Source organism: Capsicum annuum, chromosome 12, assembly GCF_002878395.1.
Source record: "Capsicum annuum cultivar UCD-10X-F1 chromosome 12, UCD10Xv1.1, whole genome shotgun sequence".
Taxonomy (NCBI): Eukaryota; Viridiplantae; Streptophyta; class Magnoliopsida; order Solanales; family Solanaceae; genus Capsicum; species Capsicum annuum.
In genome coordinates this window covers 5,185,068-5,313,637 of record NC_061122.1, presented here as the reverse complement: position 1 = coordinate 5,313,637, position 128,570 = coordinate 5,185,068, and the positions used below count along the sequence as shown (strand labels likewise).

Here is a 128,570-nt window from a genome sequence, read left to right as displayed (position 1 = left end):
ATCATAATTTATATTCACACCAAACGAGCCCTTAAGAGCCCAAAAAAACTTGTTTGCTTATTTTCTTCTACATGTCTGAAAGTGTGGTAATATTTTTTTGATTTAAGTCATAGACAGGTTCCTAAATTTATTTGGAAATTTCACTTAAACATCTTTTAACTCACACTTATACTATTCAAAATATATATTCCCTCCGTCCTAAATTATGTGTCATTATTTTTTTTTTAATCCGTCCTAAAATAAGTGTCGCCTTTCTTTATTTAGCAAACTTTTTAAAGGCACAATTACTTTTTTATCCTTATTGGTCCCACTTAATTAAAAAAAAAAAGATATTGACACATTTTTTAATAAAGGATAATTTGGTAAACTTTACCAAGTCTTCCCTTATTTCTTAAATTTCATGCCCGATCAAATAAGGACACATAAAATAAAACGAAGGAAGTACTTATTAAAAACATTTTTTGCTGATATGACATAAATATATTAAACATTTTAAAAACATGAAGCCAAAAAAATTGACATAAAGGGGCAACTGAAAAGTGACATGTGAACAAAATAAAAAGCCAAATATGAAAATATATTTTAAAAAATAAAGATGTCCTTCGCTATCTTCCCCAATTCCCACCCTCTTCAACCACAAGCTCAAAAATAAAAAATTTATGTCATTATCTTCACCGAAAAAATACCAAATAAATAAAGTTCGCAGAAAAATTATAAAAGTTGACTGGCGATTTTCATTAGGATTGTGGAAGAGTTCATTAAACGAAAAGCTCCAATTGGATCAAAATAAATTTCGATGAAACATCATTTCTTCCGACACGATTAATACGAATCTGAAGTTATTCTCGACGTGTTTTCGGTGATTTTCTACCACCATATCTTTCTCTCACTTCTCCATCTCTTCTACCAAATCAAATCAAGTATAAATCAAATTCAAAATTAAGAATAAAAGAAAAGAAAAAGTAGAAAAAAATGGAGAAGAAGGCCAGATGGGAAGGGTTTGGGGGTAAAGGTCGTTTTCTTTTACTTAATTTTTGGGTGAGGTGAAGTAGATGATGGGGTGGGTGAAGAAGACCATGCCCAAACTGTTTTTAAATTTTAAAATTAACTTTTTATTTATGTTATTATGTAAAATATTTTAAAATGATTTTTTAGACTCATCGATTTTTAATTTGTCATGTTATCGGGCGGCTTTATATTTTTAAATGATTGTCCAAAAAAATATTTAAGAGGTTAAAATTCAGGGGTAGAGGTGCTTAATAAGTAGAAGCGTGAGTTAAGATATTCAAATAAAATCTCTAAGCCAATTTCTTTTTATGAACACCCAGGAGTCAAAAACTAGAAGCTTACAACCTTCTACATCTAACTTATTCTGATGCAATAAAAATGGATAGACAAAGGAAAGAAAAAATGTTGTATCATGCACGTTATAGTTTCAGAATGTTTATCTACATAGCCAGCATGAGAAAAAGAGTCTTCAAGGCAGATTCAGGTGTTGGTGACTACGAGTGTCGTTATTTTTAATGTAAACTTACCACTCTAGTTGGGATCAATTTTGGAATAAAATCAAAATCAAATCAATTTAATTAATTTTTTAACTATTAAAATCAAACCAAATCAAATACTATGTATATCCCTTAGCTTGGTTTGCTTTTTTCAGTTTCTTAGAAACATAATGAGATGGGAAGAGAGAATCACAAGCTCATGTATTTTAACCTTTTCTTACTGTTAAAGAAACAAACCAAACTTACGTATTAGAAAGTGTCCTCTTCGAGGTTAATCAGGTAACAGGCAATCAAGAGAACCATATTAAATTGAATAAATTGAAGGCAAGCTGTCCAGCAATTTGTAGAACCATTCAAAATTAATAGGTTAAAAAATTAGCCATTTACATTGACTAAACCACGTTATCAACAATTTCTTTTTGTAATTAAGAGATTGAAAAGAACCATTCAAAATCACACAAGACAAAACAAGTATTTTTACAGCAAGACAAATTGAAAGCACAATACAATTGCCTTGATTTTGGTCAAATAATATTTTTTTTAAAAAAAAAAAGTTATGCGAGAAAGAATAATTAAAAAAAAAAAAAAGAGTCAAACAAGTTTGCAATAAACAAAGGTCTAACACCCATTTTTGCAATTGTCACGCCGCCACTACAAATCAAGCGAGTTCATCCGTCAATCAATTTTGGTGACAAAACAGTTTTATCAGTTGTTGGCTTTAAAGTCTAGACGAGTATGACTTTGTCCATCCATCACCTATAAAATAAAATTATTATAAAAAATCTAAAATATCCTACAAATATTGAAAAATGATTCAAATATATCCTCTATACATCTATGAGTTTAAAAATACATTTATCATTTACCTATATAGCCTAACTATACCCTTGCCACTAACAACACTATCTAAAAAATTAAATACAAATTTTATTTTGTTACATAGCAGCTTCCTATTGGTTGTATTTTAATTAATCCAAACTCTACTAACCCATTACCAAACCCGAATCCCACATTAAATCTACCCGAACCAACTTCAAAAACCATGTAAATGTGAGAGCAACATGCTGATATGTAACACCCCACATTTCAGGTTAAAACAAAAACCATCATTTCTATGCGTAGATGATTCAAAAGCCATAAATCCTATGCAAATTTTTCATGTTAATCAATTATGTAGTGTGGGAAATTGAATGACCTTTCCGTCGATATAAGATTCGCCCAAATCCAATACCCGGGCAAGATGTTATAGCTAATTTAAGTCCTAGTCGTAAAACACCATCACTTTAGTGTTTGACGCGTCGCAGAGGGAGTCTATTTAACAACTGTCAAATTCCAGTAGCCTAGCGCGATTGTGGCGCGTCGCGCTGAAGTTCCAGGTCCCAACCAGTGGGAAAACGCGGTGGCTCCGCGTCGCGATGACCCTAAAAATTCCATTCGTCAATTTTCAGCGAGCCACCGCAATAGTGGCGTGTCGAGGTGGCCCATAAAATCGGGCTCCCAGTTATATTTTTATTCCGTCTCATTAAGGGTATATTGAGTATTTTCCACCCCTTATCAACTTAAATACGGGATTATACTCCCAAGTGACCACATTATTCATATTTTTTTCAAAAATTCACAAGAACATTCTCTAGGGTTTCAAAGTAAAAATCCAAATAACTCAAGATTTGACCGTGGATTTTCAAGATTGATTGAAGATTTGGAATCCCCAAATTGTAAGCTTCAAGAATCATCCGCTAAATTCCTAAATTGAGGTATGTCGGATTTTCCTAAAAATTCATGGGCAAAGAAACATTCTTTAATTCATGCTAAAGATATAGAAATCATGATTTTACGAAAAGGGTTGAATTTTACCATTACTAGCATGTTTTAGAAGCTTTAATTAATATTGTTTGGTCTTTAGGCCTTTCCCCAAATTGATTTGAAAATTCTATATATATGTATGAATGTGTTTAAGGATGAATATTCAGTTGAGAGCTTGAATTATAATGAAATCCCTCTCTTGTTATGATTTTTCTTTACTTATGATATGCTATGAATCGTTTTGAATGCATTTTGAAAAGCATGATATGAAACGTCTTGATTTATACTATGACTTAAATATGATTTTGGAATCAAAAGAGAGGGTTGCGCATGTTGATAAATATTGAATATGCATATAATGAAAGAGTGCATAATTTTGCCAAAAGTACATGACCACCATATGTTTGAAGAATTCTTGCATAGTTTTAACTTATGTTTCGGAACATGAAATCTCTTATATTATTTGCCTGTTTGGGTGGTCTGAATTGAGTTTTGATGAAAGAATCATGCATGGTGCATTATGGATCAGACATAGGACTTGCAAGTCTTGGTGTGATGACACCAACTCAGATAATGCCATGTTAATTCAGAACAGAAGAGAATGTACGTTTGAAATCAGATTTTCAGATTTTGAAACTAGAATGATGCATGTTTTAGAACAGACTAAAATTGGGCATAAAGAGAGCTTAGGTGGTTCCTCGAAGAAGGCATGAGTTCAGAAAACTCATTGCCCAAAATCGTGATTTGCCGATCCAGGTCTATTATTATATGCCGGCCTAGTGCCGTGGGGCGTATCAGCCTCAGACACTCCAACCCTTGCGGCACACTTGGGTTGAGGGCTTCCCCGTCGAGTCAATGGTGGATTCCATATAACCCGTGGAATATCAGACTTGTAGGGGAGTGCCACTTAACTCAGAAGTAATACAAAGATCAGAAATTTGCATTGACAAAAAGGTTTTATGATTATAAAAACTGCCCATGTATTTTGGAATTTATATCCTATATGATGTTTTATGATTAGCTCTCAATTATTTTATTTATATTAAAAGCTTTATTTTGGATTGCTCTGCGTACCAGTATATTTGTATTGACCCCCTACCTTCCAGGTTCTGAGGCACAGTCTAAGGATTCTGATAAGTAGTAGATTTCTTCAGACAGAAGTGCAGAGTCCAGTCGGTGAGCCTTCTATATTTCAGAAGGCCTATTTATTTTCAGAAATTTATTGTTACTAATAGTTTTGGTCTACTGGGGCCTTGTCCCAATTGTCAGAACAATTCTGCGACCTCCACATCTTCCTATCTAGGGTCATGTCCTCAGTAAGCTGTAACAGCCCATGTCATGTCTAATCACTTCTTCCCAGCATTTTTTTGGCCTACCTCTACTCCTCCTGAAACCATTCAAGGCTAGCCTCTCACGCCTACGAATTGGGGCATCAGTGCCTCTCCTCATCACATGCCCAAACCATCTCGACCTTTCTTCCCGCATCTTGTCCTCCACGAAAGCCACTCCCACCTTCTCCCGGATAATCTCATTCCTAACTCTATCCTCTCTAGTAAGTTCACACATCTAACACAACATTCTCATTTCCGCTACCTTCAATTTTTGAATGTGGGAGTTCTTGACTGATCAACACTCCACACCATACAACATGGCTGGACGTATTGCCACTCTGAAGAACTTACCTTTAAGATTTAAGGGCACCTTCTTATCACACAGCACTCCCAATGCGAGCCTCCTCTTCATCCAACCAACTCCAATACGTTTAGAGACATTCTTACCCCCTCTCATTTTATTTTGTTTTGTCTCTTTTAAATAGTTCTAATCTTATTATTATTAATTATTTTATTTTTTGCTTAGATAGAAAGCTAAAATAAGATGGGTTAAGAGCTAGGATTGAGTTTGATTATTTTTTTTGTATCGATATTGCTCTAATCATCTCCCTTATCACAATTACTGCTAAATCACAATCGGATTATCATAAACTTAAAATTTAAAAATTAAATATAATTATGTTGAATTGAAATTTTATCAAAATTAAATCTTATACTTTTCTTAACCGAAAAATCATAATTTATAACAAAAATAAAAAAAATAGTAGAGGTACAATAATGGATTGAGTATAAACTTAAGGTAAAAGAAATTGAAAAACGAGGAGAGAAAAGAAAAGGAAAAAGAGAAGCAAAAAGATATTGAAAAAATGAAAGAAAATGACAAAGAGTTGGATGAAGAAGATAAGAGAAAAAAAATAATAGAAAAATAAATTAAAATTAATAAAGTATTTAATAAACATTTCTAACCAAATAAATGCTGTTTTTTTTTTTAATTCTGCATTTTTTACTTGTGTCATGCTCTATTGGAGAGTGAAGTACACTCCACGTCAAGTGGGATCAAAAAGTGGTATTTATGATGGTCTTTATAAGTTTTGTGGGGTAATAGGACCCCGCAAATTTAAAGTATCTTTGTAAAAATTTGAGATAATTTTAGTGGTGTCTTTATGTCTTTTCTCTAAATTTCAATCAAACATAAAATCGATACTTATGCAGAAAAATCCTTAAACTCCTTGATGGAATACGGCCACATTATATAGACACAAATTTACGGGTTTCTAAATCTTTTCCCTAACCTGCTACGTCTTTCTTTTCCACCAATACTAAATTTCACTTAATTCCTAATTATTCGATCATAATAGGGATCATAAATTGAATTACTGAGACTTCTAATTATGGTATTTAATTTCAAAATGAATGAATTAACCTATCATAATAAGTTACACATTATTTCACTAAAAATTCAAAATTGCATTATTCGTATAATTTCAAAATCATTCATTAAATCTTATTTAACTCTCCATGTTAAGATTACATACACTAGTCAATAGACTTATATTTTTGACTATTTAATTTATTAAAAAAGGGCAGCCCGGTGCACTAAAGCTACTATTATGCGCGGTCCAAGGCTTTAACCCGTGACCTCCTGGTCACATGGCAGCAACTTTATCAGTTATTTCAAGGCTCCCCTTCAAAAGGAGGGATGCAACATGATGACTTCCCAGGGGGTCACCCATCTTAGTACTACTCTCACCCACGCACGCTTAACTTCGAAGTTTTGATGAAATCCGGTGCTTTAGTACTAGTATGATCGCGTCCACAAGGACTATTTAATTTATTGATTAATTTAATTCTTTCTTCATACACTTAACTTATTTATGATATTCAAAGGGGAGGAGGGGAGAGGATTGAAAAGTTTTTCTGTATCGATTGATCAACCTTGACAATCAACTCACCTGCAGATTAGTATACTAAATAAAACAGAATTAAAACTGAAAGCGTACATAAGAAGGTAAGTAAAACATACAAAAATTTATCCTGATTCGGATCATCGGTGTGGTGTCTACTTCAGTCCCCTTGAATTGAAAGGGCTTCTGATAATAGCAAAATAACATATATAAATTTAGTTATTATCTAATTTTGATATTAGTATTTCTTTATCTTCTTTGTAGAAAATGTCACCATTTAATAAGAAAACATTAAGAGGATATGTGGCAAACAAATACAAATGTTGATTTACAAGAAAAGATCCAACACAAAAAAAATATCTAAGAAGTGCAAAAAAAGGAACGAAAAGCTGTTGCAAATGTGCAAAATAAATTTAAGCAAATTTCTTTTTTACGTGGGACCTACAAGTTAAAAAAGGAAAGGAAAACAAAGGAGAAAGAACGAAAAAAAAGAAGAAGCAAGAGCTATTGAGAAAACAGTGAAAAATATATTGGGGTCCATCAATTAAAACAAAAAGAAAAGGCAAGGAAAAGAAGGAAGTTGATTGGATGGTGCAGATTTGCTAAAACTAAAATTTCTGCAAATGATAACAATTCATTCTTATTGGCAGACAGAGACATACCTTCATCTAAAAAATAGAAGGTTTTCATTCATTTTTGGGAGAGCGATTTTGGGAGAAGAACACAATACTTATTATATTTTAGTTCTTATTTTGCTCTTTATTTTAATTGTTTTATGTGAAAAAATAATTCTAGTTCCTGCTTTTAATAAAATAGCAAAATTATTCATTTTAATATTTTCGTCTATTTTTCTTATTTAATGGAGAAAAATATTTCCGTTCATCGTATCAATTCTAGATTGGAGTAATTTTTTATTGTGTTGGGAGTATGGTGGATCTTGATATTTCCATATAATAGTAAATATTATTCCTAAATTTTACGTACCTGAGCTAAAGCTTTCTACTTAATTTCTATCCGCTATCCGTATAGATGTTATTAAACGTGTTAACATCTATCTACTTTGTACTACAAATTGACATATTACTGATTCCGTAATCGAGAGAGGCGGAAGTAGTAATATCGTTAATTGGAGTATTGCTAGAGTGTTAATATTTATTTAATGACATCTATCTATTTTATGTTATAATTAATTCTACACTTATTTGTAACCGAGAGGGGCGAATAGTGTAAAGGAATTATTTATAACAAGTAAGGTAACCGAAAAGGACTTGCTAAAAAATAAGCATGTTTTAGTTCAAGTAGATATTTCTAGTTCTTTAACATTACTATTTTGACAATCAATTTGCATAACCGAAAGAAGTGCATTTAATTGCTCAATTTCAATAATTATACATAAATATAATCGTGAGAGGTATTTATACATGCGAGAAATATAAATTGAAAATAAAAAATGTCATTATTACATAAATATCGAGTGAAGTCAGTATCACAACACCTTTTAATTTATCTTAAATAATAATAATAATAATTAAAAAAAATCTAAGCTTACAAGTTATTAATTAGTTAATTTACCACTCAAATTTTTTTATTTTCTCAAATAGTAATTAAAACAAGAAGTGTTTATAGAATAGATAAACCAATCCCTGTGGGTTTGACATTTTTCTATACTATTATTTGACAGAGTATATATATATATTTGACAAAGTATACATATACGACAGTGACTCGTCAAATTTTTGGCATCGTTGTCGGGGATTGGCAAAATCTACTATAGATTAATTGTTTTACTACTAATTTGAGTTTGTTTTTGGCCATCTCTATTCAAGGATGCACGCCAATGTGTTGCTTCGTGTGACAACTGTCAAAAGAGCGGTAATATTTCTAAAAAGGATGAGATGCCTCTTTATTCTTGTATGTGAAATATTTGATGTTTGGGGCATTGATTTTATGGGTCCTTTCCCTCATTCTAATGGTTATGAATATATTTTAGTTGCAGTCGGCTATGTTTCAAAATTGATAGAGGCAATGGCAACTAGACAAAATGATGCTCGTACTGTTTGTGCCTTTCTAAAAAAAATATATTTTCCAGGTTTGGAACTCCACGAGTTATCATAAGTGACTAGGGAACTCATTTTGTAAACAAACAATTTGCTAATTTGTTATTACGATATGGAGTAACTCACAAAACAGGAACTCCATATCATGCTTAAACAAGCTGACAAGTAGAAGTGTCCAATGGAGAATTGAAATGAATTTTAGAAAAAACTATTGGTTCCTCTCGAAAAGATTGGTCTTTAAAACTAGATGATGCTTTATGGGCATACATGACTGCTTTTAAAACACCAATAGGCACATCTCCTTATAGACTCGTTTTTGAAAAATCTTGTCATTTACCTGTGGAATTAGAACATAAAGCATATTGGGCTATAAAATTGTTAAATCTAAATTTCTCAGATACAGGTAAGGATCGTTTGTTACAACTCCATGAGTTGGAGAAATTCTGACTTAAAGCATATGAGAATGCTAAATTGTATAAAGAAAGAATGAAAAGATGGCATGATAATCTCATCCATCATAAAGAATTTAAAATCGGGAGAAGGTTTTGTTATATAAAAGCCGATTGAGAATGTTTCCAGAAAAATTCAAGTTTCTCGTAACAGAAGTAACCTTCTATGGTGCTATCGAAATACAACATATAAAGGTCAGAGAAAAATTTAAGGTAAAGGATCATCGTTTGAAGCCGTATGTCTCGTGAATATTTGAAAAACAGGCTTCGATGATCCTTTTTACTTAAAGAAAGAGTAGTTATAAGTCAAGTTGATGACATTAAACTCAGAACTATATATTTTTCTTCTCCTAATCTCGTTAGCAATTGCCAGTTATAATAATATTAGAAAATAAGATAATTTTAATTAGTAAACCTCCCCTAGAATGTAAAATAAGCTGAATACAACATTCCATTAAGATAAATTTGGTGAAAGAAAAGGTCTTTAAAAGGATTCACAACAGTTTTGCATCCATTTACACTACAAAAACTACTATCTACACTTTGTGTACACGTTGATTATCATCTGTATAATTCTAAGAACCGTCTTTCACCATTTGGTTCTAAATAAAGAGAGATTTGCTATTAAGAGTTCATATACAGAAAAGAACAAGTTCCCTGCTTCTAAAAATGACACCACAGTGCTCTAAGCTTATAAATAAGTATGATAGAACCAGGTTTATTTTCTATGACGCTAATGAATTGGATAAAGAGGAAATGGGCCATCATCTCATTGAAGAGTGCAGACTTGCACTTACTGAAGCAGATGGCAAACAAATTCGACTTGTTCTTGCATCAATCGAACCACTCCGCTGGATCACGTTTGCTTAAAATCCTGGATCCGTAGTGTTGATACTTATTAGGAAATATTTACGCTAACATGGATTTCACCACTAACTCTTATACTTTTAGGGGCCATACAATTTTCTTTGCTCCTTGTGTTATCAATAGTCTGTATGAGATCCCTGAATTGGATAACACATACTTGTACATTTTACTTCGCGATCCAACTTGGAATGAGATTAATCCAGATTTGTGCCCGCTTGGAATTGAATTGCATTTTGATACACATGGTCAGAGAGATTGGCTTACAGCTAAAAGTCTCAGTTTAGTCACTAAGGTATGGATACTATTTTTAAGTTCAAGGTTAGAACCAAATAGAAACACCTATGAAATGTCCAAGAAAGGCTCGTTGGTTCTATGCAATTATGCAGCGCTATCCTATCAATGTTGGTAGAATTATATGTGACCAAACAAAGAAATCTGTGAGATCTTTGTATTTTAGTTCTACTATCACACAACTAATCAATATATTCGGCAACCCACCAGCTCCGGACTTTGATTTTGTTATGTCGACAAATATTGGGATGCCCACTTTGCGTGTTGTCGTCCCATGTGTTGGACCAAATAAAGGGGCAGGAAGATGACTACCAGTAATGAGAGAATTTGCTGCATACGTTGAAAGGTTGGAGGAATAAATGAGAAAAATATTTGCAACCAACAACAACAAATGAGGGACCGTACTACGAACTATTCAAACAGAGCATCTTTTTCATATTACCACTATCCTACATAATTTTGGGAATATGATAAACACTATGTCAGCCGTATTGAAACTAACCAATGTCCCTGCAATACCTCCATTTACGTTTTAGGATGTGGACTTTAACTTTCCTGCAGGGAATGTAAATTCTCAGCCATCACTACATGAAGATCACACTTTACATGGAGTAATCGTAGCTGAAAATGTGTCATATCCAGGAATTCAATAAAATCATGAATTTATGCCTAGAGTTTTTGATCCAGAATATACTGATATCGACATGGCTTTAGAGGAACTTATCGGGATGTCGGAAGCAAGTGTTGGTAGCAGAAATATTGCCTGTAGCAGTACAAATAAGGAGTGAAAGCCAAAAACCCTCCAACTTGAGTCTTACATTTGAGACAGTGTGAGATTAAAGTGTGGGGGAGGTAACAACATTTCTTTTTCTTTTGGTTTTTGGTTGGTATCGCTTATGACTTACAGTTAACCCACAGTTAGTTTTTTTTGGTATCCTATATATTTTTTTGGTATCCTATATATATAGAGAGAGAGAGAGAGATAGAGACTCAAGGGGTAAACAGAAGATTGTGTTATTTTGTTATTTGTTTTAGCTTCTCCTTCATATAGAATCTGTAGAAGCTATAAGATAATTGATATACTGATGCATAAACTAATCTACTAAGGCTTATATTGATATCGTTATGCCTATTATGTTATCAAAGTTTAGGCAAGTATGGTTGGTTTTCTTGCAGTTTTTTTCCAGAACCATACTTTTAAATCGCATGGGAGAGATTTTTTCAAACGTTGAACTCAAATCATGAAGTCATCAAGATATCTTTGATTCGCTAAATCCTCAGAGACACATATCCTGTATTACCTATCTCATTTACTCAATCGCAGGTGTTCATTCTTTTCTCCATAGTCTATTCTTTATTTCAGAAGACTATCTCTTGTTGCTAGCCAATGGAACGCTGCTCCTGTAATGCTCTGATAGAAATTTAAGAGTTCATCAAGTAACTGCTCCCACTATTTTTTGTATATGAACTTTCTAAACCAATAAAGTTGTATTCTGTGGCTAAATGATCTCTTTTATAATTTAATTTGGAAAAAAATATATATCATTGTTATAGTGAAGTTAATCAACTAGTAGATTGGTTGATAAAAATATGAACTCTTAGGCTAGCAACATAAATCTTTCTGCTCAACATCTTTGGTACAAAAGGACCTTTCCACATGGAAACATGGGAACATAAGTTGCGAAAACTTACATCATCCTTCGCAAATATGTTTTTCTTGCATTGTGAAAGTATAATTTGTTAAAGGACTATCAGTTATAAAGGATAAAGTTTGAGGTCTCTGTATTCAAAAAAGTTTGTTTTAGTTTACATGCAAAAAGTTTGCCTTAAAGAGCTTGTGAATTCGCACTGTAATTAGGTTCAAGATATTACTTCTGAATACAATGATTGTGTTTGATTAATGTTGTTGCACACGATTCCTGTTCAGATATTTCAAGTGCATTTTCAATAGTCCATTGATGGCATGAATACAACCAGGCAACATTAAAATTATTTCATCTAACTTAAGAGTGATATTCTGTGAACATGGCATTTTTGTTAGTGAACAATTCAGCTTTGCAGGAAACCTTTTGGAAACCTTAAACACTCAGTTTTAACAAACATACAAGACTCAAGCTAGGAACTGTTAGCATTCACATATCTTTTTCTTATACAACTACAATGTCCAGGAATCTAGATGAAAAAGCAAGTTCACATGCGAGCAAAATTGAAGAAGTCCTTTGTAACTTTTTAATTATCACAATCACTCAAGAGATGAATCAGGAAAGTCCATTTATCTCCATTTACTTTTAATTTGTATGTCATGGGGACATGACATTATTTAAGAAATGGGGGTAGGGAAATATAATATTAACAAATATGTATGTTCTTTATTTTTTATTTTATTTTTATTATATATATATGTGTGTGTGTGTGTGTGTCATTTTTATTTTATTAATTAAAAAAATATATTACTATTATTTAGTTGTTTTTTAGGCACTTTATTTTATGTATTTCTACGGATTTCTTGGTTCGATTCTTTGTCATGGTAGTAATATTTTGAATCAAACACTTTTTTAGGATTTTTTAGTTAATTTTATATAAAAAAAAAATTGGCTGAAACTTAATCCGTTTTGAAAATCATGAGATTTGGAAAAAGTTGATCTAATCAAGTATGATTCTTGACTTGTATGACTACCTTTCCTAATTCATACATACTTATTGATGATTAAAATTATGATATTCACTAATCCCAAGTACATTGTGTGGTGAGTATATACTACCTAGTTTTCATGCTTATTTGAAAATCTAGAACTTGCCTTGAGTGTGGTTTCTAGGTAGATTTTGAGTTGAGAAACGAAAGTATGCCTTCCTTGTTAAACCATTGCTTAATTAACCTACCTTGTTGAATTCTATCCCTAGCTATCCTCCTTTGAGCCTAAAATAAATTATCCTTTGTTTATCGATCACCCATATTTAACCCTAAACCATTTGTCGTCATGACTTAAATTAATTGTTAACCCTATTTCCTTTTAGGCACTTTTGAGTATTGATTTGAAATGCAGAACATTGTGAGTGATGAAAGAAATATGTAAGATCCTTGATCTGACGGCATGAAGACAATTTAAAAAAAAAAGCAAAAAAAAAAAGAGAAAGAAAATGTGCAAATCCATGAAAATTATAAGGAAATTTTTTAAATAAAAAAAAAAAAGGAAAAAAAAAAAACAAAACACACACACATATATATATATGCAAGATTTTTGGTTCAAAAGAAAATGGAATGCAATGGTGTTTTAAGTAAGAAAGTAAAATATAGTGCCTACAGAAAATTTGAGCCACTATCATCCATACGTATCCTACTCATCTCTAAGCCTGCATTGCAACCTCATAAAAGTCCTACATGATCACAACTCAAAGACTCCTACATTAGTGGAGAATCACATAATAGTCAAGTTTATGGTTATTTTCGATAACACGAGATACTTCTTTGTTGAGAGTGAGTGAATTTTTTCTACATATGCCTCCTTTTTGTTCAATCAATATATCGTGTAATATATGGGCATCTCTCTTCATTTGGTAAGGTGCATTTGGGATTAGAAGAAAATTATTATTTTAATTCTCAATTTATAAATATGAGTATGGTTAAGAGATGTTGAACTCGTAGAGACTTCTTAGTCGATTCTTCTCTCCAAAATTTTCATGATTTTATTTTAAAATATTTTAGCCATTATAATTATGAATTCTCTTTGCTCGAGGCAAAGCAAATATTTAAGTATGGGGGAATTTGATAAGAGAAAAATAAAATATATAAATTTAATTATTATCTAATTTTAATATTAATATTTCTTTATCTTCTTTGCAAAAAGTGTCACGATTTAATAAGAAAACATCAAGTAAGGAAGATATGTGGCAAAATAAATACAAGTACTAATTTAAAAGAAAAGATCCAACACTAAAAGAAGATATCTAAGAAGTGCAAAACAAAGGAACTAAAAGCTGTTGCAAATATGCAAAATAAAGTTAGGCAATTTTCTTTTTTTACGTGGGACCTACAAGCTAAAAAGTAACGGAAACAAAGGAGAAAGAATGAAAAGAAAAAAGAAGAAGCAAGAGCTGTTGAGAAAACAATGAAAAATATATTGAGTCCTACCAATTAAAACAAAAGAAAAGGTAAGGAAAAAAAGAAAGTTGATTGGATGGTGCAGATTTGCTAAAATCAAACTTTCTACAAATGATAACAATTCATTTTTATTGGCGGAGAGAGACATACCTTCATCTAAAAAATAGAAGGCTTTCATTCATTTTCAGGAGAGCGATTTTGGGAGAAGAACACAACACTTATTATATTTTAGTTCTTATTTTGCTCTTTATTTTAATTGTTTTATGTGAAAAAATAATTCTAGTTCTTGCTTTTAATAAAATAGCAAAATTATTCATTTTAATATTTTCGTCTATTTTTCTTATTTAATGGAGAAAAATATTTCCGTTCATCGTATCAATTCTAGATTGGAGTAATTTTCTATTTTGTTGGGAGTATGGTGGATCTTGATATTTCCATCTAATAGTAAATATTATTCCTAAATTTTACGTACCTGAGCTAAAGCTTTCTACTTAATTTCTATCCGCTATCCGTATAGATGTTATTTAACGTGTTAACATCTATCTACTTTTGTACTACAAATTGACATATTACTAATTCCGTAATTGAGAGAGGCGGAAGCCGCAATACTGTTAATTGAAGTATTGCTAGAGTGTTAATATTTATTTAATGACATCTATCTATTTTATGTTATAAATAATTCTACACTTATTTTTAACCGAGAAGGGCAAATAGTGTATAGGAATTAGTTTTAACAAGTAAGGTAACCGAAAGGGACTTGCTAAAAAATGAACATGTTTTAGTTCAAGTACATATTTCTAGTTCTTTAACATTACTATTTTGGCAATCAATTGGCATATCCAAAAGGAGTGCATTTAATTGCTCAATTTCGGTAATTATACATAAATATAATTGTGAGAGGTATTTATACATATGCGAGAAATATAAATTGGGAATAAAGAATTTCACTATTACAGAAATATCTAGTGAAGTTAGGATCCCAACACCTTTTAATTTATATTAAAAAAAAAAAAAATCTCTGCTTACAAATTATTAATTAGTTAATTTACCACTCAACTTTTTATGATTTTCTCAAATAGTAATTAAAACAAGAAACGTTTATAGAATAGATAAACTAATCCCTATGGGTTCAACATCTTTCTATACTATTATTTGGAAGAGGGCGTGTTAAAAATATCTATATACGCCAGTGACCCATCAGCTTCCTTTAGAGATTTCAATGTGAGAATGGAATTACAGAGGGGTTGTATAATTTCTGAACATTAATTTATTAGTCAGATCTTGTGACACAACCTTAACTAGTATAACTAGGTTGTCTCGATCTTTTTTTTTTTTTTTGAAACTATTGTAAATTGTCAATTACAAGGGTTTATGAAGACTAAAGATTCAGACACACTAAGAATTTTCTGTGAAGTTGTGTGCCTTGCCTTCATCTTCTGTCGTCTTAATATAGCCTTTATCTTTAGTGATAGAAATCGAAACTACGAAACTAGAAACAACTAAGAAAACAAGTAAGGAGATAATCAATAAGGATAGAAATTAGACACAAAAAGAAGAAGTAACTAAGAAAAAAAAGAGTATATCAAACTCAATTACCCTCAATTACAATCTAATTCAAACACTTAACTCTTATGTAACCTAGATGGAGATGGTCTCCATTTAAACCAATGTTTCTAAACCAAAGTTTCAAATTTCCAAAGTTTCAACAAAAGAACACTCTCACTGAATGGAGAAGCATTCATCCATAATCAAGAAAAACTAAGAAAATAAGCTAGCCTCTAAAATACTTATAGTTTACGCTAATTATTACACTTTTAATGCCCAAAACTGACCCAAATACAAGAAAAGGCCCACTAAGGGTTGTTTTGATCCACTCTTGAAATGCTAGAGCAGATCAAAAGCATCTTGGGCCTAAGTCCCTTCCAAGGGGATTTCTAGCCCCGTTTTGCCTTCCCTTTTCTCCTCTAACGACCCTTGTACCACTGTGAGTGCGGTTATCAACAAATGGAACCTTCTTGATGGTAAGGAGTCTTCTTTAAGTACATCCTGCTTCATGAACAATTCTTAGATACTTTGAAGCTCCCGAGCTTGACTTCTAGTAAATAGCTTTGAGCTAATCTAGATTGAATCATCCTCTCCATCTTGAAAAGAATTTGACCTCAAATTCAAGGGGTGATCATCTTCTATCATATCAAAGCATGAAAGATCGCACACATTAAAGGTATTATGCACTTGATATTCTGGAGGAAGGTCAATCTTATAGGCTTTGTCATTTATCCTTTCAAGCACTTAAAATGGACCATCATACCGTGGCATCAATTTAGCTTTTCTTTGGGTTGGAAACCTATCCTTTTAGAGGTGCATCCACGCCATGTCACCCAATTTAAGCACTAGCCACCTCTTGATTCTTCTTCTCAAGGCAAATCATCACCATCTCATGCAACGTTTTCATGGTTTTCGCCCTCTTATTTCTATCTAAGTTTATCACAACATCACGAAGCAAAGAAGTGAGATCTAAAAGGGTAAGGGTGTTAAAACCATAAACACATTCAAAGGGAGTCATACCAATAGTCAAATAGATAACATGGTTATAAGCAAATTCGACTAGAGGTAGGTGGTCCTCCCAAGAGGCCATTTTTCCATTAACTAAGGTGCACAACGTAGAACCCAAGGTTCTATTTACCACCTTTGTTTTCCCACCCATTTGTGGGTTAGTGCCAAGCCTACCTATAACGCCCCGAGAGTACACTGTGGGTATCACACGGTGCTTATAGTCCTGAGGAACCACAATCTAACCCATGAGTTGGTACCTATTGTGAGCACTGAATAACATAACCATAAATGCAGAAGAATAACTGATACGCCATAATTTAATTACTGAAAACAAATACTGAGTTATGAATCTGAAGAAATAACTATCCGAGTCTAATAAAATACTGAAAATCTGAGATAGACTGAATAACTAATTGTAGTGTCAGAAAAGCCTCTAAACTGAATAACTGTGAGTTGTTGGGATAGGCCCCAACTAACTCCAACTAACTACTAGACTAAAAGTATGAAATAAAATAATTCATCCGCGAAATATGAGGACTCACCACTGCTACTGCTGAGAGTCTGAGAAGTCTAAGCCCGATCCAAAAACTTGGTGTCAGAACCTATAATATAATACATCATAGCACAAAATAAAGAGTATGCGATCAGTACTTTGAATGTACTGGTATGCTAAATGAGGTAGACTGATATGCATAGTTTCACGAACAGGAATAATAACTATCTGAATATACATGTAAGCATGGAGTACTGAATAGAGTGCATGAAATCTATAGGTACTGAAAATATGTGAAATTTGTACATACTGTGTATGCATAAATGTCTGTAAATACTGAAGGTACGTAGAATCTATAGATACTGGGAATGCCTGACCAAGAATATACTATGAACTGAATAAAATCTATAAACTAAAATAACTTATATTTGTATGCTTTGGTCAAACAACTGAAACTGAATAACTGAACTGAGACTAAAACTGAGACTGTGGGAGGTATCATCTAACCGACATTTCCCAATTTGAGCTAATTGGGGTCCAATCTGTAACCCCTGTTGGAAGGGTTTTAGTACCGTGCCACAGGTACTAACGCTGGCTGTGTGGATCCACTATACTGATGTACTGTCTTGAAGGACTAAGGGTGTCAAGCCTAATTTGAAGGGTGGCCCCTACGAGATAGTCAAGCCTAAAATGATGGATGACTTCTCATATCCTACACTGGTTACGTAGTTCCGGAGTATAGGGACTTCTACTAACAACTCTGCCTATCTGACGAGGAAGCTGTCATCCCTACACTCGCTCGGTGCTAAATCCTACTCCTAACTGAATGACACTGAAACACTAGACTGTCTGAGTTTAACTAATTATGATATCTGTCTGTTCTAATAATGCTCATAGTATGTTCTGAGACTAGTTTTAAGATACTGAAATGAGATTAAGTAAAAAACTATGGTTTTCGGGTATTCAATACTCCAGGACTCAAAAGCAATAATAGTAAAATGACACTAAAGCTTGGAGGACATAACATGAAGGCTTTTATTAAATATTCACTCTTGTAGGCATTTTATCAAACACTTGATATGCATGGTGTATATAGAGCATGAGAATTTGTTTAAAACTTGTAGTAAGGCACAACTTCAACACCACTATCACAAATCATGAATTAAATCAGTGGACAACAATATTCAAACATATGGAGTGTAGTAAAAGGCATCAATTTCGCTAAAACATGGTAGAGAACAAGATTCATGGGAATTCATGGTTTAATCATAATTAAAAATTAATATAACTTGAAAAGATCATAAATTTGAAATTTAAACCGTATACTTGGACTCCATGGGTGAAAGGAACCAATGGATGAACATCTAACATACTTGGGTTAATGAATTTGGGAGGATTGATGGAGAGTTCTTGGAATTTTGCCTTGAATTTGAAAGCTAGGGTTTCTTGTTCTTGAAGAGAAAAGATATCTTTGAGAGTAATTTTGAGAATAATGGGCATATAATGCCCTATTAGGCTTTAATTTTGTGTTTAGTACTAGTTTAGGGCTTAAGAAAATGACTAAATAGCCCCTTGGGAAAATTAAACTCAAAACTGGAAAACTGAAATTCCCGATTTTTGGCCCTGGGCGCGATGTGCCACTATCACGCCAAGCTTCTGAAAATGGACAATCGGGACCTGGAAATTTTTCGCAATGCGAAGCTATTGCGGTAAGCTTTTGGAATGCCATTTTGGCCACCTCCGTGACACGTCATTATCGCAGAGGCTCACTGGAAATTGCCAAATGTGAAATTGACCTCCTCCACGATGCGCCATGATCACGGAGCTTCAATGGAAACTGACAGTTGCCATTTTGACATACCCCGCGATGCGCTTCTAGCCTGAATGACGGTGTTTAACGACTGAAACCTAAAATAGCCATAACTTCTTGCTCGGTTATCGAATTTGGACAAATTTTATATCGTTGGAAAGATAATTTAAATTTCCTACGCATTGGCAGGCTCTAAACTGAAAAATACTGAGTGTTTCGAAAATTTTACAAAAGAATACTTATGTAATTGGGACTTAAATTATTCTAGAGAAATATGAGGTATTACACTACCCCACAACGACGTCCAAAAGTGAATAAGGAACTTAGAGTCCCTATCACTAACAATAGTCTTATAAATTCCATGTATTTTGACAACATGCTTAGTAAAAAAAGAATCCACTTTGGAAGCATCATCAATTTTATGACATAGAATAAAATAGGCCTTTTGAGAATCTATCAACCACAATAAAAATGCAATCTCTACCCCTCCCCATCCTAGACAACCCCAAAATAAAATCTATAGAGATGTCAATCCATGGGCATTAGGGAGTGGATAATGGGGTGTATAATCCTTGAAGGAGAAGGCCGAATGTTGTACTTCTACAATCCATGCATTGGCCACAAATTCTAGCAACATCTTGATGCATCTTGGACCAATAGAATTATTCTTCTAGGATTTAAAGAGTCTTGTAGATTCCAAAGTGACCCATCATACCCCCATCATGTTCCTCTCTTACAAAAAATTATCTCCATGAGCTAGAGGGCACACACAACCTTCTTTCTTTGAACAAGAAACCATCAAACTTGGAGTAGGGCATATAAGCCTTATAACTCTCCCACCTTTCCCTGCCCCATGTCTCACAATCTTGGTAGATTTGAGGAAATTTGGTGTCCTTGGGATGCTTGCCGTTAGACTCTCAAATTCATCAACTTAGAAGACAATGTAGAGATTAGCACATGCTTCCTAGACAATGCATGAGCTACCATATTTTTCTTCCCCTTTTTGTATTAAATTACATAAGGGAAAGTCTTTAGGGAAAAAATTCATTTGGCATGTCTTTGTTTAACTTGTTTTAAGTCCAGAAATGCTTCAATGATTCATGGTCGGTTCGAATCACGAACTCCTTGGGCCACAAATAATGTTGCCAATTACCCAATGTTTTAACCAAGACATATCACTCTAGATCATAAGTGGAATAATTTAGAGTCACGCCCTTGAGCTTTTCACTAAAGTAGGCAATAGGTTTATTGTCTTGCATTAAGATGACACCTATCCCTTACCTTACCGGCATCACATTCATTTTCAAACATCTTATCAAAATTGGGTAGTTACAATAAGGAGGTGGAGGTAAGCATAACCTTCAAAGATTCAAATGCACTGGCTTGTGTTGACACCTAATTTTTGTCTTCCACATTATAAATTAGTTTTTGAATTTATCAATTTTAAATAGTTTTAAAATATTTATTTTAAGTTATTTTGAAACAAATTTCAACTCTACCTTTTGAATTTAGGTGAAATTAATATATATTTAGTGTTTAATTATACATAATTATATAATTATCAATTAAATAAAATGATTTAGAATTTATTTGGAGTGAAAAATTACAAATATTCTATCTTTCTCAAGATCGTCTGAAAATAAGAAATTGATGACATAATTAGTTTCTTAATTTTTATTTATTATTATTATTATTATTATTATTGAAAAAAAAAAAGAAATAAAAGAAAATTGTGTTGTATTAAATATTTAGTTTAAGATTATTAAATTTGAGAAATTCGTTAAATTAATTGAAAGATAATTTCGTCTCAACTTTATCCGAATTTACTCAATTAGGACTATTTTCATTAACATTAAATAGCCTCTCCTATCTTTTTGGGCCAGCCTTTCAGCCAGCCCAATGTTAAGAGCAACACCAGCCCACACCCCATTACCCGTCCAATTACCTTGGCCCAATTTTACCCCAATCAGCAAATGGAACCACCTCCACAAAACTGACCCGACCCACAAACATTATTTTCCCTTTCCCTTAACAGCTGTTGAACAACAGCAACCCCCCAACGTTAACAAATCAACAACAGCGTACAAAAAACGAACGAATCTCTTTCTCTTTCCTTCGTTTGATTTTTGCATACCTCGAGCTTCAATATTTGACTTTTCTTCAAGATAGGTGTGTTCCTTGCTTCAAAATCTCATTCAAATCAAAAACATTATAGTGAAAGCCGGATTTTAGGAGGTGTGTCTTCCTCCACAGATTTTCTTTTAACTTGCTTCAATCAATCTCTCATACCCGGCTCAAACGGCTATTTTTGAAATTCAAACCAATATTTTTTTTCTATAAATAGAAGTTGAAAAGAAAGAGAAAGAGGGGGGAATTTTTGGGGAAAAACTTGGAGGGCGCATGCTTCTAACCTCACCAACCAGAAATTCTCGAAGCTCCGGTGGTGAAAGTCCATTTGATTAAGGCTCGTCTATCCCCATTCGCTGCCCGGAAAAAGGTAAACACCTTTCTCTTTCAGTTTTTGTTTTCTTATTTCCTTATTAGCATCCTCGTCATCGTAATTGCTGGGATTATTCGCTGTAGAAATCAAGGATTTTATTGTATTATACTTGCTTTGTCGATAATCTAGACTCCAATGTGAATGAAATGGTGTATATTTGATTAAATCTCGAAGGTCACATTTTTGCCTTGTGTTCACTGTTTGTACGTTGTATGTTTTAACTTTGTATAAAATACGTTGTCATTGTGAAATATATCCTTTAGCGATTAAGTTCCAATATAAACCGAGGGAGTACTACTTTTTTATCTTTAATTGGAAAAGTATGTAGTATAATTTTACTTTGGCATAAGATGGAGTTGGTACAGTTTAACGAACCCAGTATTCTCTTTAGATGTCTTATGTTGAGTATCTTATAATAGTGGAACTCTGGAAGTAATATAAATATTGTAGCAATCCTTTCTATATCAACATGTGGGGTTAAGGATGATTGTGCATTTTGTGACTAATATTTTGCTGCTAGTTTTCTTATTTTCTGTTCTATTCTTCTCTTTATTGTATATGTATGTTTAAAAGTTGAAAATGAGATTTTCCATGCATTCTTGATATCTCCCAAAAGCAAATAACCTTTGAAATGGTTGTCCAGACCTAAAATATCTACAGTTTGCCGTACTATAATGTTGAGACTGTGAAAAGTTTGAAGATCTATGAATGTAAATGCTAAGTTGTTAACATTGGTCTCCCAGTTTTTTTTTGTTTCAATTCTCATAGTATCTTCTTTGGTATTTGAAATACCTGTTCTCCTAGTTTTGTTTCAATTCTCATAGTATATGCTTTGGTGTTTGAACTATATAGATTACGTTTTGAGTTCTTTCACTTTGGATAAATTATTTTGAACTTTGTATTAAGCTTTGAATACTTTCACTTTGGATAAATTCTCATGGTATCTTCTTTGGTGTTTGAAATACCTATTTTTCTTCATTCTTTCACTTTTGGATAAATTATTTTGAACTTATACTAATTTGGTGTATTTTCCTTGATGCACGCGATTTCATCGAGTCCATTGGGCTCCATTCTCCCTCTCTGGCATTTATGGCATATATATATATATATATATATATATCCCACTTCCCCGAGTCAAAACTTCATGCAGAAGTCCCAAAAATGAACCAAAGGACAAGAAACAGGGCTGGTATACAGCTGATATACGTTGGAAGCGGCAGCTTCACACTTTTTCACCGTGCACAATAAAAAATAGAGGGGAAATAAGCAGGTTTTCACGCAGACATACACTGTATATGCAGTGATATACAGTAAAACGTGAAGAAATTTGAGACTGATATACATGTGGTATATATCTGTATCAATGGACTAAAAGTCCATAAAGAATGGGCCCCAGATTTAGGAAAAGGCCCAAATTCTAACTCTTCTTATCCATTTTCTTGTAAATTCTATCTTATGTGTTCGTATTAATTAATTTGGTTAGCCTATATAAATTCCCTTGAAATCGTTACTTTTTATTTATCTCTTTATTTTTTCCTGCATATTTTATTTTTAGCGAAATATTCAAAATTAATAAAATACATCTTTCTTTATGTTTTTTCAAGAATGAACTTTTAAAAGTTAAAATCGCATTTTTTTTTTTGTTAAAGTAGTTAAAAGGAATTCTCATTGACCTAAACTCAATTCTCTTTACGAAAGGTAAAGTATGTTCACTAATTAGTCAAGGTTCATAATTTGTTTAAATCGATATTTCTTATCAAAAATGATATTCAAAATCATTCTTTTGTTTGAAAGAATAATCTATAAAGGAAATAGGTTTCAGATCGACCTTCTCCACAAAAATTTGCCCAAGTTAAACAAGATTAATCTTTTGCCTAGTCAAATCAATGTCATTGTTTAAATGTTAAATAAATAATTTAATATTTTCTAATAAAATCAAGTCTTTGCAAAAATTACCCACTTTTAGTTAGTCAAGTTAGTTCTTTTGGTAAACCATTTTAAACGGACGCTCCTAAGTGTCTTAAAAACCTTTTAGGACGTTAATTGAACCCTTACCTAGAATCTCTAGTTTTAAAAGTTTATTTCTATTTTTGAATCTTTGAAACTATTTTTAAGTTTTCTTGACTTTTTCTATAAAAAATCAAGTGGCGACTCTGTAAATTTTCTTAAAATTATTTCAAAAATTTTCTCAACTCTTTTTGAAATAGTTTTAAGATCAAAACCATTTTTCTCGCCAAATGAAGCTCGAAAAGGGATAAACAACTTGCACATCACCCCATTTAAAAGGTTTGTCCTTACAGATCACCTCGATCAAGAGCGGTGATGAAGCCAAATCCTTTGACAAACTACCTATAAAAACTTGCCAACCTATGGAAGATTCATATTCACTAACGGATTACGGAGTTGGCCAATTCTTGATGGCATCTATCTTAGACTAATTCACTTCGACTCCTCTTGAGCTTACGACAAATCCCAAAAATACTGCTTCATTCATACCAAAAGAGCACTTTTCAAGATTAGCATACAATTTTTCTCTTCTAAGCACATCAAATACACTTTTCAAATGTAAAACATGCTCTTCTTGGGATTTGCTATAAACAAGGACATCATCAAAGTATACCACAACAAATTTCCAATGAAAAACTTCATCACATGATATATCGACCTCATAAAAGTACTAAGAGCGTTGGTAAGACCCAAAGGCATGACCATCTATTCATATAGACCAAACTTCGTCTTGAATAAGGGCTTTCACTAATCATCCGGTTGCATCCGAATTTGGTGGTACCCACTCCTATGATCTATTTTAGAGAACACACATAAACCATTCAAATAATCAAGCATAAATCCAAATAAGGAATCGGGTGGCGATACTTTACCATTATTTTATTAATGGCTCGACTATCAACACACATGTGCCATGTACCATCTTTCTTTAGCACTAGAAACACTGGAATCACACATGGACTCATACTTTATTTGATGTATCCCTTGTTGAGAAAACCCTCAACTTGGCTTTGAATCTCTTTGCTATCCATAGGTTCACTTTGATAAGCCATCTTGTTTGGTAATTGAGAGACCGACACAAAGTCTATTTGGTGTTCAATTTCCCAAAGTAGGGGAACCCTTTTGGAAGTTCCTTTGGGAGCACATCTTCATAATCCTGCAAAACAAGGGAGATAGAATGGGGAATAGAAAAAGTATAGGGGTTAATATTAAAAACATGGGCTATGAGGATCATAGGTGTTTTGTCATCATGCTCTTTGAAGAGATCTTTGTTCCTAGCCAACATCACAGTTTGATTCTTTTCTTTCAACCTCTTTCTTTCCTTCCCTTTTGCATCTTCCTTTTTAATGGTCTCCTCTTCTCTCACCTTTCTTTCTTTCTCCTTTAACTCCCTTAATCTTTGATGGGTTTCATTCACTTGTAAGGGTGAGAGGGGATGTAGAGTAAACTTTCGACCATTCAACTTAAAGGAATATCGATTGGTTTTCCCATCATTCTTAGTCGACCAATCATATTCCCTTGGTCTTCCCAAAAAAATGTGACAAGCTTGTATGGGAATCATATTACATAGCACCTCATCTTGGTAATTCCCAACTTTGAAACAAATTGCAACTTGCCAAGTTACTTTTAACTCTCCACATTCATTCAACCATTGCAGTTTGTATGGATTAACACGCTTGGTGGTGGGTAGCTTTAGTAAGTCAACCATGGTAGCACTAGCTACATTGGCACAACTATCACTATCAATGATCAATGAGAATACATTCTCCTTGATAAGACACTTAGTATAGAATAAATTTTTCCTTTGACTTGGGTTATCTTAAGCCTTACAAATCATTACTCATCTTGCCACAAAGTTAGTCACTTCAAACTCTCCATCTTGAGGCAAAACATCTTCATTATCTCCTTCTTCTTGTACCTCTTTTTCAACTTGCTCTCCATCTTGGGATTCTTCATCATTCTGATCCACTTCTAATCCCACCTCTTCTCCAAGGTAATACAATTTTCCTTTCCTAAGGATCAGATTTCTTTGGTTGGAATATTTATTTGCCTTCTGTCTCCATAGTATTTAAAACATTGAAAACCTTTAGGATTGGAAAAAGGATATTCTTTACCTTCATTTTGGTAGGTACTTTGGAGTGCTCTTCTATACGGGCTTTTTGTTATTGGACTTGTAGTCTTTGTTCTTGTTCCATCCTAATTAAGATTGAACTAACTCTTTATTCTTACTCCAAATGTTAGTAGATGGGTACCCCTTTGGTTTGTAAGTAACTCTTTCATTGATATCTCTCTCAATATCCAAGACCGCTTGGAAGATTTCTTCTATGATCTCAAACTTGTTGATTGTTATGCATGAGGAGATATCCTTGTTCAACCCAACGTTAAAGCGTAGATATCATGGTTCACATTGTCTCGATGATCGAGCTTCAAGATAAATTATTAGAATTCATTATAATAGGCTATAACACTCTTGCTACCTTGCCTCAAGTTATACAACTTGGCAAGTAGCTCATGTGTATAACTCTCCAGAACATACCTTTGTCTCATGAATACCTTCAACGCATCCCGGGGGGAGTTTTCCTTCATTCAACACATTTACAAATATCTTGACATAATCCTACCAGGTATTGGGCATACCCTTTAAAATAGGCTATGACATAGCAACTCTTCTTCTCTTTGGTAATATGATTAACTTGTAAGATCCTTTCACAAGAGGACTCCTATGAGAGATAATCTTCGAGAATATTTTTCCTTTTAAAGTTGGAAGACTAACCTTGATTGACTTGATTCCCATATCTCGATCCCTATTACCATATTGGTTTCCTTGATCATAACCTTGAGGGTCAGTTTTCTATGTTTCATCTTCCATTACCACCATATTGGTTCCATTAATCATGACCTTGGAGTCGGTTTCCCAAGTTTCCTCTACTATTAGGCGCTAGACCAAATCTTTCTTCTCAACCTCGATAATCTCATTGATCCATTGGTCTATCTCTCATTTTCTCTACCAGTATTTCGGCTTCATCGAATGCTCTGAAATCCACTTATTGTTTTTCTTTTTTTTCCTCATATATTTGGATAGGTTGGTTTTGGTTAAGGAGTGCTTGGAATATGGGATCTGGTTTAGTAAAGGTTCGGGTATTTAGGTTTTAGATTCATTATGTTGTCATTGGTTGAATTGTGGTTGGTGTGGTCAAACGAGATCTTTGCTTTGTGGATATGTAGAGGCTTTAGAAATGAAATCATGTGCTTGTATTGGTGGATTGATCATTTGGTGATGATTTTTTTAGGAAATATGAACGAAAGGATTTAGAGCATGTCCATTATTCGAAGCATGGTAGTGTTGAGGTATGGTTAGGGGTGTGTTTTGTCGACCTTCCATGATATCCACTCTTCCACCTATGAGGGATACACTACCTTTAACAGAATCCACCTTAAGGTCAAGTGAAAATTTATCTTAGGGTCCATAGAATTAATTTTATGATTGATAGTTTCAATGGCCGCTAAGATAGCATTTGTAGAGTGGTTATCCATTGTTTTGTGAAGTTTTGCCTTCCATAGCCATTGTACCTATTCATAAAGACATTCAGAAAAATAACAAACTCACTAGCGTTAAGGAAATTAACCTCACAAACTCTTCACACTTTTTTTTACCTCACACTTAGTGATATAAGCCAAGTGGCCACCATAGCTTGTAATGATATCTTTAGAAGCCAATACATGAAGAATCACTCTTTGGTCGCATTGAGGGTACAAGAACATATATGGAGGGGCCGATTTGAGCACACTATAGAGCAATCTTGTATGTGGAAGGTTGAGCATTGAAGACTTGAAGACTCACAGTTTTGGCCAACACTTGAATACTTAAGATTTTTTGTCACCTTTCATTAAGGGTGTTTTAGGGACTACACTTGTTGATTCCCAACACCCCATGGCCACCCTTTTTATTAAGGGTAAAAGAGTCATTTTATCTCTCATTTGTAATAAGACTATATATAGTCCCTTATTAGGTCTTTACTCTTTAGTTTTCATTGATATGAGATACCGAAAGACTTTTCCTCTCTTGTGGGAGTAGACCACAAATCCTCTCTTATGAGAGTAGACCAAAATTGTAACTAGGGTAGCATTAGTGTGGAATCACTTTTATAGCATTTTGGCTTGAGATGTTGGTGCTTGAGGAGGTAACGTCCCTCTTGTGTCTCCGTAAGAGAGTGGTGATTGTGTGTGTAGGTGTTAAAGGTCCTTATATTTAATATATCTTAGGGTTCTTAGGGTTTATACATCCATTTGTCATTCTATCTATCCATTTTATCTATTGAAATCTTTTGCTTTTGTGTTTGTGTTCTTGTAGCCGTGTTGTGTTCTTCTTGTTCTTGTGTTGTTTGTGGACTGTTTTGAGTCATTGTGGACTGTCTCGTATTATTTGGTATCAAATCCATCACTGATTTTTTTCCCACAAGATAAATCTTAGGCTTGGTTAGTTGACAATAAAAAAAAAGTGTTGAAAACTGAAAAATTCAAAACGAAGAAAATCTGTCCATTTTTGTGTCTTGGCCGAAATTGTGTTCTTGTTATGTCTTGGCCGAGATTTTTTACTTGTCTTGATTGTTTCTAGTGTTAGTTTTATTCTTCACTAACACCATTGAGTCAATATCTAAGTTTGAGCTTGAATTTATTGATATTGTTGTTGTGGACCTAAGCCTTGGCTGATTGTTGTTGGTATTGTTATTGAAGGTTCAAGGCTTGGACGTGTGGTGTGTTGTTGGTTCAAGGTTTGAACGTGTATTATGGATATGGTGTTGCGGTTTGAACGTGTGTTGTGTTGTTGGTTCCAGGTGAAATTCTCGCGGTGAAATTCCTGGAGATATATTGATAAACATCCTCCTGGCATCGTCAGTCTTAACGAGGGCACACATTGTTTGCCATTAGTAAACGGGGCATTTCATTGGATTGACATGCTTGGAGATTATTCTATGCCTTCAATAAGTTATTCAGTGGTTTCATTTAGTATTTCTAATGAAGTATATGGAGATATACCTTTTCCAGAGCAATTATCGTGCTTGCAAAGACGAGTCATCACGTGTGGCATTTCAGCGTTGGATGGTATGCTAATTATGATCTCCAGGGAACATTTAAGCTATATGGGTATTGAAAGACTACATATTGGACTTCGTTGTTAACTGTCAAAGATCCTCACATTCGTCATTTGGCCATACCGAAATATAGGTTTACGGATGGTGAATTGCTATACTGGGGCTTAGGTACGGGAGGGCATGCATTTAGGACTCTCAATGGGCCATTTGGAGTATGGCCTTGATGTGATTGCTAATTCAGACTGGACTCGCTTTTACAGAAAGCTTAATCTCTCCCAAATCACACTTATTTAGTGTTTGTTTATGTATGATCGAGGCACTGTTTAATCTTTACAACCTCTTACTCCTATTATTAGTTTATCTGTTGCTCGCTAATGATCATATTGTCAGCTTGCTTACTCTTGTTCTCAGTTTCAATACAAGCTATTCCGGGTTTTCTCTTTGTATTTCTATACCTCACTCGCTATTAGAGTAGAGCCGGGGATCTATTGGAAACAATCTCGCTATCTCACCTCTGAGGTAGTGGTATGGATTGCGTACACATACCCTCCTAAATCCCACTTGGTGGGTATATATTGGGTATGTTGTTGTTGTTCTCACCATTAGAGTACCATTCTAAATCGGAATACGATTGAGGTTTGATGATTTATTGGGACTAATTTATATAATATAATTAAAGAAGGTAGCATATTTAAGTTGATTATCTTATCATTTAAGAAAATGATAAAGAAAAATTATAAAGTTGACTGAAAATAATACATAAAAGTGATCTTAAACTTGACACTAAATTTTAACTTTGATTCTAAACTTTGACAGTGCACAAATATGACCTTTATCTATTCCAAAGTGCACAATATGACCTTCAGTCCTATGTGGTAAAATGCGTGTGTTACACGCAAAATGACGCGCGTGCTACATAAATTCTAAGCCTTTCAACGGTAAAAAATGGGCTAATTGACTATAATACCCTTACTAATTCCTTTTTATATACCTTACCTTTTACAAATCAAATTCCCACTTCTCCAACAACTTTTCTCTAATATTTTTCCAAATGACATCTAATTTCTTTTGTCATTGCAGAAAAAGAGCAATATTGAAACTTTCTTGGTCTGTAAACAACCCAGGTCGTTGGTTTCTTGGATGTGAAGATGGTCGGGTAAGGTTGCATAGTAGATTTACTTTTCTTTTCATTGAAGATTAAATTTTTATGGTTGTTTTGTTCTTCTTAAACAGGTTGGATGCAAGTATTTTCGATGGTATGCAGTTGATTATCCTGAACATGCTAGAACATGCAAGTATTAACTCTTTAGCTGTTTCTTTTTTTCTTTCAAGAAAGATGAGACTGAGTATGAAAAAAGGTCAAATCTTTAATCTGTTAAGAATTGACTCAACAACAACGACCTTAGACCTTGACCTTGGAAGGTGGAGCGGTTGTTTCCTATAGACCCTTGGCTCACGGAAAAAGAAATAGCGTAAGTGAAGAAGCCATAGAAAAATACTATAGGAAACATGACAGAACATTCTGAAATAAATGAACAGTAATTACAACAAAATAATACGATAATCAAAGTATTGAAACTACATGAGTAATACTGTGGCTACTAGTAAGGAAGGATAAACGAGATAACATTCTACTGCCTACTAACCTTTTACCGTAATCCATGTTCTTTACAACCTCCTATATGAGGCCATGACCTCGATAAGCTGAAATTGCGGAATGTCGGGGAAAGAAACTTGTTCGTGAAGCGTTTCAATTAAAGTATGAAATTCTATGTCCTCCCAAACTTGCAAATTACTCCTATAACCTCAGTTCCATATGAATTTCTTAACCTTGTACCCTTTGTATTCGTTAAACTGACATGAATTAGTGAGAATATAAGTGCGAAGTTTTTAGCTGTTATTCACATTTTATTACATGATGACTTTATTAAGAAGAAAAAAGATTTTATTAAGAAAAAAAAGATGGTTCGTGAAAGTTTGAGAAATTTCTTTTGTAACTGCATGTTGTTGTAGCATGTTAAGTTCAACTTTGAATGTTCTTCTGGATCTTTAATATTTGGTTTTAATTGTTGTAGATCTTGAAAGGTTTTTGTTGTGTTTTTATTGTTCATCACAATCTTCACCTCTTGTTAAAATTGAAAATACAACACTAAAATAGCCTTAAACGATTGTGTTGGTATCTTGACGTCTTGATCGTGAATTGTTGGCCTTGTTGTTGTTGGAGGTGGACGTTTGGAGTGTTGTGTTATTGTTGAAGTTGTTATTGATGTTGTTCACAACTAACTTAGTTTAATGAATAAATTATCAAAGATATGAGTTGGTTTTCGGTACGAATATATGTTTGAGATGTGTTTGATTTGACAGATCAAACTAGACACAGCAAATACATTAATAAAAAATGACTAGAAACTAACGTGATTAAGCCTCCTATAATTATCCATTTTATACTGGAGTGATCACTATACACGAATGCGTCTCAATAAAATTAGTGGTTTAAAGCTAAATTTTAATAAAAGTTTAGACATACAAACAAAAATACTATTTGGTGTAGTATTTTTAAAAGATACATAATCTTTAACTTTACATATTAATATGATTATTAATAAAAGTAAAGATTTGTTTGAGTTAATGAGATGTTAGTCATTTATTTGCAATGCATAACTTTGGCTATTGTTGTTAAAACTTTATTTATTAATATAAAATTTGAATTGTTTAGTTTAAAGTTTTAAAATATTTCTTGTAAAAATGGAAACTTTTTTCTTTTTTAGATAATTTCTTAAAATGTATTTCATAATCTTCATTATCATTTCAAGGTAAAGTTGAAATCTCAGAGTTTAATATTAAAATTTTTGCGACCTCAAAATTTTAGGGACTAAAGCGAAAACTTTACTAACCTTACCCTTGAGCCACGCCTTCATATAATATATGATTGTCCATCTTGTTTTTTCTCTGCAACGGTAGAGGCATTGCCACTACTACTAGTTGCCATTTCCTTGGATTCATATCTTCTTCAATTGGAAGCGTTCTTTTCGAACCCTCGAGAGCAACACCAAGAATTATGTTCTCTTCTAATGCAGGTTTTGATGGCACAGATGGTTGTGTGACTAATCATTATCAAGAAAAATACAGACTATTATTCATATTCTGTTGGTGGTTTATTTACTCTTTATGTAAATAGTCTATAATCTGTAGCTGAAAGTGTCATTAATAATTGAAGGTTTTAAGTACTAATGGGTGTGAAATTCTGAGGTTTATTTTATTTTTTGATAAAGATTAAATTTTTATTGCTATAATTGAGTAGTCGATTTAGTTATAGATTTCAAATTAGTGTGTATAGTTTCTTGAATTTGTCTGAAGTATTTGCTGTAAAGACTACATTTTTATTGTTCATGACAAGTCAATTGTTGAGAATTAGCTCTAATATTTGCTTTTGTTGTGGGGGGTGACCATTGGAGCAATCGTAGAGTTGCAATATTAGATTCTTATTGCTAAACTAAAAAGAGTAGTTCGGTGCACTAAGTTTCGTTGTTCGCACGGCCTGGGAAAGGATCGGGCCACAAAGTTATATTGTACACAGCATTTACACTCTGCATTTCTCTAAGAGACTGATTCCACTTTTCATAGTTTGAATCCGTGAACAGTCAATAGTCGAAAGTGTCATTAATTGTAGGTTTTAAGTACTAATGGCCGTGAAATTGCTAGGTTTATATTTATATTTTGGTAAAGATTAAATTTCTACTGCAACATTATTGAGTAGTCAAGTGTCGGGAGTAGCTTATAGTTATCACTTTCAAACTAGTAATAGGTATAAATATGTTGGCTTTAACTTGTTTTTTGGGGTAAAGATTAGATTTTATTGATTATAACTCATAATTAGTCAATTGCGAAGAATTAACTCAATCTTTATTTTATTGTGTAAGGGTGAGCATTGGCATAGCGATAGAGTTGCATTATTAATCTTTTAGGTAAAATTTCTTGTGAGGTAGAGACTATTTTATTGATGATGATTAGTCAATTGTTGAAAGTTAACTCTAGTATGTAGTTTTATTGTGTGAGAGCGAGCATTGATGCAATGGTCGAGTTGTGATATTAACTTCTTGGGTTTATCTACTTTGATGATAAAGAAAATATTTTTATTGATAATGATTAGTACATTATTTCTTAGATATTTACTTATTAAAAAAAATAAGAAGAATTAATCAATTGTTGTGTTAGTTCTAACATGTGCTTTTATCACACGAGAGTGAGCATTGGCGCAGTGGTAGAATTGCTCCTTCTATGACCTACAACCTCTTTGCAGCAATGCATGGGGTTGCATGTTGTTGGACCAATATTATTAACATATTTTTAATATATTGAACAAATAAAAATTAACGTATAAAAACACTTTTGTAGTTGGATGTTGCAGGACAAGTACTTTACCATAAAAAAAATGTATTGTATGCTTTTAATGTGACAAACTAATAATTGTGACAATTGGCAATTTAGGCACCAAACCACCGACACTTTTCTCTCTTACAGTTGTTTCGCACAATGTCTAATAATATTTATTATTATTTATTTCTTAATATATTTATAAAAATATTAAATTCAATATATTCGAAGAGTAATATAATAAAATTATTTATATTATTACTATTTAAATAGTCTAAATAATCCTTTACAAAAGCAATCTTATATTCACTCGAATACGAAATGTCCTACTAAGAAAGACGATAAATATTATTCGCCAGAGTCATTAGACAAAGAAAGTACTGTAATTCTCTGTATCTTATGGGGGATTCATTCATATTGAAGAATAAAGTCTTAGTATTCTATAGTCCGAATCATAAAATTATTGGTTTCAATAAAAATATTCCCCACACTATCAAAATTATAGTAAGTTGAATTCGTTTGACTAAACAATTGAAGTGAATAAGTATTTATCGAAAACTCACTCACTTTATACATATACGTTGTTAAATCATTTATTATGGTACGTTGAATTCGCTTAAAGAAAATAATTGGGATATTAAACCTTCACCAAAGACTATTGTGTTTTAGAGAAAGATCGGATCGCAAGAATTTATTGTATCAAACCTTATATATCTTGCATTTATATCGAAGGTTGTTTTCACAACTTAAATTTGTGACCATGCCAACGACTTTACCAATAATTTCAAGGCTCAACTTAAATATTTATCCATTTTTATTTAATAAATAACCAAGAAATAATAAATAATTAAGATAATAGTACGTATCCTTCTTTAAATATAAGCCTCGTATGTGAATGGAAAATGACGATTCCTATAGAAGTTGCTTGACTTAGCCAATAACCAAAAAAGTATGACACTGGAGGATCAAACTGGGCACAGTAAATACATACATAAAAAACCACTATGATAGGCTAAATACTTCCACTATCCTGGACTTCAAGACAACTACCATATATAAACATCAAATCTGGTGTTGACAAAGAAATAGTTTCACATGGTTAGAAACAAACACAGGTGGATCAATTTCCGGTAGAGGGCCGTTTACCCGACTGATCTGGAGCTGCAGAATTAGGACGGTTAGAACGTTGTCCATCTTGTTTATCTTTCTCTGCAACGGTAGAAGCATTGCCGCTACGGCTAGTTGCCATTTCCTTGGATTCAGCTGGATTTGGAGATGGTGATATCTCTTCTTCAATTGGAAGCATTCTTTTCGAACCCTCGAGAGCAACACCAAGAACTATGTTCTCTTCTAATGCAGGTTTTGATGGCACAGATGGTTGTGTGACTTGTGGTTTTTCGTCCTCTCTTTTAGATTGTGAAGTAGATAGGACACTGCCTGTTTTTCCTCTAACATCTGATGGAGAAGTTGCCGAATTATCAACTACACTGGTCGAGCGACCACTTCCCTGGCTCACCTTCTTAACTTGCTTGATGCTAGAAATGTTCTCTGGAAGATCTTTGGAATCAGATGTACCAACTTCTGCAGACTTTGACTCGGCTTTTGAAGTGTTTTTCACTGTTGCCTTACTCGGTTTTGGATCCAACGACGTTTTAGTGTCATCTTTGGATTCAGCAAACGCCATTTTGTCAACTTTGGGATCAATTTTCAAGTCAGAAATTGGCACATCCTTGCCATGAGAGAGAGCTGGAAGTGTTTCTTTGGTTTTAGGATCAGATGCAGGTCCACTCTTCGTTTCAACCTTGCTGTCACGTGCTGCTTTCATTGCTGCCTTTTCCTTGGTATCTTCTTCACCATTCACACGAATTGGCCGACCTTTTGAGCGATCTTCCCCATTGATCTTATAAGATGGCTCAATCAGTAGCAATGGACGAGTTGATGCTGCTCCACGATTGAAGGCAGAATCATATGGCATGTTTTCCAAGTCAGCATCACTGTATATTTTCTGAACCGTACGGATGGGAGTGGCAAGCCTAGCTCGGTGATGTCGAATAACTCTGAGAAGATCTAACAAAATAGCTTCCTAATATCATCGAAGAAAAAAGAAAAACAGACCAAATGAGCCACTCTCCAAACAAAATGGAAACAAAACTAACTAGCAATAAAGACGGTCGATATTATAACTCTCTTGTTAAACAAACATATGAAACAGCATCTTAGAAGACAAGGGAAACCATTGCCTTCTTTTTCCGTTCTTTTCCCAGATGAAGTTAACTGGCTGCCTATAGTTCATGGGGCCGAAAAGCAGAAAAACCGAATAGAAAAGAAAAGAAAAGAGCACATCTCATTTTGAAATCCAAAAAGATGATTCTGTCACTGGTACCAACAGAACTGTGCCTCTTCAATTACTTGATTTTTGGGGAGCAGGAGATGGGAGCGTTGGGGAGAGAAGTGAACTTCGGCAAGGAACAAACAGTCTCATTTGCAGTCATACATGGAAAATTTGGAAGAAGTATTTCATTGACAATTTACTACCAAAGCACTGGCTTCAAATTGAGGATAGAAGATTTTGCTGTTTTACTAAAAATTCTGGATTATCGAAACTTTTGCGTATAGGATTTGTAGTAGGATCGTCCCTCACCTTGACGCACAAGTATTCTTCAAAGTGTGATGTCTTGACAAAGCAGGATATTAAGATCTGCACAATCAATGAAGCATTGTACATAAAGAGTAACTAAACCACCAACAGAATATGAAAAGTAATTCAAGAATGTCAACCAATATTGAGAGAGAGAGAGAGACAGAGATAGACTACATCTCGAGGAGAATAAACTGCCTGTCCTTGAGTGTTCCATGAGTCTCTCACTTACATAATCGATATAAAATACACACACATGCCCTTTGGAAACAACAATGGATACCTTTGATGCCTCTGACATGCATCGTAAACTAAATGGATAGGTCGGCCATAACCTCAAGTAATACCTGATCGAAAGCAGGCAAGCAGGGTGATTAGTTTCAACTGGACTATGATCTTGAGGTTTCAATGCGACAAATGTTTTAAGACCATCAATCATTTTGATAAACTACCACTATATCGTTGACTATATAATCTTCACACACTGCTCTCTGGTGATATTACCAAAGGAGGATATAGGCGCTTCTTAATTTACTTGTTTCAAGTATCAGTTCGCAAGGTAAATAGGTCTCAGCGAACAGTGCACTAATAGAACAGTCTTATTCATACCCATAAAGCACGGAAGAAAGTATCAGTTCTCAAGGTAAATAGGTCTCGGCGAACAGTGCACTAATAGAACAGTCTCATTCATACCCATAAAGCACGAATCTTCAGTAACTTGGCATAAACTACTGTGCCTTGAGTATACATAAATTTCTCTCTTTCTATAAATTTCTCTCTTTCTATACATTATATTTGGTAATTGTAATTCAATTGCTTGGTTTGGAAGACAGCCCCACATCTTTGTCAAACTGTCTAACAACTTCAATTATGATACAATCCTTGCCTCTTATATTGGAGAGAACCAAAGCAGCAGCCACGATTTATGAAATAATTTTGGTTACTTTAGAGATCCAGCAAATTCGTAAACAGACAGAGGCACTCTCACACTCGAGAGAAAAGAGATTAGCACCCAAGATAATTTCAAAACAAACTGATTAGAAAATCACGTAACTAAAGTAGCATTTGCACTGATAATGACAATCCATCCAAAAGTCACAAGATACTAATGCTCAAATATTGACACTAACCAACAGGGCTTGATTTTCAGGGTTGACATTCTCCAGGAATACTCTTCTATGCAACCTCTGTTGATCAACTTGGGGATTCTTTGCCAAAACTTTGCGCATGTCAGCTACAATATTCTACAGAAAGAAGTCATGATAACCTTGAGATCAAACACCAATAGTATAACTTAATTTGCAGCGTTATCTTGGAGACGAGAATGAAGTAATGCTTACATTTATCTTACTGACATCCAAATGACTGATAGCTAGGTGAGTTTTAATACGCCAATGAGTTTTCTGAGTCAGATTTCTGACAACATTAACCGTAAACTTGTGGTTTGGAATATGAATAGCCTCCCGATCCTCGCCTCTTATGATTGTGGGGGACCACCAACCCACATGCTGCAGAAAACAGATATAGAAATTTTTACGAGACGCTGAAAAGCAAACAAAAGAAGTGCCAGAGGAAAAAACTCAATTCATTCTTCTGATCTCAAACATTAAATACTGGGCTTTCCCTGGTGAGCAAAAGTTCATACCTCAACTGTGCCCGAAACTTCATAGCCTTCAATCTTGGTTTGAATCCACTCGTTAAGAACAAATGGACGTGTGGCATGGATCATGATGCTTGAAAGAAAATTGGTGAATATCTGATAACATCACAAGAATAGTTGCATTACCATATTGTTCAAAACTGGAACAAGAACTATAAATAATAAACTGCCTTTTCCATGTCTATATGAAGATGAGCTTCAACAATAATGTTATAACCAACAAATACAGCAAGATAAAACTATGAAACAGACCTCACGTCCAGCAAGAGTCAGCAAGACTGTCCCAAGCCCTCCTGCAGTTAACCATTTCTGTGTAGAGAAACCCAGCAACTCCATGAACAATGACGCAGCTGCGACCCACACTGCAGAATAAACAGCTCTACCAGCAAACTGGAAGCCAATCTGCCAAGAAGCAAGACAACCATATATGTACAATCTATGTCAAGTGAGACTAACAACAATTACTTTCAGAAAAGGAAAAAAAAAATATACCAATAGGCGCAAAGAATTCTTACATTTCTAGTATCATTGGCATCACTAGACTCCATGAAAAACTTCTGTGCTTGTTGAATAACACTGCGTTCAATCACTCAAGGCTTACTCTTAACAAGATAAACAAACAGTTTAATGAAGCAAAAAGTACTCTAGTATGAACAAATTTTGATTGCAGGAGACCCGAGAACACTGAGTGCTAACAGAAGAAGACATGTAGCAGGTAAGCCACTGATCCTAGTGCCACAGTGTAGTAAATACTACTACATGTATTAAATAGAAAATTTATAGGAGCAACGCTTGGATACTAGGGCACTTATTATGCAACATTTCCGCTTTACCAGAATGGTGTTATCAAATTCGTGATTACTGTAAAACAAGTAACTTCCAGCTAATTAACAAAACAGTACAAAAAAGCTTCAGAGATGCTTCCCCCAACCCCTACAGCAGAGTAAGAGGCCTTTTGTTATCTAATCTATTCCAGTTTATCTGACGTGGCTCTCCATCTCTAAGATCTTAAAGAAACATACGATACTGCAAGGGGCGGACCTATGTAGGATTTTGGGGTACTCCAAAACCCACTAAACTCGACGTGGAATAGGTATAATTATATAAAAAATATATGAAAATAGATTTAAAACATATAAAAGCACCCACTATAACAAAAAGTTGGTTGGGTGCACTGGCATTTAGGTTGATCTTAAGGTCTTCAGTTTTTTAAATTTTTAAGCACCCACTATCCTTAAATCCTCAGTCCGCCACTAGATACTGCTACTTTTTATTATGCTAGTCTTCAGTCACAGTTTAGCAAATTATCACTATTTTAAACAATCTGGTTATTACTTTAAGCACATATCTTATCATTTCTAATATAGTATTTACATTGATACATCTCAAGACTTTCTTCAATTAAATTTTCTGCATGTTAATGCAGTCATCCAACTATATGAAAGCACAAGACACATGCCAACATACGGGCAACTGTCAACCAATTGTAATGACAGTCCAAGCAGAAAATCTTAGCACAATATTGAAACCTCAGCATCAGACCCACTGATTCTAGTAAATACATGATTTCTTTATAAAGCCTCACAAAATTTGTTCTACTTTAGAATTTTGTTTTTTAGTTGTTTTCAAATTTCATCGTGAGATTTTGTATAAGTTTAGTTGGTTGAAGAAGTTCTATTAAAAATAAGTCATGCTAAAGACAAGATACACTTGAACCATAAAAACCTGTGCTCAAATATTTTGATTTTCGAGCACAGGTTTGATTGCCCTAGCAATGGAGGGAATCTTTCCAGCAGGCAGGCTGCACTCTAGGCGGCTAGGAAGGCTCGCTAGACCAGACCAAGATTAATGAACAAGACATACTTCTAGTTACTGAAATTATTCTAGTTTTTCCAAGTGATAATCAGAAAAACAAACTGGGTCAAAGAAACTGCCAACATTATGCTTGTTCAATTCCGTTCGTTCGCCCATAATTCATAAACATTAGTATTAGATAAATGACTGGCTACAAAAGGAGTTTTTAAGATCTTCAGAAACCACACTTACCTGGACAAACAATATGCAAAGGCTAGCACAGTAGACAATGACTTCACAAAATTTAGAAGTCGCTGTTTAACAATTTGACTAGCTTCTGTGGGTAGCATCATAGGGTCCAATGCTCTGCAAGAAATATAGTTCATGCATCAGCTGGCCATTAGGAAGTATATTAGTCACAAGAGGGGAAGATCTCTGCTCGCAATTGAATGAACTAACCTGCAGACAAGCATTGCCCCAGTCCACAACAGCAAAGGTTGAAGATAAAAGGTCATTACATGATATGTACCACTCTTTCCCCAGCTGTTATCGCTCTTCTGCAAGCGGAAATTATTTTCAAACTGAAAAAGCCGAAGAGGATATGCAGAAAGATACATAACCAAAACAAACATACTCATACATGGAGGAGTAAGTTTCTACTTTGACGCAGTAGTGGTGAAAGACACCAAAGTGCAAAACCAAGGATTCCAATTGCTGGAAGCAACTTAAGCACATGTGGGCTGCCTTGTAAACTATTGTATGATCTGCATGGATCAACAATAATCTTGTTTATCAAAATTTACAAGGAAACAATAAAAACTACGTCAAACAGGTAAATGGGGTGAAATCTGGCTGCTGCTACTAAAGCATGTGGATGTGAGTTTGGTAGAGTGTATAAGAATAATGCAAAATATGATGTATTAGTAATGCTCGTATTAGCTATGCTTACAGTAGTTATACTTACATTTTTCTTATGCAGTGTTTGGTTTGATATATTAAAAATAATATGAATTACATAATTTTTTTAAAAAAATATTTTTTTACACAATACTCACCATATATATGTTGGAAAGGATGTGGAAATATTTTTTGACGGATAATAGTGTCTTTAATCATGTTAATGCATGCATTGGATCCATTGCATTGCTAATACCATGGATTTTTAGGTATTAGTAATACACACCTCAATACACAATAGACAAGCATTAGTTATACATAGGACAAAAAAAATATACCAAACAAGGTATTAGTAGTACTCATTAAATTAATACATATATTAACTTTTCAATACACTCTACCAAACGACCCCTAATGCTTTCTCCTCAAAGCAAGTGGACCTCATTCTATGTTTGATAGCTTGAAAACCATTCATAACACTCCTAAATTCAACTTCGATATATTAGATCTAAAAAAGTAAAGGGTTCCACCACAATGTAGATAGATGCTTTAATTTAATATATCCGTTAAGGTCTCCATTAAGATACTATAGCTATCTTCCTTCTAATTCAAATTATTTAGAACTATCATCCTCATCTGATCTTAAATTTCAACCTGTTCATCTTCATACGAATCTATCCATATGCTGGTAGATATAACACATGATACATTCATAGTCTTGCCTGATTGAACACAAACGAGAATTACCTTTTCAGTATAATAGCAGCATTCTTTACAGAAACGTCAAAAGCTTGGTCAGGTCTTAGGAACGAATTACACTTGAACAAATTGCTTCTATATGGGAGTACATGTTTCTTCACTTGCAATCCTTTTAAGTGAAGGATACTCCAAGAATCCTGCTGCGGAATATGTAACAAAACAGAAAACTTAACCGAGTTTAGAATAAATCAGAATCCCTGATCTTCTTTATTCAAGCTTAATACACTACCACGTCGTTATGGCAGAGAAGACATCAACAAGGAGAAAGTGCAAGCACATTATTTGCATAGATTACACTATCCTAGGATATAAAACCCATCGATCTAATTCTTTTACATGTTTTACAAAGATTGCCACCTCATTTTCTCTTGGAACTTTCTTTTCCCTCTTTTTACCAGGATAGTGAAGGCCAAGCAATAGAAAGTTTCTTTAGACCTTACTTCTTCTACTTATTTTCCCTTCCTTTTTAGACCTTATGAGGAGCGAAGACTCCATTTCTCCGATTGTTCAATCATTTCCAGGCGAACCAATATTTATAAAATGAGATAAACAAGACAGTGTTCCCAATGCATGGGTAGGAACAGGATGCACAAAGGGAGACGGGGAAGGAAGTTAAATACAATTTACACCAATCTTTCCCGGTTTCCAAAGAAGTCATCCAAGTATAATCAAAAGTACTTACCGATGAAAAAGAGGACAGATTCGTGGGACAAGAATGCCACCTACTTCTTCCAAGTGTGCTCTATAAGGAAACAAATGGAATTAAGCCAAATAATATGGAAAAGTTAATAGTCAAAACACACCTTAAGTATCCTGCTTTTTTCGAGTTCCACACGGTGTGTGAATGTGAGTCTCCTACCTAAACTATCAACAACAACAACAACATGTACGCACAAACCTTAACTCTATCTCAAGTAGAAAGACTGTTTCCGATAGACTCCTACCTGAACTATCACTGACTAGTTATCAACTATCAGTTGTTCCTTTTCCCAAAATAACACCATCGTTCAGGTAGGAAACTCACACTTGGAACTCGAAAAACCGAGATACTTTACGTGTGTGTGCTTAACCCTTCACTCAATAAGGAAAGAACAACTAGTAACGTAAACAATATAACCAAGTGGGAAAGGTACCTGTATAGGTGAATATTTGTTAAGGCGCTCGTGGTTCTTGCAAGTTCCCAAATAATGGGACAACTGCAAAGAACCAGCAGTAACCATTATTAGACAAAGCAAACCAAACAACCAACTATCAATAGCAGCAGCATAGGACAATTAAGCTACTCCACATTGATTCAAGAATCCTTCTAAATTGATTATTTCCCCACAAACTCTATAACTTTGTTGAAAAAATATCTGCAAAATCCATAATTGAAAACATCATCACAATTTGAATGAAAAATTAAATCTTTTCAAATGGGTATTTTCTTCTTCTTTTTTTCACATAATTCAAATTTCTACTAATGAAATTTCCATTACAAACTGAAAAAATTATAGTAAATTGATTTACCGAAACCAAAATTGAGCAAAAAAAAAGCCAACTTTCACAATTAAAATCAAATTTTTAACTGGGTCTTTTCTTTATTCACATTATTCAAATTTCTAACTGAAAAAAATTACAGCAAATTAAATTTTTGAAGCCAAATTTGAGCAAAAAAACAACTTTCACAATAAAAATCAAATCTTTTTAACTGAGTATTTTCTCTTTTCAAAAAATTCAAATTTCTACTAATGGAATTTCCAATAAAAGCTGAAAAATTATAGAAAAAATTGAGCAAAATAATAATAATAACAACAATAATAATAAATAAATAAATAAATAAATAAATAAATAAAGGAAACTAACAAGATGATTATGATGATGAAACTAACCTTGCAAAAAATTTCAGATTCTTTTACTGTTGGAATTGAGAGAAACGGAAAATAAGCTTAATTATAAAATTGGATGTGGGAAAACGATGTCGTTTTCATGAGGGGCTGCAACAAGGAGGGGGGGGGGAAGTTATGGAGGTGGAAAAAAGAGAGTATTATTGTATTTTTCTTAAAAATTTATAATAAAAAAAAAAGTAGTTTCGTTTGAATTTATTTGTTTAATTTAATTTAGTACAGAGCTTAATAAATATAAAATTTGAATTAAATCTATTAAAATATTTTTAATTATGTAATTTTAATCATATCAAAGAAAAAAATGCATTCATTTTTAATTATTAACTAAAAAAAAAGGTTATGTTGAATTGGGGCTGCTAGGCATATTGGAATAATAATATTCCATTGGGAAATTGAGGTTGAGGTGCTGTTTTGCCCTTGTCGAAAACACCAAGGTCAATTTTGGGATAAAAAAGTTTTGGCAAAATATTTATAAATCAGTATGTTTTATATACTAATTATACATATTATAGAAGATTTGTGCTCTATGTGTTAGGGACCTTAACGACAACAATACATATTATATTTGCATAAGTGGAGTATGGAGAGGGCGAGTGTATGTACTTTGCAAGTTAACTATAAGTTAGATAACTTTTTTAAAAATAAAACTTGTCAGACTTATAAGTAGTTAAAATGATTTTAAATTAGGAAATGCGATGTAATTTGTAAGGTTTCAAATAATCAAATTTATTTAATATCTCATAATGTATCGCTCGGAATTTTTTTCGGAGCTTGAGCCCATTTTTTGAACTGTGGACTAACATCCATCCACCGAAAGTTGTAAAAAACCATTATTTTTGTCGTTTCGCTCGGTTGACTTGAAAAACGACTCCTTCAGCCCTGTCAAAGCAACCGATCAAATTTATAGACCGTCAGGGGACCACCTGAAAGGTTTGCCCATAATTTTTTTGAAGCCTGAACCCACCCCGAACCTTGAGTTAACACCCACCGAAAGCCGCAAAAAACCCACGATTCCTGCCGTTTCTCCCACCTACCCCCCGAATCGTGGGCTAACACCCACTGAAAGTTGCAAAAAACCCGTGATTCCTGTAGTTTCGCCTATTTGACTTGGAAAATGGCTCCCCCAACCCCGCCAAAGCACACCGATTCATTTAAAAGGCCATCGGGGGACCGCCAGAGAAGTTTCGCCCAGATATTTTTTGGAGCCCGAGCCGACCCCCGAATTGTGGGCTAACACCCATCGAAAGTCATAATAAATCATGATTCCTATCGTTTCGCCCGTTTGACTTGAAAAATGGCCTCCCCGGTGCCGCCAAAGCAACCTGTTCCATTTAATAAACTGTCGAGGGACCGGTCGAGAAGTTTTACCCACAATTTATTCTAAATCCCAAGTGCACTCCCTAAAACTTGGGCTGATACCCATCAAAGTCTCAAAAAATCTGTGATTCCTGCCGTTTAGCCCGTTTGACTTGCCAAATTCATTTAAAAGGCCGCGGAGGGACCGCCCGAGAAGTTTCGTCCAGATTTTTTTGGAACCCGGGCCCACCCCCGAATCATGGGCTAACACCCATCGAAAGTCGTAATATATCGTAATTCTTGTCGTTTTGCCTGTTTGACTTGAAAAATGGCTCCCCCTACACCGCCAAGGCAACTCGATTCATTTAATAAGCCGTTGGGAGAACGCCCGAGAAGTTTCACCCATAATTTATTCTAAAGCCCGAGTGCACTCCCCCAAAACGTGGGCTAACACCTACAGAAAGTCTAAAAAAAACTATGATTCCTGTTGTTTCGCCCGTTTGACTTGCAAAATGGCTCCCCCAATCCCGCCAAAGCAACACGATCTACTTAATAGTCTATCAAGGAACCTCCCGAGAAGTTTTCCCTAAATTTTTTTCAGAGCCCGAGCCCACCCCCCGAACCATGGACTAACACCTACTGAGAGTAGCAAAAAAACCATTATTCCTGTCGTTCTCACATTTGACATGGAAAATGGCCCCCCCGCCCCACCAAAACAATCCGGTTCATTTAATAGGCCGTCGGCGCACCGCTCAAGAAGTTTCGCCCATAACTTTTTATGGAGCCCGAGCCCACTCTCCGAACCTTGGGCTAACACCCATCGAAGGTAGCAAAAAAAACTACGATTCTTGTTGTTTCGCCCGTTTGACTTAGAAAATAGTTCTCCCGACCCCGCCAAAGCAACTCGATCCATTTAATAGGCCGTTAGAGGACCATTCGAGAAGTTTCACTCAGAATCTTTTTGGAGCCCGAGCCCACCCCTCGAATCGTGCGTTGTGGTTTTGCCTATTTGACTTGGAATATATCTTCCCCGATCCCGCCAAAGCAACCCGATTCATTTAATATGCCGCCGTGGGACCGCTTGAGAAGTTTCACCCAAGAAATTTTTTGAAGCCCGAGCCCACCCCCAAGTTGTTGGCTAACACCCATCAAAAATCGCAAAAAACCCGCGATTCTTGCCGTTTCGCCCATTTGACTTGAAAATGGACTTCTTCGGCCCCGCCAAAGCAACCCGATCCATTTAATAGGTCGTCAGGATCGCCCAAGAAGATTCACTTAGAATTTTTTCCGAAGCCCAAGCCCACCCCACTAACCGTGGGTTAACACCTACCGAAAGTCGCAAAACATCCGTGATTCCTGTCGTTTCGCCCATTTGACTTTGATAATGGGTCCCCGTCCCCGCCAAAACAACCCCATCCATTTAATAGGCAGTCGGGGGACCACTCGAGAAGTTTCACCGAGAATTCTTTTAAAAGCCCTTGCCACTCCCCGAACCATGGGCTAACCACCCATCGAAAGTCACAAAAAACTCGTGATTCCTTTTGTTTTGCCCGTTTGACTTGGAAAATAACCCTCTCAGCCAGCCAAAGCAACCCGATCCATTTAACACGCCGTCGGGACCGCCCAATAAGTTTTGCCCATAATTTTTTCAAAGCCCGAGCCCACCCCCCGAACCGTGGGGCTAACACCCACCGAGAGTCGCAAAAAATCGCCATTCTCACCGTTTCACCGGTTTGACTTGGAAAATGTTGCAACATTTTTGGAAGTAGCTAATGATTTGTGTTAATGAAGTTAGTTCACTTAAGGAGGTTCTTTGTTAATGATGTTTTCTCATGTATTAAAATCTTAGTCAATTCTTCCCTACGATCAAGATAGTTCACTTGTTCAGCTTACAGGAAGGAATGAAAACCGTTAATATGTATCAAAACCACCCTTAACATATAACAAAATACAAAGTACATATGCAGTGTAATCCCACCACACACAAGTATGGACTGACCTTAACATATAACATGAATAACAAAATTCAGAAATCAAATTATTACCAAATTGTAACTCTGTCTTGAACATGAATAAAAAAATCAAAGTGAAAAATACTACAAAGTTGCTGAAATCAAAGCTCGAGTAAGTAGTACATGTGTTCTTTCAAGTTACAGATTGCTGACAAGATAACAACAATTAAGAATATTGTCAAGAAGCTATACAAAAAAATAACTTCTTTCCCTATTTGAATTTCTTTGTTAATTGTTGAGAGATCTCAACGGTGATCTTTCATCAAGAATAGCTTCTAATCTCTTGGTCGGAGTGGAAAGGTGTTGTCTGCTATGGTTCTCTTTAACAGGGTCAAAGAATTCATTATCCGATATCAAGTCTGTTCCCGACATACTGCTGTCACAGTTTTGTACTATCTTTTCCAGACTATCGGATAGCTGCATATCTTCTTTAGACATCCGGTTAATTCTTTCTGATAATCCTACGAAAGTGTCAAGCAACTTGTCCTTGTCTGATGACAATTTCCTGACATCTTCAAGAAGCTTCGTTTTTTCTCCACAAAGTTCCTTGATCACAATATCTGCGCTTCGTACTTGCTTTTCAAGATTAAACTGCAATGCATCTATCTCTGATCTTTTTGCTTCCATCTCAACTTCAAGGTCTGTCCTTTTTCTAACAGAATTAGACAAACGTTTCTCCAAGTGCTCCACTTCCTTTTGCAACTTGTAAAAATCATTTTCCAGTTCAACGATCACCAAGTTTCTTATCTGTATTTCAATATCCTTCAAGATCGCAGCTGTTCTCATCTTCTCCCAGGTTTTATGGAACACATCAACCTCTGCTTGCATCTCTGTGAGACTGGCCGAAAATGAGCTAGTTGAACTTTCAAACTCATTTTCCAGCGAGCTAACAAGTTGCTGAAGGTCATATATTCTGTGGTTTTTCTCTTCAACAAGCTGGCGGAGGCTCTCTTTCTCGTTCTTATGCTTTGTTTCTGCTTCCACTTGTGTTAAAATGGCACCTTCGAGCTCTTTTCTCACCCACTCTTGCTCCAAATACTCCACCTCCTTCTGAAGATCATATATTCTCTGGTCTTTCTCTTCAACAAGCTGGCGGAGGCGCTCTTTCTCGTTTTTATGCTTTGTTTCTGCTTCCACTTGTGTTAAAATGGCACCTTCAAGCTCTTTTCTCACCCACTCTTGCTCCAAATACTCCACTTCCTTCTGAAGATCATATATTATGTGGTTTTTCTCTTCAACAAGCTGGTGAAGGCTCTCTTTCTCGTTCTTATGCTTTGTTTCTGCTTCCACTTGTGCTAAAATGGCACCTTCAAGTTCTTTTCTCACCCACTCTTGCTCCAAATACTCCTCCTTGTGAAGATCCCGAGAGATATTCTTGTCCTCAATATTTTCACTGAGCAACGCCGTCTGTTCCCGTCTCTTGAGTTCCTCCTTCAAGTCGAACAGCTGCTGCTGGAGTTCATTCACTCTTCTATCTTTTTCTGCCAGCTTGAATTCAAGGCTTTCTCTTTCTTGCTTGAGGTCAAATTCAAGACCTGCTTGGGCAAGAAGGGAGGCTTCTACTTGTATCCTCCTCTGATGGTTTTCTTCCAGGTTGGCTTTCAACTTTTCAGCAACGGATTTCCATAACTGCAGTTCAAATTCCAGTTCATTTCCTTCACCGAAACTTTCAGCAAGTTCTTCGTTTGCTCTATCCAAGGCATCACGGACTTGTTCCAAGTCACTCTTTGTATGCAATACCTGCTCCTTCAAATGACTTTGAGAAGTCGATGCTTCTTTCAGCATTTCCTTCAGTGTATCAACCTCTCTTTGTAAAGGAAGCTGTCGTTGTTCTTCAGAATTCAAGGACTCGATTTTTTCTGATAGCAGTGCTACCTTTTCACGCTGCTCTTCAAGATCTTCCTGAACTCTAACAAGAGCTTCATTCTTCGTATTCAACTGTTTGATTAGAGTAGAGATATTCTCAACTCCGTCTCTCTTTTCCAACTCCATAGAAGCATAATCATCAGCAATTCTTTGATGTAGCTCAAAAAACTGAGATTTCAACACTAACAGCATCATGGAAGTCTCCTCATTCTGTAGAGTTAACTGCAATGTCAACGATTCACACGTCGCCAACTCCTCTCGAAGTTCAGTTATCAATGTATCCTTGCTCTGTACAGAAGACTTGTAGAGATCAATCTCCTCCGTTAGTCGCTCCAATTTAGAAGCCCATTCAGCTTCTTTGGCTTTGAGATTACCAAAACAGTCCCTATGCACCTCCTCCAGGCCTCTGAGCTTGTTTCGGAGTTTTGACAAGGAAGAAGCTTCTCCAGCTTCTTGAATTTTGGCTTCCTGGAGTTCTTTAACAGATGTCATCAATTCATGATTCTCTTGCTCTACCCTCCTGAATTGGTACTCCATTTCCTTGTGAAGTGCATCCCTTGTACCCAATATGTCTCTTAGATTCGCAATTTCTTTGTCCCTCTGACTTGTCAGACTCTCAATTATAGACTTGGATTCCTCATACTCCGCGCAGACACTGTTTAAGGATGTATTAGACTCCGCAAGTTGAACTTCCAGCAGTTTTCTCCTGCTTTCTTCATGAGCCAAAGCCTGATTGCACATCCACAAACGACTTTCAAGATCTTTCGATATTCTAAGCTGAGAATCTAAATTCATCTGCAGTTTAGAAATCTCATCTAGCAATGTGGATCTCTCCTTTACCCATTCTTTCTCCTCCTCTCGATGTTGTTGCCTGAGCCTGCCATGAGCCTCCTCCAGATGACTGAACTGCTCCTTCTTCCATTTAAGTTGATCTGCAAGCTTCTTGTTTTCCTCCTCTATCTCAAAAAGCATATCATCATCATGCCTCGGCTCTTTGGATGCTTTCGCTCTCTTCTCAGCTTCTGAGGATCTTTTCTGTGAAGTTGATACAACTTCCCTTAGTCCCTCAATTTCCTGTTTGAGGGTACGAATTTGTTGCTCTTGATCCAAATTAGCTGCAGTTGCGCCATCTAGAGCCAATGCCATTCCTCTATAATCATCTTCAAACTTTTTAAGCTGTTGCCTGAGCTTGCCATGAGCCTCCTCGAGATGACTAAACTGCTCCTTCTTCCATTTAAGTTGATCTGCAAGCTTCTTGTTTTCCTCCTCTATCTCACAAAGCATGTCATCATTGTGCCTCGACTCTTTGGATGCTTTCGCTCTCTTCTCAGCTTCTGAGGATTTTTTCTGTGAAGTTGATACAACTTCCCTTAGTCCCTCAATTTCCTGTTTGAGAATACGAATTTGTTGCTCTTGATCCAAATTAGTTGCAGTTGCACCATCTAGAGCCAACGTCATCCCTCTATAATCATCGTCATACTTTTTAAGCTGTTGCCTGAGCTTGCCATGAGCCTCCTCCAAGTGACCGAACTGTTCCTTCTTCCATTTAAGTTGATCTGCAAGCTTCTTCTTTTCCTCCTCTATCTCAGAAAGCATATCATCATTGTGCCTCGGCTCTTTGGATGCCTTCGCGCTCTTCTCAGCTTCTGAGGATTTTTTCTGCGAAGTTGACACAGCTTCCCTTAGCCCCTCAATTTCTTGTTTGAGAGAAAGAATTTGTTGGTCTTTATCCAAATTAGTTGCAGTTGCACCATCTAGAGCCAACGCCATCCCTTTATAATCATCTTCGTACTTTTTAAGCTGTTGCCTGAGCTTGCCTTGAGCCTCCTCCAAGTGACTGAACTGTTCCTTCTTCCATTTAAGTTGATCCACAAGTTTCCTGTTCACCTCCTCTATCTCGAAAAGCCTATCATCATTGTGCCTCAGCTCATCTAGTGCTTCATGTGTAGTGTCCATTTCCTCACTTCTACCGAGATCAAATATAGCACCTGTTGGAACAAAAGAGAGAATTTCGGCATCAAAACATGATCTACTATCATAAGCTTAATAACGCGTAAACATATATAATATCAGTCAACCAAATAATCAGAACTGAAGTTGAGCAGTTTGCGGAATTATAGCTAACTATTTTGCCAAAGCAATATTCTGACCTTAAGAAAAGAAACAAAAGATAGCTAAATGGACTAGTTACTCTTGTTTCTACTCTAACATAGCAGCATTTTAGCCTACCAGTCCTTCACACCTTCCCAATCCAAAATAAGCAACGTCTTGACTGTAAAGTAAAAAACTGAACCTTTTACCTCATTTTCAACTCTATACATATATATTCATACACAATTAGTATCATCATTCTGATAGCTTACAAAGAAATTGCCAGAAAATCACATCTTACAAGTTCCTAACCACTTCACACAACTTGAGTTGAGCAGGTTACAGAATTACAGTAAAAAATTTGAAACGAAAGGACAAAAAATTAATTCTTTTACCGCATTTCCAACACTATACATATATTTTATAAGAGATAACTTTCATCACTTTGACAGCTTACACATTGCTAAAAGTAATCATAATTACAAGTTTCTAGCCACTTCACAAATTGAGTTGAGCAGATCACAGAATTACAGTAAAAAATTGACACAAAAAGTTGAACTTTTTTCCTCATTTTAAAACACTACAGATTCATTTGTACAAGATTTGTATCATCATTCATTACAAAATCGGAAAAAAAAAAAAAAATCACTTCAAATTGCTAAAAGTAATCAGATTTTCAAATGACAAGTTCCTATCCACCTCACCACTTGAGTTGAGCAGGTTATAAATTCACAGCCAAATACTAGAGGATAAATTTTGGGATTAAATTTTTTGTGGTTGGTTGAAGGTAGTGTCTATTTGAAACATTCTCGGGTAAGGTCCGCATACATCCTACCCTTCCCAAACCCCACGTTGTTGGATTTAATACCAAAATCTTGGTATAGCTTATCTCATGTAGAAGGCAGGATTGGTATATCCTGGTTTTGAACCAAACAACCCCAGAAAGAGCAAAATATTAAACCTTTTACCTCATTTCCAACACTAAAAAAAAAGGGCAGCCCGGTGCACTAAAGCTACCGCTATGTGCGGTGTCCGGGGAAGGGCCCCACCACAAGGGTGTATCGTACGCAGCCTTACCTTGCATTTCTGCCAGAGGCTATTTCCAAGGCTTGAACCCGTGACCTTCTGGTCACATGGCAGCAACTTTACCAGTTACTCCAAGGCTCCCCTTCGTTTCCAACACTAGACATATATTTATTTATACAAGATTACTACTAAAATTTAAAGATGCCCTATTGAGGCGCGAGAGATTGGCTATATGATTATATAAGGATAGATAAAGTTGGGCCGAAAAAGTAATGGAAAGAGGTGATTAGCAACGACACTTGATCCATAGCTTATCGAGGACGTGACCCTAGAATAAGAGGGTTCGGCGGCGAGTATTAAGGTATAAGGTTAGTAGGTATTTGAGCATTGTCTAGTCTTCTCTATTGTCTTATTACCTATTGTTTCCTTTGCTTCAATTACGTCTTGTTTGTCATTTTGCTATTGTTCTTCTCCTTATCTTTGGCAGGATTTCTTCATTACTTTGCATACGTTTGATATATTTTATTTGAGCCGAGGATCTATTGGAAACAGCCCCTCTACGTTCACAAGGTTAGGGTAAGGCTCTGAGAACACACCACCCTCCCCAAACCCCACATGAGGGATTACACGAGGTTTCTTCTTGTTGTACTAAAATTTAAAGAATTTCTAACATTAGAATGTCAACAAAACACATACATACACAGAATCAAGACGAAGAAAGATAAACCAGTAACATTTAGTGATTTTTCTGGAAATCCACAAAATAAAAGTTCAATAAGAACACTTCTACATACGTGAAAAGAGCAAAATATTAAACCTGTTACCTCATTTCCAACATTACACATATATTTATACAAAAACAACAATAATAACATACACAGTGTAGTTAGTGGCTGACCCAGGATTCAGAAATTCTTGGTGCACAGGAGGTTCAAACATATTTATTGATGCATAAAGTCTTTAAGGTTCTGCCTGAATATTAAAGTACCCAACTATCTTCCCGATTTACTGAGTGCTTTTCTAAATCCTTATACCAATTTTTATACATTTTTTATATAATTATACCTAATCTGTGTCAATACGTCCACCCCTAAGTGTAGTCCTACAAGTGGGGTCTGGGGAGCGTAGAGTGTACCCAAAATTTACCCCTATCTTAGGAGGTAGTGAGATTGTTTACGATAGACCCTCGACTCATAGAATACTATTTCTTTCTACAAATTACTAAAATTAAAAGAATTACTAACTTCAGAGTGTCAACACAACACATACAAGTGCTATGTGCGAGTCCAGAGAAGGGCCGAACCATTAAGTTGCGCGGACTCTCCGCACCCGTGTCGGATTCTCCATAAATACACTAGTTTTGGCGAATCCAACACCCACCCGTTGACATGATTGAAGAGTTCGAGCAACATAGCCGGACCACAAGTCTACTGCACGCAGTCTTTCCTTGCATTTCTGCCAGAAGTTACAAATTTTTCCAGACACCCAAAAACATTAAAAATTACTAATTTTTCCAGACACCCACAAAAGAAAATCCAACAAAAATTCACATCATCGTAAAACAAGATTCAATTTTTCTTTCTATTAACTAATCAAGAACCAAAAATGAACAAATGGGGTTCTTGGGAAAATTACCTTTGAGTGAATTTCTGGGTTGTTTTAGTCCATTCAACAAAAAACAAAAAGTGGGTTTTCAGTTTGAAGTAAAGAAATTGAAAGTTACAAGCTTTAATGGAAGAGTAAAAAAGGAAAAAAAAGATGAAAGATTATTGAGTGTCAGATAGTAGCCGTTGAGAAATTCAAAGTGTTTATAGATTTGAATTTACCGTTTATCGTTTAACACCGTTTGTTTCGGATCTTTTTGTTAACTAACCGTTGACATTTTAAGCCCAATTAAGATTTGGGCTTTTTCCCCTGAGAGCAAAAGCCCAAATATAACAAGTCGAAATCTATATCTATTTATATATTTATAATTTATAATCCATATCTATCTATATCTATAATCTATAATCTATATTTATCTATATCTAATTATGTACTCCCTCTGTCCCATTTTACCTGTCCCAAATTTCTTAATTTGATGTCTCATTTTACTTGTCCTTTTTTACTTATTAAGATAAGACGAAAAAAAAAATTCTCATTATACCCATAGTGTAATTGATTACTCTTTGTTATTAGTCATCCATCAATATTAAAACTAATAACAAGACACAATTAAGAGGGGCAAAATGGTAAAGTTACATTACCAATCATTGTTTTCTTAATAGCTGTATCATCTCAATTTGGGATTGGTAAAACGGGACGGAGGGAGTATCTTTGTTGGATGTATTGAGAGCTAATTATGTATCTCGATAGACACAAAATCAGAAGAAAAAAATATCGAGAGCTAATTATGTGTCTCGATAGCCTTAAAATTGGAATTTCAATAATTATGCAAAATATCGAGATTATCTATAATTAAGCTCCAAACTTTCAGAATTTATATTGTTTGCCCATGTAAAAAAACACATTGAAAGTTCTTGTATAATTATGAGGAAATCTCAGAAATAGGAATACTTTGAGTCTTAATTATCAATCATCTTGATAATTTGGCTATAATATAATATTCTCTTCGTTTCAAAAAGAATTATCCGCTTTCTTTCTCAATTTATTTAAAAAAGAATTGACTTTTTTCTCTTTTCTTTTTTTCATGCAACACTATAATTTTAGCTTTATACGTGACATATTTAAGACCGCAAGATTTAATGACATTTTGGTAAATTGAAAATAACTTTTATTTAAGATCATAAGGTTCAAAAGTTTTTTCTATTTTCTTAAACTTCGTGTCAAATCAAAACAAGTCATTCTTTTTGAAACAAAGAGAGTACTGATTTACTTAAAAAGCTCGTGATATATTGTATTAGTTCGCTCTATATCAATGTATCGATGTGCTTCATATGTGTTGTATTTGTTCTCTCTATACCGATTCGCACTGTATCAGAGCAGGCAGATGCAAAGATAATTGATACACTGATTCCTTTGAGCTTACTAAATATTTTATATAAAAATATTAGATCGCGGTTTAAAATTCTTAAAACATATTTTACCAATGGTCTCTTTTTGATAGTTATTTAGTAAATGACCTTTTTTAAAAAAAAATAACTAAGGACATTTTAACTATGGTCCATCATTAAGTGTATTTATAGTTTACCATATGTCATTAGATCTTGCATTTTCTAGTCAATTAATATCATGAAATCTATGCTCAATACATGTTATTAAATCACACCAATAATTAATCACAACGCGTATTAGTGAATAGTAATTTAATTATTTTTTAATAGCATAAACAATTATATCCCTCCAACTTTAATTGTCCAAATTAATACTGCACTAATCACTAATTAGTAGTTTATATTCACTTAATGCAATCTTGTGTCATTTTAAAATTGGTGGACCCAAATTTTAGATGATGAACTTTCTCCAAGATTTGGTCAACTTTAGAAAAAGGGAAAATTAAAAAATTGAATGAATAAATGTAAGTGTAACCACTTGTATTAAAAGGCAAAAATCTTAAAAGAAGTATCATATCTTTTTTATGAAAGATTTCGAGTTCGAACCAATGATATGAGTAATCAACGAGAGTTGTGATAAAATAGCAAGTACTTTTTCAATTTTTAATTCTAATGAAAAGTATCGAATTTAAGCTTTAAATATGAAATCGCTTTTATATCAAAAAACGTTTTTACCCTCAATATGAGAATTTTTCAATGCAAAAATTAATTTATTGGATGCCAGTATAAATATGGAAAACTAGATGAAAAATCATTAAAAAATAAAAAATAAAAAATTGTGCCTTCTCATAAAAGTTGAAATTGGCTATAGTTTTTTCTTTTTTTTTAGATAAGTATCTAGTACCCTCGAATTATAGCCAAAGTTGCTATGACACGCTCCAACTTTACAGGGTCCTACTACCCCTGAAGTCAATTTTAACGTATTTTTCACCCTTTTGTACTGACATGACACCTTTATTACATAAAAATGAGGTTCACGTCAAAAGTGTCATGTCAGCTAAAAAGGTTGACAAAAATATGCTAAAATTTAGTTTGGAGGGGGGGGGGGGTAGTAAGACCCCGTGAAGTTGGAGTGTATTGTAGCAAATTTGGTCATAGTTCAGAAGTACTAGATGCTTTACTTTAAAAAAAAAAAAAATTGAAACACATCGCATATCATAGTCGTACCACGTTAATAGGATCTGCAACGCGCGATCCAAATTAATCGGGGCTTCAATGCGGATACCAAACACCGAACACCTCGTACCAAACAAAAGTAAAAGCAAACAACTTGCTTACTAATAATTTTTGTTGCATATAATAATTTTTGTTGTATATTATTATTTCATATTCAAAATTAAATAATTTAACTAATTTAGCTTCACGTGGGAATAGACTATTAATTACTTTTAAGAGTTATTTTACAGGTTTGTTTTCTATGCATGTTTCTTCTTTCCTAGTTGGGCATTTGCATGTGACATGGCATTAGTAATATATATCCATTATTAATTAAATAATTGCAAGTGTTAAGAAGATTACAAAAGTAAATAACATGGCATTAGTCCAAAAGTATTATTAATGTAATATATATGAAATTGTAAGAGATGGAATTGCTTTATTAGGAAGGTCAAGTTTATAATAATGAAAGACCTTACATTATAATTCCATGTTCTTTTTAACTACTTTAAACATTTAACTAAAATGAGTTATCGCAGGATGGTTGAGATCGATTACTTCATCCTTAATTATGGATTTCGAATTTTTGAGCCACTGGTAATAGAATTATTTTTGTTGGGGTGATACCTCCATAAATGGGTTTTTCAGTACGCAATTCGTATTCTGTCGAGCTTTTGTATATTAATGACCTTCCCCACCTTTCTGGCGCTACACTCCTGTGTATACCTTATCTTCGTCAAATCACATCCATCGAATTATATTGGATATATTTTATTATGATCGGCTTTTTGGGGGGCGCAATCCAAATTCAGTCGAGCTTCTTATATCAAGGGCCTTCTCCGCCCTTATGGCGCTAAACTCCTATGTATACCTTATCTTCCTCAAATCACATTCAGCGAATTATACTGAATATATTATTATTATTATGATTTTTATTTTTTTTTGGGTTGCAATTCGAATTCAGTCGAGCTTCTGTATATTAAGGGCCTTCCCCACCCTTCTGACGTCGGACTTCTATGTATACCTTATCTCTCTCAAATCACATTCATTGAATTATACTGAATCTATTATTATTATGATCAGCTTTTTGAGGGCGCAATTCAAATTCAGTCGAGCTTCTGTATATTAATAGCCTTCCCCACCTTTCTGGCGCTAAACTCCTATGTATACCTCATCTTCCTCAAATCACATTCATTGAATTATACTGAATATATTATTATTATTATGATCAGCTTTTTGGGGGGCACAATCCGAATTCAATCGAGCTCCTGTATACTAAGGGCCTTCCCCACCCTTCTGACGTCGGACTTCTATGTATACCTTATCTCTCTCAAATCACATTCATTGAATTATACTGAATCTATTATTATTATGATCAGCTTTTTGAGGGCGCAATTCAAATTCAGTCGAGCTTCTGTATATTAATAGCCTTCCCCACCTTTCTGGCGCTAAACTCCTATGTATACCTCATCTTCCTCAAATCACATTCATTGAATTATACTGAATATATTATTATTATTATGATCGGCTTTTTGGGGGGCACAATCCGAATTCAATCGAGCTCCTGTATACTAAGGGCCTTCCCCACCCTTCTGGCGCCGGACTCCTATGTATACCTTATCTTCCTCAAATCACATTCATCGAATTATACTGAATATATTATTATTTATCTTCCTCAAATCACATTCATCGAATTATACTGAATATATTATTATTATTATGATCGACTTTTTGGGGGCGCAATCCGAATTCAATCGAGCTTCTGTAATATCTTATCTTCCTCAAATCACATTTATCGAATTATACTGAATATATTATTACTATGATTGACTTTTGGGGGGCGCAATCCGAATTCAATCGAGCTTCTGTATATTAAGGGCCTTCCCCACCCTTCTGGTGTCGAACTTCTATGTATATCTTATCTTTCTCAAATCACGTTCATCGAATTATATTGAATATATTATTATTATGGTTGTACTTATATGTGTACTATGCAACCATAATAACTTCATAATACCAACTTTTTCTTCAAAATTTAATGAACTTTCACATTCATATTTAATTTCCTATACAAAACGTGTCAAAACATATGCATGAACACATATATAAGTTTGTCATATATCATCTAAGATTGTGATGGCTTTTGAATAGTCATTAGTCATTGAACCTAACTACATGTTACATGAATTTGAAATGAAACACCACAAGAGTATAACAAGTGTTGATAATTGAACCAAAAGAAAATGTGTTGATGCTATTTTATCTTTTTTCCTATTTGGTGTTCGGAATCCGCATTGAACTCCAACTAATTTAGATTTGCATCGGGCAGGGCCCATTCAAGGGTGGTACTCTCTATCGAGAATTTTTTCATACCCAATACTCGAATCCGAGATCTATGGTTAAGGAAGAAGCAACAACCCGAGATCTCTGGGTAAGAGAGAAACAACTTCATCCACTGCATCGATGGTGTATTGATACTATACATTATACACTATATCGTTTATTATTTGATTTATGGGAATTGCTTCACGTCCTTAAATTATTATTTGCGATTAATTGAAAAATCAGATAGAAATTAAAGATTTAATTCTGATTTTATAGAGTTGGTATTATTGTTATCTTTTCATTCTCCATAATTGGTAATACCATAATTATTTTTTTTTTCTTCTTTTTGTCTTGTCAAGTTGACAAATTCTATATAAACCAATTATTGATGGGGTCATATGTGCAATGGTTACAAATGAGGAAAATTTGTGAACATCATATCTTATGAAAGAAACACCTTGTTATTAAACAAATGGCATATATATGAAAAGTAAATTATTTTTAAAAAATTTCAACGAAATAAAGAATAATATATAAATCGTTTTTGTCAAAGAATATTTCGTTTACCATAACTTCTTAAAATAAATATTTTAAATTTTATTTTTGTGACTTGTAATACTTTTTCTATAATATTTGAATGTGTAAGTTTTATTTTTAAAACATTGAAGATTTTCTATATTGAAATTCACATTAAACATTAGTTAGTTTGACTCTCGTACTTCATATCAAACCAAACAAATTAAAATCGAGAGAGTATATAATATGATAAATTCCTTCGATAAGAATTATGTCTCCCCCACGATCCACCAATATAAGAAATTGAACCCATATCGTAACAACTTTTAAAAGCCGTTTGATTCATATTCAAATCAAAATTATCTCATAATTATAGTCTTGTTTTTTACAAGTTACATGAGTTACACAATATCAAGATTTTGACTAAATAAAATAGTCCTATTCACGATAACCAAATTAATCTTTGGAGATGATTTTCTTACTCATTTATTATTTTTCAAGTTTCAATGTGGTGTCAATTTGTTGGACAGACAAAAAATACTTGATTTTGCTATGAAGAAAAATGTAGGTGGACTTCTTCGTTTATTTTCTTGTGTTCGGTATGTGTCGGAGTTAGAAATTTGACGAATAATATATAAATTTTCTTTTCAATTATATTAAGAATATACACACTCATAATAATTAACATTTAGTCTATATACACAATATAATTTTTCGACGAAGAATGTGCACCTGATCACCTTTTGATATAGGTGGCTCCGTCATGATTTAGACATTTGTGTTCAGTATGTAAGCATTTATATATAATCTAGACAAATACTATAAAAGGCGAAGGTAGGGGTATACAGATGGCGGTCATGAGAGTGAGAGTACAGATTATAGGCAATATGAGTATCATTAGCTTTATTTTAACGCGTAGATGTTATATTTGAATGTTATAATTGATTCCGAGTTCTGAGAAGGACACAATTAATGTTGAATGCCACTTGTGATTTTTTTTTTTTATGCCTATTAGGAAAGTTATTTTCATCTTTTTTTGTAGAACTTTTTTCTTTCTTAGAGAAAATATTTTTGAAAATCTTGATTCAATTAAATGTGGAAGAATTAAAAAATATTTTCTGAGAAATGTTAGTGCTAATATTCTCTATATCGAACACAAGGTATGACTTTTTATTTTTCATTTTTCCAATGAACAATATTTTAGGGTAATTTCATGACCAACCTAAATATTGAGAAATTTGTAACAATTTCTAATTAAAGGTGAATGAATTAAATCCATCCCTACACAATCTTTTTAAATACCTTGATGAACTTTAAAAAAAAATGCAGACCATCACATTCATATTCACCAAACATGGTAAATTTTCTTCCAAATAATTATATATAAATCATCTTGATGAAAATTTTCAAACAAACATAGAAAAATGCAAATATTTTAATCTTTAAAATAATACTAGTACAATATAGTACTTACAAAACACAAAACTAACTCTTTTCAATTCAATAATGATAGAAATTATGACTATAAAAACTAATTACACATACTAAAATACATAATAATATATTCGCGAAGCATATTCTCTTCGTTAATATTAGTGATTTCTTTTGATCTTTTTATACCTTATTGTATATATTATTCATATTTATGCCAGTAGAAAATAACTGATACCTCGTAAAATTAATTAAGATGCACTCAAATTAGTCTGAACATTATGATTACCAAAACAAAAAGTCATATTTATTTTCATTGATAATAACTTTAACTAAGAGACACGAGAGAAAAGCAAGTTATGTGCACATCATATAATGTAATTCATAAGTAGGATACATGAATATTTTCAATAGGCTCTCTGTCCAAATAACGCATATAAAAAATCATGTAAAACAAATAATATGTTAAAATCTAGCTCGATAAACGATCATAACTTTACAAGACAAAATGGACCGAACTGACAAATTAAGAAAGTTATGGGGCTATCTGGTTTGTACAAAATAAGTACTACTCCCTCCGTCCTATTTTACTTGTTCCAAATCGGGATGACACAATAATTAAAAAAAATGATAAATAACATGATTAATTTATCAAAGTATCCTTATTAAATGATGTTTACATTTTAATTTAAAGAAAGTGTAATTAATGTGAAGGATAAAACATGGAAAGAAAAGTTTGTCTTATCTTGATAAGTAAAATGAGACATCAACTTAGCCAATTTGGGACGGGTAAAATGGAACGGGGGAGTAATAAACAAGACAAAGTGAACACAACAATATATTAGGAAAGTTATGGGGTCAAAATATAGTTTATACAAAATAAGTATTCTCTCCGTTTCAATTTACTTGTTTTATTTGTTTCTTTTTATTCAATTTCAAAAAGAATATCTCGTTCATTTCTTGAAAATTGTTTAATTCTAACACTCCACATGTAATCATATTCAAGACCACAAGATCAAAATAATAATTTTTTTTGCATATTCCTATGTTGCTCAGACTAATCAAAAATATTACCTCAAACGTGTCAAATTCTTAAAAAAAATACATTATATTTAAAGGATTCAGCACGTATTCGACAATAATTTTGAAGAGTTCGAGCAACATAGATAAATTTTACATATCTATTTTAATACCCCAAGATTCAAAATCTCCTTTATTCTGTATGTTTCTAGTCAAATCAAATCAGATAAACAATTTAAAACGAAAGACAGTAATAAAAAAAAATTAACAAGACAAAATGGATACAAAACAAATAAAGAAAGTTATGGGGGTTAAAGTCTAATTTATACAAAATAAATATATATTTAGTTTTAATATCAAAAAATTCAAAAATCTCCTTACGTCAAATTAAAACCAGTTATATAAATTGCAAAAAAGGGAGTAATAAGGAAATAAGGAAAGTTATGGGGGTAAAAAACTACTTTCCACAAAATAAGCAACCAAAAATTCAATAAAAATAAAATAGTTATCCATTTTGCTTATATATATAGGCCCCCCAAAACTATAGTCAGTTGATTTTCCACTGTGTGTGTGTGTGTTTTAGCCTGGGTGTCACTGTTGGGGGGGTGGGGTGACTGCAAAAGGAGTTTTTTTAGTAAAAGGGGGTTCACCGCCAGTGACGGAAAATGGGAATTCCGGCGAAAGATTCTTGATTTTCCGGCAAGAATTCAAGTATTTTCCGGTGGTGTCACCGTTTAAGCGAAAGTTTACCCGGGTTTGGGTTTGACCTGATTGGGAAAATGAATCTTTTTTGAGTGTTCTAAATACCAATTTTGCCCTAAAGAATTATGAGTTGATAAAAAAAAAGTTGGTTTAAATTTAGTGGATTTTTCATATTATTAGACCCTTTTAAGTGTTTGATGTTTTTATGGGATTTTTAGTTGAATTTTGAAGCGATTTAATAATCAAAGATTTTTGCTTTTTTGCTCTTTGATAGTAAAGTGAAATCTTTTGTCATATTATTAGACCCTTTGAAGTGGAATTTTAGTGCTATTATTACTTGAATTTTGAAGCTTTTCTTGAAAAAGGGTGGTTTTTTTGATGATTAAAATGATCAAAGTTGTTAGCTTTTTTGTTCGTTGGTCATATTATTATTAGATCCTTTGAAGTGTTTTGATGTTTTCTGGAATTTGTAGTTGAATTTTAGTGATATTTATTGAAGATGGTTGGGGTTGAATTTTGAAGCTTTTCTTGAAAAGAGGTTGTTTTTTGATGATTAAACTGTTTGCTTTTTTGCTCTTCTTGATAGAAAAGTGAAGCTTTGGTTTTCCATCTGATATTTTTGTTGTAGTACTAATGGATTAATCATTTGTTGAATTTTTATTCTGGTGCTTAAATTTGAGCTCTTGTTTCTGTTTCAGAGCTTAAAGTTTGAATCATTTTTGCAAAGTGTGTTCAGCTTTGATCTGTTTTAGAATCCCTTTTGGATGAAATGGCAGTTTATGGGGCTTGGATTTGAGTTCTTGAATTCACTGTTAGTTTGAATTTGCAAAGTTTGTTCAGCTTTGATTGTTTGTGAAGTCCCTTTTGGATGAAATGGCAGTTTCTTTGACTCGTTTATCGTGGTGGTGGTGGGGTGGGAAAGAGAAGGAACCAGGTTCTAGTGGTTCTTCAATGAATCCCGTACAAGACTTTGGATTTGGGTTGAAGGAACAAAGTGATAGTTTGAAGTTTAAGCCAGTGAGGGGGGCTAATCTAGCTTCAACTACTAGGAAAGTGAAAAGGAAATGGAAGAGCAGAGAGGAAAGGAAGAGGGTTGATAAGAAATATGATGTAGTATTGGTTCCATCAGATGGTGTGTGTTTATCTGGTTCGGAGTCCGATGATTCTGACTGGTCGATCGGGTGGCTCGAACCACATGCCCCTGGTTTCCAGAATGATGATGAGGGAGATGACAGTTTTGCTGTGCTGGTTCCTTGCTACAGGCATGATTGTAGAGAGATAGAAGAACCAAACAATCAGTTTTTAAATGCCCTTGAGAATCTTTCAAATGAGTATTCTGCTGGTAAGAGTTGTAGACAAGTTCTTGTTTTTGCTGCATTGATTATGGCATCTGTTAGTAAATCTGCAATGTTGGATTGTTGGTATTTGATGACTATTACTTGTATTTCATTATGCTTGTTTGCAACTGCTCTGATAATGGTGACTCCTCTGGAGTCTAATTAGTTATGTTGGTAATGTGTGGACCGAGTCAAAGATGCAAGTTAGCTTGTCATATTGTTATCCTTCATGTTACCAAGCATGTGGTTAGCGTCGCATAATTGCTTCTAAAAATAGAAGCCAGGTGAATTAGCTATGTTAGTAATGAGCAGAGTGAGACAAAGATACACGTGAGCTTGTCGTACTGTTATCCTTCATGTTACCAAGCGTGTGGTTACAGGCGTTACATAATTGAGCTAAAAGTAGAAGCTAGGGGAATTAGTTATGTTAGTGATGTGTGGACTGAAACAAAGATACACGTGATTAGGAGCGTCGCATTATCACTACTAAAAATAGAAGGTGTGGACTGAGACAAAGATACCTGTGATTAGGAGCGTTGCATTATCACTTCTAAATATAGAAGCCCATTTCTTGTCAGGATGCGGATAGATTGAGCACTATCATTGGATTCGATATTAATGAGCAATTAGCTGCATAAGAGGATAGATAATATTGGTGGAGTAGAACTAATAAGCAATATTTACTGTTATCGTACTACAATCAATTAGCATTATTTATCATCTCCGTTGTTGTGTAATTGACGTTGAAAACCTCCTTAAAATTTTGTATTAACATAATCCGGTGAGTTCTACATGCTCCATCTTGGTGATGTTATACCCTTTCAATCTAGCCTTTTGGCTCTTAAAGAAAGGTTAAGCATGGAAAGTACAGTGGACAAAGAACTGACTTTTTGCTTTGAAGCTAGAGTTAGGAGAGTATAGGAAGCGGAAAAAAGCGATAGTTCACTATCTTCGTTAGGGGAAAAAAGTACTGCGTCCTTATCTTTGTTAGGAGGTAAAAGCTAGAGTTAGGAGAGAAATGAAGAGGGGAAAGATATTAGTACTTCCCTGCCTTTGTTAGTTTAACTCTAAAAATTAGCAAGGGAAGCGGGAAGTATAATTCCACTTGTGGGATTACACTGGGGGGGGGGGGGGGGGGGGGGGGGGTTTGTATTTTTAGTCCTAAATGTTCTTCCTCTCAAAAGTCGCAAGGATAGAGTTGTATTTTCCTTAACGGCTTAACCACGTCAAACTTCAATGCTTCGATTGAATTCTTCCTGATAGATTACTATGTAACATCTTTATGCTTGTATTTCTAGTCTCTATAAAACATAGGAGCAAATATGATCTTAGTTCCTTCGTCGTGTCTAAAATTCCTTCTATACTTGTAGAGGGTAAGAAGTACATGGAGCAATGGTTGTCTTCACTTCAGAATTTTTGAATCTACAGCAGCTGGTCATCATTCTGCACGTTAGGAAATTTGTGAAGCAGCGGCCATCTTTTAGTGTACGAAGTGATATGCAAGTTCTGCATCAATATCTGAATAGTAGTAGCAGCAGGTCAGACTAGTAGACGCAAATAATCAAAGTTTATTGTGACAGTGTTCTTTGGTTACAAGCTCAAAAACACACAAACCATCGTCATCTTTAAACTTTGGAATTGATCAACTTATGTTGGAGGGGGGGAAATTTGACATATCAAGCTGATTCTTTAGTGTAAATATATCTAATGTGAATATTGGGAGTAGTAGTATGCTTTTTGACTGCTGCTATTGTAAATAAATCATCTGTCTTTCAAAATCCAGACAAGCGAAACATCATTGTTTATATCTTGATTATACAGTAATGTTAAATATTATGTTCCTACTCTTTGCTAATTTGCATCTTTCTTGGTTCATTTTTCTCTGCATATGTTGCTCTATCCATATGAAGTTTCTCTATTTTGCCGCGGCAATTAGAAATTGTTTTCGCAAGGGCTCTATTAGCGTTGTGCTTCTAGTGGGAGGTGACATGTATCCCGTGGAATTAGTCTAGGTGCGTGCAAGCTGGCGCCACCTCGGTTACCATTGGCTTTCCTAAATGGATGGAGCTCTCCTATATGCCACTATGCTTCCACATCTCATTGTCATGAATCTATTCTGTGGTGGTTCCCTCTCATTGTTCATTTTAGTGCCCGAAAATCAAGAACCCATTGTGTCTCTGGACCACCGCTAAAGGTGCCTCGCTTGTGGGAGCTAGTGAAAATAATCGTCACAGTTTGAGTTCTTTCAACTAGTTACTAGACTTTCTTAACTTGTCGAACTTTCTTTCCTTCACTAGGAAAGTTATTCGGTAAGCAAGATCTTCGATTACATTATTTTTTCCAGATGATGAAATTACAATGAGTTGGGAAAGACAAGTACATTTGATGATTGCTCCACTCAAAGGCCAAAGCCAAGAAAACCTAAAAGATGAGTTTGGACCATTTCTTTTTGTTGTATTGATTTCAAAAACCCTTTTAGACACAAATTGATTCCAACAACACTTGATGACTATTGCCACTAAAGGGTGAAAAGTGATACATACAAAAGTTTAGCTTTAATGTATTCCTTGTTAGCACTTTGTAAAGTTTCAGTGGTCAATGACGTGAATTGAGAATCAGATTTCTCAGGTTCAAATCCAGCCGAGGCCAAAAAACACTAAACACTAGGTCATTGATCCCATCCTTCCTAGCTTTGGTGGACAACATTATCTGATATATGTTGCCGGTGGATTAATCGAGGTGAAAAGCTGGTCAGAACACTACGATTTTTTTTTCTTTTTTAAAAGAAAAAGTTCTTAGCCTACTTTCCTGTGTTCTTTATAAAAAGTTTCCAACTTTTTTCACCAGGGGTTTTTGCTAAAAGGGTTGTTAAACAAAAAGAAAGAGACCCCACTATTGGTATTTGAGGTTGCCAATGGGACATGTTGAGTAATAAAATAAATAGCCATTGACAATTGTGTGTCCCTTGCACTTATGATAGGGGGGAAAGAAAATAAAATGTAGTTTTTGTGGCTATTATTTTCTCTGTGATTGGTTGCTTCTTCACCACATATACAAGTGCAAAGAGTATTTTGGATAAGTATAAACTACTTTCAATACTTTGGTCTTGCTTCCTACTTGCAATATATAAAATGGTATGTCATTTAACTTAATTGAATTCTAATGGGATTGAGCACTATTTAACTTAAACACTGTTCGTCTAGACACCTTCAAAGTTTATGAGATACAACGAGGACAAGTTTGGTAGTATTAGGTACCAACTGAGTTCAAGTTCTGATGTTTAAATGTACACTCATGTTAACATACATCGGGTGTCTGCGAGATACAACGAGGATAAGGTTTGTAGTATTTAGGTTCCAATTGAGTACAAGTTTTGATGTTTAAATGTACACTCATGTTAACATCGGATGTCTGCGAGATACAATGATGACAAGTTTTGTAGTATTTAGTTACTAATCGAGTTTTAAGTTATGATGTTTAGATGTACATCAATCGAGATCAAATTTAAATATCTTTTTTATATCTATCAAAAAATTCCTCAATATACGCGTTGACGAACTCACCGCCTTTATTTAAAGGAAAAAAGTAATTGAGAAATGTAGTTAGATTCTTATGGATAAAATTTCAAAAAGAGTTGGGTGCCTTTAGCAAATGTCATCTTCATTGATGTTCCTTCTAATCCTAATAAATGTTGATAGTATAATCAAAAGGGTCACTAAAGGGATTTTGACAAGCAATTATTTGATTATAATAAAATATATGACATATTTTTGTGAGTTTTACTAAGATATATAATCAATTTGTCTTTTCTCAATTTTAGTTGCCTACTTGAACTCTTGAAGAAGTTTGTCACGTAAAGGAAAAAATGGATTTATTCCTTTTGATGATAATTACATGCCAAGAAAAAATGAGTGATTTGTGGGATTCTCCATTTTTTTTTTTATGATAAAGTGAATCTAAAATTCTCTTACGTTTCGTCGTTTTAATTTATGCATTTCAGTAACTATTTTTAAAAATAAAAAATATTTTCTTTAATCATGATATTTTTAAAAATCCTTAATTATTATGATCTTCTAACTCTTGAAAGTCTTTAATTCTATGCAATAGTTTTGTTGAACTAGCATTCAATTTTGTTCTTACTTTACTTTGACCTACCTTTTCTTTTTTTTGAATTATTGTTTGAGGTAGAGGAAAGGGGAAATCGAAAAGAAACTATAAGGTGAGAAATTAAACGCTCATCAATAAGGTGAAAATTTAGCGTAGCTCATCAAAATAGCCTTGTTTCAGAAGGGGATCTTTGAAGTTACTAATAAAATTGTTGTCACGTGATTAGGATGTCACGAGTTCAAACAACATCTTTAGCAGAAATACAAGGTAATATTATACACAATATATCCTTGTCATCCGGCCTTTTCCCGAACCCTGCGCATAGCGGGAGCTTTAATGCACTGAACTGCATTAAAGGAGTTTTGCTCTTGTATAAAAATTGGGCTGGATTATGAGGCCTACAGCTCTGACTATCTAAGTAATTGGGTTGGGCTTGATATACATCCTAATTCCTACATGTCACACTTTTGGGCTAACTATGAAATTGGAAAAAACCCATTAGTCCCTATCCTTAATAGGTATTCTGAGTTTTACTCGTAAAATTTGAGCGACTATTCTTTATAGATAAAACCAAAAAGTGGCTTGTGTGCTATTTATACCGACATCAGGTTGATATCGGTAGAAATATTATCATTAAGAATATCGAAAAATGAAGGTTTTCCTTGCTTATATAAGTTGAACAAAATATCAAAATTAACAACAATGAACTTTGGTGTAGTAACTTATAAAATTGAATAGCAAAGATTTGTTATCATAAGATAGTAAAATAATAGTAGGATATTTAGGTCTAAGATAACAAATATATGTTGAGTGATAATTTAATATTTACATGCATTCGATTGATATTTATACTAAATCAAATAATTTAAAAGTGATGATACATATTTTTAATTGTGGTTTGGTTATGTTATAAATACACATACGAAAGAAATTCATCACATTTATATAAGGCACGTAATTTGTCTATATATATTTTTTTCTTTTTAGTCTGTCTTGATTTTCCATTTTAGTTGTTTTGTATTTTGCTACGAAACTGTCATATATTTTCTCAAAAATGATCCATCGAAAGCAAATTCTGACTTCTCTATTCCATATCTGTAGAGACTAAATCTGCGTATATTCTACCATCCCCGCATGCCACATCCTACTTAGGGAATATATTGAATATATTATCCTACCCTCCTCGCACTCCACTTATGTAATCGAAATATGAAAATTGACTCAAACACCACATTATAAAAGAAAATTATTTGTCACTACATGTTATAAGTTTGCATGCGTACACCCTACCCTCGCCACACGCCACACCTGATACAAGATCGACAAGGAAGACACTAACACACACCAAAACAGTCCATGATTTGAAGAACCGAGGACCCCTTTTGGTGACCCCTCTCGGATTCACTACACAGTAACAATACAAGCACGATAACAACAAGATTCTAAGGTGTTCAACACCTATAATAAGCAAGCCACAAACTAAGATTACAACACAATAACAAGAACAAAAATGACACAACAAGGTCTCAGATTTGGATACCCAAAACCGAGAATGAACACAACAACAATAATAAGATAGAATGATAGATAACTTGACACACAATGAACAAACACTATGAGCCAAAGTGTATATTGAACACTAAGACCCAAGAATTCATACAAATAACATCAAGTTCTTACGGTGACCTCAAAGGAACGGAATCCCCAAGCAACCAACGTTTCAAAACAAGCAACCAACACAAGTGTGCTTCCACACTTGTCACAAGTGATATCCACACTTATATGAACACCCTCAAAGAGCTCTCAAAATATCCTCTAAGTTATGAGAAAATGACCTAATATGTTCTATTTGTAACCTAGGTTACAACTTATTACAAAGTGACTAAAATGCCCTTAATGAGCCATGGCAAAGGGACGGCCTTGGAGTGTGCATATTGGATGGCTTTGGAGTGTTGAGACTTCTTCTCTACACTTCAAAACTTATTCCATTGGTTGGGCAGTCACCCGAGCTCGAGTCTTTACGTATTGGTTCATAATCACGGTCGTACTTGTATCAACACCTCACTTAGGGACTATATTAGATATATTATCCCACCCTCCTTGCAGGCCTCGTATGTAACCGAACTATAAAAGTTGACTCATACACCACATTACAAAAGAAAACTATTTGTCACTGCATGTTACAAGTCTGCGTACATCGTATCCTCCCCACATGCCACACCCCACTTAGAAATTATATTGGATATATTATTCTATCTTTCCCACACCCCCACTTATGTATCGGGATATGAAAGTTGACTCAGACCTCACATTGTAAAAGAAAATTATTTGTCACTGCATGTTACAATCATGTTATATTAGGTGTGGGTGGATGGGTGGATTTGGGGTGGGGGTGGGAGTGGGGGTTGGGTGTTAGGGTGGGTATTAATAGAAAATTAAAGAAAGTACTATGAAGCTTCTAATTTTCTTTTTAAGTGCTCATGATGAAAATATTTACACCATTAATTGTAAAATATTAGTACTAATTTGTTTTGGGAATTTCTTTTTGAATATTATTTAAAGATCCTTTTCCCCAATTATTAAATATCTAAGCTCAGATCATGATGAGAAGTATTTTATATAATTACTCACATAATTTATTTGATGTAGTTGTTATCATGAGATCACGGCCCTAGTTTTTTAATGATTATTTTGATTATCAATAAGACCTATTCAAATTGAATTTTTCCCCAAAAAAAAAAAAAAACTCATGTAGAAAGAGAGTAAAATAACATGGAACTTTTCGATACGAATTTATATTTAGTCGCCCCCAGTGACTCGCTTGAGATGTTGTCAACGGTTGTGGCAGAATAGATAAAAGTCTCACATCCTTAATCACAAGCCCCGACTTCAAGAACCCTCATGTAATGAGTCTTACTTGACACGAGTTCAAAATGATGAAGACGCAAAACGTATATCGAACTAATATAACATTAATTTGAGATGTTGAGTTTCACTTGACATTGTTATAAAAGATTAGCGACTTTCGATAAGTTGAATAAAATTTTTTTATTAAAAAAGTAATTTAATAACTCTATGATGATAAAATAAAAGTTGAATAACCATCCGTAAAATTACTAAAATATCTTAGGGACATTAGAGAGAAAAACTTTTTTTTTTAAAATCTAACCGAAAGTTAGTTAATGACAGGCCAAAAGCAGCAATTTGTACTATATATGCAAACATACAAATATTTAAAAGTTAGTTAAAAGAACAAAACTTTAGCCTTTTCTAATGTACCCAAAGAAATAAAATAAAAGAGAAACTTTAGGACAAAGAGAAGGGAAAAAGTTTCTAAATATATTCAAACTTTCGCGAAATTTATTGTAACACTTCTTAATTTTGTGGGGGGTTTTATGACTCTCCTCCATTATTTATTATCGTATTTCTGTGACATATATTTGTCCAGTTGGACCACTGCGTGAATACACACACTGAACGTGTAAGGATCTGAAGTGTTTCAGCTGGAGAAATATATGCCACAAAAATACGATAGTAAATAGTCGAGGCGAGTCATACGGTCCCCAAAAAGTTGGAGCGTGTTGCGATAAATTTCGTAAAAGTTTAAATATATTTCTGATTCTTTTTCCGAAGAGAAAGAAAGGTATTTTCTTCTTTTGTTTATTGGTTTTTTCTAATTCTTTTTCTTCGATGTGACAAGTTGTTAAAAGAGGCCAGTGGATGCCATGTTCACAATAATTTACTTTCATAATTGGCTGTCAATGCCTTTGCCTTTGGTTTTGCCAAAAGGAAAAAAAATAGCATTTTTGGTCCTTCGATTATTGATAAATGTTAATTTTGATACTTATGATATATGACTTATCAAAACCTTTATATCGTTCATTCAACTTGGCTTATCGATCTCCCATGGATCTTCTTCAATCGCAAGAAGACTTAGTTCTGTCGATTAGTTAACACCCTTTCCAACATTTTCACTGTAAAGTGGAATGTGCTCCATTTCAATTTTAGTATATTGATAATTAAACGATAAAACAGTTAAACAATGAGATTAGAAGTGCACAACAACAACAATATATCCTGTGTATTCCTAAAAAGTAGGGTCAAGGGAGGATAGAGTTTACGCAGTTTATACCACTGCCTCATACCGTACCTCAAAAGTGCACGAACATCTCAAGTAATTAAAGTTGAATATACTTGATCAAATATCAGAAGGACCATAATCTAAATTTGGCAATAACCAAAGGACTAAAAATGCTATTGTCCCAACAAAAGATTCTGTAAAAAAGCTAGTAGGAAAGAGAAGGGTCCAACATTTATTTTGGTGCTAAAACAACTCTCAACCAACAAAAACCATAATAGAACATTAAAGGCAAACAAACAAAAAAAAAAAAAAAAACCAAAACAACAAACATCATAGTTTGTATTATTAGTCCCTTTCAACTATGATTCTATTTCCTATCCTATTTCATTAACAAGAAAACTTATCTCATGTTGTTGAAACTCTTTCTCTTACCTTAAAAAAGATATACTGTATTATTTGTTCTTGTAGGAGAAACAAAAAAAAAATTAAAAAAATAGAGGAAGAGTTTCATAGTTGATTGTTTTGTTTTTAAAGAAGTATATATATAGAGAAAAAAAGATCAAGAATTGGTTCAAAATGTTGCAAAGAGCTGCAACTAATGCTTATTCATGGTGGGCTGCTAGCCATATTAGAACCAAACAATCTAAATGGCTTGAACAAAGCCTTCAAGGTATGTTTTTTTCTTTTAACATATGTTTTGAAACTCGATGGATAATGAACTCGTTCCTTTACTTTCAATGAGTTTCTAATTCGCGATGAATAATGAGTTTGCCCCTCTACTCGTCAATGGGGTTCTGATTCTTGATGACTAATGAGTTTGCCACTCTATCCTTCGATGGGGTTATGATTCTTGATGAATAATGAGTTTGCCACTCTACCCTTCAATGCGGTTATGATTCGCGATGAATAATGAGTTTGCCACTCTATCCTTCGATGGAGTTATGATTCTTGATGAATAATGAGTTTGCCACTCTACCCTTCAACGCGGTTATGATTCTTGATGAAAATTGTTCAAATGTGAATAAGATCTAATGTTGTTAGATGAACAAAAATGATTTTTTTTGCACCATAAATTTCAAGTTCTTTTTATGTTCTTATTGTTTATTCAGTTACAAATTAATAGGAAAATATAATCAAAAATTTACCAAGAAAGACACAGATTGCACAATCTTATTAAGTAAAGATAACAAATTGATGTGTTTCAAATATTGGCACCTACAACAACAAAAACATACCCAGTGTATTCCCACACAGTGGGTCTGGGAAGGGTAATGCGTACGAAGACCATAACACTACCTCAAATGAAGTAGAGAGGTTGTTTCCGATAGAACTGGCACCTATAGGAATCAAATCATTTTGCCAGTTTCTTTAAATGCCCTCTTGTAATGTCATTCTAAAAGTTTTCTTAATATGGTTTTGGCACGTTACAAAGACAACTATACCTCAGTCGCGAGCAAGTTGGGGTCAGCTATATGAATCATCCCTAACTATGTTGTTCCATTAAGCCCATCTCAACCCATCGGAAGTTGTAATTGTACCTGTGTCGTAACAGATATGGAAGAGAAGGTGGAAGATGTGATCAAGCTCATTGAAGAAGATGGAGATTCATTTGCCAAAAGAGCAGAAATGTACTACAAGAAAAGGCCAGAGCTAATAAACTTTGTGGAAGAATCTTATCGTGCCTATCGAGCATTGGCTGAACGATATGACAAGTTGTCAAGGGAGTTGCAGAGTGCCAACAGCACCATTGCAACACTTTTTCCAGAACAAATTCAGCTCGCGATGGATGAAGAAGATGATTATGGTACCCCAAAGATACCGAAAAGTTTCCCACAAACACCAAAAACTGGAGCAAATATACCAAGTGTACCTCCAAAGGCTCCTGTTAAAGACATGAAAGGTCTGTTGAAAACAGGCACAAAGCAATTTCTAGGCAAGAAATCAACTAACAAGGCAAAAGATTCAAATAAAGATGCACCAAAATCTGGTTTGACAAAAGACGAGGCGCTTGAAGAGATTGACAAGCTCCAGAGAGAGATATTGTCTCTGCAAACTGTGAAAGAGTTCGTGAAAAGCTCTTACCAGAGTGGGATAGCGAAGACCATGGAAATCGAGCACCAGATTATTGAGAAGCATCAGAAGATTTGCAGTTTGGAGGATGAATTCGGTGAGGCTCGGGTTATTGAGGATGATGAGGCGAGGACCTTGATGGCCGAAGCAGCACTAAAATCGTGTCAAGAAACGTTGGCTCAGCTCCAGGAGAAACAAGATCAGTCGACCAAAGATGCAAAAGAGGAGTTCAAGAAGATCGAAGAAGCTCGTAAGAAACTTAAGTATTTCAGGCAAAAGTACTTAGGGGATCCTTCTGATGAATCAGAACCAGATGAAAAAGATGACGAATCTGGTGTGGTAACAGATGAATCATCTCAATGCACGAGCCAAGAAGTCGGTGAGCAAATAGATTCGTTGTCAATGCATGGCAAGATCAACGATCAATTCGATGCAAGCTCTATGTCCTCTCTAACGGTGACACAATTGGCAGCGAAGATTGATGAGCTTGTGAGTAAGGTGGTCAGCTTAGAAGCAGCGGTTTCAACTCAAACTGTTCTAATTGAGAGACTACGAACAGAAGCCGGCGGACTTCACTCACAAGTTCAGACTTTGGAAGACGATAAGAAAGCTATTCCGATGGAGGACACACACAATCTGAACGTTAGAGTGACTGCGATAGAGGAAAAGTTGAAGGGTATTCAGGATCTAAACAAAGATGTCGAAAATCAAAACAGCAGCCTTAAGACTCACTTTGCTGAAGCTCATACCAGTCTTGGCCAGTTATCGTTCAAATTGACGAGTGTGAAATCAGATGAAGAGGTTGATGAGACGGAATCATCTCAAGATGAAGAGGAGACTCTTGCTGATATCAGGTCACTAAAAGAGACAGAAAAGAGGAAAGACCATGTTACCGCAAGTGAGGTCAAGAAAGAACAAGATCCCGGTACAGCTATTAGTGATAAAGAAGTCCACGAAGTTACAAAACCCCCAAAGAAACACGTCGAAATTCTGAAGCCAACATCAGCTGAAAAAGCTGAAGATAAAGTCTCATCTCAGTCTGAAAATAGCGGTCATAATGAGCCAAAAATACAGGAAGAAGAGGAGAAAGACGATGACCTTACATGGCAGCAAATGCTGTTGACTGGTTTGGAGGATAAAGAAAAGATCCTCTTAACAGAATATACAACAATTCTCAGGAATTACAAGGAATTAAAGAGGAAGCTGATTGAAATGGAGAAGAAAGAAAGAGACACGGAATTCGAAGTCACATTGCAGATAAGAGAGCTTAAAAGTGCTATTATGAAGAAGGATGCAGAGATAGAAAGTTTACGTCTAAAGTTGAGTCTTGTTCAAGGAAATGCTTCTGAAAGTTCCGATTCAAAAGAAGAAAAGCAGCAAGATCTCAATCCTTCTGATGATCGAAGCTTAAAACCTGAGGACTCGGCTGAAGGGGTAGACAACGATGAACAGGATGCCAAGATCATTTTGATTGATCAACGTTCATCCCTCTCGCCAGTTGAAGAGAAACTCCGGATGGGCATTGATGCATTGCTAGACGAAAACTTGGATTTCTGGCTAAGATTTAGCTCAGCATTTCATCAGATTCAAAAGTTCAAGACCACCGCCCAAGATTTGCAGGACGAAATCTCAACACTACGAGACAAAGAAACAAAAGAGGACAGCTCCAAAACAGACCTGAAATCAGAAATCAGGCCTATATATAAACACCTCAGGGAGATTCAGAATGAGCTAACAGTCTGGTTAGAACAAAGCTTGTCACTAAAAGATGAACTGAAACGTAGGTTCTCGTCTTTATGCAGCATTCAAGAGGAAATTACGAAAGCACTAAAGGACGGAGTTGAAGAAGATGAAATCAAATTCAGCAGCCACCAAGCTGCAAAGTTCCAAGGCGAAGTTTTGAACATGAAACAAGAAAACAACAAGGTAAGAGAGGAACTGGAAGCTGGTGTAGAGCATGTAACTACACTTCAAGTAGACGTTGAGAAGACATTAAGGAAACTGGATCAGGAGTTTGATGTCAGTGGAGGTCAACCACAATTGACAAACTCAGCAAGTAGGTCAAGGATACCTTTACGAGCTTTCATCTTTGGAGCGAAAGTAAAGAAGTCCAAGCGCTCGTTTTTTCATAGCAATAGGAAATACCAGGTCCTGAAAGGCGGAGTACCTTTATAGATGTTTTTATCTTGCTCTTGTTTTTCTTCTCCTTTTTGGTTTTCCCCTTTGTTCTCAATCTTTTCCAGGTACTTTTTACATGTATCTGGATAGACAAGGAATGTTGGTTATACTTTTTTTTTCTTTTTTTTTTGGTTGTAAGTGAGAAGGTTTTGGGGATTGTATGTATTGTCTTGATGTGTAAGTTAGTGTAAACAGTACCATTCTTCATTTGCCAGTATCACTTTTCAATAGCCCTTCATAGCATAGCCAATCTGCAAGCATGTTTTACAAGGTGCAACTCTTAATCAGTTGGTAGTTCATTCCATAAAAAAGGCAGCCACTCCACTAAAGCCCCTGTCTATATTGCTCGGACTCTTCAAAAAAGTGAATGGGTGCATGTTGGATTCGCCAAAACTAGTGTATATTTGGAGAATCCGACACGGGTGCGGCATCGAGAGTGAAGAGTCTATGAAACTTAGGCTCCTGCTACAAGGGTCTATTCTACGCAGTCTTAACCTGACTTTAGCAAGAGGATGTTTCCACGGTTTGAACACGTGACCTCCTAGTCACATGACAACAACTTCACAAGTTATGCCAATTTATGATTCTAATAGTCAATTTGGCATGGACTGAGCAATATAGCAAGAACTAATACAATACGGCGAAAATATTACTAGTAGCTTTGGAACAAGAAAAGTTTAGCTGCGCATCCAACTGAACAATAAAAGTTGCCTATTGACAAATTTATTTGGCATTGACCGTGTGATAATTAATACAATACGGAACAAGTATAAGTAGCTTTGGAACAAACAAAGTTAGCTGCACATCCAACTGGACAAGAAAGTTGCCTATGGACAAATTTATCTTTATATACCTTAACATAGACTAAGCAAGCTAAGAAGCTCTTTGTGAGGTCTGCAATAGCTCTAGCAGTTCCATTCTGAGTTCAACAATTAGGTCTCCTTAGTCGTTGTGTCAAATGAGATATGCGAAACTACTTTTGCTCCTCTTCCTTTGGCTATGTAAAGGCCTATGTGATGCATCAATTCCTATACAGCAAATATAGCAAATGATGAGAAAGGTGAAACAGTCAATACATAATAGTCTCATTTTCCAATATGGAGAATCTCCGTCATCTATCAAACAACACATCTTCGTCCTTTGCTGGATATATTGTTCACTAATTTCTTTGAGTATTATGCATTACTTGAGCCGAGGGTCTATCGGAAACAACTTTTTACCTTCACAAGATAGGGTAAGGCTGTGCAAACCACCCTCCCCAAACCCCACTTGTGGAGTTACACCGGTATGTTGCTTTTATTGTTGTAACTTCTTTGAGTATTAGAGGAAACTAAAAGCATCAAGTGACACTGCGATATACATAATATCATTCTGCAACGCATGTATATATCGTATCAGCTCACCTGTGGATGAGGCAAAGCTCCTTTTATATTTCTGGCTATCTGGACTGGAAGATCAAAAGTAGCACAGCCTTGGGAATATACGATCACATCTTCCAAGGGAGTGAGAAATCCACGGTTCCTTGCAGATAACGTAGAACACACAAAATCAAGCACGCATATGTCTGTGCATATCCCGACAACCAATATCTAAACCAACAAATTCATAACTTATCAGACCAAATCCAAGATAGAACGGAATGGAAACAAATTTTGATCAATTCATGACATATGATGATACTTACAGCTTTAATTGCATTAGCTTTCACCCAATTTACAAAGACATTAGATCCATCTTTCTCGAGCGAACCAAGGAACCCATCAATACAATCCTTGCATCGGAGTGTTACATTTGGTTCATTTTCCAACCACTGCAGAGCTGCACATGATGGTAAAAAGACCACACTTGATGAAATCGAAAACACCACCTTAGCCTAAACGGACAGAAACACGCGGAAAGACTAACCAGGAACCAACTTAGATTCATCTGTTCCGGTAATGCAATGAGGAGGATAAGGTGGTTCAGGCACATCCGGATGATGAGAATCACAAAGAGCATAAATAGGCCATTTCTTCTCACAGAACATTTTTGCAAGTTTAACCGACTCATCAACCATTGCTGAAATTTGTTTATCAGGTGCTACTGGAGCCTATAGCAAAGCGAATAATCAATACTTTAAAAAGAACAACAGAAGGAATAAGGATCACATGAATTGCTTTGTCCAAATTGAAATTTACCCAATACAATCACCGAAATGATAGAGAAACAAACGTTGGAACAACATATGAATAGAAAGAGACAGAGAGTGATAGAGAGAACGAAACAAATCAAAGAAGATTGCATAGAATGAACGAAGCTCCCTAGTGGAGATCCTACATAAAAACCTTCAAGATGCAAGGTTCGATTATTATACAAAATTCTCTTCCGTGCAGATCCTGAACCTCAAGAAAGTAGAGTCATTTAAGGAAAGAAAAAGATGATTTTCCAAGAATCGCTATCGTCAAGTTAGAAGTAATGTTACATAGAAACAGCAGTAGACCAGCTTAATTTCCAGCTCAAGTGATCAAGAAATCTAACAATAGCTTCTTCTCTAATAAATTTAATCACCATCATCTACGTTGTCCGGACTCTCCAAAAATGTTGCCGCACCCGTGTAGGATCCTCCAAAAATGCACTACTTTTGAAGGATCTGACATGCTCCCGATGATATTTTTGAAGAGTCTGAAGTCCGAACAACATAGACCATCATTAAACCAGTCCAGTCCTTGGGCTAAAAAGTTCCTAACTTTACGCGAGTTATGCTTAACATACCTTTACATTGGTAGATACTGTATGTCAGATCCTCCAAAAATGCACTACTTTTGAAGGATCCAACAAGCCCCCGATGACATTTTTGAAGAGTCCGAACTCGAAACAACATAGGCCATCATTAAACTTGTACAGTCATTCGGCTAAAAAGTTCCAAACGTTATGCAAGTCATGCTTAACATACCTTTACATTGGTGGATAGTGTATGTCTAATATCAAGAAGAATGGCTATAGGGAAATTATTTTTCTAAAATAAAGAAGCAGCTAAGACTTCCATGAACAAATAACTGCAGAACTACTATAAAGACTTCAAAGTATAACTCATCAAACTTCCAATTCGGGTTCTTGCTTTTTACACTTTATATTTAGCTTCTAACACACGAACCCGATTAAACATGCATGTATACACACACTCATCACAGAGACACTTGTGTGTGTGTCTATATATATATATATATATATATGTGTGTGTGTCCTGAGTGGGCGTCGATCGAAAACAACCTCTCTACTTCAGATGAAATTCTGTGAAATTAGGGAAGGTGCATGCAAGCTGGCAGAGATACACAGTTACAAAAAAGATATAAAATTTTAAAGTATAATTTTTGGTTGAGACTCGAGAAAGTAAGGTATTGATTTTTTTGTTTTTGATAACTATGATATCCGGACCAGCTTGCTCGCACCTCGACTAATTTTCGAGAAGGCAAGGTATTACTTTTGAATGTCAAAGTCAGATTGACAGAGTTGTTTGGTACCTGAACTAGTGAAAGAAGATATTGTGAAATTAATCGAGGTGCATGCAAGTTGCCCGAGACACCATTGTTATTAAAAAAGATTATGAATTTTGAAGTATATTTTTTGGTTGAGAGTTATCCGGTACCTTTGCTAGTGAGAGATAGCCAATACTATGAAATTAGTTGAGCTGCACACAAGTAGACCGAGATACCATGATTATAAGAAAGATATGAATTTTAACGTTTTCTTTTCTTGGTTGAGAATTATTCAATACCTTTGCTAGTGAGAGATAGCAGATACTATAAAATTAGTCGAGTTGCATACAAATTGACCGACATACAACGATTATGAAGAAAGTATGAATTTTAAAGTAGTATATTTTTTGGTTGAGAAGGTAAGGTATTAATTTCAAATGTCCAAGTCACGCAAACAGAGCTATCTGATACTTGTGCTAGTGAGCGATAATACTTCGTAAAATTAATCGAAGTACATGCAAACTAACCAAGATACTACGATTATAGAAAATGTACAAATTTTAAAGTAGTATATTTTTTGGTTGAGAAAGTAATATTGAATGTCCAAGTCACGTGTAAATTAATCGAGTTGCATGCAGGTTGACTGAGATATCACGATTATTATATTTTTTGGTTGAGAAAGTAATATTGAATGTCCAAGTCAGGTATAAATTAGTCGAGTTGCATGCAAGTTGACTGAGATATCACGATTATTATATTTTTTGGTTGAGAAAGTAATATTGAATGTCCAAGTCAGGTGTAAATTAGTCGAGTTGCATGCAAGTTGACTGAGATATTATGATTATTACATTTTTTGGTTGAGAAAGTAATATTAAATGTCCAAGTCACGTGTAAATTAGTCGAGTTGCATGCAAGTTAACTGAGATATCACGATTATAATATTTTTTGGTTGAGAAAGTAATATTAAATGTCCAAGTCATGTGTAAATTAGTCGAGTTGCATGCAAGTTAATGAGATATCACGATTATTATAATAGTATTTACAAGTTACTACAATTTTGAATAACTTTAATTAAAAATTAGAAAGTGATCCAAACAAAATAGGACAGATGGATCATACAGATTCTTTTAAATTGATTTAAAAAAAAAAAATCTTTTTGTTGTCTATTTCATATAGATCCAAAAAGAAAAAAAAAAGTACATAATACATACAAATTAGATTAAATGATATGTAAACTAACATAATTAAAATTACCAAATTGCCAGCTCCGACGGTGCAAAAGCCATTAACGATATCAACGAGTACTAAACCGGTGTTAATGTCGCCGGAGAGAATCAACGGTTCATCTTCCTCCACCGGAATTTCACTCTTCAATAAATCAATCGCCGCCGTTGCCATAATTAAAAAAAATAAAAAAATTCTAGTCTTTTTTTTTAAGAAAAAATTATTTTGAGTGGGATTTTGTTATTGTTATTCTAATAAACGTATGGTATTTTTCTTATATTGATTGGGAGATGTTCTTAACTTTTATTTATAATATTCCCTCCGTTTATTTTTATTTATCGAGAATCAAAGTCAAGTATGTAATACTTGCCCTTTAAAAAAGGCAATGAAAAAGAAAGAGGAAACAATATAATTATTCCAATCTAATTATTCGAAACGTTTCGAAAAGAATAATCTATTTTTACTTTAGCTCAGTATTAAATTTAAGAAAATAAAAATACTTTTAAATTTTATGATTTTAAATTAAAATTATGTGAAATGTATCAAAATGCGCTTGAATCTTGTGGTTTCAAATATACACGTTCAAAGTTGAGATCAGAGTATTGCCAAAAAAAAAGAAAGGAGATTTAATTCTCTTTTGAACAGATTAAAAAGAAAAATAGATAATTCTTTTTTGAAATAGAGAGAATATGAATTATCAAACTGATCGTCTACTATAGAAAATCTATTTCGTCCCAATTTATATGATGATGTTTGTCTACATTGGAAGATAACATAAGACTTGTTTCAATTATTTTTAATCGGAAAAGGAACATATATATCCCCGAACAATGATAAATTGTACGTATATACCTTCTATTATATTTAGGGTACATATATATGCCTACCGCTAATAAAATCATACGCATATGCCCCTCATACTAACGATAGGGCATATATTTACCTAAAATATGACGGAAGGTATATATGTACCATTTATCATAGTTCGGAGGTATATTTGTTTCTTTTCTGTTTTAATTTTTTTAATCCCAAATAACTAAACCTAAATCCACTACCCAATCCGGTCCCAATTAAAACCCAATCGAGTAATGGAGTTGTGTTAATTATTAAAAAATAAAAGTAAAGTAGAAAAGGGACAAATATACTCTCGAGCTATGATAAATGATACATATATATCCTCCATCATACTTTGGGTATACATATGTCTCTACTGTTAGTGTGAGGGGTATATACTATATACGTACCATTTCATTAACGATAGGGACATATATGTATCCAAAATATGACGGAAGGTATATATGTATCATTTATTATAGTTCGAAGATATATTTATCCATTTTCTATTTTTTAATTAATTTTTCACCCGGTATTTAATACCTGTATGAATCGTTAGTTGTTAATTCCAAAGTTCTAATCTAGGATTAGTGGTGCTCATAGTAAAATTTGGTCCATTTTCTTTTTTTATTGACTTGACTAAAGGTATCTAAAAGTTATATGTATATACTTTTTGAGTCTAATACTATTGCAAATATTAACGTGTTTCGTGGGAAGGTTGAATTATCTACATCCCACTTGTTGAGATGTAGTTATTTTATCCAAACCCTGCATGAAGATAATTATTTTGTTTGTAAGTTGTATCTATGCCTGAAGTTATTTGTTTTGGTGTGTTTTGAATTTCAAATAGATAATTTATAATATTATTTTATGGATACCTTGTTTTCTTTATTATCTAGCCGTGCTTTTATGTTTTTTGTTTTTTTTTTTGTCTTTATTGTTATCTATTTTGAATTAGAAATTTGTCAAAAACAGTCTCTCTACTTCATCAGATGTAGTCGTATGTACACTTTACCCTCTCCACACCCCATTTTGTGGCAATACACTAGATATGTTGTTGTGTGAAGCTAACTCACAAGTCACAAGCAAGCAACTGATATAATATGTATAGCTATTCATGTAATTTTTGAAGAATCCGACACACACAAGCTAACTCACAAGCAAGAAGCTGCTATAATATGTATAGCTATTCATGTAACTTCTGAAGAATCCGACACACGTAATTCTTACCGTATTTGTTATCTATATAAGATCATAGGCTTAGGCTAGGGCTAGCGCGCGCAACGACTGATGAAAAGCCAACAATTTCTTTTTTGCTATTTAAGTACACAAACTTTTCTGTGTGTGTGTTTTGGCTGTGTATGGTCCACATTTACATGTAGTGGAACCAAGGAGAAGACGAATTATATAAACTCATACAAACAGGTGATATACAACATTCAACATCCCCATCAAAGTATTTATAAGTTCATATCAAATGGAAAAACTCGAAATGCCATCAAAAGACTGGAATTTGAATGGGAAAAAAGGGAGTCGAGAAATAAGCTGCACGACAAGCATATGCTTCTTATTTCCTTTTGCTAGGAGCATCTGGTGGTAGCTGAAGACCCATAAGTCCAAGCAGATTAGAGGCAGGTCCTGGAAGTCCGTCTTGAGAAGAAAAGGAATCGAGGAAATTCTTTACGAGATTGAAATCAACATCTACTGGAGTGAACTCCTCTTCCATGCTTTCTGTAGCAGTAGATGTTCCCTGATACAACATATATTCGTCCAATGAGTGATTCAGCAATAGAGAAATCATGACTCTACACGTGTTAATGCTGAACGATTTTGGGGCAAATATCGACTGTAAATTTAGCATTAGCAGGAGTATTGCTACCAGCTGAAAGCTTATCTCCAGGCAGGATTAGAAGACACATATGATTTTATTGGAAGCATAGACTAACCTCATCTTTCTTGACGGACTCTCCATTTGCACGAACAAAGGTATTACTTAGTGTGGTGCCTTTCAGTTCTTCATTCAGAGCGTCCGAATACGAATGCATGAAAGCAGCACCTTCCTCATCGCCAATCTCATCTTCAGATTCATCTGTATGTGCAATAGATGTCACTTTTTCTTCTTAGTCAGCATTTTCTTTTAACATGTAGAAGATGATTTTTTTTTTCTTTTTGATGAGTGAACATGTTACAACTTTTAGCATATTCCCCCACCCCCACACAAAAAAAATTAAATCCAATAGTATTTCCAGAAGGATTTGGGATTGCGTAAAATAGGTGAACTCAACCATTCACTAATACTACGTTACTTCCTCCAGGAAGAGGGGGGGAAAGCTACCTGCTCAACTTCCCTATATAAAAGGGATATTATCCATATTGGACAGATTAAAGTTGGACAGGTAAAAGCTGCCATGGAGGGATAACTGACCTCCTTACAATCACTTCACCTCCTAAAGAGGAGGAAAACGATCTGGCACCCCACTACCCTATCCCAACCAAGCCCAGCCTACGGGAAGCAAGTCTCACATCCCATTCACCCCTCCCCCAAAAAAGGTAACAAAAGCAACCAAATAATAGTAGGAAAAATAAAAGACAAACGAAAAGCAGGGAGATACCCATCTAGACTAGGAATTTTCATTGGCACAGAGCCACCAATAGTACAAATAAGGAACAAATTCTAACCTGCATGTAAAGGTGCATAGCATTTGACTAGTGCAACCAAAAAGATTGACTTAAGAGAGATTAAATAAAACACTCACCAAACTCCATATCTGATGATGACCCTTCTCCTATATCAACATCCCTGCCAGTGTCTTCATTGCCTTGACGCCTCACAAACGATTCCATGTCTTTCATAAAGAGATCCACATCAAAGTCCACGCCCTTAAGATTCCTATTGGAGATGGGATAACACAAAATAAGATACTGACGGACCAAAAGGAATGCTGCTAAAAAGAATATAGATACGATGGGATTAACCAAACTAGCCTTCCTATGACTTTATATCTATTGTTATTACAAGGAATTTAATATTTATGACCAAATTGATGACGCAATTTGCTTCATAACTATCACATCTAATTTTACTCTTGCACACCAGAATACTTTAAAAAACAATCACTATACTTAGCAAGTAAAATTGAAATAGCACAAATCCAAACTATTAACTATTAGATGCTACAATGTAATCAATTGCCAATAAGAATAAAATAAAAGATACCAAGTATATGCTACTCCACATGCTAAAATGAGAGATATGAAGGACAAAAACCTGTCTTCTGGAACCTCTGCACCTTCATAGCTGGCCACTTTCGTAACAAATGCTTGCATAGACTTCGATATATCTTTTAAATCAAAATTATCAGAACCATTGCTGGGGCCATCCTGCTCTTTTGATTTTTGTTTCTTTTTTGAGTTGTAAAGTTCCATCTCCTTTTGCCTCTCTTGAAGAACAGCATTTAGCTCATCCTCCCCACCATAAAGCCATGAATCATCATCAGATGGTGGTAGCTCCTGATCCTTAAAGTCATCAGCAGACTCAGGAAGGGCAAGGATCTCATCTATTCTTTGCACTGGAGCACTTAGCATAGCACTGTTTTTTTTCCAGTATTGGTCAGCAGCAAGTTAAGGAATACTTAGACACACATGGCCATCTCATACAGTATATTGAGCAATAAGAGGGAAAAATGGTAAATCAAGCAGAAAACAAAGGACCATTACAGTAAACAATATGACCATGTCACTTATATAGAACTTTCAAACTTCTCTTTTAGTAAGGCAAAAGGTTTACAAAACCCTTATCATTTATGTACACACAAATTCCGCTATATAGAAGCTTCAAATTTTCACTCTGACATCTAGGGCACATAGGACAATAAACAACAATTTAAACTCAATATCGGAAAACCATGAGGGATGGTCATAAGCTGTCGTATCATCAAAGAAAGAAGCAAAATCAAGAGACATAGCTACACAGACACACCCAAGAGACATTTTAGCCTAGGATTCATGAATCTGCAAATGGTACCAGATAGATCCAGATAAGGCAATGCCCATATTTAACCCAACATGCAGAAATTATCCCGACAATATGAACACTATGAAATATTTTAACCAATCTGCAGATATTATCAGTGATATTCTAACAATGAAACAAACCTTTTTGTTTTGTGTCTCTACAATGATTACATAACAACTGGTTCGACAAACTAGCTTAGCGTAATATGATGACAACCAGTCCATTCCCATAATAACGTTCAATTCAACATAACTGAAATGTAATACATGAGTATCCTAGAAAACTAGCACTGCATACACCCTCCTCCTGGCAGGAAAGATAATTAGACATATATGCACCAAATGCCAGATACCAAATCTCGTTGTCACAAATTCTAATACGTTGTCAAAGTGCATCATCTAGAATTTCATCAAAAAAGATTGAAACTTTAATATAAACTAACAAGCAAGCGATACCTTTCTCTCTCAAGCAGTGAACTATCCTTGTAATACAACTCAGCATTCAGCTTCAATCTTTTATACAGATATGACCCCGGTAACAACCCTTCAAAATGCCCGTTCCGTTCTAAACTCTGCATAAACGCGTCCCAACTACTCCCTTTTCCCTCCATACACTGCCTCTTCTTCAACTGATAAATCATCTCAAATCCACAAGCAATCTTCATTCCCAGCTCCGCTTCCTTATACCCCTCCACATCACTCCTAGGTGGCAATGCAGGATAACATTTGGGCGCCGTAAACGTCTGTTGCATCAACTGTGCATACATTGCCCTACTCATCCTAACCACAACCCTCACCAACTCCTCCGCACTACCCCTCTCCCCTAAAAACCTCTCCATCTTCCCCGCATACTTCATCGTATCAATATCCCTATCGTAAAACCCTTCTACAGCTAACGATATCAAACACCCCTCGTGCTTCAACACTTTCGCTACACTCACCGGAACCCTAACCCTAACCTTATGCACATTTTTCTCAATTCTCCCCGGATACTCCCTCAACCTACTCTCCAACTGCTTCTGTACTCCTTCGGGTGCTCGACTTTGCTCCGAACCGACTCCACTGCTCAACAATCTTACCGAATCGAAGACTGATGGAGTACCGGGAAGTAACGAATTCGGTATAATGTGAAGTAACCCGCCCCGGATAAAAACCCGATTAGGTACACTATCCGGGTTGACCCATTTAGGGAGATGATAAGCGGATTCAATTAGTAAAAATTCTCCATCAGAATCATAAACTTGGATAGATACATCTGGGAATTTATGAGATATTTGGAAAAGGAGGAAGACTACGAACCATTCATCATCGATGTTATCGCCGTAACGGAGATGGCCGGAGAGGGAAGGTGGGGTAGTGGGGGTAGAGGGGGTGGGGGTGAGACTGAAGGGGTGGTGTTGATAGATGTAAGAAGAAGTGTAAGGGGAGAGGAACCGGAGGATTTCGGTGTGAAGGAAGTGGAGTTGATTGGTTCGGGTAGTGGGTATTATGTAAAGGTTAAAGGCGAAGTCGGGGTATATGGAGAAGAAAACGGTGTCGTTTGAAGGAACGGAGGATTTTCCGGGGAATATGGAAGTCGTTGAAGGGTGGTGCTCCGCCATGGTGCAGTGGTGGTTCGCCAGAAAGTTGATCGGAGTTGAAACTTTCTGGAAGTTGGAAGAACAAGTAAAAGGGAAAATGGAAAAATGGCGGCAATTTCTAGACCCGCCTATGTATATTGCTTTGTTTAGTTGTCCGGGTCGGGTTGAAAATGGGCCGGATCGACCACTTTAGGAGTCCGGAATCAAACTATGCCACCAAACTAAAAAGAGGTAATACATAAACATGATCCTAAACTTGACACTAAATGATAAATTTGACCTTAAAATTTGATAATGCACAAATAGGACCTTTAACTATTCAAAACCTGAACAAATATGACCTCCGATTTTGCAACCTCATGCGTGAGTTTCACTCGCGCCTACGTGGAAAGGTAATCCAATCACACGGTGCCACGTCGTTAAAAGGGCTAACTTGGAGGGAGGCCATATTTGTGAAGTTTTGAATAGTTAAAGGTCATATCTGTGCACTGTCAAAGTTTTTCTTTTTGTGTGAAAACGACATCGTTTTTATTATTATTTTATTTATTTCTATAGCAGCAGCACAAAAAGAACAGTCATTCATAGGGATTGAACCCACACAGTAGGCTGAAGGAAGCGTCCAAGAAGAGTAAATAACACCACTGGACTATCTAAGTGTCTTGTTTCATGTGGTTCAACGTTAATATACGTACATAAATATAGATTTTCTACCTTATATATACAACGTAATTTTTTTACCGAGGGGTTTAGGGTGAACCCCATAGCAACCACGTAGGTCCACTCCTGCATTAATTTAATAACGTTTTAATAACGTTAATTTAATATACTACTAATATCCTTAATAACGTTTTATTAAAATTATAATTTTTTTTATTATTAGTATATCTTCATCTTTAATTTAATATTTAAATAAATTATATTTAGATATATTATATAACTTAAATTCGCCCTCTGCTTTATAATATATTTACATACCCGCGCAATTTTTTCGTATGAGGTTGACCCACTTAATTAATAAATCTTCAATATTACTCTTTTTCCGCAATGACAAAAGAAATTAGATGTCATTTTCATCTTTGAGCTAAAAATTATGAAAAAAATAATAGTGAAAAGTCATTTAAAAGTCATATTTGTGTTGTTTTGAATAGTTAAAGGTCATATTTGTGCATTGTCAAAGTTATAATTTGGTGTCAAGTTTGGGGTCATATTTATGTATTATGCCCTTAGATTTTAAGTTAGACGGGCTCAGTTTTGCGTGTTGAACGCACGTTTTACCACGTATGATCGGGGTCATATTTGTACAGTTTTGAATAGTTAAAGGTTATACGTTATTTCAAAATCTCTCATCCAATCTCGCCTCCTTTTTTCGGCACATAAGCTTTTGTTGGTTTTATGGTCATATTATACTTTAGATATTAACATTATACATTACAAAGTTTACATTAGATACTACTTTTATACATTGTTGGTTTTATGGTCACATTATACTTTAGATATTTACATTATACATTACAAAGTTTACATTAGATATTACTTGTATACGTTGTTGGTTTTATGGTCATACTATACTTTAGATATTTACATTATCTATTAGAAAATTTACATTAGATATTAGTCTTCATGACATCCTTATAATATGTTTAAGGATACATTATACATTTAAAAAGCTTATATTTTACATTAGTTTTCATGAAAAAAAAATTGGTATGATGATAAGGTCACTGCAGTTATATGTTAGATAGAAGATCGAAAACGTTTTTCATTGTTTAATGTTAAAATGAATAACTCACAATTTTTGAAAGTTATTTTAAAATAAAAATGGATAACTCACAAAAATTGTGAGTTATGTTAAAATAAGAATTGATAACTTACAATTTTTGTAAGTTATGTTAAAATAAAATGCATAACTCACAAAAATTATGAGTTATGTTAAAATAAGAATGGATAACTCATAGTTTTTGTGAGTTATGCACTTTCCAAAAAATCTAACGACGTTTGTAGTCTGCCGTTAAAAAATTTATGCATAATAGTTTGGTAATTTTTAAAATACATGGCATATTTTGATATTTTTTTTCAGTTCGGTGGCAAAGTTTGGTTCCGATCGGATCTTGGGATTCCTCAAATCTTGATAAAATAGGGAAAAGTGTACAAAATGGACCAAAAAGCTAGAGTATTTATATCTCCTCCCTTAAAAAATAGGCGTTTGGCCATAAAATTTAAATTTTTTAAAGTTGGAATTGAAGTTTATAAAATAATTAAATGAAAAAGGGGACATAAAAGAAAGGAAATGAGAAAAAAAAAAGTAGAGAAATTAAAAAAAAATAAAATTAAAATGGAGATAAATAACTAGCGCTACCAAGCAAGAATGTGTTAGGGCGACATTTTATGTAAAGAGACATTTAGTTGTAAATAGTTGCATGTAGGGTGGACATTCAGTTTGTTTGGTTTGATTTTTTCATATCGGTTCGAATTTTGGATTGACAAAAATGACAATCGTAATCAAATCAAAATAAATTTGATTTGATTCGATTTCTACAAATTTGATTTTATTACGATTTTGAAGATTAAGGTAGCAAAACTTTCTTTGTCGTGACTGGTTGTGGTACATCTATGTCAATTTCTCATGAAATACCAAGCAAATATATCGATGATACATGCATGTTGATGATACAGACACCTCAAACAGCACAGATATTGTTTATTATAAGTCTTAAGAGAATATAAGCAGCACAAGTGTTTTTCCTTTATACGGCATTAAATCCCCTTGGTGAACAATAATTTGATGAATGTTAAAAAGAAAAATAATTTGATAATTAAAGAACGCAGCAATTGTTACTTGAATCAAAATTGTTAAATTATTTCTTTTACTACTTCCATGGCAATGACGATTGCTCTCTTGGATTTTTATTTAAAATAAATTAATAATTAATATTATTTGTTTTTTTTTTTATGAAATTGTGTTTTTTTATAAGATCGATATGATTTTTAGATGAAGAGGTGTCTCTTAGATGAATAGTTGTGTCCTTTCAGCATTTGATTTTCACCCCTTCTATATCATATCCTATCTCTTGAGCTTTCGGTGCATCTTTACAGAAAGTTTTAGAGAAACTTTTCACATAGTACTTTCCTTACAACATTTTCCAAAGAGTTATTTTCTTTCTAAAAGATCAAGTTCTTGATTTCTTGCTTTCCAATAAGATTATCTGTACTATTTGCTTGGTGCAGAAGTCCAAAGACTTGTCATATACACAGACACTAAAACTATTTGCATTAAATTTCATACCAATCTCGTAGAGAAGAGGGAACAAATATTATTTTTAAGAAAACGTTTTGCGCGTGTTTCAAGCCTCATAATTTTATGTTCAATGTTTAATTTTTGTCAAGTCTTCATCTTTATGTTTTTCTTCGTATATTTTTCGATGCGCTCATTAAACATATTTTTCAACATGCTCTTCATCGGTGTATACATGACGTTTGAAAAATGTAATTAATATGAAGAGAACGTGTCAAAGAGACTTAATTTGAAGACTTTTTTTTTCGTGTGTGTGATATCTTTGTATGTAGCTATGTGTATACATGTATAGGTAATAAAGAATAAAGAAACAAACTTTAGTGTCAAATCACTTTGGAAAGGACTTTAATGTGGGAAAGGAGTAGCTGTATGGAATTTTCTTTGAAATCTCATGGAAGATGTCTCATTTATTGTAGTTGAAGTTGTATGCTTGTTGCTTCTTGGTAGGTTCATGGAAATGAACTAATTTTTCACGAGGGAGAAGCATACCACCTCAAGAAGTGTGATATAGACAATCTAATAGACAGTCTAACTTAATATAAATATTAGCTGTCAGAGGGATTTAAAAAGTGCGAGTGCACCTTTATTTTAACATAAGCATTCGAGAATGTTCCAATGACGATTAAGGAATAGTACCGTGTCTGATTGACTGGGAGTCTTAAGCAATAATGAAAATATAAATATATAGGTCAAATATAATTTTTAGGATAATATATAAAACTTAACTCTATGAAAGTAGATGAGTGAAGTAGTCCCGCGGTAAAAGGTGTGTTGTGTAAGCAAGACATCACAGGTTTGAATCCTTACTACTAGTTTTGTTGCAAAGGAAACTTGATCATGGGATTCGATCTTGGGTCACTTTGGGGCAAAGGAAACTTGACCATGAGATTCGATCCTGGGGTCACTTTCGAGGAAAACGTCAGGTAGAATCATTGCGACCAACATTCATCAGTGTTCTTCAAGGTGCACATAATTTATATAATTGTTTCTTAAGATATACTTCCTCCGTCTCAAATTATGTGTCGTTATTTCCTTTTTGCTCGGTCTCAAAAAGAATGTTGTCTTTCTTTATTTGGTAAGTTTTTAAAAACACAATTACAATTTTACCTTTAGTGATCCCACTTGACTTTAAATACTATTACTTCTTTTTTATTTGTTTTTCAATTAAAAGTGGTCCCACTTGATTTTAAATACTATTACTCCTTTTTTAAGAAGGGTAATTTTGTAATTTTAACAAAGTCAATACTTATTTCTAGGATTAAATATTGTGTCCAGTCAAATGACGACACAGACGGAGGGAGTATATGTTTCTAACATAATTTAATTCATGAAAAATAAATTTCAATCACAAATAAAAATATGAAGAAACAAGAATTTTTTATTTTGTTGATAAACGATATGGGTATAAATCTATTCCTCCCTTGATTCTTTTCTCTTGATTTCTCCATAATTCGAGGGCCGTTAGTGACGTGTTTCTCGAACATAGGAATATTTGGACTTGATCTCCATGAAAGGAGGTTTTGTCTTGATTTCTCTGTAATTCGAGGACCGTTAGTGGCGTATTTCTCGAACGTAGAAATATTTGGACTTGATCTCCATGAAAGGAAGTTTTGTGTATCTTCTTGATGTATTTGATTATCAAGAAGAAAGAGTTTTGATCTATAAACATCAAGAAGAAAGAGTTTTGATCTATAAACATCCCATGAATTTATTGGGACTTTGAAGATCGTTGATCTCTTTGTGAATATCCCGTGAATTTGTGGAATATTGGAGATGCTTATTTGGCCCTTTATATAGACATAATTCAGGATTTAGGGTAAACTAGACTCTAAGAACTCTAACAAAATTTAAATTCTTTTTGTAAAGTCCCACAAATTTTAGATATCTACAATTTACATGTACTATACAAAACTTTTTTCGAACTTAACGGGTGCACGTGGACCCCACCCTAACATGTGGGTCCGCCTCTGTTAGCTACAACTTTCATAGCTTGAACTCGTGATCTATAGATCACACAAAGACAACTTTAACATCGATTCATTTTCAATATATATTCCTTATTTTATATCACTTGTATGTTATAATATTTTCAAATTAAATTACAACGATTATACATAGACCACTCTACGGTTGCTTTAAGGTCCTGACTTTTGACTTAGATAATCAAATTCTTGCATATTACAAATTTATGACTAATTAGTCACCAATTAAGGTGTCACTCTATATTAATTAATTTGTCATATTGATTATCACTGAGAATGGTACTTTGTACGAACAAACATGTTTTATTACTTTCTAGTAACTCGGATTACGTAATACTGCGTACAATAGATTTTATCGGTCTGACTTTTTTTTTTTTTTTCAGACTCTGCACATAATGAAAATTTATTACATATCGAGCGATGGTCAAACTTTTTCCCAAATGACCTCCCATTTTTCTTCACAATAACTTCCCTTTACATGATCATTGCTACTAAAGCACCTCCAATTATAACCATCATTTTTATTCTGATAATCACAAATAATATAGTCATAAAACATAACTCCACTACTAGCTATGCCCATCAAATAAATAGGAAGACCAGACCAAAATCCAAAAAATGGATAAAATTGATAAGCAAATCCACAAATAATTGAAGTCATGAAGAACCATATAGCAAATCCCAAAAAGCTCTTCTCCAATGACTTATTTTTCAATGGAAGGCTTCGATATATCGAGGATAAGTAATACACCAAGAGAGAATTGAAGTATACGAATAAGATGAAAGCTAAGAAGGAGTACTGATTGTTTATATACGCTCGATACATTACACTAACATAGTTAAATGTGATCCATAGACTTTGAACACAAATTAATGTGAATGGTGTAGAGTTTGTCATGTTTGTGTGTACATGAATGAATATGTGTGTGTGTTTTCTTTGTATATATAGGAGGGTAAAGGGACAAAAGTGATGTCAATTCTCAATTACTCAAAGACTAGGAAATTTGAGTCAAGAGAAGTTGTGGAGGAGTTTCTCATGAACCTACTTGGAAGATGCACATACACTTTATGAAATTGCTTGTTTGCTTTCTTGGTTGGCGGGACTAATTCGGATGACAGCGCTCCCAATAGAGTTTTCTCCATAGTCAAGATTGAACCCTTAACCTCGCACAATCCATGTTGATTACTATAGTAAATATTACTACCATGTATATCAGCGAATTTGTTCACCTTTACTTTGTTTATTATTCGATAAATAGATTTTCATTTTTTACTCATCATTTTTGAGATATTAAGAAAAATAATTAATTTTTGTATATTTTACCTCAATATTAGTTATTTATTCTCAAATTATTTTTCAAGACCTAATACTAAATATTGATTAACATGACTAATATAATAAAATAATCATGTCAACTATTGTTATTATTTTTTTAAATAAGCGCTCAAAATCTAAACATGATAAGCATTTAAAGTGAATCAAGGGAATAGTATTTTCAAAATTGGTATTTCTAAACTTTTGTTTTGATAATCGAAAATTAAAAGTAAAAGAATAAAATTTAAAAAGATAAATTAATAAAATTACCTTCTTGTTGTGTGAAAAAAAAATTACCATATGAAATAGAGTATTTGGCTAAGTCATATTTTAGTACTGTGACAAGGATCGGACGGTCCAAATTATACAACAGATAATCACCGTTGATTATTCTTTTTAACACCTTTAATCACAAAGCATTAACACAACATATTCCAAATTTTCCCCTGAGAAAGCCAAAATGTGTTACGGCTGTCAGCGATTACCATCAAAAGCCGAATTAACCGACCCGACCCGCCGGACTTTAACATCACCACCACCGCCGGAGGCGGCGACCGACAACGCCGTAGTAGTCGAAAACCTCCGTGACCGGCTAGCTGAAACGGAGGCGCGGCTTGAACGAGCTAGAGCTAGAGAAGCCGAGCTAACCCGTCAACTGGAAGAGATGAAGAGGTTTGTATGTGTAATGGAAATTCTCGAGTGTTATCTCAAGCGCAGGTACAGAGAACAAGAAGTTAAAACCCTAGCTGTGGTTAATGGAACGAAATATGTATAGGTAGAAAAGGTAATTTCGAAGAAAAAGAAGGGTAAATTTGTCCTTTTTTTTTCATGAATGATTATGTTGTTAATGGATTATTGGTGTTTAATGTTTATGGAAATTCTCGAGTGTTATCTTAAGTGCCAATACAGAGAACAAGAAGATAAAACCCTAGCTTTGGGTCAATGGAACGAAATATGTATAGGTAGAAAAGGTAAATTCGATGAAAAAGAAGGGTAAATTTGTCATTTTGTTGATGAATGATTATGATGTTAATGGATTATTGGTGTTTAATGTTTTGCAAAAATCCTAAAGCTCTCGTTATGTGTGGGACCCGGAAAAGGCCCGAACACAAGGGTCTGAGGGAGGAAAGGTAAATTTGAAGTAAAAGAAGGGTAAAGTTGTCATTTTTTTGATGAGTGATTTATGAATTTATGTTGTTAATGGATTATTGGTGTTTTATGTTGTTAATAGAAATTCTTGAGTGTTATCTGATACAGAGAACAGCAAGTTAAAACCCTAGCAAAATATGTATAGGTAGAAAAGGGAAATTTGAAGTGATAAGAAGGGTAAATTTTTCATTTTTTTGATGAATGATTTATTTTGTTAATGGATTGTTATTAGTGTTTAAATGTTTTTGGGATTGGTTAATGTAATCATATGTCATGTAATTGTATATTTTTTAGTGTGATACTCCCTTCGTTCCTAAACAAGTGCTCCTTCCAAATAAATTGGCCGTGCTCTTCCAAATTTGGGAGATGGAGGCACCGCTTGAACGAGCTAGAGGGTGAGCTGAGGGCTAGATCGGAAACAACCTCTAGGTAAGGTCTGCGTACACTCTACCTTTCTGGGACCTCACTTGTGGGATTATACTGGTTATGTTGTTGTTGTTGCATGTGTTTAGCTTTGTGGTTAATGTGGATTATGAACTTGGAATGGTGGAGATAAGTAGTATAGTTAATTATTGATAGTGAAGTTCCTCTAGGAGCTGCCTGGAGCCAGGGGAAGGTTTGCATATATTCTACCCTTTCTGTACTCCAGTTTGGGGTTTTGCTAGTGTATTGTTGTTGTTGAAGTTCCTCGAGGAGCTGCCACGGGGTTGGGGTAAGGTTTGCGTAGACTCTATCCTCTCTAGACCCCACTTGTGGGGCTTTACTGGGTATGTTGTTGTGGTTGTAAGTTCCTTGAGGAGCTGAAAGGAAGTTAATTATGCAAGGGCAAAGGTTAATAGTTGATTGTTTACATAAGTAAACTGTCTTGGCCATAATGGCTTAGGATTCAATAAGATCTTTCTTGTCGACGAGGGAAGTGAGACTGGGATGATTTTGGCATATAAAGAAGAGAAGTGTTTATTCGAATGACTTCAGACAATATTCGGTGTTTCCCTAACATATAAATAGCATTGGGCACTAATATAGTCATTATAGACTGAGTTTCCAATTGAAATTATCTCTTTTCACATGATGGACCAACACCAGAGGCATAAGATCATCTACCGCGTACTACAAGTCGATAGGTCATGCCAAAAGGTTGTATGTATGCCTTACTTCACTGTACTTCTGCTTCTTCTTGACTGCCTTAGGCTATTAATTGCTTCTTGGCACATGTTAGACAACGATATGTTTCAGCATTAGGAAGGTTTGGGTAGTTCAACTCAAGCTGAATTAGTCCATAGAATTATCTTAAGGTCATTATTGTGTTACTAAAATCATTGAATGGATAAAGTGGTTCATGCCTCGTGTCAAATATGATGGGGTATCGAAAATGTACAGTCGAGTTCTCTAGGGAGTCATATAGGACATACGCCAAGAGATTTTATGATGATTTTCATTGAAGATGGTTTTGCAAGTTTTTCTTTTACACTTGCAAATTCACAGTTCTTTCCGAGTTTGTTGGTGGTTCAGTAGAACTTATTGATGAAGTAATGTGTGATTCAGTAGTGAAAGTATGCATATTGTTCGATAGTAAATATTCTGCAATCAGTGATACAGTTTTGTTCTTTGATACGGCGATACGTGTTCTTAGCTAGGCCTGGTCTTTTCTGCTGCTGGTTTATGGTTGGCATAGCTTTCCACATATTTGGCAGTTTCATGTTGCATCATGTTTCTAGTAAGCGAGAGGTTATTAGCTCCTTGATTATAGTTATTCTTTACCATTGATTTTGGAAATGGTTTCAGGATTTTGCTTCCATTTTGTGAGCCTAAAATCCGTGGCCAGCGCTCGACTTTATCTCTGTCCATAAACCTTGTTTCATAGATAGTAATATTGGTGTACTGACCAACCTTCCGGATACCTCCACTGATAACCGAGATGGTCTGTCAAAGCCCACGAGCGGACAGGTTGCTGAGGTAATCTTGTTCGCAACATTACTGCAGGCGGAGTCAGACCAAGTGTTGTGGCATTGTGATTTCAACCGGAATGCCTCTACCATTTAGCCATCCCATGGGGATTAAAACTCCCAATTTCTTAGGTTTCCATTCTTATTGAATCAACAACGTACATAACCAGCATAATTCTACAAGTGGGGTCCGGGGACAGTTCTTATCAAATCATCGACAATTATTAGCATTTAGGACTTAGGAGAAGCTTCAAATTCTCGTTGGATATTGTATATATGGGATGTCAAGATGTTTTGTGAAATGATAAAGCATGGGTTGTTGTTGCCTTGCTATACAAAATGTTGCACATGATCTTTCTATGGAGTCTGAATCACTCTTCATCTCCTTTATGTGTGTACACACACACACACATCTTTTAGAATCCAATCTTTATCTCACCAAAGCACTGTCCTTACCATACTTCTTCACTAGGAGAAGTCCAAATTACTTTTGCCACCATGGTTAGTCCCCTACTCTTGTTGATCCCTTTGATGCATACTAAAACAAAAGGGGGATTTTGTAATGTATTTTGGTTACCTTTACCTCTACCTTGTGGAGGTAGAGATGATGTTTCTTGTAGACTTAGACTTAAGTAAAGCATATCAAATCAAATATGAGAAGGAAATACAGTAGCAACGAAATCATGTTAAAAGTAAAGGGGAAAAAAGTAGTAGCAACATCGAATACGATGTATTCCTACAAAGTGAGATTTAAGGAGATAGGGTGTTTGCTCACCTTATTTCTATCTCAAAGGTGAGGTAAAGACACTGTTTTCGATGGACCTAACGCTAAAAACAAATGAGAAGTTAACAATAGAAACAACAGATAATACGATAATTGAAGCAAAGAACACAACAAATAATAATAATAAATATTAAAAATAGTACGATAATCAAAGAATATGGCCGTCTAAACATGATAATAACAGTACAAATAACGAAAATTAGATAAGGTTTGCCTATGTATCTTTTTATCTCGAGTCATATTCTCGATAAGTTACGGTAGAATCATGTGATGCAAAACAAAACATGAAAAAATGAGATTCCATGAAAGATGAGTATCTTGGAAAGAGTGCAAAAAAGTGAGCTACTCCAATCAGACATTTCCAGGACAGATATTATAAAGTTACTGTTAATCTATTAAACTTTTAGCAGGCTCTAATATAAGATATTTAAAATTTTCATAACTTTTATGTCTTATCTAATCTCTAATAAAGGCAATTTCTTGCATTAGAAAAGTATAATGAGAGGATAAACTTTAAATTATTTATCGAGAAAAAAAAAAGTAAACTTTTTCTACCCCAGCATACTTAGAGATTACGATTTTTGCTATAACCTTAGGGGAGAAAAATGATAGCTTGGATTTAAAGGCAAACCATACGAAATTGATTATGTTGCGGTAAATAAAAATATTAGGTGATTTCTTTTTATTATCAAAGTATTAGAAGATAGAATAATTCGTACAGAAATTAATTTGAACACCATGATTATTGTAAAAGTGAAAAACAAACAAGTAAGCCATGGTGAAAATCATACTGTAAGGTGCTATATTTCAATTTTTTTTGTCTCTCTAAATGAAAAGTTTGTATAATGTGTCGATTAATATTTTAAAAAAAATTAAAACCCCTTAGAATTAACGAAAAAAATTGGTTATGTTAGTAAGTATCCTTATATCTTTAACAAATTTTACGTTTGAATCTTGAAAATGAAATTGATATCGAGTCTTGAAAATGAAATTCAACATTGATATAGAGACTTTACCCTTCAAAGGGATATTTTGGTTTGAATCTAAATTAATCAAATTGTAAATATCGAACATCGAATAGGTAAGAGAAAACAAAAAAGAGCCCGTAGCAAAGACAAAATGATGAAGTATTTTGGCTAGTGACATTATAAATATCGAATACCCAATAGCCAAAAAAAAAAAAAAAAAAAAAAAAAGAGTTCAAGGAAACGAGAAGTAGAACGGTAGAAAAGACAAGATGATGAAGTATACTGGCTTGAATTCAAAATAATCAGATTGTAAATATCAAATACCGAATAGATAAAAAAGATATAAAAAAAACCCTAGAAAATGAGAAGTAGAAAGTTAGCAAAGACAAGATGATGAAGTCAACAACTTTTGTTTGGTTACACATCATAATCATCAACAACAACAACTCCAAAATGGCAATCTTATCTTGTTCTTTAAGGTTGTCAAAAAACATATAATTAGGACCCAATTCTCAAACTTAGAGAAATTTGATTAGTTTAATTTCTTTTCAATTTGTAAAGTCCATTAGTGGATCTTGATAGAATAGACCTCACTTACTTCCCTTTTTCTTCATTACTCGTTGAGTATTTGTATTGAAATTTGATTAAATTTAAATTTGTATTAAAAAATTAAACATCAAAGGTAAAATATTCTTTAACAAAAGTGATTTAATACTAATGTTATGAATCAGACATAATAAGCAAACCACAAGCAAAAGGAAAAACAAGAACACAAAAATTTACGTGGAAATTTTTGCGGAAAAAACCATGGGCAGAGGCAGAGAAATTCACTGTAATGGAGAGGAGTACAATGTGGAGATGATAGTCTCAATTTCGTGTATACGAGAACAACCCGAAACAGCCTACTAAACGCACTTATATAATACGTGCATACGAATAAGTCCTAGACCCAAAAACATACAGGTCGGTCTGATCCCGAAGCCCATCGCTGACCTCATGAAAAATCACAAATATGGGTCGCACCGCAAATTTTTCAGGATCGGATCAACAAAATTCGGATTACAAACTCTAACAACTAATATTAACACCTCTAGTTAAAGTTAATGAAGTATTTATCAGTCTACCATAACTTTTATTTGGTGAATAAGCTTCAATTAATTAGGTTTTCTTATATTTCTTTCTCCAATTAACATTTCCATCAAACACTTTGAAATTTGTGCTTTCTTCCACTAATAATAACCCTTTATTTCGTCTTAAACTTCATTATCACCTATTAATTTCTAGCCAACTAAATCATGACAATTAACCTTTAGTTTACAGGGATACTTAGTGCTACTTTGCGCATGGCTTACTGCTATATACTTCCTTCGTTCCATTTTACTCGTCCCAATTTGACATTGCATATTGATTAAGAAAAATAATTAATAACATAATTACTGTATCCTACTACCCCTATTAAATGACATTTACATTTTAATTTAGAGAAAAAATAATAATACTAAGGGTAAAAAAGAAAAAAAAAATTATCTTGTCTTGATTAATGAAAAATGACAAGTAAAATGACAAATCAAGTTAGAAAATTCGGGACGAGTAAAATATGAAGGAGGGGGTATTTTTTTTATATTCTGTTTTAAAAAGAATGCTTCTCTCGTTTTTTAAAAATGTTTTTTTAATTTTAAATTTTTACCTGATATATTTAAAATCATAAAATTAAAATGGAGTATTTTAAAATACATTCATGTATCTATAATTTAAGACAATAAAATTCAAAAGTGATTATTATTTTCTTAAATTTCATGTCAAACTAGAATTAAATAAATAAATTGAAACGAAGAATATTACATATTATAGCTCTCGTGTCCATTTCACTTTATGTAAGAAATAATTTTTGAAATATAGAGTTTGGTGCGTCTCAGTAGGTTGTCAATATCAATCACTAAATAGAATTTGAAATTAGAGAAAATCAATATTAGTAGAATCATATGCTAGCTTTTTAATGACTTCCCATTTTCACTCACATATAAAATACCTTTATTAGGAGCATTTTATTCTCAAAAATGAAAATTTTGATTTATTCGAGTTCCAATATAGTTTACCAGAGATTGAAAGAAACTATAATTTCATAACATAAGATAACGATAAAAGTGTATTTGAATTATTATTTTTTGCTAGTTTCACTTATGAATTATTAGGTGTTTGTATTTTCTACATGAATCATTATCAACTATTTATCTAAACATGCCTCAAAATCGACTAGACCAAATGTTGGATACAATCGTCAAAAGGCGCATGATGACTTAATTTGTTCATACATTTCGTCCACGGGACAACTGACTCATTAATGAGAAATTAAATCTTAAAACTGTAAGATGTTTCAAGGCATGTTTTGATTAAAAATAACTAATGCAAAAAGTGATACTTCGAGTGTATTTTTGACTATTATTTCTTAATTATTTTTTAATTTGTCAATTAATTTCTTTAATTATTCGGTGAAGAGCCATTTGACACTATTTCTATTCAAAATAAAAAGAGATTGTATATCACATAGCACCACACACTAGTCAAAGTGTTCTAATTAATAGTTCGGATAGGAAAACTCGCATCTAATAATTAAAAACAGAAAACTCTCAAAATAATAACACATCAAATACATGTTTCACAATTGTCTCCTATCTAACTTATATACGACGAACTCTTTACTTTTTATGCTGCACCAATATTAAATTTTCAAAATTACATTACTTTTTCGAGAATTCGATACACATCGATAAGACATTATCGAAACGTCTAAACAAGCTAAGGTAGTCTCTAGTATATGGAAACTTGACCGAACATGACCGCACGACCGATTCCTTAAATCACTCGAAAGAAGAAGTAGACAATTTATTTTCCATAAATACAACATGCATGAACTCACCGAATACAAAAATGCTTACTCAAGATTTGGACAATATGCTGGAAAATTATAGTATAGTAGTAAGTGGCGGAGCCACGATTTTTATTGAGGGATTCAAAAGTAAACATATAAATTAGTCGAAGGGGTTCAACATTTACTATATATGCATAAAAAAATATTTTTAAGCATGTGAAAATAGAATAATTTTCTGTCGAAGGGAATTCGAATGAACCCCTTGGAGCAAATATGGCTCCGCCTCTAACCTAGGTTGCACGGACTATTCACTTTCGATACTACAGTACTACACTCGTATGAGATTACTCAAAAGTATAATAGTTATGATGAATTCAACACGTATTCGTTGACGTTTTTGAAAAGTCGGAAAAAGCATGACTAGTTTAAGTGAATTCGATGCGCATTCATTGACATTTTTGAAAAGTTAGAACAACATGGCTAGTTTTGGCTAATTCGACAAGCATTCATCCACATTTTTAAGAGTTGGAACAACATGGCTAGTTTTGACAAATCCATATGCGCATTCATTGATGTTTTTGAAAAGTCGGAAAAAGCATGACTAATTTTGGCTAATTCGACAAACATTCATTAACATTTTTGAAAATTCAGAACAACATGACTAGTTTTGATAAATTCGATGCGCATTCACTGATGTTTTCAAAAAGTCGGAAAAAGCATGACTAGTTTTGGCTAATTCGACAAACATTCATTAACATTTTTGAAAATACAGAACAACATGACTAGTTTTGACAAATCCGATGCGCAATCATTGAGATTTTTGAAAAGTCCGAAAAAGCATGATTAGTTTTGGCTAATTCCACACACATTCATTAACATTTTTGAAAATACTAAACAACATAATTAGTTTTGATGAACTCGTCACGCATTCATTGACATTTTTGAAAACTTTGAGCAGTATATAGACTGAAGTAACTCCTCAATGAACAAATCTCACAATTTCAACGGCAACTGACATATAACAGTGGTATTCTTGTCTTTACACACTTCCTACATCATACCAACAAGTTTCAGCTTGTTGATAGCAACAGCTGAGCAGTTATGTGAAGGGAAAAAAAAATACTACTCAAAATATACTAGTACTTGTAGCAGTAGTCTTTAAGCTCTTACTGGCTTAGCAGTAGCCATTAATGGTGTTGAAATAGCTCAACAAAACCATATTCTGATACCCCCATTATTGTATTATTAGAAAGTTCAGTTCTTGTTTTGCTTAAAGATTTGAATCTTTTCTTGTTTTTGGGTAGTGGGGTGTTGAAGAAGTAGAGGAAAGAAATGATTTTGTTGGTGCTTCATTGACCCCCCCCCCCCCCCCCCCCCCCCCCCCCCCCCAACCCCCCTCCAAATTATTGAACTAATAGAAATTTCAGTTCTTTTCTTGGTTTTGGCTAGAGGGGTGTGAGAGAAGTAGAGAAAAGAATTGATTTTGTTGGTGTTTTATACCCATTGTTGCTTTATTAGAAAGTTTAGTTCTTTCTTTGCTTAAAGTTTGAATCTTTTCTTGTTTTTGGGTAGTGGGGTGTGAGAGAAGAAGAGAGAAAGAATTGGTTTTGTTTGAGTTTTATTGACCCCCCCTCCCTCTCTTTGTTGTTTCTTTGCTTAATGTTTGGCTCTTTGCTTGTTTTTGGATAGTGGGTGAGAGAGAAGTAGAGGAAAGAACTGATTATATTGGTGTTTTATTGACACCCCTCCATTGTTCTTTCTTTGCTTAAAGTTTGAATCTTTTCTTGTTTAGAAAGAATTGATTATGTTGGTTTGTTATTGACACCCCCATTGTTCTTTCTGTGCTTGAAAGTTTGATCCTTTCTTGTTTTTGGGTTGTTGGGGTGTGAGAGAAGTAGAGGAAAGAATTGATTTTGTAGGTGTTTTCTTGACAGTATCCATTGTTCTTTCTTTGCTTGAAGTTTGGATCTTTTCTTGTTTTTGGACAGTGGGTTGTGAGAAAAGCATAGGAAACAATTGATTTTGTTGGTGTTTTCTTGATACCTTACATTGGTGTGCATTGTTAGAAACTTGACTTCTTTCTGTGCTTAAAGTTTGAAACTTTTCTTTGTTTTTGGGTTGTTGGGGTGAGGGAAGTAGAGGCAAGAGTGAAATGGAAGGTGGGTCAAAATCAAAAATGAAAGAGAGAGTGGAGAGGCAAAAGGGTGTAAATCCAAGGATTGAGCCTTTTGTACCAACGAAAGGTCATGATCCTAGAGAGTTGAAATCTTGGGCTAAGAGGACTGGTTTTGTGTCAACAACTTTTTCCGGGGAAAGTGGAAGAAATAGTCTTAGTAGGAGGGATCTTGATAATGGGAGAGATTTGAATGTGAGGAATAATGAGAGTGTTGGATTTGATTTGGAAAGAGGAGTTGATAAAACTGAAACCGTATCTCCAAAGATTGAGCTTGATCCTATTTTAGGAAGGGCAAGGAATAGAGGAGTTGAGATTGAGCCTGATTTAGGTCCCATCGATGAGGGTTCGAGAAATGGTAGAGGTGAAAATCTTGGGAGGAGAGTTGAGATGGAGCCTGATTTAGGTTCTATCGATGAGGGTTCGAGAAATGGAAGAGGAAGAGGAAGAGGTGAAAATCTTGGGAGGAGAGTTGAGATGGAGCCTATTTTGAGAGCGCATAATGAGGAGAGGAAGGACGCTATGAATGCGAATGGCAATGGCGGTAACAGTGCTAATGGAGATGTGAATGGGAACGGACACATAGCTCAAGCAGCTGCTCCAGTTACAGAACCAAGGAAGGATGATGGCAATGTGGATGAAGAAGTGGGAATGGGCGAATATCCCGATGGCGAGGATCCTAGTTATGGAGGGTGGCATCAGTCTGCGCGGCTAAAATGTGGACTAAGGGAAAATCCGGGTCTTGGTTAGTACCTTTTCTGCCTCTAGCACTGTTGATTGTTGCTCTTGTCATGACTTGAACTAATCATTTTTCCTTTTTACTAGATTGTGATTCTTGTAAATATCTTTATGTCAAATGATTTTGGCTGAAACTTAAGAATCTTTTAGAGCAGCATAACTAAGAGAGACAGTATTGTGGCCATCTTAGTAGATAATATAGGGATTCAATGTATATGCGTCAATGAAATAACCATCTAAGGGGCTCAAGTTGTCTTTTTTTCTTTTAATGTTCAATCCTTGATGTATGGACCCGGAGTCAGCAGTCTTGCTTATATTTGTAAAGAATGTTCCTTCTGAAAACACAAGAGGGTAGTGGACTGTGAGCTTTAAAATTGAGTAGACGTAGTCGACTGAAAACTGAGATAAATAAGCTGCATAACAAACTCGTTAGTTTTTAAGTTGAACAAGTATGAAGATAAATTGCAAGAAAGGGAGATAGCCGAGGTTCTTTTATATTGGTGTGGATCAGATGTATTGTGCCTACTCGAGTCCCTTTGGAAGTTGGGAAACAAGGGAGTTATATCTCAAGCATTTTGAGGTTTTATGGTTTGTGTACAGTCCTTGGTTTTCTTGCGTTCGCTACCAACTTTAGTGAGTTGGTTTTCACTCTATAACCACAACACGAACAATGCCCTTTGGTTTTTCATTTGATCACCAAACAAACGAACAACACCTTTTGTTTTTACACGATCAACAAAGAAAGGACACCCACAACCTGTCTCTCTTTTTCTCACTTTGCCTCTAAACAGTGAAGCACATTGCTACATTGCTAGATTGCGTTGGTTGATACGAATTGAAAGGGTAAGCTCTTAAGGAAGCCTTTTGTGAAAGTAAATTCAAGCATAAGAAGCATTTTAAAAGCTACCTCAGACAATGTACAATCGACAACTTATCAAAATAAAGAAAAATGAGTTAGACCTCTTACAGTAGACATAAACATAGGTTCTCCGTTGGGAACTAATCTATCTATCGATACTATATTTAAAGTGGGAAGCCCCTAAGTCTAAGGTTCAATATTAAAATGTCCATCAAAATTTCATGGCCCATTTTATCCTTCAGAACAAAGTAACTTTCTTTAATTAAATGATTTATTTTGAACTACATTGAACCAAGTAAATGGGAAAGAGTCTTTCATACACCAGTACTCATTGCAGTTACGTAAAATTATCTTAATCATTATTTACAATATCAGGCTTTCACCTTACAGCTTTAATTTGTTTGCTCCTTTCAATTTTCACCATTAATAAGATTCGTTCTTGCACTTTATAAAGGTGTACAATGAAGTGTCAAAATCCCATTTTTCCATAAAAGAAAAACTCAAGAACAAAAAGACATGAGAATACTTGGTTTTATAGCAATAAGACATATGTCCACTGACCAATATGTTTGTCGTTCTAATCTTACAAAAACAGCAACAACATATCCAGTGTAATCCCGCGTCTGGGGAGAGTGGTGTGCATGTAGTTTTACCCCTAGCCAGTGAAGGTAGAGAGGTTGTTTTCTCATAATGGAGGAAAAAGAAATGCAAACATGTCCCACTAATCCATGGTAAAAACTTATCTGCAACCGATGTTGAAATCAAACAAATGAATGCAAAACATGTCTTTCATACATATACTTGTCACTTAATCGTGGTTAAGTTATATGTATTTTCACTTTATTTAAGATGCTTAGGTTAAAGTGCTTGGTTTGCTGTAAACACTAGTTGCAATATGTTTTTACCATAATTCAATTATGAGACCAAGTGATTAATTAATATGGTAAAAACTTACCGACAACAGGTGGTTGCATCAACATATACTAATTTACCATGGTTTAGTGATACATTAATGCGAGAATGTGTATTAATTAACTTTGGTTCAATGATAACAGTTTATGTGATATGTATTCATTGGCTTGGTGTAAGCATCAGGTGTGAGTAAATTTTTACCCCATCATATGTCTACACCAAACCAATAGATGCAAGAAATTTGTTTTCATGTAGGCTTCTTTCACATAACCATGGTTAATTAATATATATTCTCACATTGTTAAATTACTCAATCATGGTAAGCTCATGTGGTTTGATGTGAACACCGGGCGCGGGTAAGTTTTTAATCCTAGATAATAGTTAACAAGTAGAAAATGGATTTCTCTCTTTAGGAAGCCAAACTAACAAACAAAGAATTGATTTTATCTGTCTGTTGCAAATGGTGCTAAGCATATATCCCAGAAGCAAAACAATAAAGTGATAAAGTAAACAGACACATAGTTGTGTACTTCTATAAAGTGCAATAAAGCACATGCAAAGGTTATACATGAATGTTATCAACGGGGGAAGCGCAATGGAGCAAATAAATTGAAGTTAAAATGTGAAAAGGCTGAAATTGTTAATAACCACCTAGATAATTAGTACAGTTGCAATAAGTACTGATAAGTAAAAGATTTTTTCCTATTTTTTCTGCTCAATGTAGATCAAATTAAGCATAAAATTGATTTACTCCATGGTGGTGCAAGTCAGCCTTTGATGGATATTTTGGTAGTTCAACTGTAGACTTATGGGCCAACTTTTTGTGTGGTGAGTATATAAAGAAGTCGCAGTTTATTTTGGTTCAGCTCGCCAAGGGTAACAAATCAATGATAGTAATGTGCACTTTTTGTTGGTAAATACTTACGCTCACCTGATGTTTACACCAAACTAAAAAAGTTACTACATGCATGACGACACATGTCTTGCGTTCATCAGATCGATGTAAACACCCGGTGGAGGTATGTTTTACCTTTCTATTCTGCCATTACTTTCACATCTTTTCTTTTTGTGGCAAAGTTGTATCCTCCTGGTGTTAAACCAAATTAAAAAAAAAATCCTTTTTACTATCCGGTTTCCAAGAAAATGCTGCTTGTAGTATGCATTTGATACTCATCCAATATGCATCTTAGTTCTGGACTTTAAAGTGGTCATTGCTGAAATCAAGATATTGTGACTAAATAGACAGATCTCTGAGGCTTTGTATAATGATTAATATGGAATCAAATTATGCTATTTTATCACAAAATTGTTTCTGTCGGAAAAAATTGAATAGATAAAAGTGTGAGATATGTTATGTTACCCTGGTCATAGGATATGGTCTAATGAAAATTTCATGTGAAATTTATTCTTGGTGGAGTAATAAAGATTTTTCAAGGTGAAATATATTAGATGTGCAATCTCCTGAGATTCTACGTTGATCACTATTGACCTTCTTTTGGTCTTTAAACTGCAGTGCCTCTTATGTTCTATGGGTTGCAGCACTATTTGTCATTGGCTGGTTCACTTATTTTTATCCCTCTGATTACTGTTCCCACCATGGGTGGAAGTGATGTGAGTGGTTTCTTATGAACTTGCAACTTGAATTACATTTAGTATATGGTTCGCATGTTTTCGTCGTTCTCATTGATTTCTCTTTCCATGTGGTGACAGAAAGATACTGCCAATGTGGTTTCCACGATGCTGCTAGTGTCTGGCCTTACCACAATACTGCACTCATATTTTGGCACCCGTCTCCCTTTGGTTCAAGGGAGTTCATTTGTATATTTGGCTCCTGCATTAGTTATCATGAATTCTGAGGAGTATCGGAATCTTGCTGGGCATGTAAGTTAAATGAAGTTACCCTAGTGAGACTTTGTTTAAAGGTCAATGGTTTTTATTTATCAATTTTTCTTTTGTGTGTTGAATTTGTTCAAACGATTACGTACTTTTACTCTACTACTATGTGCTCAATGGTGTTGATTATTTCCAGAACAAATTGCTTTTGTAACTTTGTGTCGTAGAGGCTTGGAAAGCTTATGTATGTGTAAATCAGTAACAATCTATAATCTTTACGCTGCATGTCCCATGGGATATTTCTAGAAAGATCGTGCTTATTCTGCATAATGTTGTGTCAATATTGACTGCATGTGAAAATTATTTATTCTGTATATTTTTACATGCTCTTATAAGATGACGGATTTTTGCTGATGGTGTCCACAGAAATTTAGGTACATAATGAGGGAGTTACAAGGAGCTATAATTGTTGGATCGATTTTCCAGAGCTTCTTGGGTTACAGTGGCTTGATGTCCCTTTTCCTACGGTAATATTTGAGCACTTGACTCATTATCCTTCATGACCAGCCCCCGTTTTGTGAATTTCCTTTGTAAGAAAGCTTGGAAAAGTTGTGTTTCTTTTTAAATAAATGTGAAGTAAATTTCAGTTTATATAAACGGTCTTTGGATTTTGCATGCTATCGAAAAGTAAATAAGTAAACCACTAATGGATTTTGATAAGTTGCTGTTTACCCAGTTACCAATTAGCTAGGAGGCCCTGAAAATGCAATATGGTCTTGATCTCCTATTGAATGGGCTAGTCTGACTCCTTTAGAAGGTGGTTGAAGGAGAATTGTTTCTCGATTTTATAGCACTATCGTGAAGATTCATAGCTTATCGTGTCATGAGGAAGTTAAATCCCAGCAGGGAAGGTGACACATGACAGGTTTACATAAAGCATAGGAATGATAAGGTTATCTGCCAATTGTTGTAATGTGCAGAATCCTAAAAGGCTAAACCCGTTTTCACATTAAAAATATACTCTTTTCTTATATTTTACAAATCTGACTTGCTTTATACAGCAAGATATGAAAATCAACTTAAGCATCAAGAATTACAATGGAATTTGGGATCGAAGTAAACCTTGTAGTAATTTCCTGTATAAATTAAAGTTTTGCCATGACTAGCTTTAGTCATGATTGCATGCATTAGATCAGTCTTTTATTTCATTTTTTAAGACTACCAAGAATTAATCAATCTGTTCTATTTCTTGCAGGTTCATAAATCCCGTTGTGGTCGCGCCAACAGTAGCTGCAGTGGGTTTAGCATTTTTTAGCTATGGCTTTCCACAAGCTGGTAGTTGTGTAGAAATCAGCCTTCCTCAGATACTGCTTATCCTTATTTTTACCTTGGTAGGTATCCATGTGAACTTTTCGTGAAGATCGCAATATCTATTCCTGGTATACTACTTGTATAAGGGAGTTTTTCCCTTTTATTTACGGAAATATTTTCACTTGATAAAACTAAAAAGCGCTTGTATTGGCATGAATAAAATATTCTCATTTATTTCAGATAGAGCTGATATTTATCTATGTTGCTCAGACTCTCTTACCCACGTCGGATCCTTCAAAAATGCACTACTTTTGAAGAATCCTACACGCACTCTTCAATATTTTTGAAGAGTCCGAGCAACATTGTCATACTTCTGAGCTCTAGTATAACTTTTTTCTTTTGCCAACTTTGTTCGGTCATTTTTCTTTGCAGTACCTTGGAGGAATATCCATTTTTGGTCGTCGAGTGTTTCGTATATATGCTGTATGTATTTTCTGCCCTTCCTCTTGTTCTTCTCTTTACATATTTACCTTTTGGGTGGTGGAGGGGTTTTTGGGATGGGAGCCTCTGAACAAGATAATATTAGTAGATTTAGTTCCAAGACCTTTAGTATGGAGAACATTGTTATTTTCTGCTAATACGGAAACTATTGTCACATATTCATCTGTATTCTGACAAACAAAAAGAATTATTGCAGGTCCCTGTTAGCGTTATGATCATTTGGGCATATGCGTTTTTCCTGACAGCTGGTGGTGCATATAACTTTAAGGGTTGTAGCCCCAACATACCGAATTCCAACATCCTTATTGATGCTTGTCGAAAGCATGCAGATACAATGAGGCACTGTAGGACTGATGTCTCCAATGCTATGAGAACTGCTGCCTGGGTCAGAATTCCTTATCCTTTCCAATGGGGTGTACCGACCTTTCGGCTACGGACTTCATTCATTATGGTCATTGTATCGTTAGTTGCTTCCATTGACTCGGTGAGTAATCAGTGACCTGTCTAAAGGTGTCATTTATGATGTTGAAGTTTTCGATTAGGTATTTCATCAACACGAGATCTTGTTTTCCAAACTTGGCGTTTCTGGCATAAATCTTGTTCTTCTATGTAATTATCATTATAGGAAAAGGAAACTTACTCTTCTTTTCGTCATGCTGATTGATTGCATTTCACGAGCAAGATAAGATAGGAAAAGGAAACTTACTCTTCTTTTCGTTATGCTGACAGATTGCATTTCACGAGCAAGATAACATATGAAGATAAAAAAAACAAAAACAAGAATGAGCTAATATGAACTTCCTTCTTTTTTCTTTTTGGTTCCTTTAAAATCTTTCATGTTGCTTCAAAAAGATCAAGTAAAAAAGAAAGAAAATCATTTCTCTTTTACTAATCTCACTATCTTCAAGAATTCAAGACCAATTACTGATTAAGACTTGCACATTGTAGATTGGAAGTTATCACTCCGCAGCAATACGAATGAATTTGAAAGCCCCGACCCCGGGTATAGTCAGCAGGGGGATTGGTCTGGAAGGTTTCTGCAGTGTATTGGCTGGACTTTGGGGAACGGGTACTGGGTCGACAACTTTGACAGAGAATGTACATACGATCAATGCAACAAAGGTAGCAAATCGACGGGCTGTACAGCTTGGAGCTGCTCTCTTAATCCTGTTCTCCTTTGTAGGTATGATTCACTGAGGACTTCGTCATCGAAGCTGGAAAAAGCTTATCCCGTATTCCTTCTTTCTGCATGCATCAACATAAAGTAAAAGGACATTTGATTCGGTTTGCTTCTGTTGAAGTTTCTATACTAGTTAGATGAATGGAAAGTGGCATTGCAAGATTTTCTCCATCTCCATTCCCCTTTAGGCCTTTACAAAGCAGTACTTCCTTGATGTTTTTGTTAAAAAACATGAATCCGAAAGACATTTACCTGATGTTTCGCAGTTCAACCATAAAGAAGAGTCCCATCGGTCATGTAGCATTAGTCGATAAGTACTCGATAGGTTTTAAGTGCTATGTTTCGTTAACCATTGGTGGGTGGAGAATACCAAATTGCTATTGAGCTATTCTTGTGGATACTGAACATTTTATATCTTGTTATTTGTTTTTTTTAAGATGAAAAATGCCCAGACGATGTTGCCTTGAAAACGTCTTTGAATAGCTGGCAAGTTCATTAGCAAAGACATGCAACCTCTTATTTTCTCAACTGATGTGGTAGGTAAAGTTGGTGCTATTCTTGCTTCTATACCACAAGCGTTGGCAGCCGCGGTACTATGCTTCATATGGGCTCTTATTGTGGCTCTGGGTCTATCGACGTTGCAGTATACGCAAAATGCGAGTTCCCGGAACGTTATAATTGTTGGTGTATCCTTGTTCTTTGGTTTGTCGGTCCCGGCTTATTTTCAGCAGTATGCACCAGAGACTGGCCTAATCTTGCCTGGCTATCTAATTCCTTATGCCGCAGCATCCAATGGACCGGTCCATACCGGGAATGCACAAGTAAGTTAATCGTAGAGACTCCTGTTATTGTCCCTTCACACCCTACCGGCAATACTCGTCTTTTTTTCTCTTGGATTTGATAAAACAAGCATATGATGGGCTTATATGATGGTTATATTTCAAATTATTTACCAAAATATGGAGAACACTGCAATGTCTGAAGATCAACACTGATGACAATCAATCCAGTGATTCTCCTGTAAATTTCTTAACAACTGCACGGGGTTTGATAAGCGGAAACAGAAACAAAATGGCAACTGGTGTGCCAAGACGGATTACCTCGGAAGATGCACTTTTGTAATGTGTTTTCTTTGCTAACGTCCATGAATTTGCTGAGAACTAACATCTTGTTTCTTCCTAATTCTTTTTCAGTTCAATTTCGCAATGAATGCGCTTATGTCCTTAAACATGGTGGTTACGCTATTGGTGGCATTCGTATTAGACAACACGGTCCCTGGTAGCAGACAAGAACGAGGGGTGTACGTTTGGTCAAACGCTGAAGACATTATGACAGATCCTTCTTCCCTTTTAGACTACTCGTTACCGAGTAGAGTAGCAAGATGTTTCCACTGGGCTAAATGCATCGGCACATGACAAGATGCAAAAAAAAACTTGCTTTTGCTGCATACCAAACTTCAAGTAAGAAACTTATTGTAGTTCAAGCATAGCTTAGAAAGAGTATAGCTAAAATCGGTGAAAGGTACATACAGATTTTACCATCTTATACACAAGGAGGTCACAGATTTCACCAAATTATCGTATTGTCACTGTAATTGTGAAACAGCCATGGGGCTATCCCATATTCAACTATTAATTCATTCTTATATAGAAATGTAAGTTGGTTTTTTGATTATGATGAATGGAAACATTATATTTGAATACTCTTGCAATGAAATGTTGGTTGTTGAGTGTAGTCTCACTCATCCTTCTATACCAGTCGTCGTATTCTTGTAGGTTCTTGTTTCTTCGATTTCTGTTACTATATTGTCCCGTATAATTCATTTATCGTATTATTTTGTTGATTATGATGAATGGAAGCATTATGTTTGAATACTCTTGCTATGGAATGTTAGTAGGTTGTTGAGCGTAGTTTGGCACATCCTTCCATACCAGTAGTCGTAGTATTATTCTTGTAGAGTCTTGTTTCTTTGATTTCTGTTAATATATTTGTCCCATGTAATTCATTTATCGTACTATTTTGGTGTAATTATTGTTCTCTTTTTCCGTATGCTTTGTCGTGCCTTTTAGTATTTTGTCTTGGTTTGTTCATTCCTAATTTCTTCCTGAGCTGCAGAAGGGTCTATTGGAAACAACCTCTTTATTCCAATGTTGGGTACGCACTACCCTCCCTAGACCCCCCGGGCCCACCCCCTCAATCGTGGGCTAACACCCATTGAAAGTCGCAAAAAATGGCTCGTTCGCGTCGTTTCGCCCGTTTGACTACCAAAATGGCCCCAACGACACCGCCGGACCAACCACATCCGCTGCCACCGGTCGATTTTCTCTCCAAACCGACACCGGGCCCATGCCCAGCCCGCCGTGGGCTAACACCCACCGAAAGTCGGAAAAAAATGGTCCATTCGTGTCGTTTCGCCTGTTTAACCACCAAAATGTCCTTAGCGACCCCGTCGGACCACCCACATCCACTCCACAGCCCGCCCCAACGACCCTGTTGAACCATCCATATCCACTCCACAGCCCGCCAAGGGGTCGCCGGGCGATTTTCCCCCAAACCGACCGCTTGGGACTAGTATGTCGTCGTTTCTCTTGCAATGGATGGAAAAATTCACTGTTTGATTTGTGAAAAAAGTTCTATGGATCTAAGAGCACACTACATGATGTATGTCACAGGTTTGAACACTGCCACAGACAAAAGGATGGGTATTTAAGTCTAGAAGGGTAGAGAGGCGGGCCTATTATGCATCGAGTTTCGATCCATGCACCACTGACACTAAGAATTTCTCAGTTATAAAAGAAAATTTATAAAACTATATGATTGCCATGTTTACTCTTAAAACCTAAGAGAAAAAATTCTTTAGCTGCTCTATTGCTACCTTTATTATTCATCTCCAGCATGTACAAAAACCTATGAACCTTCATCTCAACTCTCTCTATCTGTCTGTCTATCGATCGATCGAATCTATCTGGTAGAAGTTGCTCTTTTCTTTAGCGAATCTTGGATCAGAGCGCGTAAACTATGGTTCGGAGTGAGATGCTGGTCCTTGAGCTTTAAATTTGTCATTGGTGATGTATCTCTTCCTGTCTTTAGCCATTCTTGTATAGCTTCTAACTCATATGAAAATCCATCTGCTGCAACATGTGGATTCCTCATCACTTCCTGCAGCAGCGACAAAAATTAGTGTGTGTTTGGTATGACGGAAGTCATTTTTCATGAAAAATGTTTTCCTTGGACGACGTTTTCCAATCAAACACCAGAAAATGACTTTCTGCGGAAAACATTTTCTTGAAAAGTTGACCTACACCCTTAAAATGTTGGGATAGACAACAACAGATGGTCCGGGGAGGGTGGTATGTTCGCAACCTTACCCCCAGCTTACGAGGGTAGAGAGGTTGTTTCCGATAGAACCTGTGCTCAAGGAAAGCGTAACGAAACAAGAAGAAGAAGGAATATTGTTGGGATGGACAATGAACCTGGAAAATGGGGCAAAGAAAGAAATCAGGAAACTCTGTTGAATCTTCATCGCCATCTAGATATCTTCCCTTTGCCACAACACATTCACCATTTGCTACTATTTCATCAGCCAACTTCTTCACTTTCTCTACTTCTCTTGCCAAACTAGTCATGTTCAACTCCCTATCTTCATGAATAGACAAACACTTTATACCTATTCTACCAAGCTCTAGTGCTATATCCAATGGCCACTCCCCGGCCATCGGATCAAGCACTTCAATAAGCTTACTCTGGTCCATCATGATCGCCTCCTCAACTAGCCCGACCCAGTTTCTTCCGGTCAGAATCTGTAAGACTAAGTTCCCATATGCCCGGATATCTGATCTTATATCCGATTTATCACAAGACAAAGGCGTCCTAACACCATGGATTTTTGCCACATTGTTACGATCAAGAAGGATCTTGGAAGGGTTGAGATTGCCATGAGCCACGGGTCTTGGCTTGACGCGGTGAAGGAAGCATAGGCCCGTACAAACATTGGCTACAATACATATCCTAGCTTGCCAGTTTAGGACTTTGTTTCTCCTTTTAGAGCCTCTGTTGCCTGAGAAGAGTATGTCTCTTAAGCAGCCATTATGCATATACTCGAACACGATGCACCTTAGCTCAGAGCAATATCCGATCATCGATACCATATGAGGATGCCTAATATGGCTCAAGAGCTTCACCTGCATCAGAATTTTTCGAACTTCATACAAGTAATCATATTATCTTCATGATGTTTTTTCCTAATCTTAATCGCCGTCATACTTTGGAGCTACTCTTACCTTTGCCATTAGCATATTGTCGCGTACTTGCTCTTGACTCTAACGGAGCTCCAACTTGAAGTATAACGGAGGGTAATTTTAAACCATAGTATTGAAAATAAGTTGAATTACCTTAGCTTGAAATGTGTCTTCAGAATCAACATCTGCAGAACTATACAGTTTGATTGCAACTGAAATATGATGAAGCCTAGCTTTATACACATCAGTCCAATCACCACCAGATTTCAACCTCATACGCTCCGAAAATCCATCTGTGGCTGCTCTAATCTCTGCAGCACTGAACTCCTTGTACTCGAACCTCGGTTCCATCAGCATTGTAGCGTTACTTATCGCGTCTTTTTCCCTACAGAACTCTATCCTTCGTCGTAGAACATCTCTTTGCTTCCTAAACTCCTCAATCTCCTGAAGCGTATCCGTTCTTTGCTTCAATGCTTTCTCCACTTGAACCTCCGCATGCGATCTTGCCAAGGAAGATAGCTGCATCTTGTTTGATAACTCGCGTTGTAGTTCAAGAATCGAGCTGAGCTTACTCTTCGTGACCTCGATTTCAGTGTGAAGTTCACTCAGCTCGTCTTTTGTAGCATCTAACTCTCTCTTTAGATCAGGCTTTTGCGCGATTTCATCATTTATGCAGCCATCAATTTCCTCAGCCTATATACATAGCAAAGTTTTAAAAGTATGTAAATTTGCAAAAATGAAACTAGCTACCTATCATAAGGCGTCCGAGGGTGTGGCCTAGTGATCAATGACATTCTGAGAAACCATGTCGTCTCAAGCAGTGGCGGAGCCAGCATTTTCACTGAGAGGTTCAGAAGTATATATACAAACTAGTCGAAGGGGGTTCAACATCTACTATATATGCATAAAAAATGTTTTTAACCATGTAGAAATAGTATAAAAACAGTATAATTTTTTGTCGAAGTAGGGTTCGAATGAACCCCCGGAGCAAAGATGGCTCCACCACTGGGCTCAAGTTCAAATTCCAGCAAAGGCAAAAATGCTGGGTGATTTCATCTCATCTGTCTAAGCCTGGGTGAACAGAGTTACACGGTATCTACATTGGTGGAAAGGTCGCAAGTAACTCCAGGAATTAGTCGAGGCGACCACAAGCTGACCCGACACCACATTTATTAAAAAAATGTACAAAATTGTAACACTTACTCTTCTAATACATAAAGTGATAGCCCATTGAGCCTTAGCTTGTCCTTCAACATGGGATTTTGCTTCTTCTTTGCTTACATGTATTGCTTCTTTAATCTTCATAAATTTGATTCTCAAAGCATCTTTCTTTTCTTGGACAGTCTAATATATATTTGAATAAATACAAATCAGACTAACATGAATAAGAAAAAATTAAAAAAAAAACATAAAAAATAAAGGGAATTATGGAAAATAACAAAAGAAAAAAGACCCCAAAACTCATTAAAAAAAAACAATGTAATTAGAATAACCAACTTGATATGCCTAAGGGTGTGGCCTAATAATCAATAACGTCAGCAAAATACATGGAAGGTCCTGGTTCAAATTCCAACAAAGACAGAGATATGTTAATTGATTTCTTTTCATATGTCTAAACCTTGGTGGCAAGAGTTATACGGTATCTACGTTGGTGAGAAACAAGACATATTTTAAATTTCTAATAATAGTCAAGTTGCGTGCAAGTTAAAAGCAATAGATTATTACACAGTATACTAGTTTGTTGTATCACTATCATAAAAATTCTGATACCAAACTTAAGTAAGAAATTAAGAAATTTAGAATAAAAACAAATAAAGATAAGGAAGCCAAAGTTGACTTGTCAAAAATAAAAATCTGTTTTTGCAACTACTCCAAACTAATCATGGCCACAAAATTTATTGAGATTAACTTTTATACACTAATCAACATTTCATCATAAAAATTTGAATCAAATTTTATAAATTTATTTTCAAACATTTTTTTGGTCATAGATCAAGTTCCAAAAATTATAATTTGAAAAACTCAAATTTTCATGTTTTAACTTTAAAATTTTTGGTCAATGGAAGTAAATAATGTAAAGGAACTTTTAATATAATCAGATCACTTAAAAATAACTATAGGTAACCAACTATAAAAAGCGAGATATAGTTACCAAAAAGAATAACGCAAGCTACCTGCTACAATATTTTAAAATACATGAATAATATTAAAAAAAAAAATTATTCACTTACCATATGTTCTGTGATGACAATCTCTGTAATATTATTATTCTTCTGGACAGTCTCATCAGCAACAAAATCATCAATTTCTTCAAAATTTGTAGATAATAATTGACAAAAATAATTTTCGATTTCTTCTTTATACTTTTCCCATTGATAAAATCCACCATTGCTTGTTGATGATAAAGAATTTGAATCACTTTGATTTTTCAATTTTGAATTATTTTCAGGAAACATTTTAATAACCAAATCTCTAAAACTTTGCCTCATTGATCTTGTTTTTGCAACCATAATTCCTTGATCATCTTCAATTAATCCTTCTCTAAGAAAAACCAATTTCCCTCCACATACAATAAATAATTCACAATGTTCTGGCTTTTGTCTATGCACATAAAATGATCCACTTATTGCACTTCTTGATTTCCTATAAACCAAAAAAAAAAAAAGTTAAAAAAAATAACAACGACAAATACCCAGTATAATTTTATTAAGTAGGGTCTGGGAAGGGCAGAACGTTCGCAACCATGCCACTACCTTAGAGGTTAATAGTCTATTTCTGATAGACGTTCAGCTCAACAAATAAAATTTTTTTTTAAAAAAATATATCATGTAATTAAATGATAAAAAAAGATTTTTTTTTTTTGTGTGTGTACCAATTACCATGATGAAGGCTTCATGAAAGTCAATGACATGACTAATTTGGTTATCTTAAGACCATTGATCAAATCCACCATAAATTTTTGTATGGATTCATCATATCTTTCAATCTTGATTGCTTCAACTTTCACCTATATAAAAACACAAAGATGAAATTTTTGTTACAAAAATTAACCAAACCTTATTATAATTTTTTTAAAAAATATTATACATTGCCACAAAAAACTTTGTATCTCCAAAGTATCTTCTCATCTTTTGCTTCTTCAAACTTTTCAAGATCCTTCAACTTTTCTTCATTCAATGAACCAACAGGTAGCTTTCCCACTATACCAAAAAAAAAAAAAAAAAAAAAATGGAAATTAATTAAAAATGAAGAAAAGAGTAAAAAATTATTATTTGTAAAATAAAAATATAATTGTGTTATACTTACTTGGAGTAATAACATAATCTTTGCATATGTTATTAGAAGCATAAAGAATAACAATGGTGATTGGGTGAGAATTAGAATTCCATCTTTTAAGTGTCCATTGTAAAGTTAAAAAACCATCATGTAAATCTGAATTAATTGCTACATAAACTTTGTTTTCCATCTCCATAGCCATAGCCATGACCAAGAAAAATAATTAAGAAAAAAAAAACTTCAAACAGACAAAAAAAAAAAGAAGTCTTATATATGTATAGTAGTTTTATAAGTCATTATTTATAGAAAAAAAGTCTTAAAAGTGTATCAAATGTGTGTATCACATGTGAGAAAAGACATATATATATATAGATAAGTAAAATGAACAAGGTGAAAGAAAGAAAATTAGCTATGGCTTTTTGAAAATCTTGTGTGTGTTCTCAAAAAAAAAGAGGAGAATAAGATTATTTGGCTTTTATATTGTTTAGATGAAAAAAGCTAATCTTGGTTGTTAAATTTTTTTGGGTAAATAACACTTTTGGTCCCTTGATTATTGATGAATTTTGATTATAACCCTTGTAATATTTGGCAAGTACAATATTTGATATCAAATTTGTTGAAACGTGCACTTTGATCCTATTGTTTTAATGTGCGTTACTTAAATCGAGAATCTTTCTGAAACAACATCTCTACTTCCACGCCAAAACGAAATCAGGATTTGATCGAAAAAGAAGCAAGGATATAGATATCATGACCGATCACCATCGATAAAGAAGAATCTTCTTAAATCATCACTTCGTGTCAGCGGAGTCTTCCAGCATCCAAAATACGCCGGGATTGAAAACGACATAGCGTTCCTGATAGAAAAGGACGACTCCTTTAGAAAAATAAACTTATTCAAGTTCTTTTTCCTAAAGAAGTCCCACTTCAACCGCCCGACGAGTCGTCTATTTAAAAGGACCCTCCGCGCAGTCCATGCTTCTAATCTCGATAAAGTTACTCAGAATCAATTGGCAAGAGGTCAACAATTGCCTACTCATTGGTAGTGAAAAAGCAAGAACAACAATAGTAACGTCTCAAATGTTCTGATGTGAAATTACGCTAGATATGTTGTTGCCTGTGAATATTTACAAATTTGTCGTGACTATCACCACTTATTTGCTTGTGTTATATGTTAAACTTGTACTATTACTCTATATTGGACAGATATGTAGTTTTAAAATAGTCTAAATATAACATATTCCCTGAAAGGAGGACCAAAAACGCTCATTTTAATTAATTGTAAGTTAAATATACTGAATCATATATCACGAGCACTAAAAGCAAGATTTATAAGTAACTTAGGGACTAATAATGTTATTTGTTTTTTATTTTTGGACTGTTTGGTTTAGGAATTTAGCCGGTGATAGCAAAGATGGGACCAAGATTGATTGCTACTTGATTTGATTTTTGACATTAGAAAATTTCTTGTATATTACTTTAGTGTTGAGTTAATTTAACTGAGTTTCAAAATTAAATTAGATTAATTAATTTAATTTTTTAAAATTAAAATTTGATACGTATTAAAAAATTATATGAAAAGTATTATAAATTATAATTTTTTTAAAAATTAATTACGAAACATATCTTGAAATATTGATCAAAATTTATATCGTCTGATTTAAAAAAAGAAGAAGCTAACTTATAAAAAGGGTAACATTTAATGTGATTAATTATAAAGGAGATTAGTCTATGACTTTTGATATATGCATAATATCCAAGAATATTCTTTGCGGGTAATTAGCACTAGTCCTACTATTTTAATTAACGAAAACTACTCTTTGGTGTGAGTTCAAGGACAAGTCAAATATTTTTATTGCAGCAACTTATCTGTATCATCAGCGGTGAAATGAGAAATTTCATTAATTGTGTTCAAGATTTAATATATACATATACAGAGTGATTTTTAATTATATATAGTGTATAATATTATATATATATTGTATAATTTTTCGACGAAGAATGTTCAATTATCCACTCTTCAGTAATTGTGGCAACGCTATTGCGTATTAAATATTTATACTAGATTAATGAATGCAAAATATGTATTTTTCATACACATATTTATCACTTAATAGTAATGGTTAGGTGAAATTATTCTCAATGTAATTTTTATCTACTAAATTAAGTGCTTCGTCATAGTTTGGTGCAAATATTATAGGGGGTTAAGTACGTTTAATAAGAAAAAAAAGATCTTTTAAACGGTTAATATTACTATGAGGTAGTTAATTTATTTTAATTATAGTTAGGAACTAAATGATTAAAAAAAAAAATCACCACACTAATATTTCATGTTATTATCTTATTTAGCTGCTCCTTTATTGTTATATTTTCTTGATATTTGTATGGTAGCTTTTTGGATAATATATAAAATTAACTAATAAACCTTTTTACAACTAGCTAATTAAATCTATTTCTTAAAATTAAAGTACAAATTACAGGTCGACCAGCAACATTAGGTTAAAAAATGCATGTTTTATACGTAAGTGTATTTGCTATTTGATTTTAATTTATCTTAAATCCCGCTAAAAGTTTGATTTTAATGTTTTTATAGCTCATTTACTTTTACGATACAAAGGCAACAAAAATATATTTTATCTTAGTATTTTTTCGACTTATACATGATCTAAGTTTGATTTTCAAGTGTTTATAGCTCATTTACTTTAACGATAGAAAGGTGAAAAAATGCACCTTTTCTTCGTGTCAGTTTATCGATGTACATAAATTACTGAATCTGTCGCTTTATGCTTGTGAATTTATATCTATATATTTTTCTCTTTAGTCATAAAGTTACATGTAATACATATTCTATATATGTTGCTTCTCATAAACTTGTTTAAAATAGCTTGTAGATGAATGTTTAACGAATGCATTTACATGTAAAATTTACATCTCTTGCCTACATTTTATTAGATTTTAATTAATTTCAAATAGAATATCTCTTATCTATAGTTAAATGATCGACAAAAAAATATTTTTTTCTCTATGTGATAGTTGAGCTTATCATTTTATGCTTGTGAATTTATATCAAGATATTGTAATTCTTAATCACGAAATAATATGAGATGCTAAATTCGTGGAGTTTCTCATAAAATTTGCTTATTAAAGGTTGTCACTCATGAATTCCTTTCCAAATCACTTCTTAAAAATATGACACAGTAATATAACTCACGTCAGAGTAGAATACAGTGTCCTCTTTATTATAAAACAGGCTCTCCACGTCCTTTCTTTAGAGACAAAGCAATCGTCACTCGATGGCTCAAAGCTGATTGGTATTCTTGTCTACTCATCTTTCACCAATCTAAATAACTTAGTAAGCTATACATAATATTAATTGACACTTATAATTTGTCAATTTTTTATAGAAGGATATAAGACTAATATAGTTTTATATTGTTGATATTTCTTATTGCTTAATATTATTTTCTTAAATTATGCAAGAATATCAAGGGGGTGTAGCTCATATGGTAGAGCGCTCGCTTCGCATGCGAGAGGCACGGGGTTCGATTCCCCGCACCTCCATTGGTTTTTCTATTTTTATCACTTCTTTTATGTTGTTTTTGTGTGTGTGTGTGGAGGGGGGGGGGGGGGGGGGTGCGGGGTAACTAAAACGATTTTTAGATCGATTTCAACAACAGTAAATCTAATGTAGACGCTTAAATTATGAGATGTTTCAACTAAGCATCTGAATATATGATAAAGTGCTCTTATTAGACATGTCGTCGTCAACAACACCATACTAAGTTTTGCAAAAGATGTTGCGTATTCAGCCTTATATACTTTGATCGGCTTCATAATAGTAAATCTCATGTAGACACTTAATTATGAGATATTTCAATTGAGTATCTGAATATATAATAAAGTACTCTTGTTAGACATGTCGTCTTCAACAACAACAACATACCCCAGGTGTACGGAATTTCACAAGTAAGATCTGCAAAAAATGTTGTGTACGCAACCTTATTCGATCGACTTCACGTTTTGAAAAAACTCTTGTGTCTGTACAATCATACTCTACAAAACTACAGAGACCAAGGGTGTGTTTGGTGTTGACACCTAATTTTTTACCTCCAAAACTAAGTTTAATGCGGAGTTTCTTCGATTTTCAAATAAAATCACAACAATTATTTTTTCCAAATAAATGCATTTTAAAATAAGTATTTGGGCTAAATTTGTTATTTAAGTGATAATTATATATTTTCGTATTTGCATTTACGAAATTGTATAAATGACGTCATCTAAATGAATATTTTCATCAAAATTGAACTTTAAATTAAGGATCATTTCGAAAAAATAATAATTAAAATCTTGATCTAATTATAATTTATTCTCGAAAATGATTTATTTGGATAAATATGCATTTGATTTTATTAAATCAAGAAGCTCGGGATTAAACAAGGTATTAGTTCGTATAGAATTTCAATTTAATTTAGTCAATCTATTAGATTTGACCATAATTGAAAATTGGTCATAATTGCAATGCAATTCGTCAATTGATTTTTAATTTGGTCAAAATAAATAAATATGGCTAGATTTTAAATTTCAATTGGGGTTATATTTTAAATAACCCCAAAATTCTCAAGAACTCTCATAACTTCTACCCAATTCCCACCAAAAAATAAATTCAAATTGTACTATTCCCTCCAACTTTGTCCTTTTTCAATTTTGAAATTCAAATATTGTACTACATTGTACTATTTTCCCCCACATTATCTTCCACCTCACCTTATATTTAATTTAATTTTCAAAACCCCCCTAAATGATTTTTCTCCCACATTGGTGGATAACAAGAAATAAACCTCTATCATTTCCTATAAATATTTTTCTCCCACATTGGTGGAGGAGAGAAAAAAACATCTCATTCTCTCCTATAAATATTACCACTACTTTGGTAGAGAGAAAAAAAAAGGAAGGAAAAAAAAGGCTAGAAAAGTGGAAAAATCCTTTTGAGCAAAATAGTTATTTTTATTTAGTAAAAATTTTTATTTCGTAGAGTTGGTCGGCTAATCAAAATTTTTGAGTTGCCGACGACTTTTCTGGTGGGAGTTGATTCCGACGAAACTCGTAGTCTCGTTTTGTTGCCTTGTTGCCCTCCAAAAGGTAAACACACCTTTTTTTATTTTATATTTTATTATTGTTTTCTTCTTTTCGCAGTTCGTAGATATAATTTTGTTTGTTGGGATTGTATGCTGTAGATGGCCTTGAAGGCCCTAGGACGTTGTGGTATCGATATTTTAATTATTTGAATCGTTTGAAATAACTTTTATAAAGGTTTCTTAATTCCTTTTCAAAATTAAGTGGTGACTCTCTTCAAAAGTCAAAATCTCCGCAAAACATTTGGTATGATGGAAAATAATTTGATTTTCTACTTATTTTCTCATGTTTGGTTGGTGAGTGAAAAATATTTTCCAAAAAATATTTTATGGTGTTTGGTTTGTGAGTAGATTATTTTTTAGAAAAATATTTTCTAGTGTTTGATTGGTGAGTGAAAAAATATTTTTTTAGAAAATACTACTTACTGTTAACTAGTATATCAGTGTCTCTAGCAACTCAACAATTTGTAAGAATTAATTTAAGCATAACAAATAATATCAATATCGAATACTAAAATATTACAATCACTAAATTTAAGCAACTATTAATTAGCAAATATAGGAGACACTTTTCAATATTTTGTCAGGACAATCTCAAGATACTACAATCAATAGAAATATAACGGAACGGCAAGTTTATTCAACCTCATGAAACAAGTTTGATCGATCACAAAATGAAATATGCAATTAACAAAAGTAACATAGATAAGTTTTCCTCTATGCATATGAAAATAACAGTACATTCAACGAACATTGGAAATGGGAAAAATTCAGACTTCACTATTTTTTATTTCAAGCAGTGAAAAATTGAAGCAAAGCATAGTGAAAAATATTTCCGAATAATGTAAAATTTTTAGAAATGTAAATTTTTTGAGTCATGTGAATTTGAGTATTGTTGGGGTAGGGAAGAGAGGTAGGGATGGGGTCATAAGTCACATTTGTCATTTTTTTGAAAATAACTTCCCGCCCATGAGGAAAGTCATTTTCCCTCAAATTAGGAAAAATGAATTATTGTGGGAAATATTTTCCAAACATTTTATTGCAACCAAACATTTTCTAGCATACTAAACACACCCTAAAAACAATAGGCTTAGTGCCATACTGTAGTAGTTGTTGTAGCTAGAATTTTATTTTCCATGATAGTCAAATAATTTTCTTTGCTAGTTTTCTATGTGTTCAATCATTACTTGACAAAATCAACATTTTACACGTTTATATGTGTGATACTTTTAATTTATTTTTTTTTCAATATACTTTTAAATTTGTTGCATATATATATATAAATATATATATACATATATATATATATATACATATATATATATCTTATATTATAGGGGTCATTTTGATGAGTTTGTTCAAGTTGATTGAATTAGGATAACTTGCTGCCAATTTAACTCATTTAGATATTTTGGTTAATTATAGCTACTTAAATATTTAATTAACCAATTTAACCCATTTCTTTGTCTATAGAGAAAAATGGTCATTTTAGTTTTTTTTTTTTTTAAATTATTACTAGTAAGACATGCATTCCACTTTGAGGTCATGGATTCAAGCCTTGAAAACAACCTCTGGCATAAATGTAAGGTAGGATTGCGTACGATACGCCCTTGTGGTGGGGTGTACCGGGCTACCCTTTTTAGTAAGACATGCATTAAGATTTAAGACAGAATGGAAAACACAAGTTGTTTAGGGAGCTTAGTCCGGCTCCGTTATAAAAAAAAGTTGGGCGTAGCCTAATGGTGGTCGAAAGTGAAGGTACATTTCTATGATAGCAAGTTCCTTCCATGTCTGCTCAGACATCATGGGCTTTAAAAGGGGTTGGTGCTGCAAAAAGTTTGCATCTTTCATAGTGATCTAGTCTAGCTCCCGCCTTGACCATGGCATCAGCTATCTTATTTTGCTCCCTGTAGCTATGATGAACGGGTGGTTCTCCCAATATTTTTAACAGAGACGTGTATGCATTAATCAATAATAGGATTATAGATTAAGTTGTCTTTTTGTAACATGTGTATTATTGGAATATACTATTAACCATGTAGTTTGTGTTATATTATTATACTAGTAAATGTGTTCGCGCTTCGCGTGGTCTTTAAAATATATCGTTAATTTTTTTTTAAAATTCTTAATCAATTCAAGAAATATTAATTTAATGGCAAAAAAATAATATTGTGACTACAACAATATACACTTTATATATTACATGTACATATACAATCATTTTATAATAAACATTTTGTAGTAAAAGTAACACATATTACTAATTATACTAATGAAGAAAAATATATGACAAATCTTTTGATCATGTTCATCCCTTAACAAAATTGTGTTGTCATTATCATCAATTACTTTTTAAAAAAATTTCTTTCATAACTGTTTAGATAAAAATTCTTTTATTTTTAAATCATCATAGAATTTTTTATATGTTGTTGTGTCATTATATTTTTCTAAATAAAAATTATCTTTATTCTCTAAGTTTTTTCTAAAAACTCGATGGGTACTAAACAACTTCTTTAATCAAATAATTCTCGTATTTATCATAAAGGAAAGATAGATGAAAAAGAAACCAACACTAAAAAGAATAAGGAAAAGGGAGGGTATATTTAAAATGAAAAAAAAATGTAGCACGAATGAAAAGTTTTGACAAATTAAGCTAAAAAAGAACGAATGTAAGTAAGTTTTCATCTTTTTCCAATTTATTTCTTCTTCTTTTTTTTTCGTGTTTTCTTCCTCCCCCTCTAGTTTTCCATCACTAAGAGAATTTTCATTCTTTCGAGATAACATACGACTATTAGTTGAGTGATCATCTAAAAAATTAATTCATGAATATACCATCTCAAATAATTAAATATATAAATTTATGCAATTTAATTTCGAAATATCTTCGTTTCGCCTTCTCTTATACTCACCATTTATTCCAAATAAAAAGGGGAAGAAAATTTTAAAAAGAAAAAGAAGACACAAATTAATTAAAAAGTTATTTCTCTTTAATGTTTTTCCTTCTTTCTCTCCCTCTAGTTCCTCAGTCAAGTCATGAGAAAATTTTCTTTCACTTTTATTTTAAAAACTAGTCGAAGAGAAAGAAATCTGCAAAAAAAAATAAAAAATCTCACCTTCTTTTACCGTGTCATTTGTTGTTTTTTTTTGTAGTGTCCTAATTTCAATATATAGATCTCTGTCTTTGAAGCCTGAAAAGTAATCAAGTGCATTTTAAATTCTTCTATTAAACAGTGCAAATATTAAAATTTCATACAAATATATGCGAGTATGAAGGTATACTAAAAAAAAAATATTTATCTATGCAAACAATCACATAAAATGATGAAAGTGTTCGTCTATGTAAACAATCACATAAAATGATAAAAGTGTGAGCAAATAAAGTAAAAGTATAAAGAATAATCCAAACGTGAAGAGAGTATCCAAATGAAATATCATAGATGTCTAAAGAAAATTGAGAAGAAAATGAATTTTAAAGGAAGGGAAAAGAGGAATAGCAATGAAGGTATGATTAATTAGGATTTAAAAGAGTAATTAATATGTAATAAAGAAAGAATTTAAATGTCAGCATTTTAAAATGAAAACGTTTAAAAATGTCAACGTTTGGGTTGCTTCAAATGGTAACCTTCTGATTCATAGTATTAAATGGTGAGTTAATTTTTTTTATTACTTTAATTGAGAGAGTGCTAAAATTTAAGAAAAAAATCCAAAAAAAATGAGAATAATGATAAATGTGTTTCTTGATCAATGAGACATGCCACGTCAGCATTTTGTTAACTTTCATATATATATATATATATATATATATATGATTTTCATCCCATGTAAAGACACTTTCTTATATTAATAAAATCTTTATTTGAATAGATCATTGTATTTACATGTGTGTCCTTTGCTTATACAGTAGATAATTTTGCGTATGGAGTATTTAACTCATGCACGGAAGATTAAAATTGTCGGTTCTTATAAGTAATAAATTAGCGTTCACAATCAAAGACGAAGTAGGACAAACATCTTGATGATTGTAGTACAAAATTCGATCTCAATTATGGGATGGTAATATTTCAACTTCTTGTGCTAGTACATTTCGTATGTATTGAACGAATCAATTAGAGATATTTGTTTATGTTTTGAATATTTATAAACAATTTCTCTAGTCCATTACATGTACTTATACTCTTAATCTTGATATAATTATTATGATCTATATATCTGGTTTGGTTATTGTTTTAATCTCTTAAAAGGTGAAACTCTTTTGTGAGTCAATATATTCCTAATAGGTTGGATGATGACAAATCACTTAGTGAAATATTAATTAGTTGATAGAACCATGTCTGGAACTTGAAATAGAAAACACCCCTTTATGATTGCTGATAAGTTTTCATGTGAAAACTCTGCAGATGGATTTTATATTCGTCATGTGAAATAAGTTAAGCATTGTAAATAAAGGATTAAATTAATCAATGAGTTAAATTTTTTAGATAATTTAATTTAATTGATTGGTGTCGGTAATTCTAACATGGAGAGTTAAATAAGATGTAATGGTAGATTTCAAAATTAAATCGAGTGCAATTACAGATTTTTAGTAGAATAATTTGTATTTCATTGTGATATGGTAATTCATTCATTTGCGAATTAATATCATAATTGGAAGTCTCGCTTAATAAATCTACGGTTTCTGTTATAGTTGATTAACTAATCAATTTTGGAAAAGAGAACGAACTTACTAAAAGAAGTAATAATATTATTTACTGGTCTTCTATAAGGAAAATATATCTTCTGATTTTAAATAATAAAACTTTTTGGACAATGAAAGAACACAAAATATTTTGGATAATAAAGAGGCAGAAAATATTTTTGAGAACTGAAAAGACAAAAACGTTTGCCTCTTGGCTTTCCCCTCTTTAAGAGAAAACATGAATAAACAGGGGTTTTCATTCAGGAGATTATTATCTCTTGATATATTCTCTTTGAATCCAAAAAGTACTTGCTCACACAAGTTTGATAGCAAAAGTTAGTCGGGATATAGTAGAAGACTGTAGCCCTGGAGGTCAAAGAAGTGAACGAATTGTGTGAAAACTTCAACAGGTAAATAGCTTTTCAATTTTGTCTGATGATTTATGTTATCTAGATTATATGTAAGTTATATTGATCTTGTAGAATTGTTGTTTCCACTGTGTATGTTCTAACAATTGGTATCAGAGTCTTCTTACATATACTAGATAATGTAACTGTAGGGGTGTACATAGGTCGGGTTGGCTCGATTTTTCATTAAAATATAACCAAATCAATAATTTCGGTTTTCTAAATCTATAAACCAAATCAAACCAATATACAATAGGTTTTTTAATTTTGGTTTTAGTTGGATTTTTTCGATTTTCTTGGTTTTTCGGTTTTCTCGGTTTTTTACAATTATAATGTGATTGAAGGAAAAAATTAAATGTTTCACTAAAAAGATTTAAAAAAAAAATAATGGTCATAGAGTAGTTTCAATTAAAATTAAGTTGGCAAATTACTAAGACGTCTAAACTACTATCTCTCAAAGTAATATTATGTGGATACCCAGTAGTTCAATTTCTTAGTCACAGTAGCTTGTCTGAAATTCCCTCCACATAAAATGTGAGCATACAAAAGAATGAAGAATTGGAGACAACTTAATAAAAACTTAACTCCATAAAGTAATTAACTATAACATAATTCCATAAAAAAAGAAAAAGAAGAGAAACAAACCTAAATCACAACTTGACGAACGAATGAACAAAATGTAAAGTGAAGCAATGAAGAGTTTTAGGTTTTTATATGGCAAAAATTCAGATATAGGTAACTTTTAGTCCATAATTACAAGACATGGTTAAAGTTTGCATAGTTACAAAACATAAATATACCTTAAATTCCTCTCTTTCTGTCACTCTTTCTCTCCTCTCTCCTCCTTCTCTCTCCCCTCCTCCATTCCCGTCCCTCTATTGATCCCC

At 34.1% G+C, this 128,570-nt stretch overlaps 9 protein-coding genes, 1 long non-coding RNA gene and 2 other non-coding genes across 19 annotated transcripts; 6 read left to right on the top strand and 6 right to left on the bottom strand.

The window, feature by feature from the left end:
- Nucleotides 1-6,335: 6,335 nt before the first annotated feature.
- LOC124889989 lies at nt 6,336-6,454 on the bottom strand. Its single transcript, XR_007048896.1, has one exon. It is a non-coding gene; the product is annotated as a 5S ribosomal RNA (ribosomal RNA).
- A 22,065-nt stretch (nt 6,455-28,519) lies between these two features.
- On the top strand, nt 28,520-32,050 carry LOC107851763. 2 transcript variants are annotated; one of them, XR_001669158.2, is made up of 4 exons: nt 28,520-28,772; nt 29,843-29,918; nt 29,996-30,018; nt 31,840-32,050. It is a non-coding gene; the product is annotated as an uncharacterized LOC107851763 (long non-coding RNA). The 2 variants fall into 2 exon arrangements; XR_007048115.1 differs by lacking the exon at nt 31,840-32,050 and having other exon boundaries at nt 29,996-31,024.
- Nucleotides 32,051-34,028: 1,978 nt separating this feature from the next.
- On the bottom strand, nt 34,029-42,910 carry LOC107850674 (mechanosensitive ion channel protein 2, chloroplastic). 3 transcript variants are annotated; one of them, XM_047400624.1, is made up of 14 exons: nt 42,756-42,910; nt 42,018-42,239; nt 41,567-41,626; nt 40,873-41,051; nt 39,869-39,992; nt 39,688-39,785; nt 39,481-39,594; nt 37,950-38,010; nt 37,687-37,836; nt 37,420-37,530; nt 37,115-37,282; nt 36,905-37,018; nt 35,778-35,834; nt 34,029-35,219 (listed from the first exon to the last, which is right to left on the bottom strand). In XM_047400624.1, exons 2-14 carry the CDS (start codon nt 42,102-42,104, stop codon nt 34,257-34,259), a joined length of 2,286 nt encoding a protein of 761 aa, XP_047256580.1. In that variant the 5' UTR covers nt 42,105-42,239; nt 42,756-42,910; the 3' UTR covers nt 34,029-34,256. The 3 variants fall into 3 exon arrangements, with proteins under 3 accessions (XP_047256580.1, XP_047256581.1, XP_047256582.1); XM_047400625.1 differs by having other exon boundaries at nt 40,873-41,024; XM_047400626.1 differs by having other exon boundaries at nt 40,873-41,021.
- A 3,169-nt stretch (nt 42,911-46,079) lies between these two features.
- On the bottom strand, nt 46,080-52,833 carry LOC107851753 (uncharacterized protein At4g38062). 3 transcript variants are annotated; one of them, XM_047400621.1, is made up of 3 exons: nt 52,697-52,833; nt 52,365-52,516; nt 46,080-49,932 (listed from the first exon to the last, which is right to left on the bottom strand). In XM_047400621.1, the coding sequence occupies exons 2-3, from the start codon at nt 52,471-52,473 to the stop codon at nt 46,307-46,309; spliced, it is 3,735 nt and encodes a 1,244-aa protein (XP_047256577.1). In that variant the 5' UTR covers nt 52,474-52,516; nt 52,697-52,833; the 3' UTR covers nt 46,080-46,306. The 3 variants fall into 3 exon arrangements, with proteins under 3 accessions (XP_047256577.1, XP_047256578.1, XP_047256576.1); XM_047400622.1 differs by lacking the exon at nt 52,365-52,516; XM_047400620.1 differs by lacking the exon at nt 52,697-52,833 and having other exon boundaries at nt 52,365-52,690.
- An 8,281-nt stretch (nt 52,834-61,114) lies between these two features.
- Nucleotides 61,115-64,455, top strand: LOC107851312. Its single transcript, XM_016696268.2, has 2 exons — nt 61,115-62,605; nt 63,971-64,455. The coding sequence occupies exons 1-2, from the start codon at nt 62,137-62,139 to the stop codon at nt 64,018-64,020; spliced, it is 519 nt and encodes a 172-aa protein (XP_016551754.2). The 5' UTR covers nt 61,115-62,136; the 3' UTR covers nt 64,021-64,455.
- A 6,441-nt stretch (nt 64,456-70,896) lies between these two features.
- LOC107850966 (kinase-interacting protein 1) lies at nt 70,897-75,243 on the top strand. 2 transcript variants are annotated; one of them, XM_047400619.1, is made up of 2 exons: nt 70,897-71,458; nt 72,221-75,243. In XM_047400619.1, the coding sequence occupies exon 2, from the start codon at nt 72,343-72,345 to the stop codon at nt 75,031-75,033; it is 2,691 nt and encodes an 896-aa protein (XP_047256575.1). In that variant the 5' UTR covers nt 70,897-71,458; nt 72,221-72,342; the 3' UTR covers nt 75,034-75,243. The 2 variants fall into 2 exon arrangements, with proteins under 2 accessions (XP_047256575.1, XP_016551315.1); XM_016695829.2 differs by having other exon boundaries at nt 70,954-71,458; nt 72,341-75,243.
- A 487-nt stretch (nt 75,244-75,730) lies between these two features.
- Nucleotides 75,731-80,129, bottom strand: LOC107850967 (nicotinamidase 1). Its single transcript, XM_016695830.2, has 5 exons — nt 79,746-80,129; nt 76,942-77,125; nt 76,721-76,854; nt 76,440-76,625; nt 75,731-76,064 (listed from the first exon to the last, which is right to left on the bottom strand). The coding sequence occupies exons 1-5, from the start codon at nt 79,887-79,889 to the stop codon at nt 75,969-75,971; spliced, it is 744 nt and encodes a 247-aa protein (XP_016551316.1). The 5' UTR covers nt 79,890-80,129; the 3' UTR covers nt 75,731-75,968.
- Nucleotides 80,130-81,931: 1,802 nt separating this feature from the next.
- LOC107850979 (protein ecdysoneless homolog) lies at nt 81,932-86,299 on the bottom strand. The gene is made up of 5 exons (XM_016695844.2): nt 85,020-86,299; nt 83,818-84,138; nt 83,306-83,439; nt 82,496-82,638; nt 81,932-82,299 (listed from the first exon to the last, which is right to left on the bottom strand). The coding sequence occupies exons 1-5, from the start codon at nt 86,162-86,164 to the stop codon at nt 82,117-82,119; spliced, it is 1,926 nt and encodes a 641-aa protein (XP_016551330.2). The 5' UTR covers nt 86,165-86,299; the 3' UTR covers nt 81,932-82,116.
- A 6,677-nt stretch (nt 86,300-92,976) lies between these two features.
- Nucleotides 92,977-93,629, top strand: LOC107851518 (protein SKIP34). Its single transcript, XM_016696574.2, has one exon. It carries the CDS (start codon nt 93,193-93,195, stop codon nt 93,505-93,507), a length of 315 nt encoding a protein of 104 aa, XP_016552060.1. The 5' UTR covers nt 92,977-93,192; the 3' UTR covers nt 93,508-93,629.
- Nucleotides 93,630-101,440: 7,811 nt separating this feature from the next.
- LOC107850693 (nucleobase-ascorbate transporter 11) lies at nt 101,441-111,655 on the top strand. Of its 2 annotated transcripts, XM_016695400.2 has the most exons (10): nt 101,444-103,366; nt 106,644-106,741; nt 106,841-107,011; nt 107,390-107,490; nt 108,219-108,354; nt 108,707-108,757; nt 108,972-109,259; nt 109,724-109,958; nt 110,496-110,776; nt 111,149-111,655. In XM_016695400.2, the coding sequence occupies exons 1-10, from the start codon at nt 102,601-102,603 to the stop codon at nt 111,368-111,370; spliced, it is 2,349 nt and encodes a 782-aa protein (XP_016550886.1). In that variant the 5' UTR covers nt 101,444-102,600; the 3' UTR covers nt 111,371-111,655. The 2 variants fall into 2 exon arrangements, with proteins under 2 accessions (XP_016550887.1, XP_016550886.1); XM_016695401.2 differs by lacking the exon at nt 111,149-111,655 and having other exon boundaries at nt 101,441-103,366; nt 110,393-110,530.
- A 1,079-nt stretch (nt 111,656-112,734) lies between these two features.
- On the bottom strand, nt 112,735-117,920 carry LOC107851285 (putative U-box domain-containing protein 50). The gene is made up of 8 exons (XM_016696239.2): nt 117,500-117,920; nt 117,281-117,393; nt 117,073-117,200; nt 116,425-116,836; nt 115,397-115,537; nt 114,347-114,886; nt 113,429-114,136; nt 112,735-113,114 (listed from the first exon to the last, which is right to left on the bottom strand). The coding sequence occupies exons 1-8, from the start codon at nt 117,675-117,677 to the stop codon at nt 112,917-112,919; spliced, it is 2,418 nt and encodes an 805-aa protein (XP_016551725.2). The 5' UTR covers nt 117,678-117,920; the 3' UTR covers nt 112,735-112,916.
- A 3,037-nt stretch (nt 117,921-120,957) lies between these two features.
- TRNAA-CGC lies at nt 120,958-121,030 on the top strand. The gene has a single exon. It is a non-coding gene; the product is annotated as a tRNA-Ala (tRNA).
- Nucleotides 121,031-128,570: the final 7,540 nt, after the last annotated feature.

Coding starts and splice junctions, on each gene's coding strand:
- LOC107850674 (XM_047400624.1), bottom strand. CDS start 42,104: ATGGTTACTGCTGGTTCTTTGCAGTTGTCCCATTATTTGGGAACTTGC. Junction 39,786..39,868: donor GTAGAAACTTACTCCTCCAT/GTATGAGTATGT, acceptor TTCCGCTTGCAG/AAGAGCGATAACAGCTGGGG. Junction 35,835..36,904: donor CTGAAAATCAAGCCCTGTTG/GTTAGTGTCAAT, acceptor TTGATTGTGCAG/ATCTTAATATCCTGCTTTGT.
- LOC107851753 (XM_047400621.1), bottom strand. CDS start 52,473: ATGTTGCTCGAACTCTTCAATCATGTCAACGGGTGGGTGTTGGATTCG. Junction 49,933..52,364: donor AGAGTCCGCGCAACTTAATG/GTTCGGCCCTTC, acceptor TTGTTCCAACAG/GTGCTATATTTGATCTCGGT.
- LOC107851312 (XM_016696268.2), top strand. CDS start 62,137: ATGGCAGTTTCTTTGACTCGTTTATCGTGGTGGTGGTGGGGTGGGAAA. Junction 62,606..63,970: donor TTCAAATGAGTATTCTGCTG/GTAAGAGTTGTA, acceptor CTATACTTGTAG/AGGGTAAGAAGTACATGGAG.
- LOC107850966 (XM_016695829.2), top strand. CDS start 71,365: ATGTTGCAAAGAGCTGCAACTAATGCTTATTCATGGTGGGCTGCTAGC. Junction 71,459..72,340: donor GCTTGAACAAAGCCTTCAAG/GTATGTTTTTTT, acceptor GTGTCGTAACAG/ATATGGAAGAGAAGGTGGAA.
- LOC107850967 (XM_016695830.2), bottom strand. CDS start 79,889: ATGGCAACGGCGGCGATTGATTTATTGAAGAGTGAAATTCCGGTGGAG. Junction 76,855..76,941: donor TGAATCTAAGTTGGTTCCTG/GTTAGTCTTTCC, acceptor CATCATGTGCAG/CTCTGCAGTGGTTGGAAAAT. Junction 76,626..76,720: donor AAGCTAATGCAATTAAAGCT/GTAAGTATCATC, acceptor TTGTTGGTTTAG/ATATTGGTTGTCGGGATATG.
- LOC107850979 (XM_016695844.2), bottom strand. CDS start 86,164: ATGGCGGAGCACCACCCTTCAACGACTTCCATATTCCCCGGAAAATCC. Junction 83,440..83,817: donor GCAGAGGTTCCAGAAGACAG/GTTTTTGTCCTT, acceptor CATCTCCAATAG/GAATCTTAAGGGCGTGGACT. Junction 82,300..82,495: donor AGTCCGTCAAGAAAGATGAG/GTTAGTCTATGC, acceptor ATGTTGTATCAG/GGAACATCTACTGCTACAGA.
- LOC107851518 (XM_016696574.2), top strand. CDS start 93,193: ATGTGTTACGGCTGTCAGCGATTACCATCAAAAGCCGAATTAACCGAC.
- LOC107850693 (XM_016695400.2), top strand. CDS start 102,601: ATGGAAGGTGGGTCAAAATCAAAAATGAAAGAGAGAGTGGAGAGGCAA. Junction 109,260..109,723: donor TAGTTGCTTCCATTGACTCG/GTGAGTAATCAG, acceptor TGCACATTGTAG/ATTGGAAGTTATCACTCCGC. Junction 109,959..110,495: donor AATCCTGTTCTCCTTTGTAG/GTATGATTCACT, acceptor CTGATGTGGTAG/GTAAAGTTGGTGCTATTCTT.
- LOC107851285 (XM_016696239.2), bottom strand. CDS start 117,677: ATGGCTATGGCTATGGAGATGGAAAACAAAGTTTATGTAGCAATTAAT. Junction 115,538..116,424: donor TTGTCATCACAGAACATATG/GTAAGTGAATAA, acceptor AATATATATTAG/ACTGTCCAAGAAAAGAAAGA. Junction 113,115..113,428: donor TTCTTTGCCCCATTTTCCAG/GTTCATTGTCCA, acceptor TCGCTGCTGCAG/GAAGTGATGAGGAATCCACA.